Source organism: Phyllopteryx taeniolatus, chromosome 1 (assembly GCF_024500385.1).
Source record: "Phyllopteryx taeniolatus isolate TA_2022b chromosome 1, UOR_Ptae_1.2, whole genome shotgun sequence".
NCBI lineage: Eukaryota > Metazoa > Chordata > Actinopteri > Syngnathiformes > Syngnathidae > Phyllopteryx > Phyllopteryx taeniolatus.
This window is the reverse complement of record NC_084502.1, coordinates 16,616,901-16,761,079: the sequence shown is the minus strand read 5'-3', so window position 1 is coordinate 16,761,079 and position 144,179 is coordinate 16,616,901. Positions and strand designations below refer to the sequence as shown.

General features: G+C 41.8%; 1 long non-coding RNA gene across 2 annotated transcripts; it reads left to right on the top strand.

Annotated features, from left to right (window-relative positions):
• Positions 1-44,851: 44,851 nt before the first annotated feature.
• LOC133487364 (uncharacterized) lies at positions 44,852-128,618 on the top strand. Of its 2 annotated transcripts, none has more exons than XR_009791359.1 (3): positions 44,852-45,172; positions 50,374-50,442; positions 128,126-128,618. It is a non-coding gene; the product is annotated as an uncharacterized LOC133487364 (long non-coding RNA). The 2 variants fall into 2 exon arrangements; XR_009791423.1 differs by lacking the exon at positions 128,126-128,618 and adding an exon at positions 68,445-68,708.
• Positions 128,619-144,179: the final 15,561 nt, after the last annotated feature.

The window sequence follows — 144,179 nt, the reverse complement described above, 5'->3', positions numbered from 1 at the left end:
GAAGATCTCACAATTCGATTCGATTTTCATGCTTTATGTTGCGATTCAATTTGATTTTGATTCTTTAGGTTTTGATTCGATATTGATTTAAAGGCCTTGAAATATCTGTCACTGAGACATTCACTTTTCTACGAATTCTCCCCATATTTATATGATTTATATCAATCAACTTCTACGCACAATTAAACCAATTCAGGGTGTACACCGTCTCCTGCCCGATGATAGCTGGGATAGGCTCCAGCACGCCCGCAGCCCTAGTGAGGAGAAGCGGCTCAGAAAATGGATGGATGGATGGATGGATGGGCTTTGATATCTATTCAGCAAGATATATTTATTTAATTCCCATGTTAACATGTAGTATGTCTGAAAATAAGATTTTACACAGTCAGAATCAGAATCAGAATCATCTTTATTTGCCAACGATGTCCAAAAAACACACAAGGAATTTGTCTCCAGTAGTTGGAGCCACTCTAGTACGACAACAGACAATCAATTGACAGAGAACACTTTTGAGACATAAAGACATTGACAAAAACAATCATTGAGCAATAAACGGTTGCTAGTTATCTGGTAATGCCGGTACAAATTATTATTATTATTTTTTGACAATTGTGCAAAAAGATGCAGAGTGCTCTAGTACTTAGAGCAGTTCGAATGACTAATCTCGCAATAGTCCGGTGCAATGTCCATTGTGTATTACCATATTTGTGCAGATGGAGTACAAAGTAAAAAATACATGACAGTTCAATATAAACTCTGAAAAAGTAAATTGCATGTAATCTAATAATTTTCTAAATTTTTCCTCCTGGAAATTGATGAAAATAAAAATTCTGTCAGGCACAGCTTAGAAGAGACCTGATTTATGTCTATTTCCTCTGTTCCGGATTTACATGGGAATCCAAAATGATCCCTATATGTCAGATTTATTATTTTTTTAAATTGTTCTATTTAATATTGTACATTAAACTCATGATCACGGATATCTCTTAAAAGTTGAAGGCATTGGCATCACGCTACTGCTAATTGCTTTGGTCACTATTTTGTTTTTGTTTGGTCAAGTGCGGCCTTCATCTATTCAACGCGAAACACACGCAAAGCGCCCCCCCCCACTGGCCAGGCGATGAATCAATTCAGAGGATTTGCTAAATCAATATCGAATTGTGGAGGGAAATACTGCGATGCATCGATTAATCGATATTTGTAGCCACCCCTAATGTACATTTGTATACATCTTATGTACTGTATATCAAAATATATGATGGCAATAACTAAGAAATTGGTGCCGTGATTGCCGCTCACAGGGAGCATTTATTTACTTATTAGTTAATATTAAAACATGTCCAAGTACGTGTTCTGCCACAATATCTAACAGTGATATTACATTATGCACACAATGTTGTTGTTGTGACTTTCGACTTGTTCCATCGGGTCATCAGTAAGTCACTTGGATGATTTGTTTGGCACAGTCTTTACATCGGATGCCCTTCCTGACACAACTCATTTTTATCCAGTTTGGATGAAAGGCAGCAACATGTACCACTACCCAACCAGTGTTAAAATCACACAGCATCCAAACATTTATTTTATATAGGACCACTCATTGTGTGATGAGAAAAGGAGAAAAAAAGCAAAGCAATGTACTATAACCTATTCGAGGCTTTGTAATTAATTTATTCAATCAAATGTTAATTTTCTATCAGGCTACTCCATACACAAATAGACAAACAAAGTGCAATTATAGGAATATTTCAAGCTGCATTTTGAGCTCATAATATGCGGCAGGTGCTAATGTGTTCATTTAGAAAATTTAATTACAGAAACATTAGAAACAGATACCGTTAACAAAATAACACATTGAATTGTACTTTTCTATTCGTGTACTATTCTTGGGCACAGCAATAACAATAACACCGATGCACAGAGTGATCTCGCCACGCCACAATTTTAGGCTAATGACGTAAAAAAAAAAAAAAAATCACGATTCTTGGACTGCTTTATGGAGAGTTTTCTTTTAAAAAAACTGCCCGATGGAAGTGTGGAGATACAGTAAGTGTGCAGTACTTGTGAGCACATTGTGTAAGACTGCCTACACTATCACCTTAAGGCTTAACATATTGCATCAGAACTAATGTTAGGTGTCAACCGTTCTATTGTGAGCAAGGTTACTTTGTCTTCGTCACTGGCTTGAAGTGGACAAGAAATAGTCTTTGAGGTTTTGTGATAGGGTTGCATATTTTAAAGGTTTTTTTCTTGTCTCGGACTTGACTCCCAAAAGTCTTGGTCTGGTCTCGGTCACCAGGTCGAGACCAGCGCTGATCTGCTTTTCCTCAACTTTATTAACGTGGTAATAAGGAGAAGCACTGGGTAAAACAACAAGTACCTTCAATTCATGTGTGACTAACCCCCCACTATCCCTGTAATGACTGCAACCTTTGCGGTGCCGTGACTGAGGTGCAACTGACAACGCCACCCAACCCCCCCACGAGCGAAACTGAGCGAGGAGAGCCCAGACGTCTGCTATCTCAATTAAATTTGGTTTCCTCAACTACAAACAACAACATGCAAAAGAAAAATTGCAAATTCTGTGGTCTTCGACTCAAGCAACGGGGACAAAGTCAAACTTTAGCAGGCATCTTGAAAAAAACCCACAGCTAAGCTAACGTTAACTGTAAGTAACACTAGTGAATATGATTTTGTCGTTCTGAGATTAATATTTCTGGAAAGAGGTTTTAATTCCCCTTTAAAATTGGATTATTATGAGACCCCACCGTGCACATTTAGCTCATAAAATGCTGCAGTCTCTTATGTTTTTTTTAAATGCAACCAAGCTCGTCTTTAAATCTTCATTAAATACATACAAGGATTTTTTTTTTTGGGCAAGCATTTAGTTTAAAAAAAATTAAGATTTGTGACTTTTGAATGTTGTGCTTTGATACAGTTGCAGACACTGTTTTTGGCTGTCAAATGTTTTTAAAAGAAACAAAGTTGTCATGGTTTTTAAAATGTATTTTTATGGTCTTGGTCTTGTCTCTCTCTTGCTCTTGTCTCGGTCTTGGCTTGTCTCAGTCTTATGTCTTGACTTGGTCTCATATTCAGATTCAAGCTTTTAAAGGACTTATTGAGTTAGAACCATGAAAATATTGTCAGCTCACAATAAAGCTTTAAATCATATTTGTACAATTGCACTTTGTAAAAATTGCACTAATTTGTTAGTGGACGGGAAGAATATTGTGAAACAGTGTTTATATACGATGGACGTATAGAGCCAGATGGGCCACTATTTTGTTTATGTGCAGATTCAGAGTGTACATTTCTATTTATTACCGGAACAATGTTTTGTATGACGTTCAAGCCGATTTTAACAAGTAACCATTCTTTTAATTAAGGGGGCAGCCAGAAGTACTTCATGTGGTTGCAGACTAAAGTTGGTTCATCAGCAGGCCAGCCCGAGCTGCCGTGAGCGAGCCCCAGGTGAGTCGTGCTGCATGCAGACACAAGCTAAAGCCAACAGGCCCAACGACCCCTTAGTGTCTTCCCATCATTGCGGTGTGGTTTTTTTCGTGCTTCAGGCATTAAGCAGTCCATTTGGATGGGTGATCATGAACTAGTAGCAATAAAGATGTTGAGCAGAGTTAAATGGACGTCCAGACTCCCACCCCGTGTTAACAGCTGTAAATTATAGTGTTAGTGTAGGTGCCAGCTTCGTGTCTCCAAATGCTATAAGGTCATTTGCTCCACGAGTGTACTCTGGGCTTGCACAATTACGAGAATTTTCAGTTGGAAACTTTCCATGGGAATTTATGGGAATAAACAAGAACAAACCAGGAATGAAAAAAAAAGAAATTCAAAATTCCCCATCATAACTTCCCATTTAAATTTTATGAAAATGTTCCATCCCTTCCAATCCATACTTTTGTGACGTCCCTTCCCACGCGCTTTGAAGTCCAACATTGCGGTTTCTTGCATGTGAAGCCTGCCTCATGTGACTCGACTGCTTGCAACCGGGAGGCCAAATGTGCTCAAATGTGACCGTGACATGCTGATTGATGAATGTGTCACACAAAGTCGGTGGTGCCTTTCTTTAAACCCTCACCCGCCTTTTTGGTCCAAGGGTCCAACTAGTTTATTCTAATGATGCACACGTCCTTGTATAACACACCACCCCTCGCTGCTCTTCTTGTGTGCAGATTAACAACAAAGTCGATTATTTTTTTGTGTTTGTTAATTTCTGGCAAGGGTGCCTTCTTGATGCAGCAGCGGGTCGGTTCGTCACTGTTGAACCTGTGCCAGATCTAATTCTGTTATCTCTCGCTTCGTCGTTTACGCAAATTAATTTGCACAATTAGCCCTCTACTGGCCTTTCATGAATTATGCACAAGAGGCTGCCAAAAATGAAAAAAATCAAATTTCAGAAAAATCAAATTTCCCTGCTGCAATACAAAATTAGGAAAGGTAAATGAATACAAACAAACACTATTAAGGCTAAATGATTTTTTTATTTAAATTGAAAACCCCCCCAAAACAAACAAAAAACAACAACATTAACCCAACAACAAAAACTTTAATATAAGCATATTATAGACATTTACTTACTTACTTATCACCAGATAAAGACACAACTTTGAGGACCTTTAACTTTATGCAAAACCCATATACTGTACTTGTATTATTATTATTACTTTAGAGATGTCATAAGATTTATATTTAATTACTGTTACGTATAATTACTGTTTTGAAACGGGAGCAGGCACTGTGCTTGAGAGTGTCCATTAGACTAATTATTTTTTTTTTAATCACTGCCATTGACCCAAGATTTTCCTTAACCTGCTTTATGATGATATTAGTTTAGTTGTGGAAGTGGAATATTTTCAATAATTAAACATGTATTTTAGTGCTAAGATGACACGAATGGACGCTTTTATACAAAGAACTCACAAGGTAAATCATTTACTGTTGTGTAAGTAAAAACACTGTCAGGAAAAAAGTAATTGGAATTTACTTTTCTTGCTGAATATTATTTAAAGTGAATTTTTGCATTTAATGAAAATGAAAGTGTTGCTTTTGTTAAGGATTTTTAGAACTAAATGGCTGTGTACGGTGAGGAGTGACTTTTCTAAAATGAGCTGCTCTTATACAAACCAGCAGGGGGCGACTTGCCTCCACTGCTGATTGTTTCTGTCGACTGTCCAGCCCTTTTTCTTGACATGAAGCCACAGAGTGTCATTAATGGCTGCCTTTCCATCAGTCAGTTTTAATGAGCTGATTGCAAACGGAAATTGAGGTTTGGACAGTAACTGAATAACTGAATAAGCAAAGGAGGGTGGGGGGCATCCCATCCTCCTCCTTGGCATTAGCTTTAAACATCGTTCAAAGCACATTTTTCCCCCCACTAAAAAGAGACCATTAAGCACCAATAAGTGGGATCCATACGATCTTCCCAATAATGACATGTAATTTAGTGACAGTTATGTGTCCTTACGCAAATGTATGGAGGTGGCCTCTCCCCTGTAAGTGCCCGCTAACTCAATTGTGTTTGTGTATTTCTTCAGCTCTGGGTTTCATGTCCATTAAGAGCGCAGGGACAGTGACTGAGGAACGTAATGGTGCTCTGTGGCACCGCATAAAACCCGTCTCCCAGCTTCTAAAAGAACCCTGACTTGTTAATTGTATCTTCTATTACACGAATTGTGCATAACTTTTCCAGGTTTATTAGGTTAACAATCGAGGGAAGTGTTCTGGAAGGGAGCTTGTATTTCAAGAATGCGTGTTGTTTGGAAGATTTCACACTCAAAAAAGATTTTGTCTTGTGTTTGGAAGCCTCAGAGTTTCTCACGTTGTTGTTCGTGTCAGTTGAGGAAAGTGATAACCAGGAAGAGGTCAGAGGTCCGTTGGATGGTGGCAACTAATGTCCCATGTTGCATTTTTTAGATTTGTCATAACCTAAAAAGGTACTGTGTTCCAACCCTGCTGAGAACCTTTTCATTTCATCCAGCCGTGGTCAGTCCAGGTAAATCCTTGTAGGATTCTTATTGTGATTGACCCCAAGTGTACAAGTCCGCATATAGTGATATGTGAGGACATGAATGAATTGTACACAATGCAACCTGACAGACAAACTATAACAAAAGCATATCTTCCGTGTCAGTAATGTTTGAAGTCGATTACAATAATGTTTGTACTCTATACTACATGGCTGAGATCATATGAAGGATGGTGGTTGTGGTCCTGATTGATTGTGATAGTTAAGCTAACGTAGCTTTAATAATATTTGTTCGGGTTTCGATTTTGTATTTTAGACGCCTGAAACCAAAATACGAAAAATCATGCAATGTTTCATTCCTTTGTGTTAGATTAAATGCAGCAAAATAAATACTCATATTTGAAAATGGAAAGAACGAATGATACACGGATTCGGCTAGACGTGCCCGGCAGACATTGCCTGATAAAGAGGTTTATCTCACCTTTTTTATGGTGTGTTTTTCGCTGTCATAACTTCTCTGTTGGGTCTGGGCCTAAGTAAATGCGAGGTGGCATTTTTTAAACAAGGCTAACGAATGAACCCCATATCAAATGGCCGGTGACAGTGATGCATGGTCTTGCAGATGAGCTCTGAAAAACTGATGGATCTGTGACGGCAACAGTGCTTACATAAACTAATGCATGTAATTACATTTTCCATTCCCACTCTATTGTGGGGCATCTTATTACAATATCATTAGAGCAAATGGACTGCAAAAATGTTGTTTTATTTAGTCTGCATTTTTACACAGAAATGTTTCCCATTAAGGAAGTTGTCTTTGTAAACATCAGTGTATGATTAAGTGACACGTGTGTACTACACCTCAGTAACATTCATGAGCGAATGAACTTAGACTCTCAGGTGACACATTGTTGTTCTTTGTGTGTGTTTGCATGAATTTAGCACACACTGAGCTGTAGTGTGTGTGTTCTGCGTCCGTGGCCTGCTGCATACTTGTTAACCTTGGACTATGTCTGTATGCTGAGACATGCACATTGGCGCTTGGAATTTAGCGTTGCGGTTGTGTGCGGTGTGTATTTATATGCGCATACTGCTCCCTGGCTTGCTGTCTCTGGGAGTGTGTGTGATGTCGCTGCACGTTGGGAGCTCATTAGGGGAGTGCCAGGGGAGCCGTGCCGCCTCAGACACCCCAACCCAACCCAAGCTCTCCCCGGCCCGGCGTGCCGCCTGGCCAGGCCTTCAGCCCTTCATCTGTACGCGTCACAGTGAAGATATGCTGTCACACCCCGGGTGACGGCCGCGCTTCAAACCGCTGTCAGCCGTGTCTGTCACATGTCGCAGAACTTTGGGAATGAGAATGGAAATTAGCCTTTGAGGTCATTTTTCAGTTTGAATTTACACACTATGTGCTTATTTTCCTCCACGAAAAGCTTGGTTTTAGTGGACATTTAATTTACAGTGTTATAAATAAAGATGTGGATGGTGAGTAGTTTTCAGTAAAAGGGATGAAGGCTTTTTGATGTGGACCAAGAGTCCTTCCTCTGCTTTAATATTGAATATCAGCATGTCTAAATGAGGTGGCCGCATAAACCTTTCATCATGGGGGAGGATAATCTCTGCATTATTAGTGTCCATACCAATCTTCTCCCTAGCAGAATTTTCCCTCCGGACTCTCATGAAGGTTCCAGCTGAAAATCAGAGAGATCTTTTTATCATTTTTTTTTTGTTTATATCCTTTTTTTCTACTTTTATGCTGAACTACATTTGAATCTGTTGCAAATGAGGAAATTGGGTCACAGCAGAATTAGCAAGAGCAAGAAAAAACAGGCTGTGAGTGGAGCCTGTACAGTATAAAAAGAACTGAGCAATGAAACCTCATCAATCTGCTTTGTTATCCATAGTCCATCACGCTGGCTGTTGGTTCTGAATGTGGTTTTGGGTCATCCCGAAACACCACTGGCTGGAGGCGTGATAATGCGTTTTTATTATTACATTCACAGCTGGATTTGTCTGCAGCATCCTTGTTAGCTGTGAGCACATTTGAGGGATCACTGGGCCGATAGAAGATATTTGTGGATGCACTTTAATATACAGTATCCAACTCGTGGTTTCTAGGCAACAGTTTGGTAAAGTTACTGTGGAAACCAACAAATGGCAGAATATTAAAAAAAAAAAAAAAAAAAACTCCGACTTTTGTCTTCATTTATGTAATGTGAGGGATCAGTGTACTTGCTTGAGGAGTGACCGTGAGCGCCTGTGTAAAAATACGCTGTAGTCAAATTAAAAATGGTGACACTACAGACTGAAGCAGGAGCTCTGCCTCTGCCTGTGTTTGACAAATGAGACTTTCATTGGATAATTATCGTTTTCAGGATCGCAAACGTGTGAACAGGATTTGTCACTGTCACATTGTGTGGTTAAGGGCATATTAATCAAGTGATTAATTGCCAGATACTACCCGCTGAATGGGACCCATGTTCCCATTCAAACGCTACTTTTTTTGTCTTTCGTTGTTTGATGCCTGCACTTTGGCTTTTGTTTGTGGGGACGGCTGCAGAGATTTAACTGGCACGTCTGGGGGCAGCCTGACACTTTAAAAACTGTTTGATATTTTCATTTGCAAATAAAGAGATAGGGTATCACATTTTTTTTCCTCATTTCAATTTATTTGACTTAAAAGAACAAATATTTATGTGTTTCACGACTTATTTCAATGTATTAGGCAATCATTGACTCGCTATCTTGCTACAGCTGTAATGTGCAAAGTCCTATTTCTTTCAAAATGAATCAGGCCCTTCATTTATTCAACATGTATCTGAAATTGTTTGTCACTGAGACTTAAAAAATATAATACACTTTAATACTCCTAATAATTAACAAATGTAGTTTTATTTTAAATCAGTCAGTTCTCAAAATGCCACTAGAGGGTGGTAAGATGATGTGTGATGTAGCTTTCACACACGCACACGAATTCAAAACTTCACACACATACACCACACACACACACACACACACACACACTAAAAACTCCTAACACACGCACACAGACACACACGACTGGATACACGACCCCCCCGCCCCCCTCCACTCACACACACACATACATACACGCTTGTGTTTGTGCTCTACTTCAAAAAGAAAAGAAACGGAATTGGTTGTAATTGGGCCTTTTTGCTCTCCTCCAACTCTGCGACACTTCCCTCAACCTCTCGTCTTGGATGCACACTTTAGTTTTGACAAATGTTATATTTCTGTTAAATAGTTAATGGTGGTACAGGACGGTGCACCGCACACATCAAAGGGCATACATGAATACATAGCGCTCATGTTATTTCTTGTTCTGTTTAGTCTCCCAGGGAGAGAAATACCACTCGGAAAGATCCTCCTGTTTTTTCTTCCCCTTGCCCTTAATAAAGCCTAATTTTGCTTTTCCTAAAGGTAAAGCACCTCGACGTGCAAATGAGGGCAGAAAAAAAAAAAACGGGGCTGTGCAAACGAGGGGGCCGAGCCGGATGATCTGAGAATGTTAAGAGGCACGCTTTGAAGAAAATTCCATCAAAAGGAAAACAATAAGTGAGATGGCGTTCACATAGCGAGCCGCGTTAAATACCTCGTGTGGTTCGGGAACCCTTGAAATCTCAATTGGCGCCATTAACCGGCATCTGGAGAACAATGAGTTGGATCGGTGGGAGGTTTATAAAAGGCTTTCAGCACTTCCTCTACATATTAGGCTGCACACCTTGCTCCCCAGCTGGGAAAGCAACTCAGCGCTTGATTTGGGATATTCCATTTGTCATCCTAATGTTTCTTTAGGTATCTGTGCTAAAGCCCTTCAATTTCTCTTCCTTGCAGTTGTGAATGGCAGCCTCACAAATGCACGTATTGATGTGCACATCCGTTTCTCCTGTGGTGACAAGTCAAATTTGAGGTCAAACGACCTGATGAGAAAATCATGTAGCTGCGCAGAGGAGGTGCTTCCTGCCTCTTGTCTATAGCAGCAGATGCCACGAGGAGCTGGAGACGGCTTTCTTGCTGACATCTTCTCCAACCTGCTGTGACACAAATAGACTTGCTGTCACATGATGTACTGGCACTGACATGTGAGGGCAGGCAGAGAAATAGGAAGAGGTCCTTATTTAGAGCCAAATGCAGAAAAATGTGAATTACGAGTTTAATTCTTTGCGTGAAAATGCTCCTAACTCAAATAACTCATATCTCAAATAAACTCTTAAATGCATCGATTTTTAATACTTGAAGTCAACTAATCGCTAATCATGTGTTTTTGGAGCTTTTGACTCGCCCGTCTGCTTGTTGCCAGGACTTAACACTCTGGAGCAACGAAATGTCCGGCCAACAAGTTGACACAAAATATCTAATAATGCACAGACAAAAACTCTGTGCTAATGAGAACTTTATTTATCGTACAATTACAGTCGCTCAGGGCCCGAAGTGGGAGACCAACATCAACTCCATCCTCAAAAACGCCCAGCAGAGGATTCTGAGGAAGCACGGCCTGCCACAGGAGCTGTTGAGGCAGTTCTACAAAGCAGTCATCGAATCAGTCCTGTGTTCATCCATCACAGTCTGGTTTGGTGCTGCCACAAAAAGGACAAACTCAGACTGCAACGGGCAATCAGGACTACCAGAAAAATGGTCGGTAGCCCCAACCCACCCTTGAGGACTTGCATGCTGCCAGAACTAAGGGCATGCAAAATCCTCTTGGACCCTCCACATCCTGGTTACCACCTCTTCCAGCTCCTTCCCTCAGCTAGGCGCTATCGATCAAGGCAAAATAAACCAGCAGACATTCCAACAGCTTCTTCCCTCTTGCCATTAAAATGCTAGAGACTAAGTAACGCTCACTCTACACACTCTAAGTTTGCTCAAAAGTATTTATTGTGTAAATGGCTGTCTTTTGTCGTACTAGAGCCACCAGAGACAAATTCCTTGTGCTTTTTTGACATACTTGGGAAATAAAGCTTTTTTTTAAGCTTTCAATCTGATTTCAAGCTTTCATTCAATGGACATCTTCTGGTTCTTTTTCTCAGCACTCACTTTCTCGGGACCCATGGTTAAAATACCTGCACAAAAATTTAAATTGCAATCACAAAACACAACAGTTATCTGCAGTTTCACATTCGGAACTGAGAAGCCAGATGTTGTGAAGTTAGCTCTGGCATCTTGTAAGTCAAATTTTTGCTCACAACAAATTAAAAAAATCAACCAAGCGAAAAGCCCATATTTGAAAAAAACCCTAAATTGAGGCACTGTTAAGTCAAGGCACCACTGTACTAAAAAAAGTTGCTCTGTGAGAGTTAATCTTCTGACCTTCTTCTGAGGTCTGGGACATCCTTTAGGTCAGGGGTCAGCAACCTTTGGCACGCATGCCATGGGTGGTACTCTGTGGCATAAACACTGGCACGCTCGGTGTTAAGCTGCCGTCGACTGTCCCATTCATTGTGTAATGGGAAGGCTTTAGGACTTGGGGGGATGATGTATGTTCTGAGGGGGCGGCAACACGGAATGCCAAGTCGCGCCCTCAAATAGATTTGTTTTTATCCTAGAGCGGCGGCGCGGTGACGTCAGCAAACGGCTCAAGAGAGGGGCTGGCGGAGTGATTCCTGAATGGTATTTTGGTGGACTTGTACTGTAAACGGCAAGGAGGAAATGGGGAAGGCATAATAATTGAGGTATCCCACTATCCCGAACTTTGTTAGAGTAGAAAAATAATATACTGAGACGTCTCTTGCAGGAGGCTTTCAAACTCCTTTTTCCAAGCTCCTGCTCAGTCTGAAATACACCACGAAGCGGTCCACTCAGCGGGGAAAGCCTGCCGACTTCCTTGAAATCTGCTACCTCCCTCAAAGTTGTTACCACTGTTAAAAATCACGGTAAAAGAAGCAAGGTATCGCATTGCGTATTACATTGCAAAGAAAGCATGGGAAGCCAGACGTATGTGGGTATGTTGGAAATGTTTTTGTATTTTGTGTCATAATTTAACTTTGCCTTAAAGTTGATAATGGTACACTCGTTGAGAAGAAAATTTCAAACTGGCACTTCATGTCACAAAGGTTACCGACCCCTGCTTTCGGTGATTTCACCTCCTCCATAATGATGTCTGTCTCGAGTGTCTTTTAAGCAAATGAGATAAGAATGACCACCGCCCCCCTCCCCCGGGACCTAAAAATCCTCTTCATGACTCAAGCAAGCTTTGTGCGGCAATTGTGTTTGGCATTTTGGCTGTGAAGTCTCGGGCCACAGTCGAGTGCCGCTGGCCGCTAACCGTCAGCTTGCTGACACCGAAGACGTTGACGGGAGCAAAGAGGGGCCAGGTGGAGGTGCAGCTGCCAGGCTCCATTTGTCAACAAGGCCAGCTCCACTTAGTGTCCACTTAGTCATATACACATCCATGGTCATTTGTCTCTTTTGGACTGTCCAAACAAGAGAAGGGTTGTCTTCACGAGTTCATTTACTGCTGTCAAGGTAGATGACCTTCAGGGACGTAAAGCCCGGTGGCGCTCCATTGAGAACTAGTAACCCTCTTTGACTGCTCCCTTTGTATTTGCTCCAATTCGGTTACCACAGTGGTGTGGTGAACTTGTGAGAATGCAGAGGTGTCAAAGGCATTGTAGTACAGGTGTCACATACAGCCTAACTTGATGTCAAATAGGCTGGACCAGTAAAATCATAGCATAATTAATATACATACCATAATGTTCCCACCCCCCCTTTGTTTTAATGTAAAGCAAGACAAGTACAAAAGTAAAATCTCAATATTTACTGAACTATCCTTTACAAAACATTGACACCACCTCAGACTTCTTATGAAAAATGTGCAATTTGTTACAGCTTAATCATCAACATATGTGCATTATAACTGATCACAGTGATTGTGCTGCACTTTAAAGTCACAGGTATTTGGAACTGAAAAATATAGTATCACACTTTAAAAAGAAATAAACTTATGAAGATCTAGGAATTATTTTTACTGCCATTTCTTAATAATTCTCAAAATCAAAATTGACGACTGAACCACACAAACAAAGTGAGAAATATTTCAGCTATTTTGTATGTATATTCTATTTTGCTTAAGTGATGCCTTTTAAGTTCAAAGCCGAAATCCAATGAAGTTGGGACGTTGTGTAAAATGTAAATAAAAATAGAATACAATGATTTGCAAATTCTTTGCAGCCTATTTAACTGAATATGCTAAAAAGATATTCAATGTTCAAACTGATCAACGCCATTGTTTTTATGCAAATATTCTCAAATTTTGATGCCTGCAACACCTTCCCAAAAACCTGTGACAGGGGCAACAAAAGACTGATAAAGTTGAAGAATGCTCAAAAAACACCTGTTTGGAATATTCTACAGGTGAACAGGTTAATTGGAAACAGGTGAGTGCCATGATTGGGTATAAAAGGATCGTCCCCGAAAGGCTCAGTTGTTCACAACCAAGGAGGGGACGAGGTTCACCACTGTGTAAACAACAGCGTGATCCAATGCGGGCGTTGTCGGCCGCGCGACCGCAGGAGTATAAAGATATATATACTCATTCACACTTCCAGTGGATATGAAAAGTCTACTCATTCATGTTCAAATGTTTTTGTGATACAAAAAAAATTGACCAAGATATATCATTTTGAAGCCTTTTCAACCATTTATGTGACCTATAACCTGTACAACTCAATGGAAAAAAATAGAGAGGGGAAGTAAAAATAAACAACTGAATTAATGTGGTTGTACATGTGTGCACACCCTCATAATTGGGGATGTGGCTGTGTTCGGAATTAACCAATACCATTCAAACATGTTAAGTAAACAAATACCTGCCACCATTTAAAGTGCTTCTGATTAAGGCAAAATAAATTCCAGTTGTTCTGGTAGGCTTTTTCAATTTTTGCTTTCTAGCAGAAGCCTGAAGGTTTTGTGCAAATACCGTAATTTCTCATGTATAAGGCGCACCCCCCCTCCCAAAAAAAATTGTCAAAAGTCAATAGTGCGCATTATCCATGGGTGTAGGGGCAAATGGAATTTTTTTTTCACATTTTATAAAAGTATTCCGCTATCTAGTGGTTATGAAAAAGCTGTACACTTTCATTCCAAAATGCCACCGCCACCTCGTGCTTATAAAAATAGTGTAGCCTACACTTTCATTCCAATATGACAGAGGTACGTATGATTGCATATATGTACAGTTGTGCTCATAGGTTTACATACCCTGGCAGAATTTGTGAAATGTTTTTTTTTTTTTTTTTAAATATGACTGATGACTGAACAACAACCATCATTAATTTCTTTATGGTTATGTTTTGTATAATGATAATGATTTTCTGAAATGCTTGATCTTTTAATTTGAATCCCATTAAAATAAAATTAAATGTGTTTCGCCTGGTCCTTCATGTTTTCTTTAAAGAATAGTACTCATCTTACAAATTCTGCCTGGGTAATCAAACATATGAGTACAACTGTGTGTTTTCTAATTTACTAAATAAAAGTAGGGCTGTGAATTTAAAAATAAAAGCAAGTAAATTTAAAAAAGCATTACGTGTTCAAATAAAGTGCTTAACTTCAGAATAATTATTTGAAAAAAAACTAACAAAATACAGATAATCATGTTTTGATCATATGGGTAGAAGCAAAATCATGCATTGAAAAAATGCATTATACATAGGTAGAAAGGTTTTGAGGTAAACTTTGGGGGTGCGTATTCTACATGAGTGCACATTATACATGAGAAATTACGGTACTCACTGCTATTTCTAACTGTTCATAATTCTTTCCTCCTTAACTAAGGCCACAGTTCCAGCGGAACAAAAACAGCCCCAAAGCATGATGCTGCTAGCACCATGCTTCACTGTAAGTAGTAGTAGTAGTAGTAGTAGTAGTAAGGGCGGTGGTGATGAGCGATGTTGTATTTGTGCCATAAATACCTTTTAAATTATGGCCAAAAAGTTCAACCTTGGAATATAACAAAATCTCCCAAACACATTTGGGAAAGTTATGGTTCAATACATTTTCATCTTAATATGAGTTTGAATGTGATTGGAAGGCGGCACGGTAACCGACTGGTTAGAGCGTCTGCCTCACAGTTCTGAGGACCGGGGTTCAATCCCTAGCCCCGCCTGTGTGGAGTTTGCATGTTCTCCCCGTTCCTGGGTTTTCTCCGGGCACTCCGATTTCTTCCCACATCCCAAAAACATGCATGGTAGGTTAATTGACGACTCTAAATTGCCCGTAGGTGTGAATGTGAGTACGAATGGTTGTTTGTTTGAATGTGCCCTGCGATTGTTTTTTATATATCATAACAACTGGCTTTTGAACAGTGATGTGTAGACTTTTTATATCCACTGTGTGTGTAGTTATGCTTTTTTGCTAGAGTAGTAGAGTGACACCAACTACAAGCATCACATTTGTTTTTGTTTTTGCAATAAAGATACAGTATGTAGGTTAATTGAAAACTCCAAATTGTCCATAGGTGTGAATGTGGATACATTTTTGTGTATATGTGCCCTGCGATTGACTGGCGACTAGTCCAATGGGTGTATGTGTGCCAGCAGGGATAAGCTCCAACTCACCCGCGACCCTAATGAGGACAAGCGCTGTAGAACATGGATGAAATTCCCCTTTGTGTGATGCTGTTTTAAATGATATAACAAGTTTGACGTGATGCCAAAAAGAATATTGCTAGCCATGATGTCCCCTAGGCAGAGGCTGAGCTGCACTGTATTTGTTTACAGACTAAAAGGGTGGCTATAGCCTGAGGTAGTCATATTTGCTTTCTCTAACCTAATATGTTACATGTGGGAACTTACGTTGGGCCTCTGTAGCATACCAAACATTCCGGACTGAAAAAAATAACTGAAATATGAAAAAGTATGATTACCATTATGAATGTACCATCAGCCCACTGGTGCTTATACAGATTCATCGCAGGCACAGAAAGAACATTATTTGAAGTACTTTTTACTGAAAGACCTGAAATGAAAATCACATCTTCATTCTCCAGAACTAATCTGGATGGTGCAGTTGATAGTGACTTAATTTAAATTCCTACTACATTGATACATTACCTCCTTTTTAGGGTTGGGCATGTTTGAATTTGAGCGATACCGGTCGCGATTCCGGTTCCGCATTTCGATTCTGGTTCCAAACGATTCTCGATTCCGATTCTTTTAGGTGGCTGGATCAAAAAGGTTTGCACGGTTTAATTAAAGAGTTTCCAAATTATGAACATCTAATTTCCCAGCAGCCTGCAGTATAGACTAAAATGAACATTTAACTCGGGTTCCTTTATAATTTAATAGTATCAATATCAAACTTACGAACTAAGAGAAAATGTGTGTGGAACTAACCCAAATTGACTTAATATTCATTAATGAATGTTTCAGCTAAAAGTTAAATTTAGCATTGTTAAAGTAATTATTTATTATGTCAAATGTATATATGTGCATGTTTTAGCTTGACTTCCTGTTTTAAGCATGTAGCCTTTTATTTTGAAGGGTACGCACCGGAACTCAGCATTTTGGCATGAAAGGTAACGTCACACAACACCAGTGAAAAACAAAACTAAAACTAGACGGCAAGAAAAAGAGTAATGAATGGAACCAAATGCTCTGTAAAATGTTAATTCCTTTACCCACCCACCGATGTGGCACAAGGTTAGTGTTTGTGATACTGTGAGACAATGTTTATGTGAATTTTGTCCCAATTCATTTTAATGTGAAGTTGCTAGTTTGACCTTTGGTGACGCTTTAGCTCAATGTTAAGCTTGCAATGTGACTGTTTCTACTTTCTTTCCTGTATGGTAAAGTAATTTATATTTTATTTTTGTGGCAGTCATCAGCTCTTAGTTTGAAGACTAAAATAAACACTGAAAACCATCAGTGCAAGAGTGCAACCCATCGTTTAACTTGTTAGCTGCCTCAATGTTGGCATGTTGGCATAGATGTATTTTATTGTTTCATACTCACCCAATTGACTTCACTGTAGTTCCGCGCGGTGTAGGCTGAGGCTTAGAGCGTGAGGGAGCACGTCAGACTTCTCCACCTCGTGAAAGACTCCTTTTCACGTTATAATCTTATTCCAATTGTTGCACTGAACCGACTGGTCATTTATTTTAACTACAACCCCAATTCCAATGAAGTTGGCACGTTGTGTTAAACATAAATAAAAACAGAATACAATGATTTGCAAATCATGTTCAACCTATATTTAATTGAATACACTACAAAGACAAGATATTTAATGTTCAAACTGATAAACTTGATTGTTTTTAGCAAATAATCATTTACTTAGAATTTTATGGCTGCAACACGTTCCAAAAAAGCTGGGACAGGTGGCAAAAAAGACTGAGAAAGTTGAGGAATGCTCATCAAACATCTGTTTGGAACATCCCACAGGTGAACAGGCTAATTGGGAACAGGTGGGTGCCATGATTGGGTATAAAAGGAGCTTCCCTGAATTGCTCAGTCATTCACAACCAAAGATGGGGTGAGGTTCACCTCTTTGTGAAAAAGTGTGTGAGAAAATAGTCCAACATTTCAAGGACAATGTTCCTCAACGTACAATTGCAAGCAATTTAGGGGTTTCATCATCTAAGGTCCATAATATCATCAAAGGGTTCAGCGAATCTGGAGAAATCACTGCATGTAAGCGGCAAGCCCGAAAACCAACCGAGAATGCCCGTGACCTTCGATCCCTCAGGCCGCACTGCATCAAAAACCAACATCAATGTGTAAAGGATATCACCACATGGGCTCAGGAACACTTCAGAAAACCAATATCAGTAAATACAGTTCGACGCTACATCTGTAAGTGCATCTTGAAACTCTACTATGCAAAGCAAAAGCCATTTATCAACAACACCCAGAAACACCGCCGGCTTTTCTGGGCCCAAGCTCATCTAAGATGGACTGATGCAAAGTGGAAAAGTGTTTTGTGGTTCGACGAGTCCACATTTCAAATTGTTTTTGGAAATTTTGGACGTCGTGTCCTCCGTGCCAAAGAGGAAAAGAACCATCCGGACTGTTATGGACGCAAAGTTCAAAAGCCAGTATACGTGATGGTACAGGGCTGTGTTAGTGCCAATGGCATGGGTAACGTACACATCTGTGAAGGCACCATTAATGCTGAAAGGTACATACAGGTTTTGGAGAAACATACCCTGCCATGCAAGCAACGTCTTTTTCATAGACGCCACTGCTTATTTCAGAAAGACAATGCCAAACCACATTCTGCACGTGTTACAACAGCGTGGCTTCGTAGTAAAAGAATGCGGGAACTAGACTGGCCTACCTGCAGTCCAGACCTGTCTCCCATTGAAAATGTTTGGTGCATTATGAAGCGTAAAATACAACGAAGGAGACCCCGGACTGTTGAACAGCTGAAGCTGTACATGAAGCAAGAATGGGAAAGAATTCCACCTACAAAGCTTCAACAATTAGTGTCCTCCGTTCCCAAATGTTTATTGAATGTTGTAAAAGGAAAGGTGATGTAACACAGTGGTAAACATGACCCTGTCCCAGCTTTTTTGGAAAGTGTTGCAGCCATAAAATTCTAAGTTAATGATTATTTGCTAAAAACAATAAAGTTTATCAGTTTGAACATCAAATATCTTGTCTTTGTAATGTAGTCAATTAAATATAGGTCGAACATGATTTGCAAATCATTGTATTCTGTTTTTATTTGTGTTTAACTCAAAGTCCCAACTTCATTGGAATTGGGGTTGTAAGTTAAGACACCGTTGGGCACAAGCACGTCTTATTGCACGTTCTTCTTCGTTGGTCAGCAGACTTTAGGCATCAAAACTGGGAACCGAAATTTGTAAATGGGAACGATTCCGGGAGAACTGGAATGTTCGTCCCTGTTCCAATCGGTTCTCGATTCTCGATACCGAATCCTACTACTTTTAGCTGTTAAGATCCTAGATTGTAGCTATTCTCGCTCTGATTTACATAGGTGACACACTTAAAGCTTGGCCGAGTTGTTCGGTCACGGAGTGCTTTTTTTGACCATTGATCAGGATTCCATTTAATACATTTAATACTCAGTCTCAGACAATTCATTAACAGACAATTTGATGTTTGATTTTATTTAAACAAAATTAAAACTAAAAGCACGTCTACTTTTCACCTCAGAGTTCTATAATTTTTGAGCCGACCTTTCCTCCCTCTCCTTGCTCTTGATTTCCCCCAAGTGCTGTGTTTTAAGCATGCTTTACTTTGGAAGCAGAATGCTGGCGAGGTCAGGAAGAGCAGAGACAAGCGTCCGAAACGTGGGAGAGTGAAATGAGGTGGCTGTTTATTCTCCCCACCAGAGCTACATACCTTTTTTTGAGTGGCTTTGGAGCGCGGCCTGAAACAACACTAGAGGCCATGTATACAAATTACATGTCTTGCATGGAAAGGAGGGCTGGATGGGAGCATGGCAAAATGAAGTTCCCACTAAAAATAATAGCAACAAGATTTATTTCAATACATCAGAGTCGTTTTAAGAGCCATAGCGACTTCGGAAGATTACAAAATGAACTAAATGGGCTATCTTTTTGAACATGCCTCCTTTTTTTTATACATGTCCATTTTTCCCATCTTTGTGCAGGGTTCATCTGGAGGCTGCAACAGATTATCAAGCTAAACGCTCACGTTTCATTTTGCAGAGGAAATAATCGACGACTTTGATAGATTACAGCCAAGAATAATTGTCCTAATGGAAACAAATATCACAATCGTTCCCTGCATATTTTTCTTGTCTGCCCTCAAAACCAGACAAATAAGAGCAAACGCACACTGCACCGCAATAATAGCAGTAACACTGGTAATAAATGCCACACTGGTCTTGTGGTTTGGCGAAAAATAACAGCCAGAGTGAAATGACAGGATAGCGTTTCCAAAAGAAAGAATGTCATCATTTGCATTGTACAAACTTATTTATTCCTTAGTTTTATTTGCTCATATCAAGGAAATTTAGTGTTTACTATTTTAATTAATTAATTAGTTATAAATGCCTGGTTTATTTGTTGTAAGCACTTTATCTCTACTGCACCCATAACATTGAATTATTATTATCATTATTATTACTATTTTATAGCTTGTTATTTACTTAAGCTAAAAAAAACTGACAATTCCTGGAGTCTTTACAGTACACACATATATTTGCAGCACTACTTTGTGGTCTGAAGTCCCCCCCACTCGTGATTGAATGCCTAGACTAGTCCTGGGGCTGATAGGGGTCAGCACGGAACAGGAAATGGGGGTGGAGGGGGGTTGGTGTGTGCGTGGGGAGAGGAGGGGGCAACTCGGAGCCAAACCAATGATGACCAGTGGGTTGGAAAACATAAGCCCATCCATCATGACAGTCGCTATCTTGTGACCCGGCTCAGGGTGTGAATCGATGTCCGGCGTGTAGCGTTTTGTTGTCGGTGTTGTGAAGTCAACATGGCTGATTGTTGTAATTATAGCCTTTGCAGTTCAGTGAGTGTGAGTGTGTTTGTGTGAGTGTGTAAAGGTGGAATAACAGTGTGGATGATGGCTAGATGAGACTCTATATTTCCTCTGTATGTGTGTGTTTTTGTGTTTGTGTGCAGGCTTTGCATTGTTTGGCAGTCAAACGTTATATTAGTGGTGCGTTAGGCTTTGACACACCCCAACTGTCCTCTGCAAGTACGCAGGTTTGTGACTATTTTAGATTCTCCCTTCAGTCTGCGGTGGGCTGAGATAGAACCGCATCGCCTTTGCAAAGCGCTGTGTGGTTATTTTCACTGACAAAACACACACAAACACACACTCGGAACATTCAGCGTCTTGCGAAGAAAGACAAACTCGGTGCTGCAAGAACAACAAGGAGAGAGAAAAAAAGAAGGCGAAATCATGCACAAATGGCTGTGGGCCGCACAGAGGCGGCCGCAGCTGCTGGCGGCTCCAGCAGGCTGGATGCTCTCTGAGGCCATGCACATGTTGGGGCCCTGCGGCCATATTAACACACCTCGCAGCCCCGCCTCCACCACATCCAAGTCTACAGCCATGTGACAACAACGTCCACAACACAATGTACACAATCTATTTGAGCTGTGTCAACAGTCTTGACAAAAATTAGGCATGCTCAGATTTTATCGACATAGTTCGATTAATTTTAAAATATGAATATGAATGAATACATTCGTTTTAAAATATTATTGTAGTTGTAGTGTGCGGTGGCGTAGGGCAGAACTGCATTGTGCTGAGGTCTAATATTTTGGCTCTCCTATAGATGGGTGTCACCCGAACTCTTACAAAATATTAATTTTCCATGTACAAATAATATGTTCTGAGTCAATTGTGACCCAGGTCAAGAATATCTTTCTGACATTAACACATGGATGTTTAATCCTTAATCAATGTTTCAGAGAAAAGGGCAAGTTTTTTTGTATGTTTTGCACCACTAATATATGGATTAAAAACATCTACTTTCAAAAAGTGCAATGTTCTATTTTATCTAAGAAATGAATACATAACAGCTGATAATTAGCTCTTTCAAGATTCTCCCATGACCCTTCATATACCAACAGGTGCTTATTTCTTCGAAAACCTGTGCAAATGTGATTGGAACACAGACAGTACTCTGAACTGTTTCAAGCGCCCTCTTGAACACAGTTACCACTGCACCATAAAAAATACAGACATTTATGACAGGTACAAGATTTCCACAAGTACCGCCATTTTCCGTGATATTATACACTGGTAAATCTAAAAATCCATTTTAGTAGTGGTGTCAAATTTGACTACTCAACTGAACTTTATACAACCCCAATTCCAATGAAGTTGGGACTTTGTTAAAGATTTGCAAATCTTGTTCAACCTATATTTAATTGAATACACTACAAAGAGGTGGCACGTGGGTTTTCTCCGGGCACTCCGGTGACCCGTGTGAGCATAAGCGCCTCAGAAAATGGATGGATGGATATACTACAAAAACAAGATATTTAATGTTCAAACTGATAAACTTTATTGTTTTTAGCAAATAATCATTAACTTAGAATTTTATAGCTGCAACATGTTCCAAAAAAGCTGGGAAAGGTGGCAAAAAAGACTGACAAAGTGGAGGAATGCTCATTAAACACCTGTTTGGAACATCCCACAGGTGAACAGGCTAATTGGGAACAGGTGGGTGTTTCCCTGAATTGCTCAGTCATTCACAAGCAAAGATGGGGTGAGGTTCACCTCTTTGTGAACAAGTGTGTGAGAAAATAGTTGAACAGTTTAAGGACAATGTTCCTCAACGTACAATTGCAAGGAATTTAGGGATTTCATCATCTACGGTCCATAATATTAAAAAGTTCAGAGAATCTGGAGAAATCACTGCATGTAAGCGGCAAGGCCAAAAACCAACATTGAATGCCCGTGACCTTCGATCCCTCAGGCGGCACTGCATCAAAAACCGACATCAATGTGTAAAGCATATCACCACATGGGCTCAGGAACACTTCAGAAAACCAATGTCAGTAAATACAGTTCGGCACTACATCCATAAGTGCAACTTGAAACTCTACTATCCAAAGCAAAAGCCATTTATCAACAACACCCATAAACGGCGCCGGCTTCTCTGGGCCCGAGCTCAAGATGAACTGATGCAAAGTGGCAAAGTTTTCTGTGGTCCGACGAGTCCACATTTCAAATTGTTTTTGGAAATTGTGGACATCGTGTCCTCCGGGCCATAGAGGAAACGAACCATCCGGACTGTTATGGACACAAAGTTCAAAAGCCAGCATCTGTGATGGTATGGGGTTGTGTGAGTGCCAATGGCATGGGTAACTTACATATCTGTGAAGGCACCATTAATGCTGAAAGGTACATACAGGTTTTGGAGAAGCATATGCTGCCATCCAAGCAACGTCTTTTTCATGGACGCCCCTGCTTATTTCAGCAAGACAATGCCAAACCACATTCTGCACGTGTTACAACAGCGTGGCTTCCTAGTAAAAGAGTGCGGGTACTTGACTGGCCTGCCTGCAGTCCAGACCTGTCTCCTATTGAAAATGTGTGGTGCATTATGAAGCGTAAAATACGACAACGGAGAACCCAGACCGTTGAACAGCTGAAGCTGTACATGAAGCAAGAATGGGAAAGAATTCCACCTACAAAGCTTCAACAATTAGTGTCCTCAGTTCCCAAACGTTTATTGAATGTTGTTAAAAGAAAAGGTGATGTAACACAGTAGTAAACATGACCCTGTCCCAGCTTTTTGGGAACATGTTGCAGACATAAAATTCTAAGTTAATGATTATTTGCTAAAAACAATTACGTTTATCAGTTTGAACATTAAATATCTTGTCTTTGTAGTGTATTCAATTAAATATAGGTTGAACATGATTTGGAAATCATTGTATTCTGTTTTTATTTATGTTTAACACAACGTCCCAACTTCATTGGAATTGGGTTTGTACATATAAATAAAAGAGCATAAAAGCATTCAAAAATAAACGATTGTTTGCTCGATTGTGGTGACAGTGTTTAAAACAGAGGTTACTAAGTTGTGGGCCGCACCCAAACCACACCATAGCCAAAACAGAAAGGTTATGATTCAAGAAATAGGGGGTGCTTTTATTTTAACTGGTGCAGCATATTATAGGCTTTACGGTAGTGATGAACTGTAATGACCAATCACAAGTGAGTTCCGCTACCCTTTTAATCAATCAAATCTGCATCCCAGGCAGTAATTACTGAAATCACTCACTGCGCACAGACCAGACAGAGGTTTATATATATATATATATATATATATATATATATATATATATATATGTGAGTGTACATATATGTATATACACAGTATATGTGTGTGTGTGTGTGTGTGTGTGTGTGCATTTACTGTATACACATATTTGCACACTCATATATATATATATATATATATATATATATATATATATATATCCATCCATATTCTGTACTGCTTTATCCTCACAAGGGTCATATATACACATATATACACACACACACATACACACACACACACACACACTAGCAGTCAAAAGTTTATTTGTACAGTATATTGTATTTCTCTCTTTACTTTTCTTTGCGAGCAACATCAAAGCAGCGAATGTAGCCCAAGTGGGGCTGTGGCAGAGGAAAAGCACCACAGCAGGCAAACAGCCATTAAATTCCCAACGCGCCCTGCTAGTGTGGAGATAGGCTCCGTCAACTGCCCAAATCCTGAGCAAGTCCTCTTTCCTCCAATGAGGCGGGACACAGCTAAAGCCTCTCCCAATGTCAAGTGACATTTCTTAAATACATGCAGAGGAGTGTGTTTCTATTGCCAGGGTCCCCGGTGGTCTGTGTGGTCCAAGCAGCGGTGCCAAACCCTGAGCTGCCGTCTTTCTCCACGTCTTAGTCTCATCTTGTCACCGCGTTTGACATTCGGCCAGCTGCGCGCTAATCCCTCACAGGAGTCTCAGGTACACCGAACAAAGCAACTGATAATGTACTAGGCAGCGATGAATAAGCCATTAGAAGAACAAAACCTCAGGGAGATCTATTCAGCTCCTCCAAAGAGGAGATGTCGCCACACTCTGAGGATGTGAGAGGATTTGGTTGCGAATCACATTTTGTTTTTTCTCTCTTTTTTGTGCTTGGGGATGTGTTTGGCGACAGGGTTCAGTAGGGTGGCATCTTCCACAACTGACTGGCGGAATCATGGGTGGTAAACCTTTCCCGCTAGATATACAGTGTTTAAAAAGGGAGCCCCCACGGAGCCTCAGATTAACTCTATTTGTCTTTCACATGTTGGGGCCCTGTGAAGTCGGCGCATTTTATTTTATGTTGTACCGCAATCGGCAAATACAGACAATCGTGCCTGCAGACCCCGAGTCACCCCCTATTGTCTATTTGGTGTCAGCTGTCCAGCAATCTCAAGAACATGGGACTTCATATCCAAGGATAATCTTTATTTGCTGGCCATGTTTAATGCCGCATCTCGGGTGTATTCGAGCTTTTTGGTCGAAGAATAGCAGTGCTGGGTTACAGAGAGAGCGGGATTAGGAGTGCTGCAGTTCTTAATCCTTAGGTGACCAGTGGCACGGCCCAAATAAGCGCCAGTGCAATACTTTGCAAAACTAGCGGGCCATCCCTTTGTCTTCTCTTCGCAGCAAGCGCATTAAGCTGAGCTGTAGACGAGGCGGGGCGACATGAGAAGCTACGGTTATCAGTTCACAGTTTCAGAGGATATTGCAAATCAATTTATTAGATTATGAGGCCTGCTTTGAGCTCTGCTTTTTCTCCCCTCTACATCCTCTGTCTTCAAACGCTGTGTTTTAAGGGAAACTCTATTTCTAGATTATGGAGCACTTTATCACACAACTGGGAAGCATACATTTGGCCTAGACATCCCAAATCCTATTTTCTCTCTATTTTCCTTTACAGTAACCTATCCTTGTGTTCTCAAGGACATTGAAATGGCGTGAGTTGTCCATTCTCACCGTTTTATCGTTTTATTCTTTTAAACAAATAACTATAACATCTCACTTGTTCTCATCTTTGCTGCTTTGGGAGTAAACAGTCACAAATAAAAAGCAGATCTTTGCCAGCTTTCGTCCACATGAAGCAAAAACTGCAGCAATTAATCTTCTAGCAAGTGATCCAATTATCCAATTGAAGCTATAATTTATGGACATGCGGCTTGTTCAGTGCTAAGAAAAAACTCGGACTTCTTCACCACGACTAGTGAGATGATTCTGTCAATGCTATTATCCTTGTTGGAAGATTGTTTCTTCCCGGGGATTTTCCTTTCAAAGGGTCTTGCGCATCCCTGCTTGGACCAAGATAATTCAGTGCTCTTTAATTCCACGCCTCTCGTGGTGGGCTGACTGAGACTTAAGAACCTTGAGGAGGGAGACCCGTCCTGCACTGTCCTTTTTACTTTTTGGATCATGTTTGATATAATATGAGGAATTTGTGTGACGGGTGATGCAAAATGGTTTGATGGCTGAAATCTAAAAAAAATTTTCCCTTATCACATCATATGAATTCCTCCATCCATCCATCCATTTTCTGAGCCGCTTCTCCTCACTAGGGTTCGTGGACGTGCTGGAGCCTATCCCAGCTATCATCGGACAGGAGGCGTGGTACACCCTGAACTGGTTGCCAGCCAATCGCAGGGCACATATAAACAAACAACCATTTGCACTCACATTCACACCTACGGGCAATTTAGAGTTGTCAATTAACCTACCATGCATGTTTTTGGGATGTGGGAGGAAACCGCAGTCCCCGGAGAAACCCTCAGAACTCAGAACTGTGAGGCAGACGCTCTAACCAGTCGCCCACCGTGCCGTATTCTAAAATTAAAGCTTGTTTTTTGAAAAAGTCGCTGTACACAGCAACTAAAAATGATCCCTGTGTGCCTTAGCTTGGTGCACTTGTCATTTTGTTCTATTAATGCAGGCATTCCTTCAATAACAATAGCATTTTGAGTTTGAATGAAAACTACTGATATGACACTACAACTACTTCTCAGCAGATTCCAAACTGACAATTTTCTGCTCTGTTGTGGCTGATACTCATAACCGGTAATATATTTGTTAAAAAAAAAAAAAATTCTTGTAGATTTTGCACATCTGTCTGTGATCAACTGCAGACATGCTGCTAATTTACAGTATTGCACTTCACCTCTAAATTAGCAACACAAGAGAGAACTATTGCAAATAGCCATTTTGTCTTTTTAATTTTATATAATCTATTTAATATATATATAATGTATATATACACACATATAGTGTTATTTGTTACTGTGACAGAGGGTATCGGCATTTTGAATCCTTCTTCTGTATGTCCTGAACACTTAATCAATACGGAATCAGTGCCAAAATGTCTGATGTGTCCCACGATTACACACAATCACCAAAGACCAGGATTGTTTACATTTGTTTTGACAAACAAAATCCTTTTGGCAATCAGAAAAGATAACATTAAACAGTAAACATTTGGCGGTAACAAGGTCTTATATTTAACAGGTTCCATCCACAACAGTAAGAAGGAATCATCTCCTGGTTTAAAGATTACTTTCTGCATGCACAAACTCTGCTCAGTGTAGGAGTGGAAAACGAAGGGAACGTGTGTTTGTGTGTGTGTGTGTGTTTCTTACATATATAAGGAATAATGAAAAAAAAAAAAAAGCAAAATGGATGCAAAGCTGATGAAAAGGACATTATTAGCTTGGTCGCGGTCGGAGACCATTTGTGCCCATTTGCATCTGGTCTGAAACCTGCAGCTGAGAGCATCTCAGGGATGCGTAATGACCGGTTGTCACAACAACACGGGAGGTGGCACCGCCAGCAAAATGACGGCCCTGTCACTTCTCCGCAGAGATGGAATGTTGGCAACCTGTAATTCGCCTCCCAGCGCGGCCTCCTTCCTGCCTGCTGCCTGGTTAAATGGCACCTTTTGAAAGAAGTAAATCTGCAAAGTTATGTTTAATAACATTGGTAGAGCCTAATGTATGATGGGCTGAGGTGTATTTGTAGTGGGGGGCGTAATATAAGAGTATCCTAGGGTTAAGAGGGATTTGTCATTTGTATGTACTTGCAGTGTCTAATCTGTTCATTGAAACATGCCATCTTTTCAGCTAAAATAAATGAAAAGCAATTATAGCATGTGAAGTGGGATGCTGCCAACGTCTGTTCTCGCTGTGTTCCTGCGCATGTTGTGAAGTCACTCAGGCTTTTCAAGAGTTAACTGAGAGATCAAAACGTAATTGTGTCACTTCTGTAGCTTGAAACAGCACTTGAGCTTTGACCCTCCAAGAGTCAAGACTCGTAGTATACATAATCACTTATTGATGTTTGACGCCGCGCACAAGAAACCAAAGTTTGGCCTGTTCCTTCTTTCTCCTTCTCGCCGCACTCTCTTAAAGTGAAACTTCTTTCATAATGACAACCAACATCCGAGTGACTCGCTTGGCTTGCCTCCTCGTGCTTCTGCAAATGTGAGATTGATGTGCAGGCAAGAAAAAAATACAGTGAAACTCGCAAGCCAAGGTCTCCCCAAAAGGCAAACACATAAGTGAACCTGTGCAGAGATGAACTAGAAGAAATGGCAGGGAAATTAGCAGGAAAGCATTATAATTTGTCACTGATGCATAAATCTTGCTGACGTGCTCCGTCACGTTAATGGCGCCACGGCTGCTCGGTGAAAGGCTGTGCAAACTTGCGCAGTTGCATAAAAAAACTATATGTTCCTACATCACCTTATTTGCATAATTTACCAAAAGCCAATGAGGCAGCTCAAGGAGTGCGGCTGATAGTAATAAGTGTTTGGGAAAGGCAGAAAGATCACTAATGGTTTGCCTATGGGGATTTCTTCACGCCATGGGGGAGGAAAATGAGAAATATTTTTCAAACAGCGGGGGTAAAGGTTTTAAAACTGCGAGCACATGGGGAGATAAAGATGTTCCTGCCACGGGGTGCTACGGGGGAAACACAAAGGCGAGGATGACAAAAAGAATGCCCCCGTAATTTTGGCATTAAGAGGTAATAATCATGTTTCAGCAGCGATATTAAACGTGCTAACCCGCAAAGCAGGGAATAAATAAATAAATAAAACAACGGAGAGGGGGGTCAGGAGGAGTGGGGGCCCCCCATCAGGTAGAGAGGTAATGAGGAGGCGGCCGGGTGTATGCAGATGGAGGCAGAAGCTCAATGAGAGTAAACAAAGAGTGATGTGAAGACGTGAGTAGAGTTGTGGGATCATGTCGGTCTCCTGGTGGGATCGTTGTCATTAAAGGTCCAGACGGAGATGCAAGAAATGATCCATCCTTAGAATGAATCTGTGTTAGTTGAGGATCATTGTTTATAGTTAATTCATCTATGTGTATATATTAAATTGGTAAAAGCCACATAATCACCTCATAGCAGAGAGGGACTCTAAAACAATGTAATATACAGCATGAATATTATAAAATCTAAATTCTTGTTTCCTTTGGCCACATAAAATAAATACACATTGTACTGTGTTAACTTCTTACATGCTTGGAGGACATAATATGTATGTAAAATTATTTGACTACAGGAGAAAGCAAAATGTTACATTTACCTATATAATTCATTTTTTTCTTGTCAATCTTCTTGCGTAATTTGTTTCTTGAGGCTTCTTATAGGTTTAAGTGTCATCATAGTTCTGCTGTGGCATGTGCTTATGTGGACTGAAAATTTTTTTAACCCAGGAGAAAAGCAAAAAATCTATATTTTGTTAATACCTGTGTACATGTGGACATAGCCTTAAAATACCAAAAGATGAAATTTACACACAAAAAATACTCTAAAGTGTCCCTCCAACATACCTATTCAGTCCATCAGATCAGTTTTTCCATTGCTGTGCTACTTTCACAAAAAATGTTTGCGCTGGAAACTCCAGCGCGAACTCTCAGTTTAAAAAGAGGCTGGGCGAGGGCGCTGCGAATGTCAGGGGACATTTGCCTTCAACTTCCCACAAAGGAGTAGATAAGCGGGCACTGGCTGAGATGGCTGGCCGGCGCGACGCGTTGCGATAATGACATTTAGGCAGGGATAGTGTTGCAAAGCCGTTAATCTCTTTCATTGTACCAAGAAGATTAGTGCACGAGATGGGGCTGAATGACAGCGAAGGTAGCGTCCCTGGCATGCAGCGATCCGCCAAGAGCCAAGCGTTAGCTTTCGACTAAGGACCAATTGTCATTCACTCACAAAGTAAGCAAGGGCATTCTCTGTCACTGCTTCCTGACAATTTTATGCTTTACCTAATCTCATTATTATTGTTATTATTAATAATAATAATAATTTTTAATAGGACTTTTAAAAAAGACGTTACAGTGCTTTGATGGGACAAAAACATGCAAGCAACAAAATAAGACACAATCACGTAAATACCCAAACAGACATACAGTAGATACCAACTGTCGTATGATCCAGTATATAAAACCCATTGAGGAACCCAGGCAATGCAAGAATCCAACAGACCCAACTGAGACCAGGAAGACTGATGTAGGTTTGTTTAAAAAGAAAAAAAAATTATCAGAAATAAATAAAGTCTGTAAAAGTGAGTTTTAAGAATAAAAGATCTCACCTGTATTGCGTGTCTTTGCTCATGGCCAGGGTGTTCTAAACTGGAGGTCTGGAGGCCCCCTGATGAGTTTGCTCTATTCCCTTTAGTTTTAAGCCTCAATTTTGGAACAATCAGAAGGCTCTCACCTGAGGCTGCAGGCTGGCTCATACAGGGTTAAAAGTTCAGTTACCGTAATTTCTCGTTCTCTCGCATCCCCCCCGCCCCCAAAATTGTCAAAAGTCAATAGTGCGCATTGTACATAGGTAGAGGGCAAAAAACGTTCACATTTTATAAATGTATGCCACTATCTAGTGGTTATGAAAAAGCTGTGCACTTTAATTCCAATATGCCACCGCCACCTAGAGGTTATGAGAAAGGTGTACACTTTCATTCTAATATGCCATTGCCACCTAGAGGTTATGAAAAAGGTGAAGCCAACACTCTCATTCCAATATGACAGGGCTACATATGACTGCATATATGTAGAGTTGTACTCATAAGTTTACATACGCTGGCAGAATTTGTGAAATATTGTTGTTTTTTTTAAATACGACTGATGACTGAACAACAATCATCATTAATTTCTTTATGGTTATGTTTTTGTTTAATGATAACGCTTTTCTGAAATGCAGTTTAATTTGAATCCCATTAAAATAAAATTAAATGTGTTTTGCCTGGCCCTTCGTGTTATCTTTAAAAAATTGTACCCATCTTACAAATTCTGCCTGGGTAATCAAACATGAGCACAACTGTGCGTTTTCTCATTTACTAAATAAAAGTACAGCTGTGAATTTCAAAATAAGAGCAAGTAAATAAAAATAAAGTATTACGTGTTCAAATAAAGTGCTTAACTTCAGAATAATTCTTTGAAAAAAACTAATAAAATACAGATAATACTTCATGTTTTGTTCATATGGGTAGAAGCAAAATCATGCATTTTGAACATGCATTATACATACGTAGAAGGGTTTTCCAGAATTTTGAGGTCAACTTTGGGGGTGCGTATTATACATGGGTGCGCATTATACATGAGAAATTACAGTATATACAGTAGCTCTGAGACAGACCCATACATGGTTTAAAAGTAACCCAATCTGTAAAATCTTAAAATAATTTCTTGAACTAACCGGAAGCCAATGTTGATGAATAATGTTTTACTTGATGAACCACCACACTCATCTCAATTTTTACCATTATTAATTGTCAAGAAAGTAACCCATGTAACAACTTCACAACACAACAAAATGCTACCTTAACTTTGATAATACATGACCACATGTATGACAATGCTTGAGTCTTGCTGCTTCGGCTTCTCTTCTCATGCTTTTTCACACATATGATGCTCTCTGAATAAGGTCCCCTGGGGTACACCTCACGCAATTTCATGCACAATGGCGGTTTGAATTCAGAAGTTTTCTGAGTTTCACAACATGAAGGTCATTTGACTTGAGGCACACAATTTTATTTACTCCTGATAGGGCTTCTCTGATTCATGTGCGTGTTATTCCTCAGTGGTACCAGCGTGTGGTGGGTTATTCGCAGCCAGTCTGCTGAGGCTGTACTTGGACTATCTACCCACTCAAACCCCATTTGGTTGCAAAATCACCACATTTCGTGGCCGCACAAAAGCAAGCAGCAGCCACTCCGGACAGCTTTCCCTGTTATGTGGTCCACTGGCCTTGCTGTGCCTTAAACTCTTTTTGCTTTTACAAGCCTTCAGGGAGTGTGCATTCATCAACGCTTTGTCCATCTCTTGATGTCCCTTTGCACACACACACACCAGTCATTTTTATTTATTATCTCTTCTGACAGCAGAGGAAATGTTAGGAAGGTCTTTGTCATTTCTTTAGCGTCTGACAGTGTGCATGAAGTTTAGCATGAAGAACAAGAGGATGTCGGCTGGTGATGACACTCGCTGAAGCCACCAGAGTATTTGAGACGTCTTGCGTCAGTGTCACAAAGTGTCTAGCTTTAGGTGGGAGAGGGAGGGGCTGGAGCAGTGCGCGTTGACCTCCAGTGCATGCCTCTGGTCCCCCAGTGGTGCGGTCCTGGGTACGAGCGGAGTGCAGCGTGATGGAAGAGAAAAGCTGCCAAAGTGACAAGGAAGTCATCTCAAGAGAGGAGATCAGTCTCAAAACTGGCAACTCCAGGCCTGTCAGCCATCACCTCTAAAGCCTACCCCACCCCCCACCCTATCCCCCTGTCATCGATTTGCCTAAAAATAATCAACAGTTAAATAGTAGTTCTGTGGATCACATCTTTTTTCTATACAGTGAAACCTCATTTAATGAACTTAATTCATTCCGAGACTCTGTTCGTCTCAGAAAGTTTGGCGAACGCAAGCAGAATTATCAGTAATCTGTTGCAGCCCCAGAACGAAGTTGTTTCGCTTTTTTTTATATTTGTGTGTAAATACAGTATAATATAGAAATACGTGAAAACACACTTTATAAAGAAATAACAGTGTTCACAAGCAAATCACTGAGTAATGCCTTTTCGAAATAAAGAGGCTATATAGATAGCTACTATGTAACATGCACGCTATCGTCACTAAGCCGTTTTTCAAATAGACACACCAATAATAATTTTGCACAAGGATGATGTCATAGAGAGTCGACTGTTGCATTATGTTGAACCTTACGCCCCACTCTCCAGGCATAACTACCGTATCTTTTGGACTATAAGTCGCAGTTTTTTTCATAGTTTGGCCGGGGGTGCGATTTATACTCCGAAGCGATTTATGTGTGAAATTATTAACGCATTATTATATAATTTCACATTATTTTCACACTGAAAACCGCAAGAGGGCGCTCTAGGCCTGTGTATCTGTACCTGCGACTGACAATGAGTCTGACGAAAGTGACGTAGAAGAGGAAGCGGCGCATCGTCTACCTCCGGAGTTGGCGGAGTTGTTTAGAAGTGACACCGAGGATGAAGATTTCATTGGATTTAGTGATTTGGAGTGACACTGATGGTTTGGTAAACTTGTTAGCATGTTCTTTATGCTTGAGTTATCTGAATAACTGTTAAAATGTTACGTTAACATACCAGACACGTTCTCAGTTTGTTGTTTATGCGTCATGTAACATTAGCTTAATGTGTTACGTTCGCATACCATACACCTATTCAGCCTGTTGTTCTGTATTCTATTTTTATTTTAAATTGCCTTTCAAGATGAAATGTCTGTTCTTGGTGTTGGATTTTATCAAATAAATTTCCCCCCAAAAAAGCGACTTATACTCCAATGCGACTTATATATGTTTTTTCCTTCTGTTATGCATTTTTTGGCTGGTGCGACTTTTACTCCGGAGCGACTTATAGTCCGGAAAATACGGTAGTCAATTTACGCTACGCTGCATCCAACTCGTACAATACAGATGATATCCATCCATCCATCCATCCATTTTCTGAGCCGCTTATCCTCACAAGGGTCGCGGGAGTGCTGGAGCCAATCCCAGCTATCATCGGGCAGGAGGCGGGGTACACCCTGAACTGGTTGCCAGCCAATCGCAGGGCACATAGAAACAAACAATCATTCACACTCACATTCACACCCACGGGCAATTTAGGGTCTTCAAATAACCTACCATGCATGTTTTTGGGATGTGGGAGGAAACCGGAGTGCCCGGAGAAAACCCACGCAGGCACGGGCAGAAAATGCAAACTCCACACAGGCGGATGAACCCCGGTCCTCAGAACTGTGAGGCAGACGCTCTAACCAGTCGTCCACGTGCCGCCAATAAGGATTATAGAGTTTGCAAAACCAAACCAAGCAGCTAGATTACAAACACAAACACAAACACCATTTTCATGTTTTACTATAATTCCCTCCCTTTTTTCAACAGTAATATGTTTACGCTTCCTAATAACAGTATCACTAGCAGTTTTTACTTTCTTTGGAGCTATATTGTGAGGTAATTTAAAGCACAAAAAAAGATACCTGCAATGCGTGACACACAGAACAAATGATGTTTACACGGTGCGAGAAAAAGCACAACTGAGCCTTCTGTGTCCATGCCAGCACTGTTTGTAAACCCACGTATGTCAACCCAGCCAATAATTCAAACATTTTGCTCGGAAACAAGGTGTCAGAGAACCAAGCTTTCACTGTACAATACAAATGACTGATCACCCAAATTGTTACAATGGTTGTGCCCAGTGTGTAATTTATCTTTTAAGATTCTCTGAGCGATAGGTTGTCATTGTGAATATTAACCTAAAAAATTCATCTCAGTGCAGCCAGTCTGCGGGATCTCCTTGTGACCACCTCCCGACTTATGAGGCTCTTAGGTGTTTATGTTCCCTCTCTCTCGAGTACACATCTGTCCCGGTTGATGTTTAGTCACGGACCTTGTTTGAATTCCCAGGTGTGGGCTCATGCTGCGCTTTTGGCCTGAGTGGCGCCGCAGCGCTGCGGTGTTTCTGTCCGAGCAGGGGGTGTTTGTGACAAGCTTTTTCAATTGTATCAAGTTTATGCAGTAGAAATATAAGCTTGTAGGCAAGCATCACGTCTGTAGACTCCGATGCTTCTGTTGTGTTTTTATTCATGTTTCTGCCATAAGCAAAAATTTGCATCTTCATACGAAGACTTGGGCTCACTCGCCTCAGCAGTTCCCTAAATGTAGCCATCCCGGGTGCAATTTGTGGCCTCAGTCGACTTTTTGTCTTCTTACTTTCATGATGTTTATCTGCGAAAGCACTGCAAACAGATTCTACGAGTGACGACAGCCGTGAGAAGCATCAACGAGCACAGCAGGTACTCCTGAGCCGTGCTGTAACAAATACCTCTTAAAGACTCTTATTTAAATGCCCCATCTGCTTTGACAGGTGCTGTTTGAAATCTAACCCCACGGGGGACAACCTTGTAACTTTTTACGCGCCTCTTTGTAACCGCGCGAGCAGAAACAACGGGAGGCAGCCTCTCTAGTCAACCCGCCGCACTTTGAACAAAATACTGTAGGAATTAAAAAAAAAAAAGGGGAAGGGGGCGGTGGGGGCAATGCTGATGCTTTAGAAAACTTTGACTCAAAGATTCCTCTCCATGTGGTGCATTCGCTCCTTCATTGCAACACACACACGCACAAAGATCATTTTGTTTGTCATTTCTCCTGATTTGATAAACTCTCCCATTTGATTATAGGACTAATAAAGCAGCCCTACCTGCTCTCCTCTGCCGTGTCCATGAAGATGAATTACCCTTTTAATAAATAATGACATGCAGTGCGCAATGACAATTACCTGACTTATTTTCCATTTGGGGTGCTGCTGCTCAAGGGGCGGCGGCAGTGGTGGAAGACACCTTATGCCGTCATGGATGGCCAAGCGTAAACTGCAAGCTTTAAGCTTTAATTACCTTGTTGTTTTTGTCCCTCCATCACGTCGGCCCTTGCACTCAATCATACTGCTGCCAGAGCTCGGCTCAAGAGACCCTATACACCCCCATGCTACGCACACACACGCACACACACACACACACACACACACACACCAATCCACAGCAACACATTAAGAATATATTAATACATAACATCAATTTATGTCTCCCCTTTGTCCTTCCTTCTTGCTGTTTTCCTCTCTGTCTTTTATTTATAAAACAGCATTTTTATCACCCGTTGTTGGGCCAAGGATAAGAAATACTAAAAAAAAGGCCGATTGTCTGATTGGCCGCCACCCATGGTTGTGAGCTTGTCAGAGCTGCCATTTCAGCCTCCTGAATGATAATTGCTATCAGTGTAATCATCACAGTGCTTTCATGTATCGGGCACCTCCATCTCCCACATATGTGCCATTAAGAGCAAGGTTGTCTTTGTTGAGCTTGTGCTTGGACATAGGCCAACACACGCACACACACACACACACACACACACACACACACACACACACACGCACACTGTGTTAGCCTAAACATTTTCTAATAAGCAAATCTACAGTCCTTGGGGGATACCAGCAAAAACATCGGCCTGTTTTATCTCCTTGGTGGAGCAGGCCTGCATCATCAAGGTAACATCAATAATTTATGGTGTCATTGTTGAGTCCGTCATCTGAAAGACTATTACCACCATGAGTTAAAATCAATCACACCATGGTGCCGACACTTAGCCCTTGAGCCAGGGAGGGGAGAATATTTTTGCCCTCATGGGTTCTTCCAGCCAAGACATGATGGCGCTGAACTTGACACGAGAGAAGGAAGTCGTTGCTGTATAATTTTCCAACATTAGGAATGCGGGAGCTCTCTGAGAAAACAAAAGTGAGCGAGCAGGAGGGACAAAAAAAGCACATGCCAGACATCTTGGCATCTGCGACCATTAATTTACTGCTCACTGCTTTCAATGCGATTTCCTCCCGTGTGTTTCAGATTTGTCTTTCACTTCGCCCCCTTCAAACAAACGGCTTTCATTCTGAATTTGTCTCCTGACGCAGTACATATAGTACATACACACATAAACACATTCAGGACTCTAAAAGCAAAATTAACCGTGTACGGCTTTATCATGAATAAATGTGTGTTACTGACATGGAAACAAAGTGATCATATAAAAGCGGCAAAAGGGTTTCATTTTATGTGCATAGAATTCTATTTTATTCATTATTTCTTTGAACACAACATTTCCCTTTTAACAAACGCAGGCAGGATGCATCTATGTATGTTGGCTCTATTTCCTCTCAGATAAGACTCAGGTGTGTCTTCTTGCTGCCTGATAATAATAATAATGTTTAGTCTGTGTTGGCTCCAGAACACAATCCAGTCCAATGGTTGACAATAAAGCAGGAACCGTTCTTGTGACCTTGTTGCTGATAACCGTCTCCACAGTAATGACCCTTCATTGTTGTTCAAACACAATGGCGGTGCGGCTGTGCCACCCTGCCACTAGCGGGCCACATTTGCTTTTCGAGGCCCTGCCTTTGCGATGTCACCAGCTTGAATAAATCACATTGTGACCAGGTCTTGCAAGAGGGAATGCTGTTTGAGATTTTATTATTATTATTATTTTTTTTTTTTGCATTTGACATGCATTCATGTTATGCAAAGAGTGACATGAGTGAGGGTCTCATTTAGAAAAGTGTAGAGACATACTGCATGCTGTTGATCAATGACACATAGTGACATATGAAAACTGGCCAAAGCAAGCGGAAACAAGACAAAGACAAGACATTTCCCACTAGAACAGATTCTAATACAGGGTCTCTGGTTGGGAAACAAACAAAAAAGGCCCAAAAGCGTTGAAGGAATGGGGTCTGAATGTTTTCTGGAAGGAAGAGAATAAAATTCACCCCAACTACCCACTAATTCTATCAAAAAGACCTTAAACTGAATGAAAACTAAAGTTTGGAGTTATTACTAAAGGGGTGAAACAATGGTGGAAATGGAAGTTAAGTGAAAACAAAGCCAACCTCCTCACACACTGGAACACACAAACATACATTCAAAAATATACAGTACATTGTACAGTACAGTGCATCAATATATCTGTAAACATGTAGCTTTGGGATGTTTAGAAAGAGTGTTTTTCACTACTGGTCTTCTTTCACGTTGCTTATATACTGTACAAGGTGTCAGAAAAGTTCCAAGACTGGTGTCACAAAATATATATTTCAAATCCAAACTAAAAGTCTGCCCCTTAAAAGTAATCCCCCTGCAGTCTAATGCACTTCCCCAGCCTTTTTGCCACGCTTTCATGCACTCCTGGAAGGATTATTCCTGGATCCTACGCAGCTCCATCATCATGGCCATCTTCATCTGGTCCACGTCTTCAAAACGGGCCACCTTGTTCAACACTTTGAGCGTGGAAAAGAGGAAAAAGAAAATCACACAGAGTCAGGTCAGTTGAGGATGGCGGTAGCTCCAGCATGGCGATCGTCGTCTCGGCCAGGAACTGTCAGATGCTCAGGGCATTGTGAGCAGGCATTGTCAGGTGAAGTAGCCACAAGTTGTCCTCAACTCTCACCTCTTCTTGTGCACTGTATGAAGCAAACACTGCAGGATCTTGTACTGGTCGACTGTCTGGCTCTGTGGCCAGTCACTGGCTCACAGTGGACAATGTCCCACAAATGAACAATGTGAACAACGTGACTTTGACTTGGGACTTGAACTTTCTTTGGCCTTGGGGATGTCGGAGTCTGGGTCGTACTCAAAGATCCATGACGTATAAACCGTGATGACTCTAGCAAAACTGGTCTCATTAAAACTCACTCTGCTCATTGCTTTATGACCTGACACAGAGCATATTTAATAGAAAACGTGGAATAAAGTAAAATGTCTGCAGAGAGCTGAGGTCACAGTTAAATAACACAGGCCGATTACATAAAAATAATATGTTTGAAATATATCTTTTGTGACATCAGTCCTGGATTTTCTCTGACACACCTGAGCAACAAGAATCAGTTGTCGCTTTTTGTAGTGCATCTATGAAGTATCTACTGAGATTGGGAACAGGTGTAAAAGTGGTGGAGACAGCCATATTTTTTTGCGCTTTAGGTAACTCTGATAGTTTTGACCATGGAAAATTTGGGAAGTGCAAAATAAAGTTTAGTAATATAATTGGAAATGTTAGTGTAAGAGACAAACTCACTCTGGATATTTTGCCACAACATTTGTTATGACCCCTACTGAATCACACCCAGCTTGCACATTCAAGCAATGGATATGCTATTGCAGCATGTAAACTCCTTGTCGGAGGGGGGAATAAGTTGCATGAGTGGAGTCTATTGCTCTGATAATCTTGGGGAAGCCAGCAACTGTGTAAAAGCTATGTTTTGTTTGATTTAACTCATCCTGAGTCCGTGACATTTGGATGTATCTGCACATCATTTGTAACACTGCGTTTACAACTTGGGACTGCACACCTGAAAAAGTGCTCTAGGAGAGGCCAGCGCCTATTGCCACAGTGCGCTGAAATGAATCATGCCGACGCGAGGGATTGCACAGTTGAACAGTTTTTAGTCATACAGTACGTGATATACAGTAGCACGACGCATTCTTTTGACTGACTCCAAGTCATCCCTGAGCTCATTCACAAGCTCCAAAATTGCGTTGCCGTTTCTGGCATTTCAAAAATGTTTACACGGGTGGAAAAGATCCATTCTCCCCGTGGCCTGTCATTTTGCCTACACCTCCTCCACGCCATAATAATTGCAGTTATGGTTAAGCACAGCGATGCCGGTTTACACCTGCCTCTCACCCACTCTATTTAAATACCCACCCATAAATCAGCCATCAAAATTTGTCTCAGGTTTGATAAATGACATTATTCCAAATAAATCTATTTCCATTTACTACTCCCAGTATTTGGGTGAAGCACCAATTGTGCTGCAATCTTGCCTGTCTGGCAGACACAATCCTGGGTGCACTCGGTTAGTGGATCAGCTTCCACATCTATTTGCATGAGCAATCAAGTTTGTGGCTGTTTTTAAAATAAAAACATTTAGTAAATCATGGAAGTAATGCCTGCAAATCCTATTCCATTTTAAAACTGAGATGTGTTTTAAAAATACAGCCTTTGTTACAATTTAGTTGACCATGACTTCTTCGGAGTACATTATATAATATTGATAAAGAACATTTATTGGAATTCCTAACCTCACATATGATATTTGTATTTAATATTGTTTACTTCATCTCAATTCTCCAGTTTTAAAGCTAAATTTCCACAATGTCATTAAGAGCACTGACACCATTGCTCCAATAAAGGTTTGTCTATTTGTTCTGATTCCCACAATTTCTATTGAAGATGCCATCCCCAATTTTTTGCTGACACGTGTTGCTGGGTTAAGTGCTTTCATGCACTGTTTTTTGGAGGTGTGGCACAGGGTTACATTTATATATGACTCAGCATTTTTAATAAGCCATCCCAAGTGACTAGCAGTGCATCATTTAGTCAAACTGTTGTGTACATTTAGTGTGCATGTAAATACTGTCTTCTTCTTTTCCTTTCGGCTTGTCCCGTTAGGGGTCGCCACCGCGCGTCATCCTTTTCCATGTAAGCCTATCTCCTGCATCCTCCTCTCGAACACCAACTGCCATCATGTCTTCCCTCACGACATCCATCAACCTTCTCTTTGGTCTTCCTCTAGCTCTCTTGCCTGGCAGCTCCATCCTCATTATCCTTCTACCAATATACTCACTATTTCTCCAGTGGTCCAGTCTTCTGGAAGTTCCTCCCGTCCACCGAGAGCCTGTCTCACCTCTTCCCGAAAATCTGCACAACACTCATCCTGTCTCAGCTTCCACCACATGGTTCTCTTCTCTGCGTTTGTCTTCCTAATCTTCCTCCCCACCACCAGAGTCATCTTACACACCACCATCATATGCTGTCTAGCCACACTCTCCCCTACCACTACCTTACAGTTGATAACCTCCTTCAGATGACATCTTCTGCACAAGATGTAATCCACCTGCGTGCTTCTACCTCCGCTCTTGTAGGTCACCCTATGTTCGTGCCTCTTCTGGAAAAAAAGTGTTCACTACAGCCATTTGCATCCTTGTTGCAAAGTCTACCACCATCTGTCCCTCCAGGTTCCTTTCCTGGATGCCGTACTTACCCATCACTTCTTCATCACCCCTATTACCTTCACCAACATGTCCATTACAATCTGCACCAATTACGACTCTCTCTCTGTCTGGAATGCTCAGAACTACTTCATCTAGCTCCTTCCAGAATTTCTCTTTCACCTCTAGGTCACATCCTACCTGTGGGGCATAGCCACTAATCACATTACACATAACACCCTCAATTTCAAATTTCAGCCTCATCACTCGATCTGATACTCTTTTCACCTCTAAGACATTCTTAGCCAACTCTTCTTTTAAAATAACCCCGACTCCATTTCTCTTCCCATCTACACCATGGTAAAATAATTTAAACCCTGCCCCTAAACTTCTAGCCTTACTGCCTTTCCACCTGGTCTCCTGGACACACATATGTCAACCTTTCTCCTAATCATCATGTCAACCAACTCCCAAGATTTTCCTGTCATAGTCCCAACATTCAAAGTCCCCACATTCAGTTCTAGGCTCTGTGTTTTCCTCTTCTCTTTCTGCCGAAGAACCTGCTTTCCACCTCTTCTTCTTCTTTGACTTCGACCCACAGTAGCCAACGGCGCCCGTGGCAGACGTTGTTAACCCGGGCCACGACCGATCCGGTATGGAATTCTTTGGATGAACGCTCATATTTGTTTGGCAAGGTTTTAAGCCGGATGCCCTTCCTGATGCAACCCTCTGCATTTATCCGGGCTTGGGACCGGCCTACAGTTTGCACTGACTTGTGCCCCCCATAGGGCTGCATTGTGCATGTAAATACTGTATGACTTTTAAAACCCCCCAAATTCTCTGAGACAAACAGGCCCCATTGTGACTGACATGGGTAGAGGAGATATGTCCTTTTTGTCTGAGTGCTATTGACATGGCAGCAGAAGGACTTCTGGCGTCCAGATGACGTCATGTATTGTTAAACTGGTGGACTGCTTGCCAGCAGAAGGGCCATATCACAGTTTATCCACCCATTTACCGTCACTGCTCGCTGCCCTATCAAGCAAATGGAGACGTAAAAGAAATGAACAAACAGTGCAGATCTGATTTTCTTCGATTGGGAACAGAGTGTTTTGGCCGCAGTGAGTCATTGGTGAGGCTCACTTCCTTTTGATCTGTGCCACAGAAATGATACAAATTGCATTTGGTCTCTGTAAAACACAATAAGCGCCTGGCGTGATGGAGAACATATTCATTTATTTGCAAGGAGCTTTAAGCAAAGGGCTCCCATCCTTATCTGACGGGAGCCATCAGCTTCCTTTTTGAGACACAATGCGTAGAAGAGGAGGCAGTGATGGCGATGTGTGTTTGCCACAGCCAATCAAAGTGGTCTGATTTACAGATGCGCTGATTCTATCAAAATGTGGATTACCTCAGGAAATAAGATATAAAGATTTTTATCTGAACTGTGATGATAGACAGACCTTGCCTTCTTATCTCGATCACGTTGAGCTTTACACATTGCACAGAAGTTATTGTTCTTTTTATTTAAAGTTTAAGCAAGAGCAGCCACATACAGTCTGGAAGTGAAGCGGGCAATGGAGAACACTGATGGCCCATGTTGCCAATTTATATATCATATTACAAGGGTTTTGGAACATTTCACCTACAGGAAGTTAAAATGTAAAAGCAACTTTTGCAGTTATAACATCTCCAGGTTTTCTTAGAAGACGCACTTGACAGTTGTGGAGTGTGTCAGTGGGAATGTTTGACCATTCATCCAGAAAGATTTTTGTGAGGTCAGGGGTCACTGGTGTTGGACCCAAGAGAGTGTCCTTCTCACAATCTCTGTTCTATCTAGTTCATTCCAAAAGTGTTTGATGGAGTTGAGGTCAGGGTTCAATCAACGGCAAGCATCCAAGCATGACTTTGTGGACTTGTGCTCTGGGGCGAAGTCATGCTGGAACAGAAATTGGCCTTCCCCAAACAACAACTGGACCAATTGTCCAAACTTCTAATTATTCAATGATAGAGTAATAGTTGTGTCCCAATATGTGTTTGTTCAATGAGTGTATATTGTCACTGAAAACCAATAAACATTCATACTTTAAACTCAAAACCAGTCGCACTTGAAGTACCCTACTTCAGATTGCGGTGACTATTAGCTAACTGCAGACACGTGTAAAGAGCTGTGTAGTTATTTCCCCACTTTCTGCCGTTTTCAATGCTTATTAATCAAGAGCAAATCAATACTGAAAAGGCACTGGACAGACAATTCTAGCTTACCCGGTACAGTTTCCCTTGGTGTTTTGGCCAGTGAAAAGCAATTAGGTCAAACGAGCGGCGCTTGGCTGTGAACATGGCAGGTCATTTAGGGGTCAGAGTCCCTCCCTAAACCACTGTGACCTTTGTGCCCCGATGACTGATATTCACTCTGTTAATGAGGGTACATTTCAAGATAACAGAGGGGTTGTGTCATGTCAATGACTGTCTTTGTTTTAATTTTCACATTATTCAATTTTATATGCTTCAAATGATGCCACCTTTGGTGGTTTTACCTTGAGCAAACTGGACACCCGTCAATGATTTCACATAATCCTCTATTGTGTGTTTAATAAAGTATCTGAAAGTTGCAGTATACTTGAGTAAAAATACAAGTAACAGAACATAACTTTGATAGAAGTTAAGTCACCTCATAGAATATTACTTGCGTAAAGGTCTTAAAGTATCTGAAATTTGCGGTACTTAAGTATCAAAAGTAATTTTCTGATATTAAATGTACAGTACCTAATTACTGAAAGTTAAAGTAAAGTAAGTTTTTTTTTTAAAGTGAGCAGTTAGAATTTCGATTTTGTTTTCATTGTGGCTTCCTCACAATTAATCTTAATATCCAGAAACAACAGAAAGATCCTTAAAGTTGCCTGTTGGAAAATTGCCTGTCTTGTTCTGAACAGGCAGGACTATTCTTTTTAAACATTACATCAATGAACAATTTCTTCTGATTTTAATTTGTAGTAACGAGTAACAACGATGGTTAGGATAAATGTATCGGCGTAAAAGTGTACATTTTATTGAGGAAATGTAGTAGAATACAAGTAAAAGTTGACGGAACTATACAGTAAACAAAGTCAGTACACGTACAGTATGTAAAATTTTTATTTAAGTACAGTGAGGATGTATTTGTACTCTGACATTGCAAGACTGGTTTAAGTGCCTTTGTAAGTTAATGTCATCCATAAAAGCTAAAAATGAATGAGGCCACTCTGTGTGTGTGTGTGTGTGTGTGTGTGTGTGTGTGTCCATCCAACAGGAAGCACACAGCGACCCGAGGCCAGTGTTCAGACAACAGCAGATGTCATTCCTTTACCCTCGTCCTGAGTTTATAATTATCTTATTCCATTTTCCCATTCCGGTATGCACGTGGTCTGAAGGGAATCCATTTGTACAGAAAACCCTGTAATTAAGTGTACTGCTTCGCCCTCTCGCTAAGCTAATGGCTTTATTTTGACAGTGTTAATTGTCATAATTGTCAGAATGGTACCTCTGACACTCGGTGAGCAACCGTTGTGTGCCGATGAAAGTGTTGTCATACATACTTCATCTCAACCCGTTAATGCGGGCTACGTCTTTCCTGCCTCTTGCTGAGCCTTATGGGACGTTGCAGCGTCGGCTTTCTAATTGCCTCTAATGAAACGCCAGCCAGGGAGGTGATCCAGTCCTATTTAGATCTCAGTCTTTTCAAGAGAGACAGAAAGACAAATGGAAACAAATGGAGAGGAGACAGAGGGGATGCAGCGACCACTCAATGTTTACATGAAGAAGGCCAGAAAAGAGAAGGAAGAGAATAAATTGCACCGAGGGAACAATAGGATCATTTTACATTTATCCTCATCACTAATGCATTCAAATAAAACCTTTTCACACTGGTCTGATTCAACCGTGCATGGCTTTGAATGTTGTTTTGGTGCACAGTTGTACAGTTCTTTAGTTGTCACAGCAGATGGTGCTATTCAAGGTCTGGTGATTCCTGGCAACTCTCAGTTGTTTCGCAATAACTGGAAGATTGACATGGAAGATGCAGCATTTAAAACGATACGGTAGGAAACTGACACGATGAGTGTAATTTCTCAGTGAAACTTGTTTGCAGCCGTAGAACCCAGAGGAAGAATAATCCTACCGCAATTATTGCAGCAACAACAACATCAACAGGGTCACAAAACACTGAGACTAGAACAGAACAGAACAGAACAGATACTGTAGATACTGTGAGTTCAAAGGCACTCATTTTGATGACTGCGTGTGTGTGTGTGTCTGTGTGTTCTAGTAAACAGCACCAGGATTATCCAGCAGAGGAAAATGTTGGTGAAAGGAGAAGTCGATGGAGAGCAGCTCCTCTGAGAGCGCCTCTCTCCTCAGCTCAGGTCCAGATAAGAGAATTACGGCACGACAAGGAGAGTTGACAGAGCTCACTATAAGTCTATTAGCAAGTTCATTAGAAACAAAGATCAGTTTGATAAGACAAAAGCCTCTTTAGTGAGTAAATAAGTATGCTTCACAGCTCAGCTTTTTAAAATGTATTTATTTATTATTATTTTTTTTTTCGTTGGAAGACACTCAACCTGACTGAGCTCTAATTGTTCCTTAAATGAGGACAAGCTGAACAAGAAAATCACCACTAAGGTTTGTTTTTTCCTCCTCTTTTTTGAAAGATTGATAAATATGGTGGAATCTCAATTAGGCGTCGGGTATGAATGCAGATATTAAAAATGTGGTCAAGAATCTAATTAGCTCGGTGTAATTAAACAGTCGCACACAGGGTCATTAATCTTTCCCGTGGACCTTTGATGTTTTGCATACTGTCTTGCAAGTCATTAATAAAATTCATAACACTTTTCTTTGTGGTGTTTTATCATAGCCCCCCCCACCCGACCTCCCCGCCAACCCCCCCAGTTCCTCTACCCCCCTCTCTCCCTTCCATGTATCCCCCCTGCCTCCCCCATCATCCTCGACTCCTTGGGAGACGGCCCAGCGCGTGTGTCAACACATCACAAGGGCCTCTCCTCTAGAGTTAATTTACTTTTTGTGCATATTACATTTTAAAGTTGCATGCACCGCGACCCCTCCACCATCACCACCACCACCTCTCCTCTTTTCTTTTCTCTTCCACCCTCACTTTTTTTTGAGAGCACAATTACAGCGGCAGATCAAATTAAATTCTTCTGCAAGCACAGCTCATTTGGAGTGTAAAACATTCCTCGGCAGTGTGCAGCCGAGTGTGCGGCATGTCAGCGCCTCGCAAGACGGTGAGGGAAGAAAACTGAATTGTGTGGCCCATTGTGTCCCCCGTAATTAAATCCCCACAATCAGTCCATCTTAAATCACTGCCAACATAAATATGAAAAGGCGGCAGGATGAGCTTGAGTACTTACGTGACCGTCAACACAACAGACTAATATATGTTATGGAAATGGGACTCAGATTAGAATGCCCACGATGTAAAAACAAGAAAAATGTGTATGCAAGTGTACTTTAATGAACAAATGTTTGTTACTGTGACTAAAGCTGTGACCTAAGGAGTGTTTCTGTATGTGTGCATATGTGTGTGTGTGTGTGTTTGTGTGAGTGTGTGTGTGTGAGTGTGTGCGTGCGTGCGTGCGTGCGCGCGGTCCATCGGTCGGCAGTGAGTGACATTAATGCACAGCTATCATGGAGAGTGTCTAAGTGTTGCCGAACCCCAGGAGGACAAATGCTCGTCAAACGCTGACAGCAGAGTCGCTGGGAACAAAACAAAATGCATTACTGAGTCCACCGAGTAAAACAAACCCAAACAGACGCTTTTACAATTTGTTTTGAAGCCCTCACACAAATGGAGTGTGTGTTTATTAACGTCCACGTCGGCTGAGAGGCATTTAGAAGGTAGGGGTGACTATAAAGTTTAGATTGAACATCGCAGTTTGACGGCTCCCAGCTAAGGGTATTATATGTTATTATCGAAATCCTAAATCCAAAATAAAATGTCAAATGAAATGTATGTTCTTCAATTAGCTGTTGCTGGATAATGTGTATAATTATTTGTATTATTGTCGTTGTTGTGAAATATGTTTTCACACTAAAAATCATTCAGTGTTATTAATTATTACTATTACTAACATTATATGTATTATTAATTAGTAATAAAGTTTAAAAAATACTCTGACATTATTATTATTAATGTTGTTATTACTATTACTAATATTATATGTATTATTAATAAAGTTTAGAAATACTCAGAAGTTTCTGGTTTATTTTATCATGCTATAATAATTTTGTTAGCAGAAAAACCTTTGTATCTCTCATGCACATATTTCAGACTGTTCACTGGAGGAGGCTTTGACAAGGTTTAGCTCCAATTAAGCTTCTGTGCACAAATGTAGCAGATGGAGAAGGAGGGAGGGGGGCACAAAACTTCCATATTATACTTTGGCTCAGAGGTTTCTCTCCGTTTGACCCAGTCAAAAGAAATTTGGATGAGCTGGCAAACAGTGCGCCTAATAAGTAGAGGAATTCTTCGAAAACACTGTCTCTATTCCTCACATGCAAACTTTTCCTTAAATATGGACAGTTTTTACTTAAGCCCTTTACCTCCACAGATTTAAGTACGTTTACATCCCTAAATTTCTGCTGTTTTAAGTCAAAGTAGATGTAGCACTCATCATCATTTGTGTAGCCCTCTGCCCAACGAAAAGAGACAATGGCTATTTCGAAGCGCAGCAATGCCCGGTGTGCCAGCTCCTCCCCTTCCGCCTTTCAGAGGTCATGTGAGGAGCAGCTGGGCATGGGAGGCGCACTCCTCGCAATCTGCAGCCATTATATAATTTCCTGTTCTGCTTCCAATGGAGTTTGGATGCCAAAAGAGAGAGGGGGGCGGCTATATTGGAAACGTAAACACCCAATGAATAGGATTGAAATTGGTAGCGATCCACCTGTTCGTGTAGTTTTGCAGGTACACACAGTGGTACCTTGACTTACAAGTGTTCAAACATATGGGTTTTTTTCGGGTTAGGAGCCGTTGCTTTGATTGTGTTGTGAGCCAAAATTGGAGTTATGAGTGAGCTTCAGATAAGCTGCCGCTCCAGTGAAGTGAACAAAAAAAGGAGAGCAACAGTCGCCGATGTGCTTTCTGCCTTTTATTGTACTTTACAAACCGTCAAACACAAATACAAAATGAGACCCCTCGCCAATAGCTACAGCAGGCCGCACCCATAAAAGGCACATGTACCACGCTACAGTTGTTTGTGTTGTGACTTGGCTTGTCCCAACATACAGTAATTACACATTATAAACCCAGTCGCTTTTATTGTTTTCATACATTACAGTGCTTGTGGTGGTGTTTTTTTTAGTGTCCCGAAACAGATAAATGATACTTCGATGATAAATTGATTAAATAAATGAGTAAATTGAGTTGCGAGCTTGGTCACGAAATTTGGAAGTCAAGGTACCACAGTACATGTAACATAATATTTGAAAAGGAAGTGATACACTGCTAAATATAAACTGCAAAGAAAAACATATTTCATGAGATAGCAGGAAGTTATGGGAGGTATTTGCTTACCTGATAAAATGGCAATTGTTGCCCTCGCCGCCAGAGCTTGGGCAGATAAATGTATTTGGAGCGGGAGCACAATGGTGGAGGTGCTTATGTTAATCCGGACACTTCTTTTAAAAATGGTGGCAAATGAGATAAGCTGCTTCCTCAAGGTAGTGGAGCAAGGAGGAGTTTGCATTAGAGCATTATTTCCATAATTCACACCTACTCCATGTGCCCCCCAAACAATATTGAGCTCTGGTACTTGCAGAAAGGGGAAACAAGAAAGCAGAAACAGTTTTAACAGCAGGAAGTAGCTCATTGGTTCATGTAAAAACTTCAGTGGGTAGGATTTACTTAATCTCTCTGATTAAATTAGCAAATCATATCCCAGCAGGTTGTTTTATTTGGTTGACCGTTCCATTGCTGTTTATGTAACATTTCAAACCATTTTAACCCTTCACAACAGTAATTGTTTTGACCCTCATCAATTATTGAAGAACAATTTAAGATTTACGGCCTGATGTGATTTTATGAAATCTGAGATGAATTGCAAAGGCTAATTTTGCATCTTTAAACAACGTGTCTGAAGGCAGGTGTAAACTGGCACTGCTGTTCCTAACCATGACTGCGGTTACTGTGGCAAGCAGGAGGCATCGGAGAGACAAATGGGAGAACTGATCTTTTTTGCTAGTGCATACATTTTTGAAATGCCAGAAACTAGGCTTTACACGATCAGGATTTTTGGGGCCAATCACCGATCTCCGATCAGCGAGTTTAAAAAAACGATCACCGATCCGATCACAAGATGGAGGAATGTGTCTATTTAAATGACCTGCTCATTTACTGTATATACTTGTGTACCTCATAGCTAAAAAAATATATTTACAATAAATAATGTATCTTTGTTCCTCTATTTATGCCAGTGAGGCATAGTGACAGACAGAACAAATGAATGGTCTTCTATTAGATGGCAATAGGTAAATACAGTAATTAATGTGTCCATTTTTTGTGACATTTTTGTTTGTTGGTATGCCCTGAGATTTTTCAATTGTAAAATATGTTGCTTGGCTCCATAAGGTTGAAAATCACTGCAATAGTTAGATCGTGTATTCTAATCAGTCAGGTCAAACCAACATTACAACATGACAGAAATAATGGGTGCTAACTTACTGTAATTAAATTACTTTATTTTTAATTAAATTACTTCCTCCACACAGAAACTTTAGAGCATTGATTCGACAGAACGGCAGTATGTTTATGTCCAACCGTTCGTGCTAGCAGTAGCTTGCTAGGCTACATAATGTTTTGTTGCCTGCTTGTGAGCCGTACCGTATTAAAACTACGGGAACATACCTCAAGCAAGCCTTAAACCAACGTCCTCTACTGTCCCGACCCCCCGCTGACCACCAACACACGTTTTTCCCCATTTTGTTTTTATATTGTCTTGTAGATGTATTTTACTGCCGTTTTACATCATGGCCAGGGGACTACAGATGAAAACTAGCCTTCTGGCTAATTCTGGCTTTTTTTAACCATGTGTATTTCATGTGTTTTATGAAATTGCATTGTCCCCTTTCAAATAAACTGATTAATAATTAATAATAATAATAATACAGTTGGCGTGAGCCACTCTTGTTGTTGTCTCCATGGTAACGAGTGTAGTGGGTCGCATTTGAGTTGACAAGATAAAGCCCACTGATCGTAAAAAACGGGATGCAGTGGTATTGGAATACAAGATTTTATTGCAGTAGTCTGACATAGTGCAATCGTGAAAGAGCAAATTTGTCTTGTTGTCTGATCCCGGTATTACATACAATCTGTTCGAGTGACCTCGCAATTTAGTGCTATTGAGTAAATCAGGCCCTGCAACAATTTTTTAAGAACATTTTTTAGCTTGGCCTCGTCAACACGTATAAAATTCATGTATGTTGATATCTTACAGGCAAAGATGATTTCCACATTGTGTGGAGTGGTGAGGGTCATAAACACTAATACTAATAAATTTTTTTTTTTTTATTTTACCTTTTTTTTCTGTCAATATATAAAATAAAGATAATAATTCCAGTGCAGTGTGAAAGTCCAGAATAAGGTGCATGGTGATCAATGTAATTATGTCGTTTGTGTGTATGTTTTTAAATAAACATCTGATTAAGAAAGTATTTAAAGTCAACTTTTGATGATCGAAATGCTTTGAGCTCTGTGCTGTTCTCCTCACCTTGTTTTTCACCATTTTAACATCATGCGTAACAGCAGTGGGATAATTTGTAGTCTTTGAGCCTCCACTGTCTATATTTCTTCTGCTGTAATGTTTTAGGAACCCAGGAGAGCGGCTCCCCAGGGACCGACGCGAACTAACCGTGGCGGCAGCCTGCCAGCCTGGCAGGTATTTTCTCTCACAAAGAGTGTTTGTTTTATTTCACGAGGAACATTTGTACATTCTACCTCCCTGTCTCCCTCACCTCTTCACACTAAGATGGGTTGGAGGGGATTTTATTATTATTTTATTCACCAGCCGCCTTGAAAGCCACATCATTAAAGGGGCCGCTTAACAAAGGCAGCTAATGAAAAGGCACAATAGATGCTGATTAGACAAAGCTCAGTGGAGAGATCACAGTCGTGTTTACCTGAAGACACCTGTCCTCTCACATTTTACTCACATTTTACTAATTGGACTGATTGCAGCTCAAGCATTCATTCCGTTTTGGAATGAAGGGCTTTTTTCTCAGTGGGAATTGTGCTTTTGTTCTATTTTGTATTCACATAGCAGCCACATCTCTGCTGTCTGTGCATTCAGTCAGATTGGATGACTAATGTTGAGGTGATACATTGGCTTGTCATCACCTCATTGCTGGGACACATGTCAACCCTGGAGCTCCGTCCTGCATGTCACATACTGTCTGCGGTCGTCTCACTCAAAGCATTCCCATCTTCCATTCCAATCTTTAGTCATTGAGCGAGTCACAAGGCCTCACGTGAATTCACACCTGGGACGTGTGCGGGACGACCACAGAGAGCTGGACTGGAGCAATTTGGGAGCATCCAAGCATTTAAGACGTGGCCTACAGTTGTCCTCTACAGCAATGTGGCTCATATTTTGGGACTGACAGCTTTTATTTGGGAATTCTAGGCAAATGGGATTGAATTTGCTCAGGGGTTCTCCTGTTCTCAGATATTTTAAGTAATATTTTGCATTTGAGCACGGCAGCTTTTAGCAATTTTGCAACATGTGCCATTTTGTCCACACTTGCATCTGTTGAACGGAGGTTATGTTGCATGCGTGTTTACTTTTAGCAGCCTGCTATGGAAACATATTGAATGATACAATAGTGCATTTACACGCAGGATTGGCAACCTGTGCAGCCTAAAGTGCTTCTGAAAAGCTCTCGGAACACGCAGCCAGTCAGCGGGGGAATGAAGGAGGCTGAAGATAAGAGTCGACTTGTAAAACATAATTATATTTCTGTCGCTGGGGTGCGTGGCCATTGAAAGGGATGCGCGTAACCTGCGATTCATGCGCGGCAAGAAGTTGTCTCTGGGAAAAAAGAACAGCAGTTAAATTGCAGAGGTAAGAAGCCTTGAATACAGTGGAGCTGGGTCATAGAATAATTTGATTCCTGCAGGCAATTTCTACAGGAAAAAGGATTATATCTTCACTTTTTCTTCTCTCTGAGGATGAGGAAAGGTCTGAAATTATTAAAATCCTGTGAACAGGTTTCGGCCTGAATGACTCCAGTAAAGGGAAAGGTTGAACCCTGTTTTCGTGCCACTGCTCTCACAGAACTTTTCCTGCTTATTTTCTGATGTACACTTGATTTGAAATTCAATTCATTCATTCAGAATTACTCCAGAAGAGGTAAACGTCCGCTCGCTGTTTGTATTAGTTCACAAAGGGTTTATTTGACTTGGTAGGAAAGTGCAGATGTGTATCAACACTTTGTGTATCAAGGAATATTGAGGGGTTTTCTTCAAACTGTGCAACAATTTTAGTGAAAAAAAAAAAAAAAACAGGTTTTATCAGAAGACATCACATATTGCAATGCAGGCCTGAATAGTATCTTCTCGTTGCTGCATGTAATGCTTACTGCCTAAGCTTCCGTCCATTTTAGTGCAAGAATAAACAAACAGTTTCCCAGGCACTGACTGATACTGCTTTGAGCTGGAGATCACATCCTCCAGCCACTGGCCTCTTTTTCTTTTTTTTTTTTTTTTTTTTTACCACTTTACTCCTGAAACCTTGCATCTCAGACAACAGTGAGTTTAAGTGTCAATGCACAACAGGTGTTTAGGAATTTCTGCAGTTTCTGTCAAAGTGAAGAATATCACAGAATGTGATAGAACCTGAATTAAGCAGGTTGTCATCATATGCTGTCTGCCAAAGATCTTTCTATTCAAATGCATGTGAGTCTCACTTTATTGCACAAAACACACAATTGTTCTGCAGGGCAAAAATGTGATGTGAATGTGGAGGCCTTTTGAAGTATGTTTTAGTTCTGTCACAGATATTATTGGCACCGTCTGGTACCATGTCTTGGAGCTAGATGTGAAAGATCAGAGTGATATCTACCCTGGCGGGATTTTCCAGCCCTATTGGGACTTGAAATCGAGGTTAACCTCCATAGCTGTCACCTTCATCTGTCCCCTCCCCTCCCATCTCCCCAACTGCTCCTGCCAGACAGTTTCAGCTTGAGCCACCTAAGTTTGCCAAAGTGCACTGTGTGCGTGATCAAAGTCATGTAGTCTTTGCTTTTGCAGTGTGCAAAGCATGATAACATTGCTTCGTTCATTGTGAACGGCATTGTTTGTCCCCAGTCTGTGGACGGGGACCATCAGAGCCAGACTACCGCATTTCTCTTCTCGAATTGTAATTAAAATTGAATAATTATTTCTCAGCGGCCACATTCCAAACAAACAGACTGACAGCTCTTTTTTTTTTTTTGCGCCCGGTGAAGGCCCGTAGTTGAAATCCCCCAAGTGGTGGCTGTTTCAGTGTCTGACTGAGGCTGACACTTCTTGGGTTTATTATCTTTGTCTCCAGCCTTGGCCCTTCATCCCCACACTGCTGCTGCTGCTGCTGCTGCTGCTGGCATCATTCTCGGCCTCAGCCCGCTCTGTTCAGCACTCCACTTTCGCTCTCCACATGAAAGTGGCTGCCTGCTGAGAGACCCGACCACATGGCCTGGACTGCACCTTTCTCTCCCAAAACTTTCCTGACCTAATTAGCGCCAAATTAAAACGGACAGAACACATCCATTATTCATTTCTTGGGTTGGAGTTGTGAAATAGACATCGGGCCAAAGTGTTGGAGGCCCTCTGGTGTCAGCTTGCTTTAACTGCCGTTCCATTGTAAGACAATGCAAATTAATGAGCGCCGCATGTTGTTTTCCATCGGGCACGCTCTTTGTCTGGCTGCAGCTTTGGACGGGGAGCTGAATGTTGTGCTTCAACATTTTCTTCTGCGTGTCATTTTTAGGAATGGGAAACGATAAAGAACCTGGATTTAGTAGTTAATCAGTGTGTTTGCAGAAAAGTGGACTAATTGATTATTTATTCTGAAGAGTTTTGAAGATCCATGTGTTGGGGAGGTGCTCTGAGAAGCACAAATCGGAATCAGACGTCAAGCAGAGTTGGAGAGTGAAGGTCAGCAGACTTTTGGCAGACTGTTGATGAAGCTAATTAAAAGCTTTTCAATTTGGACTGAAATATGAATGTGAGCGACCGCATGCTGGAAAAAGGTTTGTGCTTAATTGATAGATCAGAACATTTTACAGTAAATTGGGAGCTGTCTTGAAAAATCACTTACAGAGCTCAATGATTGGATGCATTCCTCGTGGTCTCCTTCTTCCTAGTCTCTAGCTTTAAACAGAGCTTTCTACATCTGATGGTCCTGATAATGTATTTTATTGTGCCTTGAGCCCTTTGGGACTTCCGGAGAAAAATGGTGGAGCAAAGCCTTAAAGCAAATGTGAGAATCAGTACAGAGCTTCAGATTCCATGTAAGCGTCGAGGTACATGATTTTCTAAGTTGTCAAATCAGTGTGGTTCAAATGCGGCTCACAATATGGGCGAGGAGGAGAGATACTGGGTGCGATATGTAAAGGAGGCGAGATCAACCGTGCAGTCATGTCATAGCCCACGGCAACGAGTTGCAGATGTAACAAAGACGGCCTGCCGATTGTCAAGAGGCATGGATAATGATAGCTTTGCATGTACATGAACATCAAGGCCGTGCACATGGCAGTGCACCACTTTAAAGGCTGTGGCACGAGAGGGCCCATGGGGGCCAAGATGGCCCTGATATGCCCCCCAGTGGCTCACCGTCTGATGGCAGTGGCAGGTAACAAAGCAAATAGATGGCGGTGTCAGCCTTTGCTTCTGATGCAAACTTTTATTCTTAAATATATGTTCTCAAAAACCTGTGAGTACATGTAAGCATATAACCCTGCACTGATGATGCTGCACATACAATGCAGCCAATGCGACTGCTTTGAAACTAATATGTTCAAATGTTTTTTATAAATAAATAAAGTTCAATTAAATTAAGTTAAAGACACACTCTTTGACATACAGCAGTGACATTTTCCTCCTGGTTATTCGATATTTACTTGTTAACAGATACAATATGACAGGGTTTCTGCAAACAAAATATATTTTCCTTACACATTTGGTCCAATAGGTTTGCTGCCGGGGCAATTAATGAAATTATGATAGAAAGCTGGAGTTAGTTCAGGCGAGCATGCAGCATTTCCCCTCTGAGTATTTATGTCTTGATTTTGTGTGTATTCTGGTAAAGAGTGCAACTTTTCACTTGGCGGGACTCCTCTTAATGACCGTTGGCTGCCAAATATTTCTTCACAAGCCATGAACATCATTTCTCAAAAAAAAAAAATAGAAAACTTTATTCTGCACCCAATCCAATTATGAATACTTTAAAAAGTTCACCAGTAATTGCAAGACGTTGCACTTTTGAGTCAGAGCTGCTGAAGGGTAAACAAAAAGCGTTTCAAACATGTACAGGAAGAAAAATAAGATTTGCTTGTGGCTGTCTGAGGATGATGCACTATAGTGTGTGACCTCGGAGAGTAAACAATCAGATGTGGTCCATTTGCCTGCAGCTGCTTGTTTTTATTCGATTTCAAAGGATGAGGTCGCCAAATGACGCTGATCCCGCACCAAACTTTTTGACACCCTTGTTCCATTTCCCACCAATTAAAAACATGCACATAAAGAAGGTAACTCCTAGATCACTTGTTTTTATGCACTAGTAAATATTTTATTAAATGAAAAACTTCCTAATAAACATCCTTGATGACTCAAACAGTAACACAAGAGATGAAGAACAGCAATACTCGCTGAGCGCATACCTAAATCAAGTTTTAAAGATTTCTTGTGAAATCAAGGAAAGAGTGGCCATGGTGTATGATCTTATCAGCTGCAAGGAGATAACGTTCTGGATCAATGGGAACAAAAAATAAAAGAGTTTACAAAACCTGATCTGGTTAGAGTTGACATTTTCATTTCTTCATAATTTCAAACAGTTACCAAGTTTCCTAATACAATTTCTGGGACATGCTTTCATCAAAATACCCCATGTACCAATAATTACCGAACTCTTTACACCCCATTATTTAAGCAGCCCAGAATTTTACAGTCATGTCTCATGAAATTAAGTGAAAGTTCACCCTGCCCCTCTGCTGTATAATCATTGCTAAATATGGCTTTCTTTAGCTGGGGGGTTAAACGACGCAAGCGGGCTCTTCTTAGCCGAAAGCGTTGAAAAAGTGACTGCATTTGAAGGCAATAAAAGCACTTTCACTGTTGAGGCAGAACTTCACACACTTCATTTCATACACTTGTCAATTAGTGTGCGGATCCGTGCCTGTGGCGTATGCAGTGTAACTAACCTAACCTAACCTGGCCAAACACATGGATTGCCAATCACAACAAATCATCAGCTTCGCGAGCAAGTGTGTGCCACTTGTCAAAAGCAAACATTGTCAGCTATCGCTAATCTGTGCATCCAGCACACCACAGACTAAATATTTGGTACACAAACAAATAAAAAAATTTTTTTTTAATAATATGGCCCCTTTCATATGATTTTACAGATTAGTTCAAATAAATAGGGCAATCTGGATTAGATAAAACTTTAACTTTGTTCATGACCTTATAAATGAGCTTTCACTTGCACTGGTTTTGATAATGACTCAGGAACATCTATGGGTCCAATATCTTGCTCAAGGACACTGACTTTGTCACAGCGGCTCAGGATTTTGTTCCAATTAGTTATGATTTTAACATGAGTTTTTAAAATGTAAGCCACATTGTAAAGGATGATTCGTGATTTTCATGATCTTATCAATGTGTGGCTTCTCACCATAATCAAAGTGCAAAATCTTCAATCAATTAATCACATTTTAATTAAATACAATTATTTTACACAATAAGCAATGTATTTGAACTCAAACAGATTTGGTCGACAAATGCTCAATTTAACGCACGAAATATCATGAAACAGCCCTGCGATTGGCTGGCAACCAGCTCAGGGTGTACCCCGCCTCCTGCCCGATGATAGCTGGGATGGGCTCCAGCACGCCCGCGACGCTAGTGGAGAAGCGGCTCAGAAAATGCATGGATGGATGGATATCATGAAACAGTATTTTTAATTTTCTGTCATGCTTCTTCATAGACAGATTTTTAATGGAATTTTGCTAACTCAAGCACTTCCAATGTCTTAAACATTAGTTTTTTGTTTGATTTCAAGCACAACAGTTTAATATAAAAGGCAATTTCTGCCACCTAAAATTGAAAAAAAAGTCCCTTGACTGACCAAAATCCCTTTTATTTTCGAGTATCCAAGAGCAAAAATCAATGTTGCAATGTAGGTCATAACAATTTAATAAACATTTTTGTCCTGCTCTGTAACAGCAAACGCACTGGATTTTCAATACCTCTCTGTCTATTTCTTCTCTTCTTTCAATCAGTAACGAAGTAGTCTTGCTCGTACTAGATTTGTTGATGCTGTGGTTACCCAAAATGCATATGGAAGTGCCAAGAAGCAATACTATCCATGTACACAGAAACAAATGTCAGCGCTTGTGTCTGAGATCGCTGCAACATGTTTTGCAATAATGTCTTAGGCTTGAGGTACTTACTTTGTTGCGCATAACCATGCTCTTTTCCATGCATTCCATTGGACAGTTAAGAAAAGGTTCCATTCATAGTCACAAGCAATGCCGTCTCGCTTCTTACATGTCGTTAGCCTAATGTTGTGGTCCACAAACATCACACAGTACATCTTGTACATCGATGTTACTGGTGTGCCAGAAATTAGGGTACTATGGAAAGTTCTCTGTCACCTGGATTGAAGAAACCTTTCTATTTATTTTTATTTTCTCAATGCATTTTTTTTTTTGTAAGTGATTAATCTAAATTTAAATAAAAGTCATGGCCCTTAAAGAAGGTATCTCACCATCTGTTGGCCTTACAGATGCTGACAATTTTTAATACTGCATGAAATTGACCATCCAAACTAGATTACTGATTCTCAAAGTCCTGCTTGTGGTACAAGGGCTCCGGGCTGGAGGTTTGTGAAAGGATCACTGCCCAAGTACAGTTCAGTTTTATTTAACTTTTTAGTACATGAATTTGCATTTAATCTATAAGAACTGTTTTTTATGTGCAATACATTTTAATTTAAATCATTTTTTACATATTTAAAAAAAATAAATCCTAATTCAAGCACACTGTTGATGTTCAAACTGTGCATTAGTTTACAATAATATTATTTTCTCAGAATAAAACCCCTGCCTCGTTTATGATGAACACTTACCTGCCTACTACGCGTTGTCTGTATTTTAAAGTTGGTCATGATGGTGGTACTTGGAGACCTCTGTCTTTTTGAGGTGGCACTTGGTGTAAAAAATCTGAGACTCACTGCGCTATAAAACTACTTTTGGATATTTAGAAAAGGAGCTGTCAAGGACATGGAGCCCAAGTGCAACTTTGTGCTTGGTGATGAAGTGGCACCAGGTTGCACCTTTTTTCTGGTGTGAAGATCAGGAAATGTTTTTGACTGCAAGGTGGCGGATTTTTAGACTTCTTAAATCCCACATGAGAGCACAACAGTGACAAAATGACAAGCTGTACCGTCATTCACAACATGGATGAAGGCTACAGCCAGCTTGGGGGGCTCTAGTGGGGCACATGTTCACCCTCCGGGTAGTGGTTGATGTGACTACTGATCACGAGAGGCCATGCCATGACGGAGGCCTCGGTGTGGAGAACGGAGCCTGAACTGACGTCTCTGTCGACACGTCTGGTTCAAAGGTTAAGGGAGCTGTTATTATTATTTTCACATGATGGCCAGTGGCATTTTGTTATGATTGAACTCAGAAAGTGTGAGCGATCTAGCAAGCGCACTACCACTATTTAGTCTCACCGCGTACAGTATATGTCCTGTGTGTTGCCACTGTCTAATTAGAGACTACACAATGAGCTCAATTAGCAAGGCTTACACCTAAGTTGCATGGTTAATATTCATCTGTTTCAACCTTTAGCCTGCTAAAATGAGTTTTTAGAATACTGCTCAATTTCTGCGTTCTCTTGTCATCAAAGTGTTCATCTATCATCTCTGTTGCCAGAGCAAATGAATTAAATGCACCTCACAAAACCAATGTACACATTTGGCTCAATTGGAGGAACAAGAGAATTTATACAACAAATTAAAGCAAATCATTTCATGTTTTTATTCCTTGTCTTCATGCTACAGTAGCCTGAGGCTGGCGGTTTGAATGTCTCCAGAACACACATCACCATGCTTATATAAGCCTCTCATTTCGCCTCCACTTCTTGCTTTCTGAACCAGTGCAAATATTTGGAAAGGTGATTGGTTACGGCTCTGAAGTGGCTGCCTGGAGCCAGTCAGACCTTTTTGATTGGAGCAGCGCCGTGTAATAATGAACGGCATCGGCACAGGCGCAGTTCCACGACAGTTAAGCATGACAGTTAAGCCTGAGCTAGTTTGCTCTTGTGGGCCTGATGAAAGTAAGTTGTACTCCAAATGTTTGGCAGTTCCCTTAAAGTAAGGGCACCCTTTTATGAATTAGCTACCGGCATACTGATGATGAGATCATGTGCATTTAATTTCCCTTCAAGGGTCTGCCCACCACAACTAGGAGTGGGGTCTTTGAACTCCTAGGGCACCGCAAAATTATTTTCAATATCTGAATAAAAGGGCATATTATGACAAATAATAATAAAAAAAATCATAACTACGTATGCGAAAATGTGTCCAACTCATTTTGGAGTGGGCCACATTCTCACAGTTCTGGTATGCCTAAGAGGGCTGTGATGACAATGAAAATGCACACAATTCCTCTGTATTTCATTGTTATTATATATGGGTCATTTTCATATAATTTGATCAATAACGGTAAAGACATTCAGAAAAAAATATTCTAATTTAGCAGTTTTTATTAATGCCACCTTGGTTTTATATGGTTACATGTCTCCCACGCTTAAACAGCCACAATAAAAGTCTTATATTCAAAAAGTTATTGATGATTTAAAATTTTAGTCTTCCATAGTAAAGGCAGTCCTTCTTGATCGAGCAAATGGTCGTGGCCCATTGAAATACACTTCTTTTTATAACAATAAAGACAAACGTGCATAATGGAAATACATAAGCAGCGTCATAAAAATTGTGTGAGCTGCACAAATCGCATGTGTTCCCTTCAAACTCTGCGGATACAAGTGCATAAATGATCCTAACTACTCATTAAACCCATTACACTCTTGTCTTTATACAATCGTAATAACGCCAATAAGACATGCAATAGTAACATTGGATATGACATTTTGATGGATGACAACTGCCAATAATTCCACTACTCATGTCAGGAAAATTTAGTTTCAAAACGAAATTCAGTGGTCCATATATTTGACCAATATATTTTTAACAGCAAATTGAATTTGACATCACAAGTCATGGAAAATAGTGCCATCAAAATATTAATATTTAATATAATTAATTTGAGTGTGTTGACTTAACTTTTTTTTTGTCTTGAGATGCGAGCAAAATTTGAGATATGAGTGCATTTCTGACCCTCACTGCTAGGTAGCGGGAGCAAACTTCACATTTGGCCACCATCAATTCACAATGGTTTCCTTGCTGTGGAAGAACAATATGAGTTTTATATCAATATCAGCTGGTTTGCCAACTGCCTATACACCCCACAGAAGAACAAAGAAGGACAGTAAATTAGGTACAATCGTTGTTTGTGCTCTCATTTTTCTGTGTTTGCTGGTTATGTGGGGAGCAAATTGTATTACTGTGTGTTTTCATACAGTACAATATTGTTGTGTGCAATTCTTATAAAAAGTATGTTTGAAAAAACTAATGTTGTTTTTTCTGTGGGGCTGGAACTGATTAATGTAATTTTCATTCATTTTAATAGGGAAAGATAATTGAGTTATGAATGGTTTGAGATATGAATGTGGTCAGGGGACGATTTCAACTCTTATCTCAAGGCACCACTGTACAGTGTTGTTCAGTTTATGTTAAGAAGGGATTTGGTTGGGGAAACAAATGCTTCTAATAACTGTTAAAATATTTAGTATAGATTTTCTGCCACAATAGACTTTGTTTAATATAGTGGGCCACATCAAATGATGTGCTGGCCCAGATCTGGCCTCTTAGCCTTGAGTTTGACACCTGTTGCCTATGGAAACCTTCTGATAAAGGAAACAAATTGTGGCCCTCGTATTTGCAGTAGAATTTTGAAATGGCGAGAGATTCCAATGCTTTGGCTTTTGCTTAATAAAGTGTGAAGTCAAGTTTTGTTTGAACATGCACAGTATTGCCCCTCCCCCTCGAAGAAGTCACACAATTCATGTCTTGATTCTCTATACTGTTTCTGGCTTTTCTTTGGAGGAATCCTCCCTGGAGGCTTGTGTACTGGCCCAATAAGCAAGGTGGAGAGCAACGTTTGTAACAAGCTCCTCTCTCGCCGCTCTGTACTTGTGGAGAGGCTGCTCTCGCTGCCTTGACAGGGATAGCTCCCTACTCGTTTGATGTCGGCTTGACGGTCAAGAATAATGGTGCGTCGAGGGACTATTGTCATCCCTGTCAATAGGATGGCTGAGGGGGAGAGGATGGGAGGGGAGGGTTCTACCTTCTTTTGTAGCCACTGAGGAGCCAGTGCAGAGTTGTCTGGACATTGGGCTCTGTTATTTGAACTCATAGCCACATGGTGACGTGTCACCCTCAAACAGCTCGTCATCTTTTGATAATCCCTGCTCTTCTTCCTTCGAGCCTCTCCGCATGACAAACTTCCTCCTGCCGCACACTTTTGATTCACACACACACACGAGTCGTGTCTTCTCAATGTCAAACAAAGCCTTGAAAAGTCCCGATCATTTTCTTTCTTTTTTGTTTGGGTGGAATCTAACAAGGATCCTTTTCTCTTTGATGTAATTAAGCTCCTGAGGCTCGATCCGCATGTCAGAGTTAATTTTTTCCCGAGCATGGCGGGGAGCGATCAGAAGACTTCAGATGTCAGGCACACTTTCAAGCTTCACGGCACCTCGTTTTTCCTCCACCTCAAAGATAGAAATGAGGGTGGAAAAACAAATGGACACCCGACACTACCGCGCTACACTGGCCTAATAGTTCTTATCTCAACACCAGCATCCCCTTGGCACCTTTTTGTGCAGCTGCCAAAATTGCCCACCTGTAGCTGGCAGACACAGGAGTACATTTTATTTTTAATGGGTTTCTGTTGAGCAAGCAACCTGTAACCCTCCCACCTCCTTGACTGCTAATGATGTGTCAGAGGACACCCATGTGTTCCAGAAGCCGTTGCTCTCTGTTGGCACCAGTGGAATTAGGAGATGTGAGAATGGTTGGGTGGTCACAGCTACAGGAAGTGGTCCTCGCAGGAGTTGATACAAAATGTCCAGGCCAAGTGGACCAATAATGAAGCTAAAAAATGTGAATAAACTGTCTTCTTTTTGACTCACCTGCCACTAAACCTCAGCACGCTGGGTTGAGATTGTGGATTGCAAGAAGGACAAGAAGAGACAAGTAGCTTAGAAACAATGCTATGATTGACTTTTGGGTTCAGACTCGACCCTCTATAGCCCCCCCCCCCCTGCCCTGCTTCCCTCTTTGGCTCTGCATAGCTCTCCCCCCGACCCTTGGCTGACAACAGGCACTCAGTCTGTGTTCAAAGCATAATCTTCAACCTCTAGGTAGTGCCGCTCAAGCTTGGACACCAATTCTCCACAAGAGAGAAAAGAAGGTGGCAGAGGATGGGGGTGTTGGCTACTGTTGTGTGTTGGAATAAAGGCACATTAGACAGACAGTTCCTCTTGATTGCTGAAACAATAAGCCCTATTTATCGCCCATTTGAAAATGGTTTGACGAGGCGCAGAAACAGAGGCGGCTTTCATCTCGCTGGCATATTAAACTGTCACAGTACTTAACTTTAAATTAAGGTGACATGCCACTGACTCTCATGTCACCAATAGTGCAATGGCGACCTACTAATAGAAGTACAATATGACACGTTTGCTTTAACTAAAACCTCTGCTGTCGGATTATGCCCGTGACATCTTTAACTTTTCATACAAAAATGAGACGCCGGGAACAAACGTTGGGCGGCATTGAGAGCATGATGAAAGACGCCAAAGACGCCGTGGCCCACAAAGTCGTGAGTGAGTGGTGATATTGTCTCTGTCGGAAAGGACGACATTTTCTCGTATTAGACGGCTTTCGGCTCACAAATGTGCCCTTGTTGTTTGTCTTGAGAGCTTTATAGAAAGTTACTTTGTGGATAGATATTACTTGTTATTTCTCTGCAATATGTACATAATTGAGTGCTTTCTACAGTATGTGATAACCTCTCCTCCAGAAGCCAATATATCAGGTAACTTATAAGCATTTGTAATGATTATCCTTGTAAACGCTAGTATGAGAGATGATGCAACATTCTAAGAGTTTGTTAATGGGTTCAAATGTGTCTCCTATGTATTTGCAGGCCAGGCCTTGGTTAAAAGTAAATGAAAAAGTTTAATATGGAAAATCCTGTTTAAAAGTTAAAAGTTTCCACAAGAATCATGATACACTTCCGGTATTCAACGTCCCTATTCGGCTGACTGATGTGTCTTTCACAACAAATATACACTCTTACAAATGATCTTTACTTCATTTGCTGTGGGTTCAATTTCTTCAAAAGCCCCGTTTGAGGGGCAAGCCCATTATTAAAGTGGCGAAGCTGACATAACAACCTCATTTTCAATGAAATGAAGGAGAATGAACAGCGACATAGTTAAATGTCACACCAAACAATCACTGAGCGAATACACTGGTTACTTTTTTTGCTAACAGAAGGGAAATATTTGATGCAAACCCATTTACAGCAGTTTAAACTACAACCACAATAAAAACAATATTGATACTACCTTTTGGAACATTGTCAAATAAAACGGACCACGAAGAATTTTTTGTATAATATTTGATCCAGGTCTTATATTGGTTCACATTAATTTGAGCAAATGTATGATTTTTTTTGTGTGCGTGTGTGTGTGTTCTGTATGTTTAAGCAACTGTAAATATGCAGCAACGCATGTACTGTACTCGAGTGCTGCATGCCATGCATGGCTTGGAGATGAAAGTGGTTTTGTTGCAAAATATTGCATCTGACATTTAAAAAAAAATCACTTCGCAACAACATTTGATTGATGATTAAACATGGTAAACAGGATTTTCCATATTAAAATAGCCAAACATGCAATCTGGAACAGATCCGAATGGAATGGGATGTGACATTCTAGCTTCTCACCCTGCATACACATGCCTAACTGATTTCAAATCAGTTTTGAGGAGAGCCGTGAAAGACAATTTCTGAAATGTGTGAATGCAGATTGAATAGCAGAATTAGGTAACTGCTTGGACATGTTTATTAAATGTGTACGGATGTTTACCTGACTGCACGTGCACGAACCCTCAGCAGACTCTTTCTTATCGCCAGGCCTAATTGGGTGGGGAGAGGGGGTAAAACAGTAAAATCCTCTAATTCCTGGATTATAATTTAAAATATTCCAAAATGCTAATCAGGGAATTGCAACCAACAAAGGGATAATAAGATGGTCATCCAATTACTGGCATTTTCTCCCCAGTTTGGAGGGGCCTGCAGACCTGGAGCCTCCTTGCCTTCCTTCTGAGCTGCTTGCAGAGCGTCGCAGCTCAAGCTGTGAGCAAACATGGCAGCTCTGGCTGGGCCCTCCCTGTCTCACAAATATGTTAATTAGGGTCCAGATATTCACACACTTAATTAGCCGGGCTTCTAGGTTGCCTCATTTTGATGGAGGCAGGAAAGACAGGGTGACAAAGGACAAAAAAGGGGTTTATATTTCAATGGTGAATTTAAATATGCCTCAAGGTGATGAGGAGGTATTGTTAACTACTGTACCCAAATGAACTTTTCTCCCCATTTTCCTGCGGCAGGAAGCAAAATCCAGCATGGCTGAGATTAGGCTGTAATTTGCCACTGAGCACTTCCATTTTGAACATGAAGTGATTGTATTAATTGAAGTGGTTTTCATTACACGGACATATTATATGGTGGAGCCACGGTTAGGAACTTGAGAGGGGACAGCCTTCTTTGAAACCTGTGACAATAGACACCATTAGACATGAAATTGAAGAGAAATTACAAGTGAACTTTCCTAATGAAGTACCGCAAGGATTGATGCATGTAATATGCATCAACTTGTGGCCCATAATCAAACAGAGACATTATAACCAATCTGTATTAATGTTCTGAGAAAATAAGTCAAAAAAAAAACTCAAAAAAAGATAATAATAATGAAAAAGAATAAATGTTCATGGTGAATCTCTGTTGCTTCCACTCATTGACAAAAATACCAATGAAGAGAAATTAATTTGTATATTTGTGCTTTTGGGATTGAGCTTCAATAGGGGGCAGTGCATTATTTCAATTTATTTTGGGGGCACGTTCCTCCACACTAGCCTAAATATCACTTACACACAAGAATATTATATTGCCCATGTAAATCTCTTCTTTTTCTTTCACAAGAAGACAGGAGTTTGGCATGTTTATTGGCGAGTTCCAATGGGCACCTGACCCCCACCCGCCCCTACAAATTGCAGCAGCCCCATGTCTCATCACCTTCCGCTTTTCATCGTGTTCAATGCTCTTCATTGAATTTTAGAATGAACTGAGCAAACCGTCGTATTGAATGGATCATGTTTTAAAAAAAAGTTATTGTAGCTGCCAGTATGAAAGATATGAGAAAGACAGCATGCATACTTTCAGTAAACCTTTAGTTAAATGCCGGATTTCTTTCTATGCCCAGCCGCTCTGACTTTGTGGCACACAACCACTGCCATCCAAGATGCAATCAGAGATTGTGTAAATTCTGAGAGGAATTTGACACCGGTCCAAAAGCAATGCCAGGTTTTATACTATGTAAAACATGTTCTGCACCTACAGCTGACTGGAGCACCAGCTGGTGGCGAGCAGCCAAGACTGCAAGGCATGTGTCTTTTACTTGGAGACTACTTAGATTGCGCTCCACTGTTTTGTAACGTTCTGTTTGTACGGATTATTAACCATTAATAACCATTAAGACCATTGTTGGAGTTGAACTCGTACTTTTCATCCTTTTTCCACTTCTTAATATTTTACTTAACAGCCTACTAGCACTGCATTGTAATTAGTGACCATTTTACTAGTTTTGCTACAATTAAACATTTGACACAATTTCCATGTTTAGGATTTGAGGCCATGTTGACTTGTCTGAAATTAGGCTACCACAAATTCTCACAAGCATGTTACAGGATGTAATAATAATAATAATAATTATTATTATTATTCTTGTTATTTGCATGTTTAATTATTGTTTTTGGTATTGTTAATATCATTATTATCATCATCTACTGTATACATTATTAGTAATTCAAATCAGGAAAGTCTTTGTCTCTTTTTTATTGTTCAACTAGCTCAATAAATGAATTACAGGGTAAGACTAATGCAAACTACTCATTACAGAAGCAAGGCTTCTTCATGATTTCTGTCAGTTTTACTTTTCAAGCTGGCGCCTGTCAGTATGCACCACTGTATCTTTTCTGTGAGATTTAGAGCTCACATAAATAATTCAACTGTTTAAAGAAGAAGACAAAACAGTCAGAATTACAAGAGAAGATGTGGCAGCTGCTGCAGCGCTGCAAGTTGGACCTGGAATGTTGTGCAACTTGGCCCAGTGGATCATAACAGAACAGAGGACTTTAGGAAAGCAGGAGACAGGCTGCATATTGAAAAAGGTTTATTTCTTCTTTAATTTGGAAGATGTGAGTGAAGAATGCAAATTTGGAATATGCATGTTATGTGATTGGGTGGGATTTGTGTCCATCAACAGCAGTCAGAAATCAGTGTGTTTTTACTCCGATGGCAAAATAGAGCAAGAGGGGGAAAAAAATCTCCTGTCAGCTATTCTTACATAAAATATTCGAATATTCATTGTTATGAAGACTTGCACTGAGAAAGGCTAAGCTTCTTGACTTATGAATTTTAAAAGTATCCAAGCAGAGGGGAGCCTTTCCCCCACTGACCTTAATCTTAAATAGGTCTCAGACACAGGTAGAGTGATAAATGGACTCAAGTGATTCGAGCAGAGAAGAATAGAAGCTAAGCCCACTTTCTGTGACGCGGTGCCCTCGTTGGTTCTTATCGCTGGCGGGCGACAAACAGCTCCAGGTTCCAAAGGAGCATTTAGGCGCTCTGTGCCATCTTGGCTAATACATAGATTAGTTTACAAGTTTGGCTCCAGTGCCAATTGGATTAGGATTCATCACGCTGCGGGTATTTCCACATTGTTTGACAGTCTACACGCGGTCAGCATCAGGCTGTGATGGACTTATGCTAAATCCCGCCATCTTTGTGTGTATATCTAAAGGCATTGTGGCCGCCAGTGTCATCAGGGTTGAGCAGTTTTTATTTAGGATGTGTTGTGCTGAGTGCTGAGAGTCTTTAGAGCGCCACCTCTAACTCTCTCCCATCAGAAGTGATTGTAACCTTTTATTCCAAAGATAGGGCCCATCTTCTCGCCCTCGGGCTATGTCTTTTAATATCAGTGCTCTTGTCACCCTGATCCCCCGGTTCAAAAAGACTTGTGTCAAGATGAAAATATCACTGACAGAGAGCATGTCTAATGCTGCTGCACTCAGCTGTAATCAGAGTAATCACTTTGAACTAGTTCGGAGAAAGGAACTTTATTTTGCAGGCAGAATTGGTCTGGTCTCCTTTAAGACTGAGGTTTATTTGATTAAGACCGGAGTTGAGCTTGAGAAATCAGGCAAGGAGACTTCACTGGCATTCCTCAGTAATATTTATACCAACCCCCTGCCTTGTAAATCATTCATGCATTTCCCCACTCACGTTTGACTCTAAATCTCAGAGTCAAGAGTGAATTAGGCCTCGTAATAATAAACTAACCTTCAACTCAGGCATTGTCTCCTGTCAGATTGCAGGATGAGGGTCGAGAGCAACTGGCCCTCCAGGGACCAGCTAAAAATCCCTTGCAGCTTTGTGGCAGACCTGCCACTGAGGCCTTTAATTGTTATTTCAGCCCTACGCTGCATCTTCTCCCCACTCCCCCTATCCTGCGCTGTCCGGGCAAACAGAACGGTCCTGATAGCTCCGTAATGAGCAGCAGCGTCCGGAGGGAGCCAGCCAGTGACTTCCAAATACATTGCCCTTGTTAGGCATGTTTGGCGCGCGGCTGCAGTGTTACAGATGTTGGTAATAGAGCGCTAATAGAGATCTATTAGCCTTTGGTTCACGGTGAAGCTCACAAGATTACGACGCTCCCAGTTGACCTCTGCCTCCCTCAGAACCATTTTATATCATTCCATCATCCCCAAAGGTAGCTGCAGGTCCAGCATCAGTGTGATTATTCTCTACCGAATCAGGAATATGACACGAAAGGGGAATACATTATAGTTTACCACAAGGCTGAAGGTACATGGAACAATGACATGAATTAGCCCAAAGGTTTTATCACAAATGAATTATGTAAATTCATTGGTCTTGTCTATGCTTCCTGTCTAGTTTTGCTTCACATCTTAGCCCTCTTCCAGCTCTAAATAAACAGTCTTTCTTCTTATCTGCACACGTCTTCCTTCCGGCTATGAGCAGATTTTCATTTAGCTAAAACCTTGGTACGACGTCCATGAGACTGATAATCCTTCCACAGGTCGCAGCTGGCATTTGCACGGTGCGGATGATTAGTCAGTAACGTTTTGCATTTGACCTGGAGAAATTCTCTCAGTGGAAGTAAGCATACACTGTATTTTTTTTTCAGTGGGCTCCCCTCCCTCTCCATCCACGTACACACATTAATGGATGATGATGGAAAGCATTTACCTCACGCTCTTCATCCTCTCAAACACCGTCTGTCTTGTCACCGTGTGCGACGGCTGGCGACCTTCATCAGAAGTATTTTTTAATTGCTTTTGACGGTGAATCGGCACCCCGGCAGGCCCGGAGGGCCCCCATCAGAGCGTGGCAGAGCGCTGTTTTGCACAGGTATGAGGAGGGATCCCTCAGATGGAATTAAGGCGGTGAACGGGGGAAACAGGTCATGAATGCACTTATCTCATTTGTCTGACAGGTTTAAACGTTTATTAAAGGCCTCAGCCCTAATTCCCTCAAGCAGGTGTAAGCTTCCGTTGAGGTGTGAATTATATCCAATCGAGCAGATATGCTCACAATATGCAGAATGTGAGCGGTAAGCTTCTCCAGGTGGAAATTGAATAACTCATGGTTTTTGGGCATAATCCACTGGTGCTTTGTCACATACAGCATGGTGAAAAAAAGAAAAGCTTTGTTTCCTATTTTGTGAAAATAAACTGTATCAGTGGTGCCGCACTTCGAATGTTCAAAAAGCCCGACATGCTGGCCTGGAGGAAAAACATGTAGGGACACACGGCTGGAACACATGGAGTCTTTCTGCACTTTTGGTGCCCCGGGGTCACATCACGAAAGGCCTGCCGTGGATGGACAATGTTCACCGATGCAACAAACAGATTTGCTCTCCTCCCAGCGTCATCTGCCACCTGGCTTCGGCTGAACTGTGCAGTCATGTTTCTTTCTGACTCCACACACTTACAACTCTGTTTGTTTATTATCCAGGCAGAACAGAAGTGGCATTAGTGAGTGGTGGACTCACATCCTGTCATGACTGCTGCCTTTGGACAGTCCAAACTAAAAGAAGCCTTCACTGTCTCTACTTTGGCCCCAGAACCATTTTTCATTCACATGGACAACAACAGCTGCATTTAACTCATCATCTGACATGAATCCGCCATATTGTCCTTTGTATGAAGGGCCCGTTGTTGTGTTCGCGTAACTAGAGTTTTCACTCATCGTGCAGAAGCTAATCATTTCAGAATGTTTTCAGTTTTATTTTTGGGTTTACTTGCATGTCCTTATCATAGCTTTGGACTGTTTTCATTTAATGGCCATTGATTTCAGGTTATAACCCAGATCCAAGTGTTTTGAGAGGTGAAAGATTATATTTGTGTACAGTTGTTCTCATTACAAGTTTACATACCGTAGCAGAATTTGTAAAATATCGTCTATTTTAGGGAAAATATGAGCGATGAACCATTTCATTGCTTTCTGTATTGCTTTGATTTGTTGAATGATTGTAATATTCTGAAATGCTTCATAGTTTAATTTGAATTCAAACAAAAATAAAACAAATGTGTTTGCCTGATCACTTTATTTCTTTAAAAAATAATATACATTTTACAAATTCTTACTCATGAGCACAACTGTATATTTTTGCCAAGCTGTGCATTTTCAGTGTCTGCTTGGTGGTCTTTTCCACTTGCTTTGTAGCACCTTAATAGTTCATAAACTTTATAGTTAAATAACCGTTGTTGTTAACTGTTTTTTTTAATGACCTTATCTCCTTTGCAAACCCTCAAGACTAGAATTTATACTTTTTTTCAAGCAGATGAAAAGAAAATGTTAATTCTAAATTCCAAGAATGCATGAACTGTATTTTTAGCCAACAAACAGGGTGATGGCCAATTTTGTGTGCTAAATATATTTCTGAACAAAGAATACTTCTGTTGAAAATCTGTTGCTGTGGGGGAAATTCAGAGGAGTTCCCCCAACACTGTAGAGCCATTGTTGTGAGGGTCTTAAATGATAAAAAATATGTCCGATAAACATAGTCACGTGACCAGAGATAATGACAACCGTGTCCCATCTGCATGATGGCAATTAGCCACAGCCACAGGGCACTGACCTCCACCCTAGGATAGAAACAAATGCAAAGATTCATGCAGGAGAAAACGGTGACATCACGTTAGAGGCGCGCTCGGTCCACATTGCACTCAGTGTTTGATTGTGCCACTTGCTCTGTGCTCTATACAGTGCTTGAAGGACTTGCCGTGTTTCAGACCAAACCATTGTTGTCTCTGCACTTACACTTTGTCTGAGCCTTTACAAATTTCAACACTAGAGGAATGGAAAGACTCCACCAGCTGGTGCAATTCAAACTCAAGACTTGAAATGAATAATATTATTAATGTTTTATATAATACATACTGTATCTTACTAAAGTGAGTACACCCCTCACATTTTGGACATTTTCACGTAGGGGTTTTACTTGGTATTGTTGACATGGCTGTCTGATGAGATATTATGAGTGGACAGTAAATGAACACTGTTACAATCTTTACGCTGACAACTTTACATTGCACCAAGCTTCAGTGTGGTTCCATTACAGTAAAAAACAAAACAAAACAAAACAAAACCAAGAATCTGATGATTGTACTCACTTATGTGACATACTATATATATAATGATATCTCAGTCTTAATATAAGACATCTATATGACTAGAATGCCATTCAGTGGGCTGAACAATCCTGATCTGGATCAGCACCAATTTCGACACCTCCATATACACCCAGCTCGAAATTTTCTCATTAGCATTCATGCATTGTTCACTGAGCCCCACACTTCCACAAAATTTTTAAAAAATCGATTCAGTGAATTTTACATAATCCTCCTGTATAGCAAATGAATAAAAAGCAATGAAAACACCACCTTCTCGGTGGAGGTAAGAATTCCCGAGTTGCTGGAAAGGATACATCTGAAGCTGAAAGAGTAAAAAAAAAAACTTCCAACCTCAGACTGTGATGGAAAACAAGTTGTTTGCAGTGAAGAATCACCGCCACTTATGTCTGCAGAGAAAAGAGATTAGGAAGAGAACCTGGCGGCGCCACTGTGAGCTCTAAGCACTGGAGCTCGGCTTCTTCTGCTGCTGTCTGCGTTGTAAGACCGATGCAGATCGAAAATTCAAACAGCAGAGTGCCAAGATCTTTCTGTGGATTCCCCTCTTCCAACTAGCTTAGGATTATTCTCCATCGGAGCTAATACCTGGTGAGGAAGTAAAGCCTGAAGGATGGGATTATTTAATGTGGCATTTTAATGTGTGACACGCTAATCATGTCTCAGAACAGGAATACTTCAACCATTTAACTTTTGTCAAGGGAGGAGAGATGTGCTCAGGAAGTAAGCCTTCAAAAAAAGTCTCAAAGCCACACAAGCAGCCACTTCCACCAGCACCTTACACCGCAAGAACCTGCTTGAACACCACAATGACACATTGTCACTGCTGAGAACTGGGAAGGAGGGCGGTGTAGCAGTAGAGTGGATCTGCCACGGCCATGCAGGGAGTCGTCAATCTGGGCCCGAGACGGAACGATGATGTCACAATCCTCGTATACCGGCGCCTGAAGCTCCTGAGGATTTGTGTGCAAAGCCGAGTTTTCTCCTGGATTGAAAAGTTTAACAAGGTGAAGCAGTGAGCTCTAATTTGACCTCTCTGAGCCTTTGAAGAGGGGTGGTTTTTGAAAGAGCAGCAAGCGCCCGTGTCTCCCCATCGCCGTCATCTGTCCGTGATCATCAATGGTTAAGCATATGAAGCGTTGCTATTGTATCAGCACGTTATTAAAGCTGCCCCGTGCCTTGCCGTCTTTAAGGATGATGCTCAGATAGTGGTGTGGAAATCAATGACAGGCCCGAGAGTCGCCAGTCTGGCAGACTTGACACGCAACAGCGGAAGGTAAATTATTGGAACTTTAATTACTTTGATCCGTCATGCATTGTAGCATTGTGTCAGCAAAGTCAATGCCATGACAGACGCTGAACAAAGGCCAGCACCACATTTTCATAACATCTTCACTCCCGTTTCCCAATGCCTGATTAAAGCTGCAGTGTCAAGGACCAGAAGCCCCCGGTACACCCCCCATGCACATATTCAGAAACTCATTTTGTTTACCCAACTCATTACTGAAGTCAACCATTGAATGCCGGCCCATTATGGGCCTCTGAACCACGGCTTTACAAGCAAGCACAATGCGCCGCACTATCGCCATTATCACATTGTTGGAGCGTAATGTATCGCCCTGTATTGCCGCCGTAAATATAAGTCTGTGTGTTGAGCTAAATTAAGAAGGATTTGCTTAGACAATGAGCAAAACAATGACACAAACTCGCAAAGTAAATGAGCGAAAGAAGAAATTTCTCTTTTTATTTCATCAAAGCATGAACAAAATTACCCCTTTTTTCACCATTTCATGAATATTCTGCCACTTAATCCTGGGATGAATCTGCAGGATTGTTCTGGGAGCTGATAAATGGCTGGCATGTGAGCTAATTTAGAGGCACACATTAATCTCCAGTCGTGGCCCAAGAAGGGAATAAATAGGTAATTGATATGTGGCCAAATGGGCAAAACCCCCGAAAAACTTCTGCAGATGCAAACTGAGGCGATCTTCTGCATTATTAATTGCACAAGCCGTAGCAAGCGAGCAGAACAGGAAAGAAAAGTGCTTTAAGTCTTCAATCAAGTACAATTAAGCAAAACTGTTGTTCTGTGGAGAAATAGTCAGCTGTCATCAAGAAAAGTCTTGATTCATTAGCAGCTCAGGGATTTGCCAACTTCAATCTTAATCGCTCCAATGATGCTTCATAGTTGTGTCTGTGAGTGATTTGTATTTTATTCTATCCTGCACTTTGGGATAATCCGGCACAATGTGACCGCTACAGAGGACACTGAGGACATCACATTCACTTCCCTTCAGGCTCATCAACACTAATTAAAAAATACACCAATTGAAAAGAGTGTTGGAACACTAGGCCCAAATTTACAGGAAGTGAAAATTGAAGAACAATATACAATTGGGAACTGTTATAAAAGCCAACACTCTTCTGGGGAAGCCTTCCTAGAAGATTTTGGAGAACGTCTCTGGAAATCTTTTTCTATAAATTCAGAAGAGCGTTCATCAGGTCCCAGGTCACTGATTTTGGTGCACAGTCTCTGTTCTAGTTCATCTTAAAGATCTTTGTTGAGGTTGAGGTCCAGGTTCAGTCAAATACTTACAGACCAAGTTCATTCCCAGTGATGGAAAAGGAAAGAGCCTTCCCCTCCAAAGTGTCCTCACAAATTTGGAAGCATAGGCTTCTCTAAAATCTCTGGGTAAGATGGAGGGTTTCAATTCAGTAGGACATAAAGGTCGTAATGAATTCTCTATACTAATGTAACGTCTATATATGCAAAATTGTGTGTTTGGCATTTGAAGACGGACCGATTCACACTCATTAGGTGCAAAACCATTCAGCTGACGTGTTTTTCCTGGAAGTTTGCGCCCAAAGTGCATGGCATGGGAAAATTAGATCTTTGGCAAAAACTTCAAATTGTAACTATCTAAAGAAAAAAGAAGGGGAAAAAATCCTTCTCCTGTCTTAATTTGTATTGAAGGCCTGGAAGAATTCAGCGTACTTTGCAGTTTTGTAAGGGGGAAGATGTTTAAGTGGAGATTAATTCCAATTTTTGCTTGCTCAGTACTTGTAAAACTAAAGCAATTTATATTCCTTCTCTTAACGATCCCCCTTTCTCTGATTGCAGTAATGTAATCTAATTGTAATTATGATACTATCTGGATCACAGAGACCTTAACATGATTGGAGCTACTCCATTGCATTAAAAACTAATTTTTGAATAATGATGAAAGGAGCACTGGAAAATTTGGAAGTATTACATTTTTTCTTTATCTCTGTTTTGTGGGGGGGGGATCTTGCTCTCCCCTGCCTGCCTGCCTTCAGTCACAGTTCTGGTGTAAATGACATGAAGGAGTGGATCCGGAGAGTGGTGGGAGGAGGGGAAATGGACCACCATAATTAAATGTATCAATGGCTCATCATGGGCTGCGGGATAGCGGTGTACCGCGGCGAACAAGTTCACCATCGTCCCATGAGCTTTCGCTTATCACGTGTACGTCTCATATGCGCCGCATCAGACCTTCGCTATGAGGACGAGCTTTGCCTACTGGGAATGGAGTAACTGGATGAGCAAGGTTCTCCACCTGCAAGCCGTATACGTCTTATCAGAGTGTGACTGCCGGACTATCTTGTTTGTGGTGCTTTAATGTAAACATGAGGTGAGAGCAGTGTGGCTAATAATAACTAACAGTATGAAATGAGATGCTAATGGAAACCGAGACACTGTGACTCCATGGTAGGGCAGGACCCCTTAAATTACCTGCACCCACTCCTAGCAGGTAAAGGCAAAGCTTCTGGAACAAATCTGGCGCAAAATCATGGAGGGACACAAACATGTGGCAGGGGATGAAATCATCTTCACCCAGGCCCCACTTCTGTTGGGTCAGTCCAATATTTTCAATGACGGATAAGCAGCTCTGACACTTTAGGAAGCAAATTTCAAGCTGCTGACAAGATTCAGCACCATTCAGGTGGCCCACAAAAAACAACCAAGAATTGTTCAGAAATATGCACTTTGAACCAACCACTGGTTTACTGCTTGTACATGGTGGCATTGGTGCATGTCAAATCTGTGTATGTTTGCAATATAGAGTGATACCTTGATTTACGACTGCTCCAAACAAAGCAATATAAAGGAAAGTCTGAGCACTCATAGAAGTGTATGCACTGCTCTGTCATTGGTTAAATCCACATCCCATGATTTATGCACACCCCAGTGTTTTTACTCAGCTTCTCCATTTCCACAATGTTTATAGTTTAAAGTAGGCCTGCGGTAGCCTTGGTCAGTTTTGGGCCATTTGTGAGTGGATTTTTGGATTTGGATTTGTGTTGCTGTAGGCTGTTCCACTCGTCTGGGATAAATCGTGCAGATGCATCATTTCTTGTCTTAATAATTGTAACCTATTTCTCTTATAGTTCACTAACTGGCCATGATTACAATCTCAGATTAACATCAAATACTGTACATGTATTGTAAGGTTTCTGCGGAGAATATCCCTTATGGGTGGTATTTTGTGTGTATGTATGTCTATCTGTCTATCTATCTATCTATCTATCTATCTATCTATCTATCTATCTATCTATCTATCTATCTATCTATCTATCTATCTATCTATCTATCTATCTATCTATCTATCTATCTATCTACAGTGGGGCAAAAAAGTACTTAGTCAGCCACCAATTGTGTTCTCCCACTTAAAACGATGAGAGAGGCCTGTAATTTTCATCATAGGTATACCTCACCCATGAGAGACAAAATGAGAAAAGAAAATTCAGAAAATCACATTGTCTGATTTTTAAAGAAATTATTTGGTGGAAAATAAGCATTTGGTCAATAACAAAAGTTAATCTCAATACTTTGTTATATACCCTTTGTTGGCAATGACAGAGGGCAGACGTTTTCTGTAAGTCTTCACAAGGTTTTCACACACTGTTGCTGGTATTTTGGCCCATTCCTCCATGCAGATCACCCCTAGAGCAGTGATGTTTTGGGGCTGTCGCTGGGCAACACAGACTTTTAACACACTCCAAAGATTTTCTATGGGGTTGAGATCTGGAGACTAGCTAGGCCACTCCAGGACCTTAAAATGCTTCTTACAAAGCCACTCCTTTGTTTCCCGGGTGGAGTGTTTGGTTGGGATCATTGTCATGCTGAAAGACGCAGCCACGTGTCATCTGCAATGCCCTTGCTGATGGAAGGAGGTTTTCACTCAAAATCTAACAATACATGGCCACATTCATTCTTTCCTTTACACAGATCAGTCGTCCTGGTCCCTTTGCAGAAAAACAGCCCCAAAGCATGATGTTTCCACCCCCATGCTTCACAGTAGGTATGGTGTTCTTTGGATGCAACTCAGCATTCTTTCTCCTCCAAACACAACAAGTTGAGGTTTTACCAAAATGTTTTATTTTGGTTTCCTCTGACCATATGACATTCTCCAAATCCTCTTCTGGATCATCCAAATGCTCTCTAGCAAACTTCAGATGGGCCTGGACATGTACTGGCTTAAGCAGGGGGACACATCTGGCCCTTCAGGATTTGAGTCCCAGGCGACGTAGTGTGTTACTGATGGTAGCCTTTGTTACTTTGGTCCCAACTCTCTGCAGGTCATTCACAAGTTCCCCCCGTGTTGTTCTGGGATTTTTGCTCACCGTTCTTGTGATCATTTTGACCCCATGGAGTGAGGCCTTGTGTGGAGCCCCAGATCGCGGGAGATTATCAGTGGACTTGTATGTCTTCCATTTTCTAATAATTGCTCCCACAGTTGATTTCTTCACAGCAGCTTGCTGCTTACCTATTGCAGATTCAGTCTTCCCAGCCTGGTGCAGGTCTACAATTATGTTTCTGATGTCCTTTGACAGCTCTTTGGTCTTGGCCACAGTGGAGTTTGGAGTGTGATTGTTTGAGGTTGTGGACAGGTGTCTTTTATACTGATAACGAGTTCAAACAGGTGCCATTAATACAGGTAATGAGTGGAGGACAGAGGAGCCTTTTAAAGAAGAAGTTACAGGTCTGTGAGAGCCAGAAATCTTGCTTGTTTGTAGGTGACCACATATTTTCCACCATAATTTGCTAATAAATTCTTTAAAAATCAGACAATGTGATTTTCTGGATTTTTTTTCTCATTTTCTATCTATCTATCTATCTATCTATCTATCTATCTATCTATCTATATATCTATCTATCTATCTATCTATCTATCTATCTATCTATCTATCTATCTATCTATCGCAAAAGCTGGGTAACTATGACACCCGCGCATGTCACTATCGATACTTTCGTATATCTGGCTCTGGCCCAGATTTACGACTTGTTCTACTTACAAACCATCGCTTTGTCAATTTTTTGTTTTGTGCTGTGTTATAAATGAGCTTAGGATACACCACGGTTTGAGAAAAGTGGAAAAAAACGATGCACTTTCAGCCATTTATTGAACACAACAAGCAGCCAAAACACAAATACAAAATGAAAGCACTTGCAAGGAGCATGGAGAATGCTACCATGCAGACTAAGCACGGGGTAAACCAACCAGACTGACTCCAGGCTCCTGCCTCAGTCACTAGGTTACGACCCCCCCACCCCCTTTGTTAAAAACCTGAAAAGTGGTGGGCTCTCTAATCAGTTCATGCAACAAGGCTTATTTAGGATGCACTAGCCTGTGTTTGTGTGGAAGACTCAACTATTTATGCTTCAACTTCGAGGCATGACCACACCACATCTGGAATTATTCTTTTGGAATGCAAAAAAGGGGGAGAGCCATTAAGCTGTCTGGCTGAGAGGCAGTTGTCAGTCCATCAGAGTCATTTGGTGGAAACCCCCTCACTGATGTTCTATTCAGTTGTAAAGCGGTCGTGGAGTTACCTAAAGGCTTCTTTATACTCGCGCGGACGGCGAACGCGCTGACGTCACTGCGGCTGTCCCGTGCGTAATTTGCCTTTATACTTGAGCGCAACCCACGCGCGCAGTTTTCAAGAATGGCATTGTAAGTGCGGGGTTGATGATGTTGCTATTGATTCAATGCCCTGAGAATGAAATGACTTGGACGAATGAGAATATTCACAGACCTGAAAAGTGGTGGTGTTTTTTTTCAGACCAGAGTAATTGCATTGCTAAATCAAGATACCACTGTAGTTTCTTTTTATGTGCTATGGCATTTCTCTCTCACCTGAGTGCCACCTGCCTTAAGCAGCTGTCATTTCAACATGACAAGATAGAAAAGGGACACCCCCTGCCCCAAGCTTAACATCCATCTGTGCATGTATTTCTTTTCTTTCCCTTAATGCACTCGGGTTATCCAGCCATGGTAAACGTTCACAGATCGGAGACTACTCCCCTTCCCATGATGCAGTGCTTTGCCTCCCCAATGCCACCTGGGTACTCTTGTGGCTCCAAGGTGAAGATGTGCACATCAAACTTAGTTGTCTCAGGGCATGGGCCATATTTTCATCAGCGGAGAGAAAAAAAGAACGACTTGAGGCAAACACGCACTGATTTCTTTTACCCCCTCTCCGTGCTAGCAACCTTGTGGCTCTGCAACCAAGCTTAGAGTAGGCCTACTTAGAAAAATTACATTTTTGAGTCCCACCTAATAGTTCAACGTAAACTCAGAAAACAAATACCACATTTTTTTATTTGGATGAGAGAGAAAAATGTATAGTTACATAATTATAATTGAAAAAAAACACTGTTCATTTTTACATACAGTAAATCTAAATGTAAATACCGAGGAACCTCAAAATTTGAATGGTAATTGACAACTCAGAATTTTAGCAGGTCTATTAACACTTTCAGGAATGAAACAAAATCTCGATGTTGAACCGTGCATGACATCACGTGACTCATTTAGAATATGTTGTTACTCCAGTCCAGTGATTTACAAATGCCTGTATTGCTTTATATATGCCATTTTTATGATGACACACAATATGACCAAGTTTACAGAAGAAAGCATACTCAGTAATTATTTGATTGTTTCTTTTTTTTGGAATACCGGTACACATTCTTACTTTTCTACTGTGCTAGTGTAGATTAATGATCGACCTCGGCGCGTTCCGATTTACAGTATGTACAAATTTGTTACAGTGGGACCTACGTACAAATTATAGTGCAAAAATAATTGGGATAAAATGGAACAGCGTTGTAAAATGTGACTGAAGCGTAGTGAATAAAAATGTATACAGTCATGTCCTGATGCTCACACAAAGACTATCTGGTCATCATTCATGATGTCACTCACTAGGCCATCCCCGTTGAGGGCACACATACAACTCTACAGCTGTTCTGCTTGTTACATTATACAGTAATTACACTTTATAAAACCAGATTATTTCTTTGCATCTCTTTTGTTTTTTTATGTTTTTATAATATACAGTGCAATTTTTCTTTATTAAATATCCATAACAAAAAAAAAATGCTTTTTTTTTTTGGGTGGCTAGATTAGATAAATGGCATTTCAATTAATCTCAGTGGGGAGTATTGATTTGATTTGAAATTTAGTTAAAGGCCTAGTCACGGCACGAATTAAACCTGTAAGTCAAGGTACCACTGTATATTTAATGTGCATGTCAAAAAGGTCACCTGTCACGACTTCCAACGTTGGATTGATGAGGATGCGTAGTGGTTACGCCCTAATGGTCATAAATGATCTGCCCTGTTCAGACCGTTCTGGCTCAAGCTAATATCAGCTCTTAGCGTTAGGGAATTAGTTCCAGAAGAGGTGTGTGGGAAGTTTTCATTGCTCATAGAAGGGTCACAGGAGAGTTGGAACTAAGATCATCAGGTTTTCTCTTCTGTCCAGTCTCAAAGGTTTCTTCATTCCTCTGCATTAAAGAATCACTGATTGGACTATGGACACCATGCAGATGTTAGCAGCTGGCCCAATGAGAAGCTATGCGAGCCCTCATTTTGCTTGCTAATAAATGTGGGTGCTCACATGCATGGGTCTACATATGTTCAGCCATTGAGATGTAAAGGAATCTACATATGTGTGGGCCCAATTATTTCACTGTGGCTGCAATGATTAAAAGAATCCGAATCTCACGTTCGGTGAAGGAAGAGAGAGAAGGAGCACGAGGAGCTTTGGGGGAAGCATATGTGTACTTTCTTAGCGCACAACAGCCATCAGTGACATGAAAACAATTAAAAGTGAGTTTAGTAGGCCCTTGGGTCAATTAATTTCACTCTGGCGAGAACCGGTCTCTTAGCAACACACACACCCCCAAACCCCCACCCCCCAACCCTTCCTCACCCTTCTCCTCCTCCTCCTCACCAACCTTTGCCCCCTTCTGGCAGCAGGGAGAAAGTTTCCTTAGGTGTCTGCTACTCAACCGTTGCGATTGGTTGGAAGCCTTCCATGGCTGTCAAGCTCCTCCCTGCAGTGAACCTGGCAGATCGCAAGGAGGAGAAAAAGCAAAATCAATTTTAAGCTCACAAGCTCCACTGGGTGCCAACTCCATTCTGGGGATACTGAGGGATGTTGACTGTGAAAGGATTTGATTTCCAGAGGTAGCAAGGTGACAAACAATATTCGGGGTGTAGGGCTGTGCTAACCTGTGCTACCATATTGAACCTATCTATCTTTCAGTACCATGGGAGACTGGAAAGGACGGGAGGTGAAGGAAGTTGTTAATGGAAAGCACTGTGAGAGGAAAAAAAAAAGTGGCATGAGAGGAGAAAAAATAAAAAGTGGCAGAATTCAGGGGTGTAAATGATGAATTACTTTTCATCAAGAGAGGGGAAACATACTCCGGAACAATCCAGAAAACGGAGCAGGGAGACTCTGACCTCGTGCTTCAGAGCAGCCAATATCTTCATTCAAGAAGACAACCATGAAATTACACAGAAAATGGGATTGTCATGAGCGGGCCCTTGAAAATCTTGTGTGTACAGTCATTATGGCAGGGAGAGAGCCTTCATCCTCACATCATACCCACTAAGAGAAGGCGAGCTGGGTGTGTATCCTTAAGGAGCATCTACAGGGTCAAGCTCAGTTTAAAGAAAACCCTGTATTTCTTTAAACTGTGACACATCATCCTGGTCTGCATTTAATTTCATCACCTGCGGGATGAGTAAAGACATTTCTGTTAGGAAAGCAGCAGAGTATAAGTGTGAAGTTAACGCTTGAGGAGATGATTGGCCACAGCAGTTTGTTTGCGCTCACATGCAAGAAGTACGATAATATCTTTAGTTCTTGTTCACGCCTGCTTCAAAAAATAGTTTGATTAATCTAGCATAAAATGATGTAGAACTGTACAACAAATCTGCTGTGAAATTGTATTTTCTTGGGCAATTGGACTAATATGTTGAAAAATACTGCTCAGACCTCGGCCAAGGCCAAACAAAACTTTAGATCAAAGCCGAATTACAGTATATAGATAGGTACCACATTTTGCATATGCCTGAATTTTCTTTCATATGCAGGTAATATTCACTGGGAAATGAAAGAAAACATCCCGCTAAATTTTCTTTCACTTAACATGTTTAACCCAAGTATGATTTAGATAAGGATAGAATCAATCTTTCCATAATACAGACATTCTTCACATGACACTATTGATTGGAAAACCTAAGGGCACAGGAGTGTACAAGATAAATGGGGAATAATATCGGGATATTCCACCCCCAAATGGAAAATATTTATCAAGATTTAGAAGATTCAGTTCTCCATTGCCCTGTTAGTCCTTTCCCAACTGCTGGTTTAACAAACTTCGATGCCTCCGCCAGATGATGGTGCAGCCATGAGTGGGTGTGGTGGAGGTTTGTCACTGTTAATCTCTTGTCATTATTCGCCACTTCAGAGCTGCGCCAGTATGTACCACAAATAAACAAACAGAAAAAACAGCTTTGCCTTTATCTGTCAGGCAGCCCAAACTTTCAAACTTTTCTACTACTGTTTTGTGTCCTTAAAAATTAGTTCACTGGAGGGGCTGCTTGAGCTGGTCAATTTATCGTCCAAATCAAAACGATACATACAATATTATACGGGTTTCTGTTAGCAGCAGTGCAAAATTAGTTTGTAAGTAGGACTTCCAGCCTCAACAGGATTGGATGAAAGACTAAAGATGTTCATAGCATATTTGCTTGCCTTTATTGTCCCTACAGGGGAAACTCGCCGGCTGCATCCATTAAAAATAGAACAGAGGATGTTCTTCAAACAACGTATGAGATGAATTCTGTTGCTTTTCACTGCACGTTGATTAAACACAGTTTAGAGATATCAACAGGCGTGATGACATCCCATAAGCAGTAAAGTTAAGCAAAGATTGAGATGTTTCACCTCGCAGGTCCTTGTTTGCACAGTTGCTGGCCATCCTGCCTCTCAAGGTCTCCTCTTTCCTCTCCCAAATGTTTGAAATGCTATCAAAGAGTTGGCGTGGCCATCAAAGTGAGAAACTTTAAAGGCTTGCACCTTTGCCGCGGCTGCTCCTCCACCTCCTCCCGCTCTAATCTGGCTCTCGAAGGTAAATAAGTGTGAAATGGGACATGTGTTTTCCATCCGCTCCCTTTGTCACACATGTTCTCTTTTCTCTGTGATTAACATTCCACCTACTCCAGGTCCCTGCTCGCTTTGCGCAGGTCGGTCTGCCAAAACACTCCCTTGGCCACCTGGAACCACACATCCCTCAAAGCCCACACTTCCTGTCCATCTGAGATCCATCGGGCCGATCAGGAGCCCCCCGAGTTTAGGCTGACAAGATCCTGGTGTATGGGTTTATTCTGGAAGACTTCACTCCCACTGATGGACTGTTTATTGCTCTTCATTAGACTGTTGTAATTATTTGAATAATAAGCCAACAAAGATGGACCCTGCTTGAATCTGACACTACAGCTCTGATCAATGCCAGCGGCTGTCTTGAGAACATCATGAGACAGGAAATACAGTTTCTTTCTTTCTTGAGTCACATGAAAGATGTGAAAAAAATACCCTTTTCTCTCTTTGCTATTTATAAAGGGCATTCTTCCGGTCTTGTATAAACTACCTTTAAGCAATACAAACCATTTCTTGGGATTTTATTTTGCAGTAACGAGGATAGAAGATGATTCGGGGAAATGTATCGGAGTAAAAGTACAGTTGTGCCTTCAGACGACCGTGTGAATGTATGTGTCGGCCTAGTTTTGCTTTGACTTCCAAGCCGAAACTTGAGAAATGAGTGCTGTACGGTGACAGGTGGCTCACCTCACTTCACAACAAGCAGCATTTTGGCTAACACGATATTAATAAATATTCTTCGTAAAAGAGGCTTGAAGCTGTTGATTGCCACTAACAGTTGGAGTTTACTGTCAAACCAACCACAGACCAAGAGAATTACTCATTGTGTATTGTGTATTACTCATTGTGTAAACCACCACATAGCCTCCATCAAGCATAGATAACATAAGCATAGCGGGAGAGAGTGCGAGAGAGACCGCATTTGAAGGCACAGCATGCGAATGTATTACAGTGTGTGTGTCATGAACGGAACAAAGGACAGGACCCAAAATGCACGACTCCAATTCAAATGGACAGTTTCAAAAAGAGAGGTTTAATAAACTGGCAGAGGTTGGTACACAGGCAGGCAATCCGCAAAGGCAACAGTATCCAAAAAAACGTGAGGCAAAAAGGCAAGGTCAATTATCAGAACAGGGCCTTGGCTCACTATGAGTTGGTGACGTGGAAATAAGGAATGCTGGAACGTGACAACAAGGTACAACGAACTGGCGACCAGAAAGAATGAGACACGAGGTTAAATGCATGGGGTAATTAGGGTAAACGAGGCACAGGTGGGGAAGATGCGCTCAGTAGCAGGTGTGTACGAGACAGGGGGAAGACAATAACCACAACACACACCCATGACAGTGTGTGTGTGTGTGTGTGTGTGTGTGTGTGCGTGCGTGCGTCTGTGTAAGACTTTTGGCTTGTACACTCAATAAAATATTAAGTTAATATCTTTACATGCTCTTCTATTATGTTTTTATGACTATATTTTACTATACTGCTATTTGTCTTTATTAAAAATATTTTAAAAAAAACATGTTTTTAATGGGGGGACTGGAACGGATTAATTACATTTCCATTCATTTTAATGGGGAAATATGTTTTGCGATAACAGCATGGTCACAGAATTAATTAAACGCCTATCTCAAGGCAGCCCTCTGAGTAAAAGTGAAAGTAAACTACAGATACATAAAAAATATACTTATGTAACTTACCAAAGTATTTGTACTGAGTTACAAGAGTATAGTATTCCTTTGCAGTTTGAGGTGCGGTGGGCTCCTCACCATCAGCTGCTGAGTTTGCCAAGCGACTGCAGATCTGCCTGAAGGCTGCCTGTTTACCTTCCAGCCAGTTTAGTTGCAGGTCTCCTCATGGTAGTGATTTTCACATCTTTACTTTTGTGCTTGCTTTGGGAAAGCGGCTTTGTTGGACGATTGGATCTGATATAGTTTAATAACTTGGATGATGCTATTGAACTCGACTGACGTCTTTTAGATGGTTTTCCAGATGTGGTATGCATCATTATGTCCCATCCATGCTTGCTTGGGTTTTCTGTGGGTAGTCCGGCTTCTGAGCCCACATTCCACAGACATACATGGCAGGTTCACTGACGACTAAATTACCCACAGGTGTCGATATCAGTGTGAATGGTTGTTTGCAATGTGCCACATTGACGACCAGTCTTGGATGTTGCCAGCTTCTTGCCTAGAGTCAGCTGGGAGAGGCTCCAGCTAAGACCTGACCCTAATGAGGTCAAGTGGTGTAGAAAGCAGTTGAATAGATGGATGGTATGCATCATGTGGTGTAGGTGATTTGATGAAGGGTATTTATTCTCAAGGCTTCAATAATTAACATTTTTTGACACATGTATTGTACATTTGTCTGTAATCATTGCTCATTTCCTTACTATAGATCTGTAAATTTGGAACCACCAATTCTGGGATGCCCTTGAAAAGCATTCCTGAGGTGCTCAGGTCATTATTTTAAATCAGAGCCATCTTCTCTTTCATTAGTTGAGAGGTTTCTCTGCCATCCCCAAGCGCTTACCTTCATGTTTTGAGTCCTTGTACCTTGGCAGGCGGGTCCAACCATATGGCAGATTTAAGTGTCCATTATCAAACCATCTCATATATCATACACACATCAGATGAAGACTCATTTTCATCAATTGTGTAGCACTTTGCCCCCCCTCGCGATTGCTGTTAAGCAATGACAGATGAACGTACTACCACCAGCTTCATTGTTCCAGAAATGAGAGCTGAATTGTTTGTCTCTTTTTTATTGGTGTTCATGTTGCCACAGAATAGTTGCATTTTGACACATCATTATTTCTATTTGGATGCAGTGGTACTTCTGTATAAGATTTCTGATTTGAATATGCAGCAGCCTGAGCATATGGCATACATTATCGTAGTGATCAAAAAGCTTCATAAATGATTACCTACTGTATGTACACGTTTGTGGACGTCAACACACATGCTGCCATTATGCATTACTTATTAATGCAGCACTTAATTAGCTGTAATTTCACATCAGCAATTTATTTAGGGTGCATTAAATAAACATCTATGTCTATTTAATGCCTCTAATTAGAATATTGTGTCAGACTTATGTAGACGTGTATGCACTAACAGGCCAATACCTTGGCAGCTCAAAGTGCCGGGAGCAGAAGAGTCTAAGGCATTTGCATGAACAAATGTTCCTTGAGATTTGCGTTTACTGCACCAACAGTGGAAGTGAAGTTCATTCACATAAATTCAAGGATTAAGCAGCAACGTATTTTTATTTCCTCCCTCAAAAAGGTAATGTTTTCATAAGCATGGTTTCATTTGTCTGTTTGTCTGGAACCTCATGTCTACAGTTTTTCATATATAAACCTGGAGTATTTTAATATCTTTATTGGACTCAGAGTTGTTAACTTCTGATTACACTTGAATGACAACCATGTCAAAATGTTATTATTGAACAGTTAATACAGGTTTTATGATTGTAACAGCTTGGACTCTAGAATAAATTATTCCAAATATAATTGATCTCACTGAAAAATGTTGTTTTGAAAGACGAACCATATTGTAGTTTGACGAGTGTCATGGAACGGATTGTGATTGTACTTATGTACCACTGTATTCATGTTAATAAGTAAAATGTAAAATAAACAGTATTCGCAATTTTTTTTTAAACTAAAGCATTATTTTCACTTGTAGATTGGCAGCCCTTCACCATGACACCATCAGAATCAGAATCATCTTTTCTTGCCATGTAAGTCCAAAAAACACACAAGGAATTTGTCTCCGGTAATTGGAGCCGCTCTAGTATGACAACAGACAGTCAATTGACAGAGAACACTTTTGAGACATAAAGACATTGACAAAAAAACTGAGCAATAAAGGGTTGCTAGATATCTGGTAATGCCGGTACATTTTATTTATTTTATATTTTTTTGGACAATTGTGCAAAAAGATGCAGAGTCCTCAAGCACTTAGAGCAGGCTCCATGCCTGTGCACATTTTGGGGGATCTCCAATTTTTTTTCAGCTGAGGACCATATGCTGAAACGTTAACGGATGCTGTGCCCGCTTTGATATTCCTCACCTTTTGTTTAGAAAAAAGAAGTTAAACCTAATTCAGTGAAGGTCAACATATGCTAAGATTGTCAAAGAAAAATATAGGTGATAGCTTGTAACATGTCAACATATTTACTCATAACAACCTTTTAGTTTCTCTTCTCAATGTGGTCTTATTCCTCCTTTGTAATGTTGTGATGCAGCAAGGTTTAATTGTATTTTGAGGCTAGCTATGTTTCCTAATTTTAAGAAATCTTGCCAAGTCAAATTTTCCTGCTCCACTGACGGATAATTTTGCTTAAATTCAGCAATATATTCCCCATTTGATTAATGTGTTTCTTTTTTCTTAAGCCTCGTTTTTGCAGTGCCATGGCCACCAAGATCCCATGGCGGCAAACCTTCATGATTCACCATTACCATGAAACTTCTTGTGTATAAAAAAGACACAATGGCTAAAGTGTGAGATCCATATACTGCTTACTTCTATGCTTTGTTTAAATAATAATTAATTTAGTAACTGAAAGGATTTACCACATTGCCTTCAAATTCAGAGTATGACAGACGGACGTTTGTTGCTGCTTGCCTCTGTTCAGTGGCCCTTACCTCACCACTGCAAATTGAAATCGGAATTATTGTGTTATCCTGCCAACAAACTAAAATGTCAAAGAATTCATTCAAAAGTATCAGAGGTGTTTAGGCATGTTCTGTGTTATCGAGGTCTGCAGAGTTAAAAACAGATTTTGGACAAAAGGCAAATATTAGTTTAATGCACCTGCAAGTGCATACAGTGTGCTATTTGAAAGAAGACATCCAAGAGCTGCCAGTGTGCGGTATTCATCTGTGCGCTGCAGCCCGTAGGCCGTGGCGCAGGCGAGTGCCAGGACAATACATTAATGAAACTTTAATGACTCAACTTGGACAAAAATAACCAATCCATCCTGGACTGGTGTGCAGGTCCATTAACGTTGGCGCGGCACGCTGTGACAAACAAGTGCCCTTGCCACACCCCCTGCTAGCGTATCCTCCATCCAGGGCAGGGGCCCATGCAGGTAAATGGCTTGGCAGCATGTGGGAGGATGCATCTCCATCTGGCTGACCTCTGTGCGCTGGCTGTGGGGAGAGCATCAACAAATGATTTACACATGAAATAGGGACCTTAGAGATTTATGCACTACATGAAGCTTTCGTTCATAATGTGCACGGGAATGCAACACAAGTGCACTTTATCAATTCAATATATCCATCCATCCATTTTCTATCCCGTTTATCCTCATTAGGATCGTGACTGAGTTGGAGATTATCCCATTATCACTCTGGGCAAGAGGTAGGGTCCATAGTGGACTGGTAGCAAGCCAACCGCAGGGGAACATGTAGACAAACAACCATTCACACGCACATTTACACATAAGGACAATTTAGAGTGTTCAATGAATGTTTTTTTTTCTGGAATGGGGGACAAAGCCAAAGTACCCGATGAAAATCCATGCAAGCATGGGGAGAACAGGCAATCTCCACACAAAAAATAACAAATCTTATAACTGTGATGAGGGGATATGCTAAACACTTTTGTCCTGCCTCAATTTGATGCAATTTAATTTATTTTATAAAGCGTCAAATCACAACAGAAGTTGTCTCAAGACACTTTACATATCGTCATTTACAAATGTCATCTTGCTTGATTTACCAAACACTGCATCGTTCAAGTTGGTATTATACCTTACATTGCTTTCATATACACATCAACACAAACCAACCCAAAATAATGTTCAATGGCTAGTTTAATATTGTAAAACAATCACTGGAGCTCAGCCGTTCACATGCCGATGCCCTCTACCAGACAAAAAGCCCTTCATACTTCACAAAAGAAGCTAACTCACAGCGTAACGTCATTTTCCCAAACTCTTTTTCAAAGGTCTTAGAGCCATGAGTGATGCAATAAATAAACAAACACAAACTTACCTTCATGGTTGACAGCTTCCTTCTGCAGCCAAGCATCACAGGTATCCATTTTTACCAAAACAGGCTTAGTCAAATGTCTAAAAAACATCCAGACTTTCAATCTTGAGGTGATATAATGCTGCACAGCTCCCACATATTGAGGGAAGAGGCAAAATTTTACAAAACCTCTCAGACAGTTCAGCGTTCAAGACAGTTAATAGAATTTTTTTTTAAACATGATTAATAATGCATAAAACTAACCAATTTTGTGGGGACAGACCAATAGTAGTGATTTGTAAGAAAATCACTGGACATACACTTGGACATATGAAGTTTCTGCCTGACAGCAATGATATTAAGTAGGTCTCAAAGCACACTCCTGACTCATTGAGACCAACTGAACCCCGCCTGAGGAAGCACTAGGCATCGGAGGCTCCCCCCAATAACAGTCAAGTTTGTCCATTTTTAATTTGACTGCACTGAAATGTTCATTTTCAGCCTTTTTAAAGGACAATAAAATTGGTGACATATGGCCCCCCTACAAGAGGAATTTCAACTCATGGACCTTGCCTCCTGAAGTTTGCCACTACATTTTAAAAAAAATGAGACAAATGTTTTCAGTGACAGCGACCTTTGGGATCTGTCTCTTTGAGTGTCAGCCAAGAGGTCAGCGCTGTCGCCATCCGTCTGAATGAATGCAGCGGCTTTGATCTTGATTTGGCTTTTATTTAATTACAAGTATATGAATGCATGTCTTGCTCTGGTGTAATGCTGTTATTCTACATCATGGAAAGTGTAATTGAGACAACACAGGGCATTACTAGCTGAGTGATGCATCTCTGCACAATGGGCTGCTCCCTGTTTCTTAATTAGAAGCTTAGATCACCGTGTCATTTCTACAATCACATTTGCATGTTTTCTTTACATGTTGGCAGCTAAGGAAGGGCGGCGCATGGCCGAGGAAAGTCAAAGTCAGTCAATACAAGCGAACATCCAAATACATCATGAGAACCAACTGAGGAAGATGAATTAAAGGTCCTAACCTGGTAATTTCCTTTAATTTGAGGAAGTTGTAATTGCTTTAAGCAATCTGATTTGAGCCTAAATGCAAAATTCCCTGCTGTACTATGAAAAGAGTTTTTGTGGGCAGTTGATGTGTTTGTGCCACCGAGGGCATGTTATTGTGATCACGGCATTGAGAGACCAAGCGTGCACCTAGTGGTCCTCCTGCTGTGCATTGTGGGAAGTTTGTTTGAGGTAACTGTTTGTGATATTGCCGATTGAGTGATTATGAAATGCAGAACATCGCAGGTGGGTAAGTCACCACATTGCTGGAGCCCAACCAGAGACAATCCGTTCCGAAATGATGAAAACACTGTCTGGTTACTTAAATGAGCTTCATGTGAATCTAATATTTAGGAGATTCAATTGAGCTTGCTGACCATTTCAAATTTTCTCCAGTATGCTTATGAATCATTGCTTTCCACTTAATTAACCAGTAGCTAACACTGCTCTGTGAAGGGCCTCAAATGACCGTGATGGTGGCGTGCTGCGGGATGGGAAGCTTGCAGCAGATGTCACCTCACCTTGGCTTTCTGCAGGGATGACAGGAGTTGAAGGGGGGGTGGAAGAATCATCATCAGAATTGTCATATTCACCTTGTGCACTTGACACTTGCCAGTGTTAGATCATTAAATTCACATTAGCTCTCTCAGAGGGATCAGGAGATTATGTTAGTCCACCGAAAGCTTTGTGGTAGTGCAAAGAATCACAACTTTGCCACGGCCATAAAAGCAGTCGGGTAGCACTTTACGTTTGGACACCAAGTCATTACGCTGTTCCTTTTCCTCCTTCCTGATGTCGATAATGGTGACCGGGTTGCAGGAGTGACGGGTGTGGTGGGGCATTTGTCCATCCCCTGGAGGGGGAGTCAAAGTTGTAGATGGCATTAACTCCACGTCTCTCCAGTTGATGCTGTGAATCATTTATAATCAGAAACCTGTGATGTCTGTTTGAGATGTCACATCACGTTAGGCCTGCGCCCGCCAGCGATTCAGGGCGGTAAAAGGTAGCCGGTGCAGCGCTCGCTTTCTGCCACGTGGTGCAGGGATTGAAACCAAGAGTGCAGATTGCATAGAAGTGAAGATGAGTTGGCAACGGTGACCTTTGTTGTGTTTATCTGACCATGTCTGACATTGGCCACCCTGTTAGCTCGCATATTGTTGTTTATGAACAGAAGCGTGGTTTGGATGGGGTGGAGGGGTTTATTGGTTGCTGTTGGACGGACAGCTGCTGTGTTTGGCTGTTGACCAGAGGCCTAATAACAGCATGAGCGGGACATTACCTGGGAGCAGCTGCCATCCAGCCACGTGATGCCACGTCCTGCATTAACCGTTGGGTGAGCCACTAACAATGATTTGAGCCCTCAGTGATTTTATTGCGCCCGGAGAGCTGCATAGCGTCTCACTTTTCAGGCACTTTTCTTTTCCAGCACGTTTTTGCGTTTAGCTCTCAGTGTATTGCTTTATCCCTTCTCATCTTTACACATTGCGGCAGCTTGTCTAACTCCGCCCCCTCTTGCCTTCAGTCCCATCCCAAGAGCGAGACAGCTGTGAAAACAGTGTGGAATCTGTTCAAGAGAAAATGGCTCGCTGTTCTATCTTCAAATTTTAACCAGATTTTCCAGGGATATTAGAGGAAACAAAAGATGTGGCGTCACAGTGCAGTTCAAAGCTCTTTGTGATAACTTTGATGCAAGAGTCGCTGTGAATAAAAAGGCAGCATGCGTTTTGGAGGACTTCTGTACATTTAAAGTGAGGTGACAATTGGTCCATAAATTTGCATCTGTTATGCCTGACTTTAACATAAACGCTAAGAACTGCCTCTTAAGATGTGAAATATTATACACTCTTCCTGATGCTCAATTCACACAACTCAAATGGGAGCAAAGTTGCAGCTTTTAGTTCCAAGAGTTTCAATGATTTTCAGTCCATTTCTGTTTTGCTTATTTCACATGAAGTCCTAAATATGAGTCAGTTCTCACAGTGGAAACGATTTAAAACTAAAGTAATACCCAAGATATACAATACGGCAGCAAGAAAAAGAAAAAAAATATTTTCAATGGAGAACATTTCAAGATATACTTTCCAAAACACTATAAATCCATTTTGATAATTCGGAGAAAAATAATACTTACCAAAACATGCAAATTTTACATTTTGATATTATATCCTGTTTAAATTACTTACCACTGTCTGAAAATATTAAACTAAAGATAATGGTCTACACAATGAATAGCATCATAAGATTGATATTTTTGAATATTTGGCTTTTATCACACTGTGGAAAAGAACTCTTCATTTTGTGTTTAAATCAGCAGGAAGCAAAAAAAAAAAAAAGTAAAATAATGTGCTCCTTTCTCCCCAATTGATGGACAGTGGGCTTGTTTTTAGAACATATAAAGCACACTATGAGAATAGGCCTGACTGCTCTATCCCATCTAATATGTGACTATCTCCCTTTTTTTCCTCATAAGTTGCAAACGACTTCATTAAAAGAAAAGCACGGCCATAGGGAACACATAAAACATGCTGCTGCATGCTCCCTAATATGGTATTTATGACCGAGGCTAAATGTAGAGTGAATTAAAGTTTAAAGGATTGCAGTCAGGTAGCCTCGCCAGCGTTTGCAAAGGAATATCCATTAACAAGATGAAAGATGAGTTCGTGTGCTTGTGTGTGCACTATTCCCTCGTGGCTGCTGGTGGTAAGTCGGCTATTCAGTGACGAGCCGAGATACCTCATCGCTGCGCGTAAATCTGGGTGCACACATACCCATATTTTAAATGCCATAAACGACAAGAAGAAAATTGTCAAGTATGTTCTTACTGCACACCACACACAACTATATCGCTACCCAAAATCTGGAGTTTCATCGCCCAAACCAGCCTTTCATAATACCAAGACTGACCGGTGAGAGGCAGGTGCCACAAGGTATCCAAATTGCTGGACAAAAATCAAAGAAGAAGGACTAGTCGAAGAAGAAATATAAGGAGCGAGGTTAATTTTTAATTTATCTGGTAACTACATTGCGGTTGCAAACTCTTCTCCTTGTCTTTTCTAATGTGTTGGATGAATTTGTGCACACCTTATACAAACAATCCACACAACCAGTTGCTACTCTATTTGGGTCCGGAAACAGTGCAAGCTTCGGGTCGCTTTCTAATTGGCAGTAGTTCAATTTCACATCACAATCACGTAGTCCATGGCTCGGCCAACCTCAGTGTTGAACACACACATGAATTTAAAATTAACAACAGTCGTCCCAATCGTTTTCTAAGCAGATTGGAGAGGGAAAAAATCCCCCCAGGATAATTGCTCAGGCTAAACCTTTCCACATCCAATAATCAGACCTTTTCTTATTTTGACCTGAAAAACGGACGGGAGAAAATTAAGACCAATGATCTTTATGTGTGCCGGCACGGTGACCGACTGGTTAGCACATTTGCCTCATAGTTCTGGGGACTGGGGTTCAAATCCCGGCCCCGCCTGTGTGGAGTTTGCATGTTCTCCAGCAGCCCGCGACCCTTGTGAGGATAAGCGGTAAAGAAAATGGATGGATGGATGGATGGATGGCTCTTTATGTGTGCACAGCAAGAGAAAAACGTACGTGAACCCTTTGGAATTTCTTATATTTGTGCTTTGCTCTATGAAGTCCTGACCGCTACTCGATTGACATGCTGTGGCATGACCTCAAGACAGCTATTGACACCAGACTTCCCAGGAATCTTTCAGGAATTTCAACAGTTTAGTAAAGAGGTGCAAAATTCATCCTGATGGTTGAACACATCTGATCTGCAACTACAGGACATGTTTGGTTGGAGTTATTGATGCCTTGTTGACCCAGTGATTAAATCCAAGGGTTCACTAACTGTACTTTTTCCTCCCTATCCTGTGAATATATACATAATAATTTCAATAAAAATATGAAAACATAATTGTTTATTTGGTATTATTTTAAGCAGACTTCATGACAATAAAAGGTGATTCTTCTTCTTCTTCTTCTTCTTCTTCTTCTCTATTTATTCCTGTGATTCAGATGAAGATCAGACGACATTTGATGACCAATTTATGCTGAAATTTAAGAAATTCCAAAGGATTCACATACATTTTCCTCCCACTGTAGCCCACTTTTTTTCCCCTTAGAAACAATAAAAACAGAATAGTGTCAGGCTTGCTCCACGCTCTTGCTTCAAGTAATAAAAATGAAAATAAACCAATGAAGGTGGCGCAAAATCGTTATTAGCTGACAAGTCAAAATCCAAGGAACAATAATTGTAGGCGGATACTAAACCTTTTAAATGCCCCACATACTTTATATCCATCTGATCACTTGGTGCCTTTTTGCAAATATGCAAATGTGTTTGCCGGAGCAGCCGGGTGCTGCCGTTACATTATTTATGACCTGAAATCCTTTTGTTTATGTATCTGGAAGTTGTGTCAGGCTGATGTAGGGTGGGCCGATGTCGGGTCTAAAGGAACTGTTACCCTGCAAACATATTCATATATTCTTCTTTATATTAATGTGTGTTTGCCTTTCAGCCATCACTGACTCCAGTTCAAAGTTGACCCACTTTCAGTTTACACGTGATGCATGAAGAGGCCCACTCAAAGCTGTATTGTTGATGCACTGGCTAACTAAATATAATCAAATTTGATCGCAATGAAGGCTATAAAGTTAGCATGCTACGACGAAAGCGTCATATTTGAAAAATTGAGGCTGCATGGCGTGGCTGCATCTGTGATCCTCAGGTGAGGCTATGAATGTTTGAATCCAGCACGGAGATAATGCATCTTGGATAGGAGTGTGATGTGCATGCCTGTAACGGCTTACATCCTCCCTGTCTCTGTGCTTCTCCCATGAGGCTCGCCCACCTTTTTAGCGCACAGATGGGCGAGAAAGGTTCACTCGCTTCCACGTGACCTCTGTTGAATGTAAAAATTTGTGACACAAAGTGGCGGGGTTTCATATTTGTTTCGCAGTGACTGGTTTGTCACGGCTGCATAATGGCACGGCTCCAGCAGTGAGATCACCGTAAGCGGTGCACCAGGGACAACCTGCGATCACCGTGCTGCTAATTTATGCATGAACCATGTGCTCGCTTTTGCGAGACAGAAGGAGAGGATGTTAACAGATGAGACATTCGGACAAGAAGACATCCTGGATTTGGTGATGCGGGGCCAATGGAGATAACAGGGCCCTTGACAAAGATATCACATACTGTAGTAGATGCTCCACTGCCACCGTGTACCTGCCTGTTGGAGCCATCTGTCAAGTGAAAGCAGTGCACTAACCTGAGTTGAAAACAGTAATTAAAATGCATAGCACTGTCAAAACTAATTAACCTAAATATATAGATCATCATATATAACTACTAAAATTGTGTAACAATGGCCCTTTCAAATTTTATCTGCTTTTCTTCATAACATTTTGTCACCATTGTCATCACCCAGGCCTTAGTTGACCCAAGTAAGTATTGTTCAAGTAGTTTCGTTTAAGTATTGTTGTTATACCTACATATTATGCAGCTCAACAGTGTCATACACTGCACAAATTAGGTGTATTATAATTTATCGTGTCATTATATATCGCTGTCAATAATATTACACTTCCCACTTTACACAAATTGTACAAGTATAACCATAGCATTATTACACTGCATTAATTACTTATATCACACACCAAAATGCAACATCTTAATCTTGTTTCTTTTACTTCTTTCTTAGATATATATTTTTTTAATTCCTCTTCAATGCTGCTCTTGTATTTGATTTTACTTAGTAGGTTGTTTCTATATCATTGATACCACCGTATGTGTGTGAATATTGCTGCAGTGATAATTCAATTGTCGGTCTGTCCGACCGACCGACCGACTGACCGACCGTCCAACCTAACTGCCCATTACTCCATCCATCCATCCATCCATCCACCTTTACAAGCCTTATCTAATGCATATTATTATTTTATCACTTAAATCCATATGAAATTGAAATAGATGTTTTCTGTTTTAAAAGAGTTTTTCATTCACCACTGTGGCAAAATTTGGGTTTGATTGGGTGTGTCTGTGGTACTAAACCTCCATACGAAAAGTGTCTTAAGGTAACTCAATTTAAAATGTGAAGTGTTTCCCTTGTGCTTGGGGAAAGTGGCCTAAATCACATCCAGCAACATACACCAGGGACCAACCTGAACGCATGCACTCAAATGTTTGCCACACTGCGCACTCGTCAAAATGGCATGAGTGTTCCTCCCTGGTGTCACATATCTGACGACGTAACCTGGCCCACCTATTCTACAGCAAACTTTGTAATGTTACTCCCAGCGGGTTCATTCAAGCATGAGAGATCCCACTTGCTGTTTGTCTTGACAGCGCTCTCCTTAAGCACCTCATGTATCCATATTTGATTGCGCTACCGGCTGCGTAGGTAAAGACAGGAATTTGTAGTGACAAGGGGAGGGCGTCGGCGCAGCAGAGGTACCTCAGCAAAGAGACAACCTCCTCCTGTGGAGGCAGATGAGCCTTGTCAGACGGCAGTTGGTGCAGTAATTATAAATGGTGCATTGAATTTCCTAGGGATTCCAGGAGAATGGCATAATGGAGTGAGCACTAACAATTTATAAGCTAAGCCGAAGTAAAATGAGACAGGAACATGACTGAACTCCTGCACACAAGGAACTCACTGCAACGCCTGCGCAGGTGCCACTTCCTTGACGTCGACGGCACAAAGCTAAACCGAACGACGGCAGAGGTTGCAGCTGATGTCCTAAATTAGCAGTTTAGCAGCAGATTAGCACGCTAATTACCAGTACAGCAGATGCACCTGCTTGCCTCGCCATGGTTCTTGTAAATGAGTCACAATTACATACTCACCAACTACTACTAACCCAAGCTGAAGCTCTTTTAAACACTGCATATTATTTGCAGTCATTTTGTATTCAATTAATACATTTATAAACACATTTTGAACACCCCACGGTGGGGCGTTTGGCGGGTATGTCTGCCTCACATAGAGAGGTTTTGGCTTTGAAGCTCAGCTAAGACTTTCTATATGAACTTTGAACAAGTACAAAAAGATTCCAAAAGATTTTCATGGTAGGTTAATTGAAGACAAATTTGACCATAGGTGTGAATATAAGTGTGACTGATTGCCTGTAAATATACTGTATGCCCTATGATTGACTGTCCAGTGTTTACGCTGCCTCTTGCCCAAAGTCAGCTGGGATAGGCCCTGAAGAAGATAAGCTGTAGAAAATGGATGGATGGTTGGATAACCACATTTTGATGCATTAGGCGTTGTATAAGTATGATGTGTTTTGTTTAGACAAAAGCTGCTTTCACGCTCCCTTCCTGGCAAATTGGCACATCAGAGCCAACATTTTTTCACCCGTCCCTTTCGGAGAGAACTCAATAAAGTGGGACAGTGCCGTGTCTTAAGTGTGCGTTCACGCAGCCATTGTGGATTTGCGTAGTCAGATAATTAGATAACCAGAGTATGGGATAGCGATAATTGCTTTGAATAGGAAGGGGCATGGGCCGTGACTCTTGGGTGATAAACCTCCCACTCCGGTCGTGGCTGGCAGCATTCTGAGTCTAATGCCTCTCAAACTACATCTGCATCAACCCCCTCTCACATTGATATTGGTCATCACAGGCGGCTTAATCCTGGCTTGCTGTCCTCTGTGTAAGGCAGTGTCTGCATGGTGAACGTTGGTGAACAGCCATTTTCAGGTCTCTCTGGAGATGCTCTATTGGGCTTAAGTCAGGGCTCTGGCTGGGCCATTGAAGAACAGTCACGGAATTGTTCTGAAGCCCCTCCTTGGTTATTTTAGCTGTTTACTGAGGGTCAATGTCTTGTTGGAAGATGAACCTTCGGTCCAGTCTGAGGTCCTGAGCACTCTCAAGAAGGTTTTCGTCCAGGATACCCTGTACTTGGCCACATTCATCTTTCCTTCTATTGCAACCAGTTGTCCTATCCCTGCAGCTGAAAAACACACCCACAGCATGATGCTGCCACCACCATGATTCACTGTTGGGACTGTATTGGACATGTGCTGAGCAGTGCCTGGTTTTCTCCACACATACCGCCTAGAATTAAGGCCAAACAGTTCTATCTTGGTCTCAACAGACCAGAGAATCTTATTTTTCACCATCTTGGAGTCCTTCAAGTGTTTTTTTTTTTTTTAGCAAACTCCACGCTGGCTTTCGTGTGTCTTGCACGTGTCCGTCAGGCCACTCAGCGATAAAGCCCTGACTGGTGGAGGGAGGGCTGCAATAAAGGTTGACTTTACAGAACATTCTCCCATCTCCCACTGCATCTATGGAGCTCAGTGATCTTTGGGTTCTTCTCTCACCAAGGCTCTTCTCCCCCGATTGCTCAGTTTCGCCGGACAGCCAGCTCTAGGAAGGGTTATGGTCGTCCCAAACGTCTTCCATTTAAGCATTTTGGAGGCCACTGTGCTCTTAGGATCTTTAAGTGCAGCAGAAGAGTTTTTGTAAACTTGGCCAGATCTGTGCCTTGCCACAATTCTGTCTCTGAGCTCTCCAGGCAGTTCCTTTGACCTCATGATTCTCATTTGCTCTGACATGCACTGTGAGCTGTAAGGTCTTATATAGACAGGGGTGTGGCTTTCCTAATCAAGGCCAATCAGTATAATCAAACACAGCTGTACTCCAATGAAGGTGTAGAACCATCTCAAGGATGATCAGAAGAAATGGACAGCACGAGTTAAATATATGAGTGTCACAGCAAAGGGTCTGAATACTTATGGCTGTGTGATATTTCAGTTTTTCTTTTTTAATAAATCTGCAAAAATTTCAACAATTCAGTTTTTTTTCCTGCCCATATGGGGTACTGTGTGTAAATTAATGATGAAAAAAATAACTTAAATGATTTTAGCAAATGGCAGCAATGTAACAAAGAGTGCAAATTTTAAGGGGGTCTGAATACTTTCCATACCCACTGTAGAAAAGTACCCACATTTGCAACCTACATCTCTTATCAAGCTCAGCCTTGTGTTTAATTTTCCTTACAATGCCTGCTATGGCATTCCTGTTTATTAACGCTCAGTGTGTGTGTGTATGTGTTTGTGTAAGAGAGAGAGAGAGAGAAAGCGAGCGAGAGAGAGAGAGCGAGAGAGAGAGAAAGAGAGAGAGAGAGAGAGAGAGAGAGAGGGTGCTCGCATTTTCTGGCAATGCTGTGGTCCTGTGTAGGGTGCATGTGAGTAATGGATTAGTGTATTAGTTGTTGTCAGTAAACTAATACTGTATTATCAAATATTTATTGAGTGGCAGTATGTGCCCCCGCGTTGACCTAATGTCCCCCAATGAGATTTGCTTTGATGTCAACTCTGGTGTAAGGGGCTAGAATAGTTCTTAATGAGTACCTTGACATAAGCACTATTCAGATACTGTGTTATGATATAGCTAATTTGTTTCATCAGATGTGCTTTGTTAAAAAGGCTTCAAATAAATGCTACATAGCTTTCCTAAAATACCAAATAGACTTCCACAACCTCTGACACATACCGAAGGCTGGCAGTTGCATTATGTTCAGGTACGCTTACTCACGGACTCCGCCACCGTCGCCTCAGAGCACACAGACGTGAACCTCATTTTCATCCTCGGAGGTCCCTCAGCCGCAGATGTCCTGATTGTGAGTGACATCAGAGGCCCTCGTCAGTCACTCTGATGCTGTCAAGGAGTTGGCCGCCATGAGGTGATGGCGGATGGCCTATTTATACCGCCGTCACCTGATCTCTCGCCCTTTCATAGGCCAACAATATTAAATTGACAGCAGCATATTCTGAGATGTGTGATTGGCCTCAGGCCCGCAGATACTCGTGATGCTTTTGTGTTACCCTCACCTTGGTAAACACACGGATGATTCTTGTGTTGAACAATCATGGAACATGTTGCTAAAATGAGCAGCTCATCATTTTGCTTGTGGTACTTATTGCTTCCATTAAAAAAAAAAAAAATAAATAAAATGAAACCTGTGTTTATTGCGATTTTTAAAGTGTGCTGTGGGTACCACTAGTGGTAGACTGTCTCCCTCAAATAGTCCTCAGTATCTCAAACACAATTTTACAATCAAACACACAACACTTAACTCATTCAGTGCCAGCCCTCCCAGTTAACATGGATATTTGACTTCTGAAGTAGTCAGTGGCACTGATTGTGTTAAGGACAAACCAGTGGATCTTTTTCCCCCTGAAGACATTCAGTTATATTTAACTTTTAAGTACATCCATCCATCATCTATACCGCTTATCTTTACGAAGGTTGCGGGTGTACTGGATCCTATCCCAGCTACTTTCAGGCAAAGTATAATACATTTAAGTTGAATTATTACTGCATTACGTACAGATGTTTTATTGTCACATATTTAAGTGCAGTGGTATAACTGTGTATGATGTTACAGTGGTTTGATTTTCTTTTCAGTGCAGTACATTTTTTAACTTTTCAAGTACAACCCCAATGCCAATGAAGTTGGGACGTTGTGTTAAACAGATAAAAACAGAATACAATGATTTGCAAATCATGTTCAACCTATATTTAATTGAATACACTACAAAGACAAGATATTTAATGTTCAAACTGATCAACTTGATTGTTTTTAGCAAATAATCATTAACTTAGAATTTTATGGCTCCAACATGTTTTAAAAAAGCTGGGACAGTTGACTAAAAAGACTGAGAAAGTTGAGGAATGCTCAATAAACACCTGTTTGGAACATCCCACAGGTGAACAGGCTAATTGGGAAAAGGTGGGTGCCATGATTGGGTATAAAAGGAGCTTCCCTGAATTGCTCAGTCATTCACAAGCAAAGATGGGGCAAGGTTCACCTCTTTGTGAACAAGTGCGTGAGAAAATAGTCAAACAGTTTAAGGACAATGTTCCTCAACGTACAATTGCAAGGAATTTAGGGATTTCATCATCTACGGTCCATAATATAATCAAAAGGTTCAGAGAATCTGGAGAAATCACCACATGTAAGCGGCGAGGCCGAAAACCTTTTTTTTTGGTCCTGTTTGGCTGTTAGGTCAAGCAGAATGGAAAATCTGTATCCCTTTTATGCCGAAACAGTTTTACTGTTTCACAGTGGAGCTTTTAAGGTTCCGTTGTGGTATTATAATTGAGGTTTATTGAGAATCTGACTTGATCAGTCGAACAGAACAAAGGTTCTATAAGGGAGAAAGAAACAAAGACAAAAGACAAAGCACTAATTGTAAACAGGATGAGTGAAGTAAATCATTATATTATCTACAACAATGAAACGTTAAATATGAGTGTTGCATGGGACTGCAGTGCTACACCCTGTGAGGGGAAGGACAGGACAAGACGGAACAGGACAAGGACAGGAGAAGAAGCATGCAGGACCAGGGTCGTGAACCCGGCTGCACAACCGAAGTGTGGTGGCATTAATTATGTAAATTATAAAAGTGTACAGGACGAGAGTATAAGTGAGGGGATACACAAGCGATTTGCATATTCATGAGATATTTGTTGCAGTAAGGGGTGTGTGCCTGCGGATACATGCAAGTGAATTGACATCGTTTTACATGCACAAAGACTGACAGAAGTGTCCTGTAATTGCTGCTGGCGCACCGCGGCGGCTGACGACCCCACCCAATCAATCGAGGGTCAGGATCAGGCCCAGTCGTCCAACCGAGAGCAGCCCGGCGGACGGGCCACATCCTACACTGAGGGACCCAGGGCGATCCGCCGGCCCCACCGAGGCGCCCCGACAACCGGCCACACAGATGGGGCCGCAGGGACCCAATACCACCCCCCTAGACAACCACCCCACCGCCTCATACGACCCACCACCCCACCCCAGAAGAGCCGGACGCCCCCCCACCCTCCCACCCCCAAACCGCAGGGCCCGCGATGCAGCCAGTCCGCGCTCAGCCCGTGGGCGGGAGAGTGTCCCTTAAAGGCCGAAAACCAACATTGAATGCCCGTGACCTTCGATCACTCAGGCGGCACTGCATCAAAGACCGACATCAATGTGTAAAGGATATCACCACATGGGCTCAGGAACACTTCAGAAAACCAATGTCAGTAAATACAGTTCGGCGCTACATCCGTAAGTGCAACTTGAAACTCTACTATGTAAACCAAAAGCCATTTATCAACAACACCCAGAAATGCCACCAGCTACTCTGGGCCCGAGCTCATCTAAGATGGACTGATGCAAAGTGGAAAAGTGTTCTGTGGTCCGACGAGTCCACATTTCAACTTGTTTTTGGAAATTGTGGGCGTCGTGTCCTCCATGCCAAAGAGGAAAATAACCATCCGGACTGTTATGGACGCAAAGTTCAAAGTGATGGTATGGGGCTGTGTTAGTGCCAATGGCATGGGTAACTGACACATCTGTGAAGGCACCATTAATGCTGAAAGGTACATGCTGCCATCCAAGCAACGTCTTTTTCATGGACGCCCCTGCTTATTTCAGCAAGACAATGCCAAACCACATTCTGCACGTGTTACAACAGCGTGGCTTCGTAGTAAAAGAGTGCGGGTACCAGACGGGCCTGCCTGCAGTCCAGACCTGTCTCCCATTGAAAATGTGTGGCGCATTATGAAGCGTAAAATATGACAACAGAGACCCCGGACTGTTGAACAGCTGAAGCTGTATATCAAGCAAGAATGGGAAAGAATTCCACCTACAAAGCTTCAACAACTGTCCTCAGTTCCCAAACGTTTATTGAATGCTGTTAAAAGAAAAGGTGATGTAACACAGTGGTAAACATGACCCTGTCCCAGCTTTTTGGGAATGTGTTGCAGCCATAAAATTCTAAGTTAATAATTATTTGCTAAAACAATAAAGTTTATCAGTTTGAACATTAAATAGCTTGTCTTTGTAGTGTATTCAATTAAATATAGGTTGAACATGATTTGCAAATCATTGTATTCTGTTTCTATTTATGTTCAACACAACATCCCAACTTCATTGGAATTAGGGTTGTAGTACAGTACAGGTTTTTAAATACAATTTAGTTTAATTTTAACTTTTAAGTATATTACTTTTGCATTCAATCTTTAAGAACTGACCTCTGAAACACGGACTCAATTGATGTTTTATGTCCTGTTATTTTAAAGTACAGCTTGTTTCCTTTTGCTATGTTTGTACTATGAAATTGAGTGCCATGAAAGGCGCCTATGAATAAAATGAAGTATTGTTAAAATGAATTATAATAGTTACTTAAATACAGTTTTTTTCTTTCCTATATTTAAGTGGAGTGTTAATGTTCAAACTGCATAATGTTGCAATGGCTTACAATAATCATATATACTTTTTAGGAATATAACGTCTGCCTCAGTTTTTGGTTAACACTAAGGCCTATGCCGCTACTGTATTTTAATGTTAACTGATTTTGGTTTTTTTGCAGTGGTACTTGATATAAAAAGATGTGAACAACTGCTTTGCATCCAATGCCGTGATCGTGCTAACAAGTGGATTACTCTTGAAGCCTCATAGCTTTCCCAAGTTGTTGAACGACGGACAGGTTGGGCAGTGAAATTTAACTTATTTGGCCACTACCTTACCTTGTTTGACATTACATCGCAGCAGCCAGACAGCCAACGTGTGGGCCAAGCTGAACTGTGAGTTGTAAAAAGGTGCCGTGTGGCCCACGTCGTGTTAAACAGCCCACATCTGGGTCACTCGTAAACACTCGGCCCCACGTAATAAGCTCCACATGGTTGCGTTCAAGCTTCTGGCACTCCTGTTCCGTGCGTGGAGGTGAGGGAGCTCGTCAGGCCCATCAGAGCTTTGGTCTTGTGTGAAACGGATCTTGTGGCAGGATCACAGTATGATAAATATTTGAACCGCAGCCCTCCTCCCATTGTAATTACGCCAGGTTTCCAAGGGGGCCCCTGACGTTTGATCTCCATACCGTCCCGAAGCACAGCCGAGACCTTTATTTGATTACAGATGTACCGCAAAGCTCCAGAAGCTGGCAGCTAAAAGAATTCGGGTTCTGTTACAGTCTTCGATATCATCAATTCTCTCCAGGAGCAGACCTTCTCTCTCAAGTAGGCTTGTTACTTTTTTTTGTAACGACTGCTGCTTTAATTAATTATGCATTCAAAGTTCCAGCTGTTGTCAGTAAAAGTTTAGCGTAGAAGGGCTAAAACTAACAGAAACTTCATTTGCTTAACAATGGCCTAAGGTCTTTTGCAGATGTTCTTAGCTTTTAAATCAATGACGGCTTCATTGTGCCGGTTTTGGTCCCTTCTGTTCCACAGCTTCTCCTCACAGTCATTGAGCAGCGGAACATTAGCATCGTGCACACAGCCACGTGGAGGGGACAGGGAAAAGATGGGAATCAGTGCTTTCATATAAGTGAAGATGCAAGCTTCCCTCACTGACCTGCACATTATGTTGGAATGATCTGACCTCTCTTTGTTATTATTTCATGTCAGTTTCATCTTATCTGAGGAGAGATGTGTTCTCTGCTTGGACACTCAGTGGACCCGTGCCTGTTGACCCGCGTGCGTGCACACGAGAATAAGTGTTGGTTGCTGTGGGACCAACCATATACATCATCTGTTTTGATACCACTGATTCGACTTCCCCCTTCACACAATGGGGTCAACCTCTTAAATGAGATTTTAGCGCCCCTGACCCGTGTTGTACTGTTCTCACCTTTTGCCAGGAAGACAGTGATGACCTCTCGTTGTATCCATCCATGGAGACGCAGCTAGTAGGTAAAGCCATTGAGGTGTGAATGCGTGAGGGATCACTTGGTGACCAACTTGGTGTGATGACAGAATACAAAGATGATTATTAGATTGATCTCAACTGTGTTTAAAAGCAAAACTGGTTCATGATACTTCACATTCATCCATCCATCCATCCATTTTCAACCGCTTATCCGAGGTCGGGTCACGGGGGCAGTAGCTTTAGCAGGGTCGCCAAGACTTCTAGACCCTCTCCCCAACCACTTCATCCAGCTCTTCCGGGGGGCTCCCGAGGCGTTCCCATGCCAGCCAAAAGACATAGTCTCTCGAGCGTGTCCTGGGTCGTCCCCGGGGTCTCCTCCCGGTGAGACGTGCCCAGAACCAGGGAGGCGTCCGGGAGGCCTCCGAATCAAATGCCCCAGCCTCCTCATCTGGCTCCTCTCGATGTGGAGGAGCAGCGGCCCCACTTCTTGAGGTCCTCCCGGATGACCGAGCTTCTCACCCTATCTGAGAGGGAGAGCCCAGACACCCTGCGGAGGAAACTCATTTCGGCCGCTTGTCATGGTCATGACCCACAGCTCGTGACCATTGGTGAGGGTAGGAACGTAGATCGACCGGTAAATTGAGAGCTTCGCCTTTCGGCTTAGCTCCTTCTTTACCACAACGGAGCGATACAAAGTCCGCATCACTGCAGACGCTGCACCGATCTGCCTGTCAATCTATCATTCCATTCTTCCCTCACTCGTGAACAAGACCCCAAGATACTTGAACTCCTCCACTTGGGGTAGGATCTCATCCCCGACCTGGAGAGGGCACGCCACCCTTTTCCGACTGAGGACCATGGTCTCAGATTTGGAGGTGCTGATTCTCATCCCAACCGCTTCACACTCGGCTGCAAACTGGTCCAGTGAGAGTTAGATATCACGGCTTGATGAAGCCAACAGAACCAGATCATCTGTCAAAAGCAGAGATGCAATACTGATGCCACCAAACTGGACCCCCTCTATGCCTCGGCTGCGCCTTGAAATTTTGTCCATAAAAGTTATGAACATAATCGGTGACAAAGGGCAGCACTCACCAGGAACGAGTCCGACTTACTGCCGGATATGCGGACCAAACTCTGACTGCGCTCGTACATGGACCGAACAGCCCGTATCAGGGGGTTCGATACCCCATACTCCCGAAGCACCCCCCACAGGACTCCCCGAGGGACACGGTCGAACGCCTTCTCCAAGTCCACAAAACACATGTAGACTGGTTGGGCGAACTCCCATGCACCCTCGAGGACCCTGCCGAGGTTGTAGTCCATTCTGGTCCACTGTTCCACGGCCAGGACCAAAACCACACCGCTCCTCCTGGATCTGAGATTCAACTTCCCGACGGACCCTCCTCTCCAGTACCCCTGAATATACCTTACCAGGGAGGCTGAGGAGTGTGATCCCCCTGTAGTTGGAACACACTCTCCGGTCCACGTTCTTAAAAAGGGGGACCACCACCCCAGTCTGCCAATCCAGAGGCACTGTCCCCGATGTCCACGCGATGTTGCAGAGGCATGTCAACCAGGACAGCCCCACAATATCCAGAGCCTTTAGCAACTCCGGCTGAATCTCATCCAGCCCCAGGGCCTTGCCACCGAGGAGCTTTTTAACCACCTTGGTGACCTCAACCCCAGAGATAGGAGAGCCCACCTCAGAGAACCCAGACTCTGCTTCCTCATGGGAAGGCGTGTCGGTGGAATTGAGGAGGTCTTCGAAGTATTCACCCCACCGACTCACAACCTCCTGATTCGAGGTCAGCAGCGCCCCATCCCCACTATACACAGTGTTGATGGTGCACTGCTTCCCCCTCCTGAGACGTCGGATGTGGACCAGAATTTCCTCGAAGCCGTCCGGAGGTCTTTCTCCATAGCCTCACTGAACTCCTCCCATACCCGAGTTTTTGCTTCAGTGACCACCAAAGCTGCATTCCGCTTTGCCAGCCGGTACCCATCAGCTGTCTCAGGAGTCCCACAGGCCAAAAGGGCCCAATAGGACTTCTTCTTCAGCTTGACGGCATCCCTCACCGTTGGTGTCCACCAACGGGTTCGGGGATTGCCGCCACAACAGGCACCGACCACCTTACGGCCACAGCTCCGGTCGGCCGCCTCAGCAATGGAGTCGCGGAACATGGTCCACTCGGACTCAATATCCCCCGCCTCCACTGGAACATGAGCAAAGTTCTGTCGGAGGTGGGAGTTGAAACTCCTTCTGACAGGGGATTCTGCAAGACGTTCCCAGCAGACCCTCACAATACATTTGGGCCTGCCACGTGGGACTGGCATCTTCCCCCACCATCGGAGCCAACTCACCACCAGGTGGTGATCATTTGACAGCTCCGCCCCTCTCTTCATCCGAGTGTCCAAGACATGTGGCCGCAAGTCCGATGACACGACCACAAAGTCGATCATCGAACTGCGACCAGGGTGTCCTGGTGCCAAGTGCACGTGTGGACACCCTTATGCTTGAACATGGTGTTCGTTATGGACAATCCGTGATGAGCACAGATGTCCAATAACAGAACACTGCTTGGGTTCTGATCGGGGGGGGCGTTCCTCTCAATCACGCCCTTCCAGGTCTCACTGTCATTGCGCACGTGAGCATTGCAGTCTCCCAGCAGGACGATGGAGTCCCCAGCAGGAGTGCTCTACAGCACCCCCTCCAAGGACTCCAAAAAGGGTAGGTACTCTGAACTGCTGTTTGGTGCATAGGCACAAACAACAGTCAGGACCCATCCCCCCACCTGAAGGCGGAGGGAGGCTGCTACCCTCTCGACCACCAGGGTGATCCCCAACGTACAGGCGTCGAGCCGGGCCCCATGGGTGCAGGCCAAGCCACCAGGCGCTCGCCTTCGAGCCCACCCCAGGCCTGGCTCCAGAAGGGGGCCCCGGTGATGCGCGTCCGGGCAAGGGAAAACTGAGTCCATCGTTTGTCGTCATCATAAGGGGTATTTGGGGTCCTCAAATTCATAATAATTAATTTTACATGTGATAAAGTTAAAATTAAATTAATTGTGGACAGAAATGAGAGATTGAATGAATACAAACAAACAAACAAAAAAAGGTTTTAGCTAAGTCTCTGATTATGATTATGAATGCAAAGAAAAAGTGGACATATCCAAATAACCGCTCATCAATTATATATATATATATATATATATATATATATATATATATATATATATATATATGTAATCAAAAGCTTTGTTGTGAGTGTGTTTGCATTGGTGAAAAATCTAAAAAAAACTTTCTATATTCCACAGAGGTGGAGGCTTTAGCCAATGTAGTTGTGTGTTTGTGTGGATGGCTCTTTAATGTGCCATTTGTGCACTTGTGTTTTTCTTTCTTCCTGACATCTTTCAAGTGCTGCATGTACTGTATGTCATTAATTGAGTCTCGAGCTCCCTGGAGTGGTTAGCTCCACTTGCACTGGAGGGGTTGGGCTGGTGTGTTCTCTGACTGTGCGCGTGTATGTGGATGCGTGTGTGCACGTGAGTGTGTGTGTGTGTGTGTGTGTGTGGGAGAGAGAGCGAGATCTCCGATGATTATGCTCGATCAGTGTCAAACACAACCTACTGTGGCGGATGCTTTGAAAATAAACATGTTGTGGACTTTTAAAAAGAGCCATTCATCCGTTTGACTCAGATCAGAGAAAATTTCACCTTATTTTTCTTTGGTGAGCAACGAGCCAATCCATTCTGATGTCTTACAGACTAAAGGATAATCAAAGTATCAGTAGGGAGAGAAAACCCCCACTCCATGCGCTTTGGAGAATAGAGAACAAATCACATTTTGTTTGCAGAGGTTTATGGCGTGTGATAAAAGACATAAAGCCTCTTCTCCACCTGGGAAGCACAGGCTGATGAGACAAGGAGACAAATCCTCTTGTACGACAACATCAGCTCCGTCTTCAAAGGCCTAGCGTGGGTTCATGTTTGCTAATTTGTCTATAAAGGAACATGTATTGGTAGGTTTATGTTGTGAGGGAAAATGCACTTTAACAACCATGTAAACCCTCTGCAGGCTCACAGACTTCCTGCCATCCGAATGTTCTCCATACCTTTCAGGCATTCCTAGGGAATCAGGACTGGGATGTTATAGGTTTCTTCCCAGTTGGAATTGCATTAAGAGAGGAACGCAATTGAGCCCCCACAGCTGAGGAAGCACAAGAGCCAACAGAATACATAAAGTAAACATTTTGCTCATTCAAGACCTTTAATAGATCTGTAGATATACTGTAATAATCCCTTCAGGGAGAAAATAGTAATAGTAAATATAGTGGTAATAATAATGACTTAGTAGAGCGTGACGAGTGGGAGAACATTTCCTATTTGGACCAGCACCACCTATGCCTGAATTTTACCATTAAACAAAGACAAACAAACAACAAAGGTAGCATAATTTATCCATCCATCCATCCATCCATTTTCTGAGCCGCTTCTCCTCACTAGGGTCGCGGTGTGCTAGAGCCTATCCCAGCTATCATCAGGCAGGAGGCGGGGTACACCCTGAACTGGTTGCCAGCCAATCGCAGGGCACATAGAAACAAACAACCATTTGCACTCACAGTCACACCTACGGGCAATTTAGAGTTGGCAATTAACCTACCATGCATGTTTTTGGGATGTGGAGAAAACCCACGCAGGCACGGGGAGAACATGCAAACTCCACACAGGCGGTGCCGGGGATTGAACCCAGGTCCTCAGAACTGTGAGGCAGACGCTCTACCCAGTCGTTCACTGTGCCACCTAGCATAATTTAAAGCAAGTTAAAAAAAAAAAAAAAAAAAAAAAGACAGCTATAAAAAGTAAAATATACAAATACACCCATCAAAAGCAGCCAAGGAAAGTTAAAGATTAACTTAATGAAATGTTAATTAAAACATTTTAAAAATGAAGTTTATTTTGTTTTACATGCTTGTAAAACACAAGATTATTTTGATAGATGAGGCTTTTTAATTAACGAGCTAACATTATTTAGTCCACCCAGAGGGTTTTTTGCTTAGCCAGTTAGATGAAGTTTCTGTTTGTGTCAGTGCATGCGTTTGCAGATCTAATTAGTCTACATTGACGTACACACTGAGTGGACAGAAAGAAGAGAATAAAATTCATCTTTATTGGCTAAGCCTGTCTAAATTTAGCCTGCGATTGGCTGGCAACCAGTCCAGGGTGTACCGCACCTCAGTCAGCTGGAAAAGGCTCCAGCTCGCCCGCAACCCTAGTGAGTATAAGCAGGAAAGAACAGGGATGGATGCATGTTAAAACACACAAGGAATTCGATATTTCGATCAAATTAGATCTGTTTGTTCTTGTGATGCATTTGGCCAATAACAGACACTGCAGCCCGAGTCAAACTTTACTGGTTAAACAAAGACGGAGGCATGCAGAGAGTGAAAGTCCCGGGGGGAGAACACTGAGCACTGACACTTAAACAAAAGAAGAGAGAGGACATGGACAGTGAGCTTGCTGTTTCACAGACCCGCTTGATGAGAACTAAATAGCGGCAAACTCGTGTCGTCGTGTAGGGACAAAGAAGTGAGATGCATTAGCGGCTCGTCATGTTTGATTGGGCTTTATTAGCACCGTCTGTATTGTTCCTGTTCGTCAAAGCACTCACAGGTAATGTGGCCATAATCGTTGCAGAAGCCCCCATCTGCTCATTCGGGTGGGCCGGGAGATGGAGCTGCCCTCGTTTCAAATCCATTTTCCCAGGTGCTGATGGGAGGCTGCGGGGCGGAGGAGGCGGTGTTTGCGAGAGCAAGCGGGGGAACAGTGTACCGTCTGCAAACAAGTTGTGTGCTGATGGTTGAAACCCAGCTGGCCACACCTCCATTCGTCAATGCAGGTGCTGGTGTCAAAGTGTGCCAGGAGGTGGATCTGGCTCTGGCAATTCTCCATGCATGTAATTACACGTCTTTAATTGATAACGCGGAAAAACGGCATTGATTTGCTGTCAGGCAGAGGCCCAGCCTCTAATTACTGCTCTGTTCTGCAATGTTGGCTTCACTTCCTGCCAGGGCGGATCAGCTGACGACATCAATACTGAGTTACTCACTGTCGGGATTTACCACCACCTGAAAGTCTGATCTTTTAAGCATTTTTTGAAGTTAAAGGTGATATGCCGACTTTTCCTTTGCCTGTTTGAGCAAACAAAGTAAGCAAGTCAATCGATGATGACGGACCCAGCTCTCACTGCACGTTAGCTGCAGGATGTGAAGACCTGTTACCAGACTCTAGTACTGACTTCCTTCAAAGTGCACTTAAGCCTGTGTGATGATGGAGCTGCACCAACTGGCGTCCTGCCTGAAACTATTTGAAGGTGGAGGAGAAACAGACTTATACTGGGGCCCCCTGCTCTTTCCCAATCTGAATATTCGCTATAAAGTTGGACTTATTGGGTGGCAGAGGGATCGTCAGCTGCAGCTGATTAGTCAAGTTTTCATTTAATTAAGCAAGGGATTTAATCTTTCTTTTCCACACTTATTTGCATCTGGATCAGTAACTTGCTCACCAGATAGGCCTTGAAGAAAAAAAACACACACTAGTTTTTAAATTGATAATGTTTTATAAGGCAAGATTAGGACTTTACACCCTCACAGAAGAGGCACATTTATGTGAAATGATGCTGTGATTTTATTTAACTGATAAACACAAATTAATTGTTTTCTGTACATGGAATAGAACAGCTTATTTTTGTTTAGCAAAAATGACAGGAAACAGACTATTTAAAAAAAGAAAACGCCTTTCACACCTGTTAAGCTCAGTCAATACGTACTTGACGTCACATTTTTGTGCTTGTGTTCCAGCTGAGATATGCTCGTGTGTGTGTGTGCTTGTGGTAATTAAACAATACCCCTTCCATTTGACCCAACCAGCTTCACTTAAGTTTTCCTGTTGTTGTTTTGAAATACATTGTAATTGTCTTACTGGGTCGGTTAGCACATCTGCCTCACAGTTCGAGTTCTGTTTGGAGTTTGCATGTTCTCCCCGTGCCTGGGTGGGTTTTCTCTGGGCACAGTTTCTTCCCACATCCCAAAAACATGGATGGTAGGTTGATTGAGGACTTTAAATTGCCCGTAGGTGTGAATGTGAGTGCAGATGGTTGTTTGTTTCTATGTGCCCTGCGATTGGCTGGCGACCGGTTCAGGGTGTACCCCACCTCCCTGCCCGAAGATAGCTGGGATAGGCTCCAGCAGCCTGCGAGGATAAGTGGTAAAAGAAAATGGATGGTTGGATGGATGGGTCTCTAACCTGCAAAATAATGGAAAACAAATATTGTTAAAAATACTCTTACTCCGTGCATAAAAGGTGAAGGGGGTGGCATGTTTGTGTGCGTGTGTGTGAATGCACGCGTGTGTGCATGTGTGTTTGTGTGTGTGTGTGTGTGTGTGTGTAAAAGAGGGAGAGGAAGACAAGGGCGAGTCCCTCTGCCTGTAGGTGGAGCTGCACTCTTGTCTGCTCTTCCTTTCTCATCCTCCAAACACACACAATGGATGCATTGTTCTCCCCACTAAGCACTTGCACTCTTGGTACAGCATTTACAATATACCTGTATATATAAAGCTCTGTGCATGCCTAGTTCATGCCTGTCTTATTCATGTGTGTGCTCTTCTCATAATTAAATTCTATGTGACAGCTGTGAAACAAAAATGAAAACAAAATTAATTTTAAATGAAGTTTTCCGAAACAGTCAGGGAATAAAAGTGACACATAGATACAGTTGCCAAACTGTGTTTAACCTGTGCCCTAATTTTCCTCACGCTGAGAGTATACAGGGAAACGCCTTCTACTTCAAAATCATTGTGCTCCATGAAACGTTTTGTGGGATCAATACAACTCCAAAGTTGTAGAAAATTTTTGATTTAAAAAGGCCTTTTACTTTTTATTTATTTTTTTTTTTTTGTGATGGCTAAGGGGAAAAATGGTGAAAACCGTAACATTTGAAATTTGACTCATAACAACCTAGGAAAAAGATGCACGTCTCAGAATAATAATACGCCGGAAATAATAATAAAAGAAGAATACAATGCAATGAAGTGAGCTACAAGGTGAGTCGGCTGAGTGCACATTGTACAGTATTTCTGACTAATATTATATTTAATATACTGTATTACAATATATGCTCACTTCCATTACAACAGAGTTTGAACACTGAGGGCAACTTCTTTATTTTTGCTGTTGACCAAATGGTTTGGGTCTGACCAAAGGTCACAATATAAGACAAGAGATCAATACTTCAGCTTTTATATATTTTACCAGGTATTAGAAAGAAGATACTTTTATCTGTAATAAAACACCACAATTTTGAAGCAGTAAACATATTGGGAAGAGATGAAAAGTCAATAAGACTTAATATTTAGTTTCAAATCGTTTACTTGCAATAACTACATCAAGCCTGTGATCCATTGACATCAATGAACTTTTGCATTATTCATTTGTGATAGTTTTCCAGGCTTTCACCATGGCCTCTTACAGTTATTGTTTGTTTTGGGGGATTGCTGCATTCAGTGTCCTTATGAAAAGGTAAAATACATGCTCTATTGTGTTTAAGTCTAGAGATTGACTTGGATACTATCTTCTGGACCCTGAACTTGGGGTCATTATCTTGCTGCACGATAAACCATCTCCCAATCAGTTTCATTGCATTTTTCATTAGATTCGCAGATAATATGTTTCTGTAGACTTGAGTTAATTTGGCTGCTGCTATCATGTGTTACACCGACAAAGATAAATGGGCCCGTCCCAGAAGAAGCCATGCAATCCCAATCCATGACATTACCTCCACAGTTTCACAGATGAGCTTGCATTTGTGGGATCATGAGCAAATACCTTCTTTCGCAACGCTTTGCCTTTCCACTTTGGTAAAGGTTAATTTTGGTCTCATCAATTCACATAGCTTGTCTCTGTACCTTTCCAACAAATTCCAACCTGACCTTCCTGTTCTATTTACAATAATTCATTGCAATGTAAAGTGGCGGGAACTTGTCTCTAAATAAATGTTATTGCTAACTTTAAATGTCATACTACTTAAAGGAGACAAATTATAGATGTGTGTGTTTGATCCAGCTCACGTGTTGAGCTTGTTCTATTGCGCATATGAAGCCGACCTAATGTTGTCGTAGACTGCCCGGAGCGCAAATGGGGGCTTATCTTGATTTTCGTGCAAGCGCAAGGCTCGCTGGCAAGGCTCGCTGGCATGTTTGCCAATTTGGCAGACTGGTCTGCTTCAAGATGAGTGTACCAACGCAACAAGGTTGTGTCCTTTGACATCCGCCCGGCACGTGACAACAAATTTTGTGATTGAAAGTCAGCCTAAACTACTCAGACAGCGTCTAAGTTTTTGCGCAAGGTAGACAGGATAGTCCAATGCGATTTTGGTGAATTTGACTGAGGTGCAGTCTGACAGATATACGAGCTGCGCGAACATGTGGTGGCTCAGACAAATTTCATTCATAAGTTTGTGAACAGCAGATATCGAACCCTTTGAATCAATGTATAAAACCAAATTGATCCCATCATTATTATTTTTTCTAAATCAATCTAAATCAGGGGGTGGCACATGAACGATGGATGGGGATAGACACATGAGGTCCACAAAAATATTTAAGTCGCCCGCGGTTCTCACCAGCTCGTACTGTATGCAATCACGTTGCCTGTTGCCACAGGGACCAAGAGCCGTGACAATGCTCCAGTCACACACGGATCGCTGAGCCCTCGTCCACATATAGAGACTTCTCCATGCGAAACTATTGCACCGCTCTTAAGGGGGATGAATGAAGCCGCTTCGAAGTTGGCTAAGGTGACACCAACACCAGCACAGATGTACCATTTTTAAATATGCTGGGGTTACAGCGGTCAGCCAGATTATCAAAACCGGGTCTAGCCTGCCTCCTCGCAGAGTTACATCAAGCGCAGCGTTGGATTTGCATGAGCACAAACCACTTTGTCTCCAGTTTTGCGATATTTCTTTGTCATTTTATGTGTGCCACACTCTAAAGAAGCTAACTCGTATCTGCGCTTTTAACGGAGGTTGTTGAGCTGCTTCCTTCTGTCAGATATCCTATTGGAGCATTTTTCAAGATGTGCACAGTGGAAAGGTGAGTGCAAGAGGATGCACTAATGGCCATCTCTGTGACACAAATATAAAGGTCCAGAGGGAGGGCTACAGTATGTGCTGCAGCAAGTACACTACAAAGCTAAGGGAGGCTGGGACGTAAACATGATCTGCATGTTTGAATCTTTGCGGCTGTCTAAGCATGTTTGGTCATGGTTTATATCTATCAGATAAACTTGCAACAGCTGCAGTGTCCTTTATGCTCACCAGAGGTTTACACAGCATAAGTGCGTCACTTTCTTATTTGGCATGATGTAAACTGTCCATATGCCCACATGTCCAATAACTGTCATCCTTTAAAAGCAGGAAATGTCACCTTTGGCCTTGCTTCCTGGGTGGCACCACCGAGATGTGACCTGATGACTGTTTGTGAAGAAATTTACATCTTCACATCCTGATGTTCACCTATGAACATACCGCTAGTTTAATCTTCTCAAAAGTGTGGTGCAGGCTCCCTCTAGTGGTACGCAAAAGAATCACTGATTTAAAAGTTCTAACGTTGCCTGAGGTTACAGTGGTTTGAACTTCTTTTTCTAATCCAGTACAGTACATTTGTTGAGTGCTGTTCAGTTGTATTTAACTTTTAAGTACAATACATGCGTATTTAAGCTTTTAGAAGTATTTGTTTTCAAACATTTATTTATATACAATTTGTATTTAACTTTTATGTGCAATCCATTTTAATTGAATAATTATTTAAATACAGTTTCCCCCCAATATTTAAGCATAGGGTTGATGTTTAAAATGTGCATAATATATTATAGATCAATGGTGTCAAACTTAAGGCCCAAGGGCCACTTTTAATGTAAGTACGTTGTGCCAAATGCGCTGTGTTGACACAGAAGTGCAACGTCAAGACAGCACATCCTGAATTCAACACGTTTCAAGAGTTTTCAACAGAAAATGTAAATGAGGGGCACACCATAAGGGGAGCAAAAGGGAAAATTGACAATTTTGAAAGAATATAATGTTTTCATTTTGTGGCATTGAAGTGGTAAGGCCCAAAGTTATACCTTTTTCCTCAGAGACCCAAATCCTTGCTTTTAACTCAATATAACTGAATGCCACAACTTTACAACCAACTGTTTATTCAGCTCTGTAAATTTGTGAAATAGTTGTTTGCTTAAGTATCTACTTGCCACTATTTAACTTGGCATCTGATTTCAGAGCTAGTGATCCTTCAGTTTCCTAGTAAAATTATAATAATCGAATAAAAGGGAAATTATGTCATTATATGTTGAGTGTTTGGATTGTTACAACCAGTCATGGGAGGACCACCATAACTGATGTGGCCCACAATCAAAAATGAGATGGACAGTCCTGAGATAGAATAATAATCCTATAGCGTTTCATTGACAATCAGAATAAAATTGTGGACTGGGGCTGAGTAACAGACCTTTGACTCCAACAACAAGCCCATTCATTGTATATTACAAAATCAATAGGTTTCTTGCCTTTCGAGAACATTTTTGGTACACAGTGCTCTGAATAAATTATGATTGTATTTTTTGATACGTAACAACCAGTTGGATCTTCATAGTGTTTGTGACCAATTGGCCATTCTATACACATGCACGCGCCTGCACACACACACACACGCACACACACATACATCCACACTGACAAAGAGCGGATTGCATGGAAATAGAAAGGTATGTGCATGTTTGTGCATGTCTATTGTGTGTGACCAATTGGCAAGCACGCACAAGCACACACACACACACAAAAGGCGGATTGAATGCAAATAGAAAAATATGTTCCACACCTCGTGGTGCGTCTCAGACGTGTCTGGAAACTCATTGCACAGCTGACACTCGCTGACAAACATAGTTTGGGGGAAATTTCCATTTCATGTTCGACTACACCGCACATTTAAGATCAAGAGCGCAGCATCACCATCAACAGGAAATGCATCGCTTTAATATTCTGGCTCCACAGTTGCCAAGGAATTAAATGTGTGCATGAATTAGTGCAGTTAAAATATATGTATCTCCAGGCCATATTTGTGTTCATGTGTGCGTTTAAAGAGGCACGCTGCACATGCACAAATATATGTCATCACCTGCAATTCATTCTTAATTCATCTTACCGTCTTTAGTTTCACACCTCACAGTTCCAATTGGCCCTCGTTCTCGGGCTGTGTCAGTGTGAAGGGAAGTACCGGCTGTACTTCCTGTAGTATTGTAGTCAGGCCTTGACTCAACCTGAATCCTCTTCCTGTGCAGTGGAATGCTCGAGTATTGTTGAGTTAGCAAGAGCTCGCTCTTGGTCATGTCAGGCTTGTGACAGGCTGTCAACGTTTCTTGCAGCCTCCTCACTTTAGCCTCCTCTGGGTCCTCGAGTTCCATGACCCATCAGGATCAAAAGTGCAACCTCAAACGTCTAAAACAATCCGTTTTGGGATTGTTTGGATTTTGAAAAACACTTATTTTCATATTAAAAACATTAGTACAGGTATGTTTTTAGTAATAATTCTAACTAATTCTAATTTTGAACAGTTCAGTTCAAGTGTAAAAACAAGTTCACAATTGTTGATAGAGCAAGGTTAAATCATAAATGACGATTAATGTATGGCAAGAATGAGTGGTAGTTAATGAAGAAAAACAAAGTTAAACAAACCACTATCAAACAACACGATGCTCTCAGTCTTAATGATTTGCGTGACTTCATACACGAGGTCAGCTCTGAAATCTTATGCGACCTGAGCGTGACCCTTTTGAGTCTATTTCTCAATTGGAGTGTTCGATTTCAGAGGTTCCACTACACTGAGAGCAAGTCACCTGACCAGCCTCCACATTGCCCCCAAGTTGAAAAGTATATCTTTTTAACTTTGATAAATCTCCCCAAAGTTGTTTGCCTGTCAGTGCATTTTGTTCAGCCTCACGCTCTGCTGAGCATCCTCCCGCTCGAAGATTTGTCTGAAGAGGCTGAGCTCGCTCCACTTCACTCTCGCCTTCGCAACTGCAGTCAAACTCCTCCCGGATCGAACCAACAGGAGCCCAAAAGAACAAAAAAACTCCAAATGAGCCAAGTTGTTTGTGGAGGTACTTTTCTTGAAATCTTGAATTCATTGATTTGTTTTCAATTTTACTGATGCATCTACTAACATGTTTAAAACAAAACCTTAAACTTGATAACCTCCTGAGGAGAAGTAGGCAAAATCACGACTTGGGACACAAAACTGCCCATCATACAATGGGACCTTTTAGTTTGTACCACTTGTGCCCGGCCCCCGCAAAATAAAAATAAAAATATATATATACAAATAAATAATGAGCTCAAGTGTTCAAATCATGCATGATATCAGTGTACCTTTTGAGAGCTCCATTTAGCAAACATCGAAGGATTAATACATTCTCCTATTTTTTTCAAATGAAATACCTGTCTTAATGACAGATTTTAGAAGAGAAGAACACTATGAGACATTCAAAGCAGTAAGACTCCCAATGTCACCATACACGTCACTGTTTAAACACAAAAGGATTCCAAGTTTAGGTATCTGAATCAGAATGAATTATTATATTAATTATTGCCATTCTCAGTGAAAGGTACTGTACATTCACAACTAGGGATTTTTCTCGGGCCGATGGTGCAACATGAAACATAGATGGTGTTAATAAAAATAATGAAAATAAAAGGATCCAGTGCTGATGGTCCAAGTGTCTGAGACGGTCTTATTGTTAGATCCATCCATCCATCCATCCATTTTCTGTACCGCTTATCCTCACATGGGTCGCGGGTGTGCTGGAGCCTATCCCAGCTATCTTCGGGCGAGAGGCGGGGTACACCCTGAACTGGTCGCCAGCTAATCGCAGGGCACATACAAACAAACAAACACTCGCACTCACATTCACACCTACAGGAAATGTAGAGTCTTCAATTAACCTACCACGCAGGCAGGAGAGTACTTGGTGTATCTTCTGGCAGGAAAGGAGAGAAGGAGACTTGGTGGTGGAACCTCACAGTACAGGAAATCATACAAGGAAAACGGTTAGCTAAGAAGAAGTGGGACACTGAGAGGACCGAGGAGAGGCGAAAGGAATACATTGAGATGCGACACAGGGCAAAGGTAGAGGTGGCAAAGGCAAAACAAGAGGCATATGATGACATGTATGGCAGGTTGGACACTAAAGAAGGAGAAAAGGATCTATACAGGCTGGCTAGACAGAGGGATAGAGATGGGAAGGATGTGCAGCAGGTTAGGGTGATTAAGGATAGAGATGGAAATATGTTGACTGGTGCCACCAGTGTGCTAGGTAGATGGAAAGAATACTTCGAGGAGTTGATGAATGAGGAAAATGATAGAGAAGGGAGAGTAGAAGAGGCAAGTGTGGTGGACCAGGAAGTGGCAATGATTAGTAAGGGGGAAGTTAGAAAGGCATTAAAGAGAATGAAAAATGGAAAGGCAGTTGGTCCTGATGACATTCCTGTGGAGGTATGGAAGCATCTAGGAGAGGTGGCTGTGGAGTTTTTGACCAGCTTGTTCAATAGAATTCTAGTGCGTGAGAAGATGCCTGAGGAATGGAGGAAAAGTGTACTGGTGCCCATTTTTAAGAACAAAGGTGATGTGCAGAGCTGTGGCAACTATAGAGGAATAAAGTTGATGAGCCACACAATGAAGTTATGGGAAAGAGTAGTGGAGGCTAGACTCAGGACAGAAGTGAGTATTTGCGAGCAACAGTATGGTTTCATGCCTAGAAAAAGTACCACAGATGCATTATTTGCCTTGAGGATGTTGATGGAAAAGTACAGAGAAGGTCAGAAGGAGCTACATTGTGTCTTTGTAGATCTAGAGAAAGCCTATGACAGAGTACCCAGAGACGAACTGTGGTACTCCATGCGGAGGTCTGGAGTGGCAGAGAAGTATGTTAGAATAATACAGGACATGTACGAGGGCAGCAGAACAGCGGTGAGGTGTGCTGTCGGTGTGACAGAAGAATTTAAGGTGGACGTGGGACTGCATCAGGGATCAGCCCTGAGCCCCTTCCTTTTTGCAGTGGTGATGGATAGGCTGACAGATGAGGTTAGACTGGAATCCCCGTGGACCATGATGTTTGCAGATGACATTGTGATCTGCAGTGAAAGCAGGGAGCAGCTGGAGGAACAGTTAGAAAGATGGAGGCATGCACTGGAAAGAAGAGGAATGAAGATTAGCCGAAGTAAAACAGAATATATGTGCATGAATGAGAGGGGTGGTGGGGGAAGAATGAGGCTACAGGGAGAAGAGATGGCAAGGGTAGAGGACTTTAAATACTTGGGGTCAACCGTCCAGAGCAATGGTGAGTGTGGTCAGGAAGTGAAGAAACGGGTCCAAGCAGGTTGGAACGGGTGGAGGAAGGTGTCAGGTGTGTTATGTGACAGAAGAGTCTCTGCTAGGATGAAGGGCAAAGTTTATAAAACAGTGGTGAGGCCAGCCATGATGTATGGATTAGAGACAGTGGCACTGAAGAGAAAACAGGAAGCAGAGCTGGAGGTGGCGGAAATGAAGATGTTGAGGTTCGCTCTCGGAGTGACCAGGTTGGATAAAATTAGAAATGAGCTCATCAGAGGGACAGCCAAGGTTCGATGTTTTGGAGACAAAGTTAGAGAGAGCAGACTTCAATGGTTTGGACACGTCCAGAGGAGAGAGAGTGAGTATATTGGTAGAAGGATGATGAGGATGGAGCTGCCAGGCAAGAGAGCTAGAGGAAGACCAAAGAGAAGGTTGATGGATGTCGTGAGGGAAGACATGTTGGCAGTTGGTGTTCGAGAGGAGGATGCAGGAGATAGGCTCTCATGGAAAAGGATGACGCGCTGTGGCGACCCCTAACGGGACAAGCCGAAAGGAAAAGAAGAAGAAGATTAGGAACCGAACGATGCAGAAAACAGTAATACTTTGAGTAGTATGACTCGTTATGCTATAAAACCACATTTGCTGTTTAAATGTGTGTGGAAGTTACGTCTGTACCGCAGTACATTTTTTTCTGTGGTGCAATGCATGTCGCTGGCCAGAAGCTCAGTTGCACTGCGTCTGTTTACGGACAAGGATTGCAGGTGGAGCGCAAGGCAGTTGCAGTTCCTTAACTAATCCATCATATTCAATAATTGTCTGTGCATTTGAGTACTAGCTTTTTTATGAAGGATAACTAATTTTGATCAGAAGTTGGGGAAAGATTTGTGATGAGCTTTCGTGGCCTTATAAGAAATATGTGGAGGACCGCATTTGGCCCATGGGCCTTGAGTTTGAAACCTGTACCTGAGCGGTTTCACTGTGTTATGCGGCATTATAATTGCCAATATGTCTGTCTTGATAAAATTAAAAAAAAAATAATGATTTAATGTGTTGAAATGACATCAGACACCAAAATAAGTCAAATACACATTGCCCCTACCTGAGATGATCTGCACTTGGGTCGCAGATGGAGAGGGGGGCCGGATGGGCGGTGTTTTTGTCAAACGGACAGGTTTTTATATGACATGAGCTCCACCTCCTTGCCTGTAAGTTGTATCAGCGTGTTGTGACACAGCTAAGGGGTGCCTGAAATTATAGAAGTGTCAAACCTCTCGTAGCAGCTCATTCAAAAAAGGTCCTTGTGGTCCCTTTTCATGCAAATAATGGCGCACCCCAGCGTTTTTGTCCCCAGCGCTCCACTAATAGCTTCTTACAAATGATGTACCATTACAAGGAGGTTTATTTAAACAAATTTAATACCTCTTTAATCAACCCTCACCGAGCGTCTTTCAAAAGGTCACATGCCACATCAGGATGGCTTGATGTAAGTCTCCCCCTTCCCTTTCCCCGCATGATATTAGCTCGAAGATGGAGGGGAGGAGGCCAACAAGAGAATTATTTCATGGACAACTCGTTTTAAGCAAATCTTTATTTACATTTTTATTCAGTTATTAAATTTTATTGCGAGACAGGAGGGTCGGGGAGGGGCTGGCTTCCAACACACGCACACACACATACCCACACATGCACACACACACACACACACACACACACACACACACAGACTCATGCGCCTGTGAAGCCATCTAATCTGGGAGTGTAAGAACCTATAGTATCATGTGACATGTCTGCCTCCTCTTGATGTTCTGTGGCGAATACTAAGAGACGAAAAACTGTGGTGGCGCGTGGTGCTCTCAGGATAAATGATGCCAGCATCCATTTAGCGCCATTTACAAGTCGCACATTAAAGCACATTTTGCTACAGTATATTTGCCTAAAGAATGGCAGCGCACCACGACTGACAAAAGTAAGGATACTGATGAGCGCAACTCAATTGAATCTACTGGTTGGTCGTTTGTCGAAATGTCCACAAGGTTAATATCCATAAACCGGCATTTTCTTCTTTGCAAAATGCAAGCGTATGTGAATGCTAATTCACTCAGATTATTATTCATATTCTAAACTAAACAAAGTGAGAGGCAGAGGTTAATCATTTTTATAGGCAATTTAACACTCTCACCCACTCAGACGAAACAAACGCGTCTTTGCTCGTCTCATGTTGGCCAGGTTGACAGAAGTGACACATCCTCAACTGTCCCTGACCATTTGCTCGCCCTTATGCGTTCTCCTGCTGTGTCGTTTCATCACACCGCTGCAAACAGAGCCAATAAACAAGGACATTTAAATATGTATGGCAGCCGCCCTGTGCTCCTGAGATGGAGATTTCAATATGCAAAATTGCCAGTGTGCAATATTACCTCGCTGTTATATACTGTGACCTAGAGAATGAACTCTGCCTCCTGGCTCCGCCCCTTCACACATTGCATATGAAAGCTAGGTGCCATGCCACGTTTAAGTGCTTCAACACCAAATCCTCTTTACACGCTAAGGGTGCAGTGTATGTTTTCTTTCAATGACATGCTTTGTGCCTTTCACATGAATGTTAATGTCATGTGATGATGTCTGACTCATCAATACTGTCCTGTCTCCTGATATTGCTGATTGAACTGACACAATAATCAGGTCTCACGTCACTTTTTGGGAATAAAGTTAACTCTTTGCGTGGTTCAGCCCTCTTCTCGGGGTGCCATTTACACACAATGAATTGCTTGCTTAGACACAGCTAACTAAATAGAAGACAGTGGGGGCAGATACGATGAAAAATGGATTTTCATTACTGTTCCATTGATTCTAGTAAATAAGGGCCCCGGGCTGGTGCCGAAAGACTGCAAATCGGTAATAATTTAATCTAAGGTGACACAAACCAAAATGTATGTGGACAAAAAAAAAATCATCCCTGAATATTAAACAACGGCCCCGAGACAAGCGAGGAGGGGGAGTGGAGGTGGGGGTGTTTGCATTTAAATATGTGCAGATTGCCATCCAAAGCTATTTAAATACAAGAATTAGGTATTCCTGTCACAAATCATGTTTGCTGCTATGGATATGCCTTGTTATGTCGGTGTTTAACACCAAGCTGAAAGGTTAAAGCAGCCGGTGCATTAAATTGTACAAGGATAATTAATATTTCTCTCCTGGCTATTTATAAAATATGGAAAGTAGAGTCCGCTGAACTGAGACATTCTGCTGGATTGTAAGAGGACGAAAGTGCACATACTGTACCTGCACAAGAAGTCACAAAGCAAAATCTGCACTTTCCTTCAAAGACAATTTTTATTTTTAACATTTGGAGACCGGAAATGCTTGTTCAGCCTCCTCAACCAGAAATTCCTTCCTAAAGGTTGCACCCTTGGGCCGATCCATGTATATTTGCTGTCAGTGTCACTAATTAGTGAGCAGTAAACTAGTGCAAACGCCCTAATTTGGAAGTCTATTGCAGAGGTGTTGAGCTCTCACTCACACTTTTGGGCACGAGATGACTGTGTTGCACCTCAACTGACACGCTGTCAAGGTTCACCTCACGCTGAGCGGATCAGGAGCCCGTGCGTAAATGCAAATAGCTGCAGCATAGTTATGTTACATAAATAAGAAAAAGCAGCGGGTCATTTGGCAGCACGCCCCGTTCTGTGTGAGCAAGAGGCAACGTGACAAGTGTCCGGGCCCATTATGGTGCCTTATTCACCCACTTGTGCTCCACTGCTTATTATGGGTGCCTTTAACATGCACCCCGAGCATCATGCCATGCCGCTACATAATAGCCTCACATACGAAGCATCTGGAGCGAGAGGGCTGTTGTGCTGGAGGTAGACTCATGGTAGAAGCTGAGTAACCCGGTCCTTTTGCCGCCCTCTGACCTCGCTCGCCTCACTGAGGATTTTCATTTTCACTGGAGAGTCCTTTCGCCTTTTGAGCATCCTTCGATACCAGGGACGCTTTCTCTGCTCGCCATGAAAACTGTCCGCTTAGTCACTCGCCACACTCGCAAACGTCTTTATCACAGCAGAGGGGAGAAAGAAAAAGCAATAGTTAAAGTGATGTGGACACTGCACTTTGAGCAATGTGTCAGTGAAGCGTCAAAGCAGCTCAAATATATGCCCCTCTCCTCTCCAAAGCCGCAACCACTGCTGACCTTTTCCACATCAACCAAAGTCTGCGTGCCAGATTTCATTTTGATCACTCCTACTGTGCTCATTTGGTGATATGATGGCGTGTTTGGACCATGCCAATTTGTGCTTCTACCAAAATCACTCTTGACAAATAACTGAACTGATTTTGGTGTACTCAACGGAGCCCGTCATTGCTCCTTTGCGCGGCCCTTCTGTGTGAAGTTGACTTTACATGCTCTACAGTAGACTATTGTTTCTGCTGAGTTAACCTTGGCCTTGCTGCAACGATCCTGTCTAGCAGCGGGCCCTAAACACTGGTCTCACTGTATTCGACCTGTCTTTTCATCCACCCATTTTCTATGGTACATATCCTCACTATGGTCATGGGTAATCTGGAGCCTATCCCAGCTGACTTTGGGTGAAAGGCGGACTACACTTAGACCTGGTCGCCAGTCAGTCGCAGGGCACGTATAGCGACAGACAACCATTTCAACTGACATTCACACCCTAACTGAGTGTGAACTGAAACTTGGCTTGTAATTTGGTAAACATACTGCTGTGGTGCTGTTTTTTACAGGAACAATTGAAAAACATTTGATAAACATTTGATAAAGGTCCCATTTTTTGGCTATTAAGATCTCCGTAGAGTGCCTCTCAAACATGGACTTAGTATAGAAGTGTCAATTTTATTTAAAAAAAAAAAAACATCCATAAAAGGCCCATCTGACAGCTACTGCTGTTTGACCCAGTTTTTTCTCCACTTTGTCCATATTTAGCTAAGACCGCCCCCTTTCCTCTGATTAGTTGTCTCCGTGTAGAAGACCCACTTGTGAGAGCATGCTTGTTTGTTATGTTGACAGCGCTGGCTCAGAGCGGAGTAGTAGGCGGAGAGCTTTGCTAGTGACGTAAATAAGCTTGAGAAATTCGAATGACCTGATTTCAGGCCTCTTGGCAGAAAAATATCTGGAACTCCGGAATGCGGGGGTAATTTTAATTCATATTCCACATGGTTCCTGTGGCACCATAGAAGCAATATTACATCCCAAATACTAGAAAAAGTTGGTTTGGCAAAATACGGAACCTTTAATACTGCTTAAAACCTACCATTATTAGCTTTTTAAATGAAAACAAAATCATACAGCACTTTTATTACTTCCCGTTCGATTATGCAGGGGTCATACTGAAGTGGCTGCTTTCATGATTTAGAATATAGCGAAGCAAACATACTCTTAGCAATGATATAAATGAAAGAGCATGCATTATTATATAATCTTTACATTGCCATAATAATTTTATTGTGTTTCGGTATGGGTGGCCTCAGACATGACAAGTACCTCACAACCCCGAATGCCCTCCAATCCTTCTCCCCAACTTCCCCACAAACCTCATGAACTCATTATCTCACCTTTTACAATACATTGCGTTTTGACACTTAAAAGCCACCATACTTCCTGGTTGATGCGTATACATAGAAGGAAATTAAATTAAAAAAAATACAATGTTATGAAATGACCTCTTTTAACCTTACCTTTTAACACAAGTTTACTGCTTTTTACACTTGTATGGTATGTGACATTCGTAAATGTTACTTGGAAATGGCTATGCTTTTTTTTTTTTTTTTGGGTAGTGGATTATTATCTCTTGGACTGCACAGTGGTATGGTGGTTCCTAGGTCTGCCATATTACAAAAACATGATTGTTAGGCGAATTTAATATTGTTTTTATTAATTCTATACTTACAGTATGTACAGTGCCACCAGAAAGTTTTACACCCCTTCACGTTTTCCACATTTTGCTATGTGACAGACTTATTCTAAAGATGATTTGAGTAGTTTTCTTTAATAAAAATCTACATAAAATATATTATATATATTGACAAAGTAAAAACATGTTTTAATGCATATGTTTACATTTATAAAAAAAAATTAAGATTTAAATATAATAGGTACATACAGTATGTGAACCAGTCCAGGGTATAGCCAAATTCAGCTGCAATAGGCCCTGCACCCAAATGAGGACAAGCAGTATAGAACAGGGATGGATTATTTAAATCAATTCTCCTTTTTTTATATATGAGAAATGTTGATTATACATCCTCACAAATTGGAGATCAAACAGTGTGACGGTCCTTAGAGGTAAAGCAAAAGCATGGAAAATGTAAAGTAAAAGGCCTACATCTCTGACTGGTTTGTGGTGTTATTGCATAAGAGTGGAGCCCAACGTTCTCCCCAGGTATCCGCTTATGTCACAAGTGATGGCGAGTGTGCCAACCACAATCTCAGCTGTACTGCTGGATAGCTTACCTCCCTTTTAAACGGTTGTGTCTATTCAAAGCTTTGGTGGAAACACATTTTCCCCAAGCATGCAATAAATTAAAGTTCCTCCTGGATGTGGTTTGAAAAAGAGGTAGTGCTAAACGGACTCATCAGAGCCAGATAGATAGATTCCTTCATTTTGTATGTAATTTGCAGCCGCAGCATGACACTAGCTCTGCTGAGCTGGCTCTGTATTCACTCAGACCGTCGCACTAGAACAAGCGAGGCCGTTTCATCTGCCAGATTCAAAAGGCCAGTAGCAATTAAAATTTAAATGCAATTTTCTATGTACATATTAAACCTGCATCTGCAAATTCAGTATCTTTTCAGTATCGTTGCTTTCTGCTAATGATTAATTGACGTCTATTGGCTCCACAACACTCATGTTGTCTCTTGTCTGAACTTGTGCTCTAATTGGTGATTGGCAGCAGAAGGATGCAGGAATCGTACATGTGATGATGGTGATGATGACAATGATGATGATGATGATGAGAATGATGAAGAGGAGCATGTTGGGCTGCTGGTGCAATACTGAAACCGGATCAAGAGTGAAACTCACCAAGGAAATGTGGCTTCTTTTTACTTGCCTGATTTTGTGTTCACACGTTCCCAGAGCTTGTGTTGTTGTAGTGTCACACTTGATGCTGTTGGATGGCTCCTGTTGGGAAAGAACCCAAACTCATTTTGGCAACAGGTTTGCCAGCTTTTCCAGCTGCTTTGGCACAACACTCACGCTTATTTGGAAAGGCCTCTGAATCCATTTGGATGAACCCTGGAAATGCTCTTGGGAGAGGTGAGCTTATGGCCAGACTCCTGCATGTTGCTGTACGCCACTAATACCGCCTGAAGGTGGTTGTAAATATTATTCCCTCTATTTTAAATGCTGTCCTTTATAAAATAATTGACATCTGACAGGTCAAGTTAATAATTTTTCATCATCTGTTCAAGCAACGTCTATGAAGTGAGTATAAGCAATCTGTCGTCACTGCAGCTACATCAAATGCATCACCAAGACGTGATCTGTTAAGAGGCCACAAAAGACTCAGTAAAAGTCTTGAGCCTTACAAACTCACCACCATAATTTTTTTTTTTTTTTTTTTGCGAGGATCAAGTGCAACTCTACTCTGGGATGCATTTGCTCACACCTTGTTCCAGACAGCTGTGTGTGGCCAACAGAGGCAGAGAAGGAAAGTGAGGTGTGTGGAGTGGAGGAGGGACAGCGAAATAACAGAAAGAGATGGAGGAGCACGACAAATACTAAAAAATGAAATGAAAGGCATAGCAAGAGTAATCGTCCTACATCTGTTGCTCATTATCCTCCTGGCCTCGTCGCTGGTAATTGCTCCAGCTGACATAACTCACAGCAGACCTTACTTTGGCTACAGATGGGAGTCAATAGGAAGGGGGTGCCTTTTGTGTGTATGTGTCTGTGTATTGGGGCTGCATGGGTCTCCACTTAATTGTCTCAAATTGAAAAGGTTACTGTTCCTGTCTATAAATTGAATACAATTATATTTATATTTAACACCTGTTAAGATCAAATGTTACCGGCCTTTTAAGCCGCTGACCTTGGGAACTTAAATATACAGCAACAAAATAAAAAGTACAGGAAGTATCTTGCCGCTCAATGCTCAATATCTTCTTATGGTGCTGGTGAGACCTCCGACTGCACTTCATCACCATGTCTCCCATACCACCCACCCTCTCACCCGCCCTCTTGGCAACTCAGGAAGGTCAGAGCCTGATTGTTCTCTTACATGGACAAGCACTTTTTTCTAATCATGGAGATGCTCTCACGCATTATACAGACCCTTGTGCCCACCCATAGTTGTTCAAAACAACTAATTAATTTTGGTTGTTTTTAACCACACACCTTTGTAAAAAAAAAAAAAAAAAAAAAAGGTTATATATGTACATACTTTAATATTTAATTTCTGAAACCACAATGATTAACATCATAACTGTGTGTCAAAAACATGATATCCTATAACATAATATTTGTTAGTCTTTCCTCTTTTTGGCACTCATATAATCCTCTGTCTCTGGTTTCCCACCTAGGAGGCGGCCCGTGCCACCCCTGGCCTGGTTTCACCAACGCTTGTGTTTGAAGGTGTATTTTCCAGCTGTTACTCACAGCATGCGGACATATCAGGCTAACATGAAAAGGCGGCCCACAGCTGTGAAAACACAGACGGGCCCAGCGGCTCCAGGTGACTGCACACCTTGACTCCCATTCATCAAACCCTGTTTACCCTGGCCGGCCAGCCTAAGCTGCCCAAGAATCAACTCCTCCGGAGAGATTGATGTGGCCTGTGATTTATGTATGAATAAGAGCTGGCAGCTGTTGCCAGAGGCAGTTCCAGCATTCTTGGACAGGAAGCGGCATAGAGTGAAATGTGTGATTATGTTCTAAGTATTTTATTGTACATATAGAATTACAGTAGAACTTTGACTTACAAGTTATGAAATGAATTGAAATGCCATTACTACTTTCCAGCCGCCTGAAAAACATGACAATGTTTTTTTGTTACATGTAAAATTTAAAGACAGACAAAACTATCTCTCTCTCTCTCTCTCTCTCATACATATATTTATTGTATATAAAAACATAATAAAAGAAAATGTAAAGTGTGTGTGGACGTGTGCCTTTAAGGGGCGTGGCCTAGCAAGTATCCATCCATCCATTTTTCATACGACTTATCCTCACTAGTGTTGCGGGCGTGCTGGAGCCTATCCCAGCTATCTTTGGGGCAAGAGGCGGGTCGCCAGCCAATCGCAGGGCATATATAAACAAACAACCATTCACACCTACGGGCAATTTAGAGTCTTCAATCAATATACCATGCATGTTTTGGGGATTTGGGAGGAAACCGGAGTACCTGGAGAAAACTGGAGCTGAGGTGGTTAAAATGGAATAAGGACCCCCCCACTCACTGAGTGATTCGTTTGAGACCACATTTGACAGCTTTCACTGACCTGTAAAATCTTTTTAAAACATGGATGGAGTTCTTGTAATCCCTGAAAGTCTGTAACATTCATTGTGTAGCATTCAACAGTCGGTGGGTTGTGCAGGTCGCAGCGTCATGGGCTCGCAGAACTTGAACACAGCAGCACAAAAGGGATGTGCATAATATACAGGAAGGAATAATAAAGCAGCACATGCTTCTAGGCCTACGTGTCAGCTCTTGTTGTTCTTCAGTGGATTACATTCATAAACAAACTCTCAATTAAATTTTCACAAACCAGTTGGTTTACAGTAACCTGAGAGCTTGCCTCTGGGCGACTACTGGCTTGGCCCACTCCGCTCTTCGGACTTGACTGGCAGAACTCGAGGTTGGTCGGGTCTAGCTGAGGGGAAAAAAGATGGGAGCAGGAGTCAAAGTCAAAGTTGAAATCTGCTCGGACTTGTAATGCTCATAAATAGAGCTCAATGAATAATGCTTCCTGTTGGTCTGCTGCCTCTTGACCCACACAGCTCTCACTCTTTGGCTTTTTGGTCAGCCTGCCAACATGTGACATAATAATGTGCACTAATAAGGTAAGCTACACTTAAACACAGGAAAATCTTATCAGATTTCTTCCTGGCTTCAAAGGAATGTATAATAACGTGCTGCTGAACCTGCCTCTGGGAGCAAGGGAGCCGTGTGGGAGGCTGAGAGAGGACTGTGGTGTGTTGCTGAGCTGCGATAAGCCAACATTTCCTCCCTCTTTGGCTTTATTTTTCTTGGGCTTAGGAGTCAGTCCTCGTATCCTCGCATACAAAGCCTCTGATCACTTGAAGATTTAGACATGTCGGAGCAGTGTCCTCTCACGTGAACCCCACCTCCAGTGTTGACCCCTCCCCGCCAGCCCTAACGCCGGATGTGCATAGGAAGCAGACACGCCAACGGAATAAGAGATTCATAATATGGACAACAACACAAGAAAAGTCTTGGGACACACTGTTTTGTTGAAATCTTTTATCGTACATTTACTGCACCAGTCAAAGGTTTGATCACACTTTCTCATGCTTTGAAAGAAAAACTACATATACAGTATCATAAACAATTGAAGGATGCCTAAAACGTAAGCCGTGACCTCAACCGCATCAAATAGAAACCCCATGCAAGTACGAGTAGAACATGCCAACTCCACAGAGAGACGTTCCAATGGAGATTCAAACCCGAATCTCCCGATTGTGTCTGTGACCACAACCGTGATCCATCGTGGTAACAATAATAATACACATTTTTACAATAAGAAGGATTCTCTGAAAGCTGCAGTGGAGGTAGAGAAGTGGTTTGCACTGCACGACATGATGCGGTCAAGCTGAGGTAACCTGGGAACAGCATGGGCGCCATCCCATTTACAGGCTGCTATTTTCTTTTTTCTTTTTCCTGTTGCTGAGGGAAACAAACTAGCGCCGCCGAGGCCTCTCTCCCCCTCGGGCGCTCTCCCACGTTTAGCAAGTTATCCTCCACATCTGTAATAATACCGGCTCATTTGTTGTCATTACGCCTTTTATCTGCGACCTGCATCTTACATCCACAACATCCCCGCCGTTACACCTTCCTGCCTGTGCCGCCTTGTTTACACTTGCGGCCTTAAACTGAGGCCAGGCGGTGCTGGTTGCAACCATGCATGATTCAGCTGTACGGTAATACACACACCGTTTCAGAGGATGCAAAAAAACTAACTAACATGTTGGTTATTACATTTAGGTCACTTTGCGGTTCATTTTGTGTTTTGGCAGTGATATGCATGTGCATATGCAGGCTTAATCAGTGTATGTAATAAGGCTTAGGACACACTAGTCTAAGGCTAGTCTGATGAACAGATGAAGCTTGCTCAGATGAGAGGCAAAACATGAGAATTTGACAGTGCCATAAATATCAACTTCTCCTTCAATCTTTCAAATAGAATGGTTTGTAATGCAAGAATCTGGAAAGTATTTTTTTAATATAGTTTACCTTCCAACATGGACTAAAAATGCTGTGAGTCGATTTGGTAGCTGCATATTAAACATTTTAAAATCTTCATCTTTATAGTTACATAAAAAGACCCCCCCCACCCCCAAAAGCAAAAAAAATAAAAATAAACATAAAGAACAATTAGAAAAACATAAAGAACAATTAGAAAAAATAAGCATCTGTAATAAACTACCACATGTACATTTCAATTTCAATCTCTTAAATAAAGCTTCGATCACATCTTGATTTTTTTTCTCCAATTCATTGTGATGCTGGATGTTAATTTTCCAAACTCCTCTACTATACGCTATATGCACCATAGGATATCCACAACGAACCTGCAGATATCTGGGCATTGATTCCGTTTTCACATTTATATTGAGTCCAGTAAATTTGAAATTAAAACGTGTCAATTTTTGCACATGGACTCGCAGTCTCCACAGTTTGTGACGTTGCAATTTTGCGTAGGAAAAGAGTCTAGTTGTCCCAAATTGGGGTGGAGCGGCGCAGAGCTGTCAGAGGAGGTGACAGTGCAGCACTGGAAGAATAATGTAGCTTGTCAGAGTGTTGCAAGTGGTCTTCGCCCCTCAGTGACGAGCAGTACTCGTCGTGTCATACACATCGGCCGTCATGACACATTTGAAGGCGACAACTTCCTCTGCAGCCGGCATGTGATCATCTGACAAATTGACTTTTAAAGACTTTTAAAATGAGCCATAACTGTTTCTGTCTGGAGGTTTGAGAGCAAAGACAAGAATCATAAAAAACAATTTTTTACTTGAGTTGTCATGTTATTGTTCTCTCACAAGTTAAAAGAAGCTTGTATGCTGCTTTATTTGTCTTACCACAGTGTCACACATGATTAGTCGTTTCTTTTGTTTTATTCTTAGATAGAATAAATTTACTGTGCTCTCATCTTTCTCATCTCTCTTTTCCCTTCCTCCACACCTTAGAGCAGATTAGAGCATCACTTGCTATCTCTGGGCAAACCTAACAGGATTAGCGGATAAAAATACACACTTTTGCTTCTATAGTGAATTACCTTTCAAAAACCCTGTTGTTAAATAAAACGTCTCAGCCTATTTGGGAACAAGAGAGAATTAAATAAAAGTAATCAGTGATGCAAAATATTCATGCAGGAACATACAGACATGTTTACACCCGGCAGTTCAGTTCACATTGGTTCGCCGCGGTATTGTTTCCATCGTGAGGTGAATAGGCACGAACGAGATAAAAAAGTGTGACATCAAAGTAGAATTCAACTCAAAAGAGAAACGCGAGGTGTAAATGCTGTGTGTTGATATTACCTGTAAGCAAGAAAAACAAACATCTCGCCGTCCTTTTTTTTCAACCATCCATTCAAACGACAAAATGACTCAGCTCATCCTGTCCAGTTCCTTCTGCAGTTGAGAGACGTTCTGTGTGAACAGCTCTGAGTGAGCTGAGCAATCACAATATATTATATAGTGTGTTTATGTGCCAATTATCAGAAGCTAATGCAAATAATGCTGCTTGCAAATATGTGCTACAGCTCTGCTACACTTTTGGCTTTGACATTATAGTGGTTCCATATAGTCCAGTCATCCTTTGTGGAAAAAGGAAACGGTGTATCTTTGTAATTTCACACTTTCTTTAAATTTTTTTTAATCTTTTTGTGCAATTTCACACTTGATAGGCACGGGCACGCACACCAGATCCATGTACTGTATGTGTATACAAGCAATTAAAAAGTCATTTTTTCACAATATAGTAGAACAAAAAAAAGGGTCACTAATAATGTACCGTAGTGACTTTGGCGCAGGCAGAGTGGGTTTGTTTCCCACGTAGTGCGAATGTGAGTCTAAATGGTTGTCTGTCTATATGTGCCCACTAATGAACTGGCGACCAGTCCAGATTGTAGTCCGCCTTTCGACCTGAAATCAGCTGGGACAGGCTCCAGCTCGTCACACCACTTAACAGGATAAGCAACATATAGAAAATGGATGGATGGCAAAATAAAAGGTCATAAAGGTGACTCCAGGTCTCACGAGACATGTTTTCCCATGTTTAGGACGTCACCTCACCTTTTAACCTTTTTTTAGTACACTTGCTAGAGAGGCGGCACGGTGGACGACTGGTTAGAGCGTCAGCCTCACAGTTCTGAGGACCGGGGTTCAATCCCCGGCCCCACCTGTGTGGAGTTTGCATGTTCTTCCCGTGCCTGCGTGGATTTTCTCCAGGCACTCTGGTTTCTTCCCACATCCCAAAAACATGCATGAATTGGAGATTCTAAATTGCCCGTAGATGTGAATGTGAGTGCGAATGGTTGTTTGTTTGTATGTGCCCTGCGATTGGCTGGCAACCAGTTCAGGGTGTACCCTGCCTCCTGCCCAATGATAGCTGGGATAGGCTCCAGCACGCCCGCAACCCGCGTGAGGAGAAGCGGCTCAGAAAATGGATAGATGGATGGACTTGCTATAGAAAGTCCTATAGACATTTGAAATGTAACTAAATCATTTATTTTAGATCTTTAGAGACGGTGGATAATGTTTGACCCAGAGGAGGGTCAAAGGGTACTGAATGTGACAACAGGAGCATTAAAGACTAGAGACATATCCCTTTTTGGTGTACATTCCATTCTTTTATTGATATTATTGTTGACATTATGGTGTTATTATTGACCAGTATGTTGACTAAAGACCGACCGTGCAACTATTTAGCATTAGAGACAAAGCCCATTTGGCGCCATGTGCCCTAACTGCTGAGACATATGCTGGCAAGGCTGATGGCAAGAGTCTGATGTCTGATGTGCTGGCAGCAATCGCGACTCTCAGAAATGGGCGTTTGCCTTATTATTTTTAATACAAATATTTAACAATCGTTGGATGGTCAGAGATGAATGTAGCGTTTTCATCGCATCCTACTACAATTTCCCAATGAGGTTGAGGAATTATGGTTGGGCTTTAATGTAAACGCCACACACATACACAAAACCTAACCATAATGATGGTTCCCATTAAAAGTGATGGGTTTCCAAAGCACGACCTTTGTCCGTACATAATTTTATTTAAAACTGTGTTGCATCTTGAATATTGCATTGTGTTTTTAGTACTGTATAGTAATAATATACTGTACTCTGGAAAACTGTACACTCCTGCAATGTAGTTTGTGTTTACTGTGACGCATTAAACAAAGGTAACAATGTATCATAACACGTATCAATTAAAATATGAGTTTAACTGTATTGACTGTGTGCTCATTGAAAAGAGTCTTCCTTTGACACCTTCCAACCTTCTTCACTTTGTTTGAGCTCAGAAGATATTGACATCAATTGCTTGTATCTCTCTGCTCCTTTGGCTAAACAGCATGTCGGAAGCCGTTCAGTCCTTCCACCATCTGCTGTCACAGCGCCCCCACCCTCGCTTCCCCATTTTTGTGCAGTAAAGCGCTGCGACAGGTTTCCCTCCAAGTCTGAGCAGGTGGCTCATGGTGGAAAATGGCGTGTATAGTAACTGTCGGACTGGCTGGCGACGATGGTGTGCAAGTGTTAAGTGTTGGGTGAAAGTTGCAGCTCTCAGGTGTGAGCATGCCTGGGTAGGGTATGGTCACGTGTAGCGCTGAGCGGCGTGCTGCGGACTTTCGCGCACCAGATGGACCCGCTCTGTCACACTCCGGCTCGAGGCCTGGCGACCACCGGCCTCCCACTTTCATTAGTGGCTTGGCCACATTTGCAAGTTTGGAGAGCAAGAGAGCTTCGATCTGAGGATTAGCAGCACATCTGAAGCAACAAATGGTACTCTCTCTCCCTTTATTTCATGAGCGTCAACCTTGGCCAAAGTCGAGCAAGGCTGCTTAGAAGGTGCCAGGGCTGTCTACTATAGAAAAACAGCTCTTCATTGAAACATTCAGTTGAAAAGATGACATCATTAATTTACACAATTAACTGATCAGGGGTGGCATGGTGGACGACTGGTTAGCACGTCGGCCTCACAGGGTTTAAATCCGGGCTATGGCCTTCCTGTGTGTTTGCACGTTCTCCCCATGCTTGGATGGGGTTCTCCCAGGCTTCTGCCCACTTTGCAAACACATTGAAGACTCAACGTTTGTTGTAAATGTGAGTGTGAATGGTTGTTTGTCTATTTGTGCCCTGCCATTGGCTGGCAACCAGTTCAGGGTGTATCTCGCCTCTTGCCCTAAGTCAGCTGGGATAGGCACCAGCTCATTCATAACCCTAATGAGGATAAGGGCAGTGTTTTACATTAACGCCTGTCAACCCATCAAATGCGGATCAATTTCCGCACTTGTGGGCCGCACTTTGGCCTGCTCACTCAGCAACCCCCGCAGTTGAAAAATGTTTTTCGATCAAGAAAAAAAGTTTGATCAATCAAAATCATCTACAATTAATTTAATAATCAACGTCATTATTAATTTTTTGTAATTTTTAAAAAATTTCGCTCAAAACTGCCTCAGTAGCCTCTCGCTGATGCCGCTGTTGTCTCCCTTGCGTGATGATGCACATGCGCAGTTAGTGTAATCCAGGTAGCCGTGATGCAACTGGAGAAGCTGCGGCTATCCAGTGTTAGCAATGGAGCCCAAAGGTTTGAGCATTTGTTGAGTGGGTAGTAACTTTGGGAAACCAGTAGACACAGTTGCTGGTGAGCAAAAAAGTTACAGGTCCCGTATTTTGGATTTTTAGACCTCCATATAGTGAGTCTCTAACATGGATTTAGCATAAATATAGTAATAGTAAAAAAGTGTCAATTTCCTTTCCAAAAACTTAGTGTCCAGAAAAGGCCCTTTGACAGCTACTTCTGTGTTTGACCCAGTTTTGTATGCGCCTTGTCCATATTAGGCCAAGATTTTCCTTTCCTCTGATTGGCTGCCTCCGTGTAGAAGACCCACTTGTGAGAGCACGTGTTTGTTATGTTGACAGCGCTGGCTTGGGAGCTGAGAGGTAGGCGGAGATCTTCGCCAGTGCCGTAGATAAGCTCGAAATTTGAATGACCTGATTTCAGGCCTCTTGGCAGAAAAACGTCTGGAACTCAGGAATGCGTGGACATTTTTAATTCATATTTCACATGTTTACTGAGGCCCCATCCCATAGACACAATATTATATCCCAAATACTAGAAAAAGTTGTTTTGGCAAAATATGTCCTCTTTAATGTCAAGCCCTGGATAAGGTGTATAGAAAATGGATGGATGGATGGATAATTGATAGAGCTTTAATGTTCTTGCTGTAAATCCTCATCCGGAAAAAAAATCCTTCTATATTAGCCCCCTGTCATGTGACTACAATAGTAGTCTCTCTGCTGGATCAATACCTGCGTGGTCCTCTGCCTCTCATGCACTTTTTCACCCAGGTTTTGCGCACCTGATGTCGAGGCCCCATGAAGCACCCAGGCTTTGTGTCCCTCACCACTGCAGCTCTTGCCACTTCATCTTCGCAAGGGTAGCCTCTAATAGATTCTCCGGGTCCCCATGTATTATTAATGCTCGCTGCTCTCCAAGGTGGCAGTGACAAATAGGGAGCAGAATTCACTGACTAGCGCTGAATGTACTTTTTAGTCATGCTTTAGCTTCCTGCAGTTCATACGGCTGCCAGCTTCTCCTGCTCTTCCCTGTGAAGAAGTTCCTCCTTCCAAGTGCTCATGCGACTTTAGAGTTCTGCTGTGTGCACCTGTGCCACCCTGGTTTGGAGTAATGCAGTTGCAGCAGTGCAAACCTTTGCTGCGATTCTTTGTTTTGTCTTGATTTATTTAGGACACTGTCGAATGGCCTGCGGCCGTGTCTATTTGGTGTTTATAATTCTCACAGTTACATGGCGATATGACTTGGCTGCTTTGTAACAGACTCCAACAAGCCTCAGGGAACGGCATCGGTGCATGGGGCTTAACCCAGATTTGTGTGTCTCTCTCGGCTCTGACCTCCGTGCGTTGCTCCTACCTGGATGTGACAGGAACACAAAAGCACTCAGGATGAATCACACCCCTGAAGCTGTTTGCCTTTTTCCACCGATAAAACGGCACTACCTGGGAGGAGTAAAAAATAAATAAATAAAAAATAAAAATAAAAAAAACACATGTCTTGGTTAGCACCTTTATCATGGTAGCCCCAGGTGATTTTATGTGAGATTTGGAGGTCTGGCTTCACCTGTTGAGACAAATAAAGTGCTTGGAACAAAGGGCACACACTATTCATTGTAAAGCTGCTAGAGCTTAACTAAATTTAATCTTATTACCCCTAAAAATGCCAGTGGTGATAGTCAGAATTGTAATTATTTTATTATAAATTAGAGACTCTTTGAGTCTCTTTTACGATTTAGAGCTGTACAAATAAACTTCACTTGACTTGAATTATTATTTTCTAACATACTACCTGACCCACAATGCAATGTGATATCTGGTTCATTGACTCATTTGAATGGAGTTTATCTGGTCATTTTACATATTATATATATTCAGCAGTGTAGATTGAAGATTTGAAAAACACTACCACATACAGTAAATTTCTTTTATAATTTTTGTTAAGTAGACTTGTCAGTAATAAAATCCATATTACAGTTGTGTGATTAACATGGTCAACAGTCACTAGTGAATAATATTGTGTAACGTCGACTACCTTGTGGTTGTTGCCAAAAGGGAGCGGCATAAAATATGGTTGGTATCATAGAAGGAGGTCTGTGAACATTCCTTCTGAATTACTCTTAAAACACTACGATAGACAAATCTGACTAAATAGGTTCTTTGAAAGTTATATTGTCATGTGTAGCTAATTCATAGTTTCCGTAAAAATATTTTGTCATTTCAAATTGAGTTAAAAAAAGTTGTTTCATTCTTAGTATTGTATGCTTAACATTGAGTTTGGATCATATAACCCCCCACAAAGGGGGAAGAAAAGTGATAATTTGGTTTGAAGCTTCATAAGAAACCAGTGAAGAAATTTACTGATGACTGAATGAACACACCTCATCTTTGGTTGAAGTTTAATACAAGTTGGAATCTTTTAACATATGCGTGATGGTTTAACTGAGGAGCATCTCCCTTGAGTTAGCTCACAGGTTGCCACTTTGCTGCTGCTGCAGTTAGTAACAGCAGCGTTAGGTCAAAGCTCTTCTCAGGACGGAGGCGGGTGAAGGGTTCTCCCACCACACAGCCATCCACCCCCTCTCCGCTCTCATCCTCCCAACCTCCCCCGCCTGTTTTTATTCGCCCAGTGCCGTGATGCCAGGATCCACTCTACAGCTGTTCCCCTGTTGATCAATTAAAAACATGCTTTGGTGAAATAATTAGCTGACATTTGCTCCTACTTAACAGCTGTTTCTATATAAAAGTACAGAGGTATAGGACAGGCAGAATGTGTGTTGATGTGTGCGGGGGAGGCAGGCATGTTTCTTCTTTAAAAATTATTTTCATTTGCAAAAAACAAACAAACAAAAAATCCTCCTTGCATTTCAAAGTACTGTATACGTTTTAAGGTAATTATAAGAGGTGGGCCCTACCCTGGAATGTTTGGATGCTAATGTGAACATGATCATCATAGTTAACCATCGTTTACATAATTAGTCTTCAATTAGCGTCACATTAAGGCAATAATATTGGCATTAAGCAATTAATTAAAAACAAACAATGAATGGTTGCGCTCTGTTTGTCTGCGTCTCCCTAATCATATTTATTGTCTTTGAGCAAAACAAATCCAGCCACGTCTTCACTCGGCTACTTTGGGCTGCTTTTGACAGCTCCCACAGTCTGAATATTGATTTGAATCCAGCTTGGAATACAAAGACAAATAGTACACAGGACGAAGTCCTAACCTTATTACTTAACCTTAAATGAATGTACTGCATCCTTCTTGACAGGCTGAGGACATTCCCTCCACAAAGTCCGGCTAGCTCAACCTGAGATGGAGGTGCGAAGGTCGGCAGTGCAGCTTCCCTAATGGCGAACGGCTTGTCAGGATTACGGCAACAGGGGTTGTAAAATCTAGGCGTGATGAGGTGACTTGCTCTCCTTCTCAGCTCCAGCACTTTTACAGATTTGCCCAGCTTTCCGGAACTTCCTCCTCTCACACCGCCTTGCTTGGGTGCTACGCTCTCCTTTTGAAGGACTGCATGCTTCGATGCCATCTGTCCAAGCCAACTTTCAGGCTAAATTGGCTGATTTCATTACCATTCAGGTGAATATTTTTTGTATGCCTTCTGAAAGGAGAGAGAAGAATCAGAGTTTCCATGCAGGGAGGAAGAAGGTGCAAAAGGTTTAAATGTTGCTGAAAAAATATGGCCCCGACTTTGGCAGCTAATCCCCGAGCTGGTTAATAAACTTGCTCTCTTAAAGCTCCTGGGCTAATGGATCAGATGCTCTCATCAGCTCTGACTTTGGCCCGTTTCTACTCCACTAATTTCACGCATTTTACATTCTGTCTACAGACAAGTGTGTAGACCGGGTGGCACTCAAATATGACATTGTGATCACAGCACTGCCACACATACAGTATTAACACCACATAATTATTATTATTACTATTATCACTATTAATTCAACAAGAGGCAGGAGACACAGTAAGCAAAGGGTGACATGCAGTGTTTTGTCTTCTTTTGATTTGCATATTTCAGTTTAATGCGTGAATAATAATAATAAAAAAAAGATACTGTGACCTTTCAAGTTCGTGTACCTGAACCGCTTATCCTCACAAGAGTCACAGGCGTGCTGGAGCCTATCCCAGCTATCTTCTGGCGAGAGGCAGGGTACACCCTGAACTGGTCGCCAGCCAATTGCAGGGCACATAGAAACAACCATTCGCACTCACATTCACACTTAAGGGCAATTTAGAGTCTTCAATTAACCTACCATGCATGGTTTTGGGATGTGGGTGGAAACCAGAGTGCCTGGAGAAAACCCACACAGGCACAGGGAGAACATGCAAACTCCACACAGGCGAGGTCGGGATTTGAACCCCGGTTCTCAGAACTGTGAGGCTGATGTGCTAACAAGTCATCCACCATATACCAATGAACATAATACTACCTCCATCCTTGAGGTATCATACCACAGCGATGGGCTCCCCAAAAGATGTGTGTACAACAACAGTGTGAAACACAAACATCACGTGCCGAACTGAACTGAACAAAACAGTTTGGTGGAAACGGGTCAGTTTATAGGTCTCACACTTCTTTTATTTTTTTGTTTTTGTCACGGAAACTCTCCAAAAACTACTAATCAAAGACTGAATCCAAAGTGTTCTAGTGATTGTAGCTCCTTTTGTTCTCCTATATTGCCATGTCTGCTTTCATTGCATCCACATACAAAAGAAAAAGTACACATAAAACAAGTTAAAGGAAAGACCTCAGAAGCAAGCTCGGCTGTCAGAAGCTCTTCCTTTCTTGAGAATTAATGTACCTTCCTGCATGTTATTGCAGAGGTTTGTGCTGAAAGTGAACAGGCAGGCAGGAAAGAAGACAAAAACACTTGACATATCCCGAGGCTACTTCTTTTCGCTGCAGATGCAGGGGAACAAAACGAACTCCCCAAGTTCAGGTTGAGGCTCAGCGTAGCCGTGGGCTTGGACCAAGCAATGTGTGTTTGTGCTTGACTGTGTACTGCAAAGACACATCCCCCCAACTCACCTCGCACAGACACACACATCTCGCCATCTTGCAGTACATGAAGTGACAGGGCAATTTGCATTACTGACCTCCACTCCAATTCACACGGAAAAACACATGCACATAATCACATTCACATTCTTCATGTTAAAATGATGATTTTTACCTCTCAGGTGTTCTCTCTCAGACTCCCTGAGCATGCAGCTGAGCTGTGTGTTTTTTTTTTCTTTACCTAAAGTTGTATATGGCATCAAATGGGGGAAGCGTTGGTGTTTGTTCCCGTTTGTAGGCATGTGTCATGTTTGGTTTGGATCTCTGTGCTAAAGCCTCGGGGTCAGGTGTTAGGTTCAACACTTGTGCAGAAATCGGAATGACCTGTACCGCCTCCGGGCTGCAACACCAAGCACAACACACAGACGGAGGCGGGGCACTCACCCAGCGGAATCAGGGGTAAACCCTGGCTCTAATTGTGTCAGATTCTATACATTTATATATTTACCTTGTTTCTTTAGTGCTAGAGAACATATCCCAAGATTGGCATATTTTAAATTATTGGAAACAAAATGTAAGCTGCGGCTGAAGCACCCGGGAAGCACTTCAGGTTATCAGTGTCTTGCTCAAGGACACCACAGCCGTGAGTCCACGGGATGTTGGGAGATGGTCCGGTCGGGGTCTTGAGCCAGAGTCCCCCACGGTGGCAGGCGATGATCGTAACCATTGGGCCACGGCTTGCTTGTTTATATGTGCCCTGCAATTGGCTGGCGACCAGTTCAGGGTGTACTCCCAAAGCTAGGATAGACTCCAGCACACCTGCGACCCTAGTGAGGATAAGCGGTACAGAAAATGAAATGATAAAATGTAAGCTCAAATCTGTTAAAGTAAGTAAAATGATCACGATTACGGGCTGAATAATAAAGAATTTAAAAACATAAACTTAAAAAGAATTTTTAAGGTTATCCATCCATTCGTTTTCTATAGCGTCGCATTTTCTCATAATGGCTGAGAGTGGGCTGGAGCCATTATGAAAAAGTGAGCCCTGCTCACTTTGGGCAAGAGGCGGGGTATGCCCTGAACTGGTCGCCAGTCAATCGTAGGACACAAATAGACAAACAAGCATTCAAGCTCACATCTAAGGACAATATAGAGTCTTTAATTAAACTAACATGCATGTTATTGGAATGTGGGCAGTACCTGGAGAAAACTCATGCAAGCACAGGCAGAACATGCATACAGAATATGAATCAGTTTGTTTGCCATTTTTGGAAGCACCACTTTGGAACACAGTTGCAAGAGTTCAGCAACATGCAATGCACAACAACAACAACAATAAAACTATGATGCAGAAAACATGCATAAAAGGCTGAAAAGCACCTCACATAAGGATAAATTACTGTGCAGAATAAATTACCACAAAGAATGAAAAATATACTTTTACATCACTTGACATGGAAAAGGGGCAAGAAACAGTGCCAGACAATAGGTACATAATTTTCATTTAATTTTGAGTTGTTCACACTGGGCACCTGCACAGGGGAACAAACTATTAGCGAGCATTCAATAGAACGGAAACGTTTGCCTGAGAGAAGAACCAAAAGGCTGGTAGCAGGATGACCTGCAGGGTCAGTTACAATACTTTGGTATATGTCTTTCAGTTCGCGCAGATTGATGCTGCTTGCCCTGCGTGAGAGGTGCACAACTCTGACCCTTTACAATTAAGCTACCAAACTACACAATGCATTCCTTCAGTTTATGTCGGAAAAAAAGCTGTTTCTGTGACTTTTTAATCATGATAATTGTGTTTAATTGCCAGCCAAGATCATATGTAATGGTAATACGCAAAACTACTAACCATCTCGACCGGTCCCCTTAATGCTCCACACAGGAAGGCCGAAGACCAGATCCGAACCGCAAATTCTGTGATGCAGCTGTACGAACCAATCGTTCACCATGCAGATTTAATGTTGTATCCTGTAAAACTGATTTGTTTTGCTATTAGTATCAGTTACACGCTGTGATGTTATTTAACCCATGGGCCCGTCAAGAGTGTGTGTCATGTCTTCTTGTTGTGAAACATGTCCTCTCATGCTTAGGTTACTAAAGGGCAAAGGTTTACCAGGTTACAATATTTAGTTATACCAAACTAAACTGCGATGCGGTCAGATTGTATGAATGAATTATGACGGTAAAGTCCTACAGGAATCATGAATGGCCAGAAGAGAATGGCCTCAGTGCCTCTCTGACTGGCCGCCCGTGGCAGATCGATAGAGCGGCCAAGCGGCCAACACACCGCCTCTCTGACAGCTGCATGCCGGAGCGCGGGGCCCGGAATAAGTCGAGGGGTCTGGAGCGCGCCGGTCCATTATGGTGTGTCATGGCAATGAAATGAGTTGTCAGAAGCTGCCAGATCAATGGCTGACATGAGCACACTGAGAGGTGCATGCAGCTTCCTAAAGTTATTACCTCCACCTCGCTGTCACAAATCCAGCTGTGATGCATTACATGTGTTCGCTGTTGTGTAGTGTGTGTAAGTGGACCACAGACGGCAATCGGATGAAAAATGCAGTTTCCGCTCCATTCGTCTCCAATATAGCATTGTGCTCTCGCAGGCTGACACCATTGTCCCGCTGCACTTTTGTTTGTAAATAGGCATCACTCACTGCTATGTTTGTTTCGCCAGAGCAGCCGCACTGCTCCTCTGTAACCATTCAAAGTGAACCTTTTTGTGTTTAAATGTACAATCCATCAATTTTGCCAACAAAACCAGGAGGCTCATCCTGGAAGTCACCCATCAGAGGTGCTTAGACGTGCGCAACGCACTCGGCTGCACAAAGACAAAGACGAGGATGAAAATGTTTGGTGCCCGAGACGTTTGAATAGCAGTCCACTTGTTTCTCCAAAGCAATTTAAAATTAAAGCCAGGCTCCACCCATGGACTCATTTGATGACCATTGATCATGACATGGTAATTTTTCAAGGCTAATTTCCAAAATGTGGCTCACACGTACCGTCTGGACTTATTAATACAACCGGCGGGGCCTCGGCCTGCTCACCCCAGCCCCCGTTTTGTGCGTGATGTGGTTGCTCTGCTCGTGGCAATAATAAATCATGCGGTGACAAGTGTGGCTCTCTCATAACCTTGATGGACTGAGAATCAACGACCCCCTTCAAATAACGCCTGATTACGCAATTGGCATCGATCATCGCTCTTGTCTTCTTCCATGAGGACGTGCTTGTTCCGCCACTTTGAGTCAGACAAATAAAACATGCAACAAAAGAGCCCATAAATCGTTCAAAATGACAAAACTCACCCAGAAGTGTGTATTTTGAATGCAATCTGGAGAATTGTATGTAAGATACTCCAGGTACATTGAATTAAAACTGTTCTAACTGGATTAATTAGCATTTTTAAACATTTTAACTACCAGCACGACCAATCAGTAAAGCACCTTAAGAAAGCAAATATTCAGTTTTAAGGACCATAGATGCCTTTACCATACATGCCGGCACAACTGTTTTGTAGAACATGTTTTAAAAGGAAAGATTTAACATTTATAACACTTTGTTGCTGTAGAATTTAAATAAAG